At 37.6% G+C, this 138,246-nt stretch overlaps 21 protein-coding genes across 24 annotated transcripts; 8 read left to right on the top strand and 13 right to left on the bottom strand.

Moving 5' to 3' along the window:
• Positions 1-40: 40 nt before the first annotated feature.
• On the bottom strand, positions 41-5,695 carry LOC111496082 (adenine phosphoribosyltransferase 1-like). The gene is made up of 7 exons (XM_023146358.1): positions 5,446-5,695; positions 5,078-5,185; positions 4,880-4,990; positions 4,694-4,786; positions 1,423-1,572; positions 552-610; positions 41-356 (listed from the first exon to the last, which is right to left on the bottom strand). Exons 1-7 carry the CDS (start codon positions 5,639-5,641, stop codon positions 300-302), a joined length of 774 nt encoding a protein of 257 aa, XP_023002126.1. The 5' UTR covers positions 5,642-5,695; the 3' UTR covers positions 41-299.
• Positions 5,696-7,113: 1,418 nt separating this feature from the next.
• On the top strand, positions 7,114-8,019 carry LOC111496085 (zinc finger protein ZAT10-like). Its single transcript, XM_023146361.1, has one exon. It carries the CDS (start codon positions 7,177-7,179, stop codon positions 7,861-7,863), a length of 687 nt encoding a protein of 228 aa, XP_023002129.1. The 5' UTR covers positions 7,114-7,176; the 3' UTR covers positions 7,864-8,019.
• Positions 8,020-8,931: 912 nt separating this feature from the next.
• Positions 8,932-12,440, bottom strand: LOC111496081 (QWRF motif-containing protein 2-like). Of its 2 annotated transcripts, XM_023146357.1 has the most exons (7): positions 12,261-12,440; positions 10,797-12,194; positions 10,497-10,616; positions 10,175-10,291; positions 10,002-10,091; positions 9,225-9,332; positions 8,932-9,143 (listed from the first exon to the last, which is right to left on the bottom strand). In XM_023146357.1, exons 2-7 carry the CDS (start codon positions 12,171-12,173, stop codon positions 9,057-9,059), a joined length of 1,899 nt encoding a protein of 632 aa, XP_023002125.1. In that variant the 5' UTR covers positions 12,174-12,194; positions 12,261-12,440; the 3' UTR covers positions 8,932-9,056. The 2 variants fall into 2 exon arrangements, with proteins under 2 accessions (XP_023002125.1, XP_023002124.1); XM_023146356.1 differs by having other exon boundaries at positions 10,797-12,440.
• Positions 12,441-12,959: 519 nt separating this feature from the next.
• Positions 12,960-17,235, bottom strand: LOC111496083 (protein SYM1-like). 2 transcript variants are annotated; one of them, XM_023146360.1, is made up of 6 exons: positions 17,172-17,225; positions 16,750-17,138; positions 15,979-16,207; positions 14,557-14,681; positions 14,215-14,389; positions 12,960-13,158 (listed from the first exon to the last, which is right to left on the bottom strand). In XM_023146360.1, the coding sequence occupies exons 2-5, from the start codon at positions 17,080-17,082 to the stop codon at positions 14,306-14,308; spliced, it is 771 nt and encodes a 256-aa protein (XP_023002128.1). In that variant the 5' UTR covers positions 17,083-17,138; positions 17,172-17,225; the 3' UTR covers positions 12,960-13,158; positions 14,215-14,305. The 2 variants fall into 2 exon arrangements, with proteins under 2 accessions (XP_023002128.1, XP_023002127.1); XM_023146359.1 differs by having other exon boundaries at positions 16,750-17,235.
• Positions 17,236-19,724: 2,489 nt separating this feature from the next.
• On the top strand, positions 19,725-24,949 carry LOC111495905 (casein kinase II subunit alpha-2-like). Its single transcript, XM_023146062.1, has 10 exons — positions 19,725-20,026; positions 20,857-20,986; positions 21,906-22,100; positions 22,716-22,873; positions 22,959-23,049; positions 23,171-23,236; positions 23,339-23,421; positions 23,907-23,970; positions 24,068-24,136; positions 24,661-24,949. The coding sequence occupies exons 1-10, from the start codon at positions 19,941-19,943 to the stop codon at positions 24,718-24,720; spliced, it is 1,002 nt and encodes a 333-aa protein (XP_023001830.1). The 5' UTR covers positions 19,725-19,940; the 3' UTR covers positions 24,721-24,949.
• A 6,431-nt stretch (positions 24,950-31,380) lies between these two features.
• LOC111495904 (subtilisin-like protease SBT1.7) lies at positions 31,381-33,903 on the top strand. Its single transcript, XM_023146061.1, has one exon. The coding sequence runs from the start codon at positions 31,390-31,392 to the stop codon at positions 33,652-33,654; it is 2,265 nt and encodes a 754-aa protein (XP_023001829.1). The 5' UTR covers positions 31,381-31,389; the 3' UTR covers positions 33,655-33,903.
• Positions 33,904-33,965: 62 nt separating this feature from the next.
• Positions 33,966-36,797, bottom strand: LOC111495906 (protein arginine N-methyltransferase 2). Its single transcript, XM_023146063.1, has 3 exons — positions 36,500-36,797; positions 35,737-36,132; positions 33,966-34,891 (listed from the first exon to the last, which is right to left on the bottom strand). Exons 1-3 carry the CDS (start codon positions 36,771-36,773, stop codon positions 34,575-34,577), a joined length of 987 nt encoding a protein of 328 aa, XP_023001831.1. The 5' UTR covers positions 36,774-36,797; the 3' UTR covers positions 33,966-34,574.
• A 767-nt stretch (positions 36,798-37,564) lies between these two features.
• LOC111496514 lies at positions 37,565-41,151 on the top strand. 2 transcript variants are annotated; one of them, XM_023146982.1, is made up of 5 exons: positions 37,565-37,991; positions 38,224-38,338; positions 38,474-39,082; positions 39,211-39,391; positions 40,805-41,151. In XM_023146982.1, exons 1-5 carry the CDS (start codon positions 37,915-37,917, stop codon positions 40,828-40,830), a joined length of 1,008 nt encoding a protein of 335 aa, XP_023002750.1. In that variant the 5' UTR covers positions 37,565-37,914; the 3' UTR covers positions 40,831-41,151. The 2 variants fall into 2 exon arrangements, with proteins under 2 accessions (XP_023002750.1, XP_023002751.1); XM_023146983.1 differs by lacking the exon at positions 37,565-37,991 and having other exon boundaries at positions 38,250-38,334.
• A 2,581-nt stretch (positions 41,152-43,732) lies between these two features.
• LOC111496510 lies at positions 43,733-45,968 on the bottom strand. Its single transcript, XM_023146971.1, has 3 exons — positions 45,338-45,968; positions 44,676-45,023; positions 43,733-44,579 (listed from the first exon to the last, which is right to left on the bottom strand). The coding sequence occupies exons 1-3, from the start codon at positions 45,770-45,772 to the stop codon at positions 43,971-43,973; spliced, it is 1,392 nt and encodes a 463-aa protein (XP_023002739.1). The 5' UTR covers positions 45,773-45,968; the 3' UTR covers positions 43,733-43,970.
• Positions 45,969-49,562: 3,594 nt separating this feature from the next.
• Positions 49,563-52,725, top strand: LOC111496634 (probable LRR receptor-like serine/threonine-protein kinase At3g47570). The gene is made up of 2 exons (XM_023147127.1): positions 49,563-52,203; positions 52,281-52,725. The coding sequence occupies exons 1-2, from the start codon at positions 49,563-49,565 to the stop codon at positions 52,700-52,702; spliced, it is 3,063 nt and encodes a 1,020-aa protein (XP_023002895.1). The 3' UTR covers positions 52,703-52,725.
• A 3,492-nt stretch (positions 52,726-56,217) lies between these two features.
• On the bottom strand, positions 56,218-59,438 carry LOC111496030 (putative receptor-like protein kinase At3g47110). Its single transcript, XM_023146255.1, has 2 exons — positions 56,707-59,438; positions 56,218-56,624 (listed from the first exon to the last, which is right to left on the bottom strand). Exons 1-2 carry the CDS (start codon positions 59,360-59,362, stop codon positions 56,239-56,241), a joined length of 3,042 nt encoding a protein of 1,013 aa, XP_023002023.1. The 5' UTR covers positions 59,363-59,438; the 3' UTR covers positions 56,218-56,238.
• A 10,850-nt stretch (positions 59,439-70,288) lies between these two features.
• LOC111496633 (putative receptor-like protein kinase At3g47110) lies at positions 70,289-73,879 on the top strand. Its single transcript, XM_023147126.1, has 2 exons — positions 70,289-72,944; positions 73,037-73,879. Exons 1-2 carry the CDS (start codon positions 70,289-70,291, stop codon positions 73,420-73,422), a joined length of 3,042 nt encoding a protein of 1,013 aa, XP_023002894.1. The 3' UTR covers positions 73,423-73,879.
• A 686-nt stretch (positions 73,880-74,565) lies between these two features.
• On the top strand, positions 74,566-78,886 carry LOC111496031 (putative receptor-like protein kinase At3g47110). Its single transcript, XM_023146256.1, has 2 exons — positions 74,566-77,578; positions 78,384-78,886. Exons 1-2 carry the CDS (start codon positions 74,923-74,925, stop codon positions 78,758-78,760), a joined length of 3,033 nt encoding a protein of 1,010 aa, XP_023002024.1. The 5' UTR covers positions 74,566-74,922; the 3' UTR covers positions 78,761-78,886.
• A 2,302-nt stretch (positions 78,887-81,188) lies between these two features.
• On the top strand, positions 81,189-83,453 carry LOC111496542 (putative cyclin-A3-1). The gene is made up of 8 exons (XM_023147015.1): positions 81,189-81,746; positions 81,861-82,093; positions 82,175-82,250; positions 82,339-82,415; positions 82,514-82,547; positions 82,650-82,799; positions 82,876-83,010; positions 83,088-83,453. Exons 1-8 carry the CDS (start codon positions 81,402-81,404, stop codon positions 83,151-83,153), a joined length of 1,116 nt encoding a protein of 371 aa, XP_023002783.1. The 5' UTR covers positions 81,189-81,401; the 3' UTR covers positions 83,154-83,453.
• Positions 83,454-97,464: 14,011 nt separating this feature from the next.
• On the bottom strand, positions 97,465-98,650 carry LOC111496118 (transcription factor MYB44-like). The gene has a single exon (XM_023146411.1). It carries the CDS (start codon positions 98,484-98,486, stop codon positions 97,683-97,685), a length of 804 nt encoding a protein of 267 aa, XP_023002179.1. The 5' UTR covers positions 98,487-98,650; the 3' UTR covers positions 97,465-97,682.
• Positions 98,651-100,669: 2,019 nt separating this feature from the next.
• On the bottom strand, positions 100,670-104,482 carry LOC111496117 (probable carbohydrate esterase At4g34215). Its single transcript, XM_023146410.1, has 2 exons — positions 104,479-104,482; positions 100,670-101,717 (listed from the first exon to the last, which is right to left on the bottom strand). Exon 2 carries the CDS (start codon positions 101,587-101,589, stop codon positions 100,726-100,728), a length of 864 nt encoding a protein of 287 aa, XP_023002178.1. The 5' UTR covers positions 101,590-101,717; positions 104,479-104,482; the 3' UTR covers positions 100,670-100,725.
• Positions 104,483-110,763: 6,281 nt separating this feature from the next.
• LOC111496116 (probable carbohydrate esterase At4g34215) lies at positions 110,764-111,896 on the bottom strand. The gene is made up of 2 exons (XM_023146409.1): positions 111,784-111,896; positions 110,764-111,729 (listed from the first exon to the last, which is right to left on the bottom strand). The coding sequence occupies exon 2, from the start codon at positions 111,712-111,714 to the stop codon at positions 110,848-110,850; it is 867 nt and encodes a 288-aa protein (XP_023002177.1). The 5' UTR covers positions 111,715-111,729; positions 111,784-111,896; the 3' UTR covers positions 110,764-110,847.
• Positions 111,897-115,892: 3,996 nt separating this feature from the next.
• On the bottom strand, positions 115,893-117,025 carry LOC111496606 (probable carbohydrate esterase At4g34215). Its single transcript, XM_023147102.1, has 2 exons — positions 116,913-117,025; positions 115,893-116,858 (listed from the first exon to the last, which is right to left on the bottom strand). Exon 2 carries the CDS (start codon positions 116,841-116,843, stop codon positions 115,977-115,979), a length of 867 nt encoding a protein of 288 aa, XP_023002870.1. The 5' UTR covers positions 116,844-116,858; positions 116,913-117,025; the 3' UTR covers positions 115,893-115,976.
• Positions 117,026-121,021: 3,996 nt separating this feature from the next.
• Positions 121,022-122,154, bottom strand: LOC111496607 (probable carbohydrate esterase At4g34215). Its single transcript, XM_023147103.1, has 2 exons — positions 122,042-122,154; positions 121,022-121,987 (listed from the first exon to the last, which is right to left on the bottom strand). The coding sequence occupies exon 2, from the start codon at positions 121,970-121,972 to the stop codon at positions 121,106-121,108; it is 867 nt and encodes a 288-aa protein (XP_023002871.1). The 5' UTR covers positions 121,973-121,987; positions 122,042-122,154; the 3' UTR covers positions 121,022-121,105.
• A 4,080-nt stretch (positions 122,155-126,234) lies between these two features.
• LOC111496632 (probable carbohydrate esterase At4g34215) lies at positions 126,235-126,993 on the bottom strand. The gene has a single exon (XM_023147124.1). It carries the CDS (start codon positions 126,991-126,993, stop codon positions 126,235-126,237), a length of 759 nt encoding a protein of 252 aa, XP_023002892.1.
• Positions 126,994-136,014: 9,021 nt separating this feature from the next.
• Positions 136,015-137,510, bottom strand: LOC111495987 (cyclin-D3-3-like). The gene is made up of 4 exons (XM_023146197.1): positions 136,974-137,510; positions 136,693-136,894; positions 136,447-136,577; positions 136,015-136,345 (listed from the first exon to the last, which is right to left on the bottom strand). The coding sequence occupies exons 1-4, from the start codon at positions 137,397-137,399 to the stop codon at positions 136,106-136,108; spliced, it is 999 nt and encodes a 332-aa protein (XP_023001965.1). The 5' UTR covers positions 137,400-137,510; the 3' UTR covers positions 136,015-136,105.
• Positions 137,511-138,246: the final 736 nt, after the last annotated feature.

The raw sequence follows: 138,246 nt of genomic DNA, 5'->3' as shown, positions 1-138,246 counted from the left end.
ACTACCTTCAGGGGGAAGATTGCTAGGAGTACATACAAGGTTTCACATTGGCCAAGGAAAAGAGTGATCATTATAAACTCATTCAAATAAGGCATATTCAGAGAAAGAAAGACATAAACTACTTAACTTCAAAATAAAGAAGTTTCTGCAGATATTCAAAATTATTACCATCCCTTTTATTTCTAGCAACACTCTCGGCTTCAAAATTATGCATTACTTTGAAACTTCAACTTCTAGCAGCGGTACGTGTTAATATTGTCATCACCGAACACGTCGTGTTACAGAAGAAGGCTCTGCAATCATGCTGCTGCGTTAACTAGAACAAACAGAGGTTTGTCTCCCAATCTTTCACGACCCTGATAAAATTCAAGACGAAGAAATGGCTAAAGTCGGTTTCGAGACTAGAGAAAATGAGAGTTGTGAATGTTTGATTACCTTAACAAGAGTACTCATCACGTCATAAACATACAACTAGACAGAATCCATGGGAAGTTCTGTAACTAGTAGTCTACTAGGTTTTGATCTGTTCTCAGATTTTTGCAAAGGCTTACCTTTAGTCCGTGCAGCTCAATCACACAAGCACACTCGACCACATCCACGCCAACTCGCTCTGTCATAAATAAATAACAACCGATTAATATAACCAACATGAGATCATGAACAAGATAACTTTACACTCTTAAAGAAAAGTTTAAAATAGTAAGTGTAACGGCCCAAGCCCACCGCTAGCAAATATTGTCCTCTTTAGGCTTTACCTCAAAGTTTTTAAAACGTATCTGCGAGAAAAAGGTTTCCACACCCTCATAAAAAATGTTTTATTCTCCTCCCCAACCAATGTGGGATCTCACAATCCACCCACCTCCGGGGCTCAGCGTCCTCGTTAGCACTCCTTCCTCTCTCTAATCAATGTGGGATCTCACAATCCACTCCCCTTCGGAGCCCAGCATCCTCGCTGGCACACTGCCCAGTGTCTGGCTCTGGTACCATTTGTAATGATCGAAGCCCACCGCTAGTAGATATTGTCCTTTTTGGGCTTTCCCTTTCGGGCTTCTCCTAAAGGTTTTTAAAATGCAACTGCTTGGGAGGTTTCCACACCCTTATAAAGAATGGTTCGTTCTCCTCCCCAACCAATGTGGGATCCATCTATAGTGCAGCCATGAGTTGGAAAAGAATAATCATTTCTCAGCAGATTCTCAGCAACTTAAGAATGAAACTGAGCAAATCTCGCACAATCACAATAACAGTTAACCATATTCAATGAATAACCTGAGGCCTAGGACTGAGCAAGTTTGAAAATCACAGCCATGATAATGACATCGAGTAAATAAGAGTAAAAACGCAATGCATCGCTGGTTTATTTAGCTGGCCTGTGCATTATCAGCTAAAAAGTAATATAACAAGTTGGCTTTAAAAATAACCTACCAAGTAGTCTTATTGCTGCACACAAGGTTCCCCCAGTTGCAATGAGATCATCTATCACAAGAGCGCGTTCTCCAGCTTCAACAGCTCCTACATGCATCTCAATTTTATCTGTTCCGTACTCTAAAGAGTACTCTTCTGAAATGACTTCACCTGTAAACATGCATTTCAGAAACAGAATCATTATTTACATGTTTATTCAAAGATGAATTAACCATGACAATCCAACACAATAGCCACTATCCAGTTTCTTGAGTATCATTGTACCAAAGTAACTTGGAACATCGATTAAAGGCTCCAAGTTTCTTGCATTAGAAACTAGAATACGTCTAAGGCATGCAGATTGCTTGCTTCTTTACCATCGGGTTAAAGATAGCAAACATTAAACTTAATAGCATATGCATGAAGAGTATTTAGCACTCGAGGGCCAATCTCTGTCTAGCCCGAGGAAACCTTTGACACGCCTCCATTACATTTTGGGAGGCCTACGCCCCATAGAAAGTGTCTACCTGAGATTGTCCTTTGACCCGTAAGTTTTGACACAAGGTTAGAATTCTACCTCTTCCAGAGTGGTATTTAACTGATGGCTCCCTCCCCCACCCCAAAAAAGGGGGCCTTCTTCGCCCGTAGGTCCTAACACAAGGTTAGAATTCTAGCTCTTCTAGAGTGATAACTCACTAATGGCTCGGGCCCCTTCGAAAGGGCCCTTCTTCGCCTGTAGGTCCTGACACAAGGTTAGAATTCTAGCTCAATTCTAACTCTTTCAGGGTGGTATCTCATTGATGGCTCAGGCCCCCCGGAAGCGGGCCTTCTTCACCCGTAGGTCCTGACATAAGGTTAAAACTCTAGCTCTTCCAGAGTGGTATCTCACTGATAGCTCAGACCCACCGGAACTCTAGCTCTTTTAGAGTCGTATCTTACTGATAGCTCCAGGGGCCTTCTTCGCGCGTAGGTCCTTGTTGAAACTAATAATAGCTAATAATAGAATTTGAATTAGTTACGAAAGAGAAGGAGGAGGTGAATTCAAATTCATCCACAAAATCTCCACAAAAATCTCAACCAATTCCGAGAATCCCCCTATAAAAGGACCTCCCTCCCCATCACTCAAATCACTCCTCCTCTCAATCTCAATTCAGTTTTCTGTTGTCACCAACAACTGGTATCAGAGCGATCTTGCAGCAGCAAAAATGGCAGCAGCAAAACAAGTTGAGAACTACGTTTAGCCCGCCATCCCAAGGTTCGACGGTCACTATGATCATTGGGCGATGTTGATGGAAAATTTTCTCAGATCAAAGGAGTTCTTTGATATGGTGGAAACAGGTTATGAAGAGCCAAAGAAGAGGCAGAGGTCGTGAGAGAGGCAGTCGAGAAAGAAGTGGAGATGTTGGCAGGTCAGCAGACCTAGTCAGAAACGATTATGACAACAAAGGCAAGAGACACTTTGACAAGTCTAAGGTGGAATGTTACAGATGTGGACGCCTTGGACATTACAAAAATGAATGCTATACCAGGCTCCAAAAGAAGAAAAAAAATCAATCCAATTTTGTGAAGAGAACGGCATACGGAGGCAATTAACAACAGCATATACACCACAACAAAATGGTGTGGCCGAAAGGAAAAACAAGACCATTCTGAACATGGTTCGAAGTTTACTAAATAAAGGAGAAGTCCCGAATGAATTCTGGCCAGAAGCTGTTGTGTGGTCCGTTCACATTCTCAATCGGAACCCTACCTTTTCTGTTAGAGATATGACTCCACAAGAAGCATGGAGCGGAAGAAAACCTGCAGTAGACCACTTCAGAATCTTTGGGTGCATAGCATATGCACACGTTCCTGATGAGAAAAGGAAGAAACTTGAGGACAAGAGTTCGAAGTGTGTGTTCCTTGGAGTAAGCGAGACCTCTAAGGCATACAAGCTCTACGATCCTTTGACAAAGAAGGTGGTGGTGAGTCGTGATGTAGTCTTTGACGAAAATAAGACTTGGACATGGGAAGAAAAGATCACTGTGAATCAGCAGATTCCTGTAGATCTTGAAGAAGAACAAACTGAAGCTCCTATTCAGCCTCACTATGAGCATGGAGAGAGCTCATCACAAGCTCAACAAGAAGAACCAGTAGAAGAAGATCATGATCAAAATCAAAGACATCCAAGAACAAGAAAAACACCAAACTGGATGATTGATTATGAGATGGATTATGAATCAAGTGATAGTGGTTATTTTGCATTCTTTATGGATAGTGATCCAATTGTCTATGAAGAAGCAGTAAAAGAGAAGAAATGGAAGGAAGCTATGGACAGTGAAATCAAATCCATAGACAAGAACAAGACTTGGGAGCTCACTGATCTTCCTAGAGGGCAGAAAACAATCGGAGTAAAATGAGTTTTCAAAACCAAGTTGAATGAAAACGGTGAGGTGGATAAGTACAAGGCGCGACTTGTTGCAAAAGAATACAAGCAAAAGTATGGAATTGATTATAAGGAGGTATTTGCACCAGTGGCACGTCAAGACACTATCAGGCTCATAATTTCTATTGCAGCACAGAAATCTTGGCCTATTTATCAACTTGATGTGAAATCAACCTTCTTACATGGAGAGCTTCAAGAGGAAGTATATGTGGAGCAACCAGAAGGTTTTGTTCAAAAAGGCATTATTGAACTCAACTTTTGCCGAAGTGATGAACAAATCGCAGACCTATTCACAAAGCCCTTGAAACAACCATTGTTCGAGAAGCTCAAAAGAAAGATGGGGATATGCAGAATCCAAGATGTATATTAAAAAGATGAAATGAAGTCCTAAACTGATTTCCGCAGAATTCAATTTAAGGGAGGGTGTTGAAACTAATAATAGCTAATAATAGAATTTGAATTAGTTACGGAAGAGGAGGAGGAGGTGAATTCAAATTCATTTACAAAATCTCCACAAAAATCTCAACCAATTCCGAGAATCCCCCTATAAAAGAATCTCCCTCCCCATCACTCAAATGACTCCTCCTCTTAATCTCAATTCAGTTTTCTGTTGTCACCAACAGTCCTGACACAAGGTTCGAACTCTAGCTCTTCCCAGAGTGGTATCTCACTAATGACTCGGATCCCAAAGAGGGGGCTTCTTCACCCTCCACCTCCACCTAAGCTACCTAGGAAAGGCCCAAAGCCAATCCTATCCAGAAACATTATGCTAGAACCTAGTTAAAAATTAAAAAGTTTCTAGATAGCTGAAACTATAAATAGATTCACAAGGCCACAAACAAACGCTAGTCAAGCACAAAATTGTACCAGGCAACTTCTTGGGTTTTCTCATGGGAACAAATTTTGCACCAATAGCCAGAGCTATGGGAGGTCCAAAAATGAAACCCCTCGCCTCAATCCCTACAGAACAAACAAGATCAATTGGTTCACTTCAAGTTAAACTACAAAATTACTTCCTGATCTAAATGACACCCTTTTGAAACTAGAATTTACCAGCAACCACAGTAATATCTTTCCCTCTGTACCTCTCCACGAACAAATCAATAGTATCCCTGAAGGCCTTGGTATCAAGAAGCAACGTCGTAATGTCCTGAAACAAAATCCCTACCAAAAGAAGGAAGATAATGTTCAGCCCAAAGAAATTTAGCCTTTACCAACAAAATACCCATCACCCAAGAACGAGATGGGTACCTGGTTTGGGAAAATCAGGGATAACTCGAATGGCCTTGGCGATTTTGGCTATGCGTGGGTCTTCTACATCAATAGACGCCATTTCTTGATCCGGCACCGTCTCCCGCACTGCCAAACAGCCGCCGGACACTCGATCAAAACCCAGTTCAAGGGAGGTAAGACCAGAGAGAAAGAGAGAGAGGCAGCGGCCAATACGGAAACCATAGGTTTAATTTATTATTTCTTATACAAAAAAGTTGGAGCAACAAGGGGAGAACCCATATGACCAAATTGCCCATCGTTTAAAAAGTTCCTTACCGCAAGGAGTTCAATTTTGACCTGCGTCGGCGAATATTGACTTTACACAACAGATCGGAAATTCGAATTACCATTGCAACGTAGAGGCAAAATCGCGGATCGACGCTGATGAAGGCGAGCCAAATGTGTACGACACGACGGGAGGGCTCCGGCGGCGGCGGCTGTGGATAAAGAAGCGATCCGTTGATGAGGAGTTAAGACGGCAGTGGTCCTGTAGCGCGACGGCGAAAGGGGAAGTGAGGAACTGAGATTCGAGGCTGCCTCCATCGCCGGTTGTGATCGGAACTAGAAACCAAAATGAAGGAGAAATAAATTGAATCTTGACTCGTTTAGCGTGGATTTTTCCTTTTTTTTAAAATTTAAATATTTAATAGAGAATTATTGAGGGCAATTTGGTCCAGTAAATTTGGAGACATTCGAGAAAGCCACGTGGAGAATGTGAGTACAATTTTTTAGATAATTTATATTTTTTAATTTATTCTCAATAACAATTTCTTTTTTAGAGTATTGTATTGATGGGATAGAAGAAAGTGTAAGAGAATTTTGAGAAAACCGTATTTGTTAATAGTGAGTTTGATCTATTACAGATACTATGTCTCATGGAATTGATCCGTGTAGGCACCATAGTTGATTTAACTATGGGTTCTCCCCCTCTGTATTAGTTAGAATGTTTTTCATGAGGTACTATGTTCGGAAGGTCCGACTCCACTAGCGGGTCAGCCTCCGGTGGCATATGGATTTACAAGAATGACTCACATAAGCACCATATTTGATGGTCAAGAGCGTTTTTTTAAAAAAAATTACTGTGTTTTGCTAGATATAGGACTATTAGAAAGTCGTCAACTAACCTCTAGTGACACTTGATTTATCATAATTGACCCACAAAGCACCATAGTTGGTTCATTTTATTTCAATAACTTATATTTTATATTCAAAAGTAGAACCAGAATCATTTTCCACTAAAAATGGTGCATGGACCCAAATAAGTGTTTAAAAAAGTTTCTATGTATTTAAAAATATTTTTAAAGCCGTGCAAATCCAACTTGACCCATTTAATTGAGTTAGGTGGCAAGAATGTCGTCTAGAGCATCTAGACACGTACGAATCGGTTCTGGAAGATTTTGACTCTTTGGTAACTAAAGAGGTGTTGAAGATTAGGGAATTGAATATGGTTCTCATTAGTCATGGTTGCTTACTCCAAATTGGTCCAACCTCGCCCGGGTATAATACTCTACGAATCTTTCTCCCACATAAACGAGCTCAAACATGCGCTGATGTCCCCTAAGTCAACGAAACAAAATCACTCCTATGAGGATGAGTTTCTTGAATTCGATCTTGGGCTTAAATTCCTCCATTTTCGAGCATCTCTGTTTTTCTTTACTTGTAAATGAGATTTTTTTTTATTACTTGGATAAAATTTTAGAGAAAAAATGTTTTAAATCGTGTTGATTTTAATAAAATCAATTGAAAATAATATAAATTTTAAACGGAATATATATAATTTAGAATAAATGGAGTAATATTGTAGATTATTTAGGTTGATAGATATAGTTAGTCAAGGATTATGTGGAAGGTAGTTGAAAAAGTCAGCGCAGCCGGTGGGTCAAAAGTTTGACTGAAATGGAGTGAACCTCAGCCGCCGCCATCTAAAACCAAAACGTGTTTGCCGTCCTTCCTCCGTAACTTCCTTCCTCTGTTTCTCTCTCTCTCTATAAATCCCCCCGCCTCCCTCTCTCTCTCTCCTCAAATTCCCAATTCTTCAATTCCTCTGAAACTCCCCAATTCAAACCCTTCCTTCACCTATGGCGCTCGAAGCTCTCAATTCCCCGACCATGGCCGCCCCCCCTCCCTTCGACAAGCCTCTCAAGCCCTGGGTCAAGCGCAAGCGTTCACCCCGCCCATCTCTCGACGCCGCTCCCTCCGAAGAAGAGTATCTTGCTCTCTGTCTCATCATGCTTGCCCGCGGCGGCGCCTCTCCCTCTCCACCCAAGCCGGTGGCTACCGTCAAGTCTGCCTATAATTGTCCCCTTTGCGATAAGGCCTTTTCCTCTTACCAAGCTCTCGGTGGCCACAAAACTAGCCACCGGAAACCGGCTTCTGTCGACGACCAGTCCACGTCGGTGTCCGGTGCCACGTCGAGTACCACCACGTCTACCTCTGGTGGAAGGGCTCATGTCTGTAATGTTTGTCATAAGTCGTTTCCCACTGGCCAGGCCTTGGGTGGACACAAGCGCCGCCACTATGAAGGCGGCTCTGCCGCCATCGGGAATCGTCAGAGCTATAGCGGGATTACTATGACTTCGTCTGAAGGAGTGGGTTCGACACATACCGTCAGCCATAGCCATCGGAATTTCGACCTGAATATCCCCGCGTCAGCGGCTCTGTCGCCGAAGCTGTTGTTCGCCGGCGACCAGGAGGTGGAGAGCCCTCTGCCGACGAAGAAGCCGCGGTTGTTTTGGCTGCCGGAACCGGAGAACTCGCTGAATTAGGATGACTCTTTTCCTGAATTGGGGAAAAGAGGGATTAGAATCGAAATTCAAAATTAGTTGAATTGAGTTTGTTTATTCAGATTGGAACTCTGTATCAGTGATCATAAATTCAATTAATTCTTTTTCAATTAAAAAAAATGGGTTTTTATTTTTTTATTTATTATTAGTTATTTGAATAATGCAACTTGAAAGAGGGATTAGTCATCATCACAGGCCAACCCAGCAAGTGGGTGAGAAAATTAACAAACTCAAAGGGATATTCTTGGAAGTTTACCAAACCTAGGAGGAATGGGTACAACCAAATTTCCAACGAAAATTCCACCAACAAATTGGTCATCTATGTTAGATATTGCAATTATGATAAGAGAAGTGACGACATTCAAGTAACGCTAATCCAACCACACGAGGGTCTAGATGAGTGTCATGATGCGACTAAGGAAGACGGTGCATCAACACACGACACATAGTGGACATGCAACCGAGCATTAACCTCGAAAGTCACAGTTCTGAGAAAATTTAGGCATGTGGTTCTAGACACACCACACATAGCGGGCATGCAACCAAACCTTAACCTCGAAAATTGGGGTTATGGAGGAAATTTGGGCATGCGATTCTAGAGTCAAGTTCGTGCATATGAAATATGAAAGCTTGACAAATTTGGTGTCAATCGAACACTAAACGGATACTTCACGACATTGTTCACCAAAATCATGTCTACACCTGCTACTTTGAAAATGCCTCAAAATGTACAATACAGGAGGTATGGTGTCACCTTTCTACCATCCATAGGCCCTATCCAAGCGAGCTACCCTGTGTGTCACAATGAGGGCGGGCTACCCTGTGACACATGTGTGTGTCACAGTGAAGGTGAGCGTTCCAAGACGAGTGTCTCAGGCGACTTCATTTGAAAAATGAGTTTTTTAAAGACAGTACTTGACGGTACGGGTGTGTCAATATTGCGTCTCTACCTGCATATCCGATACAGGATCCATAAATGATAAGACATGGGCACGGGAATGCCAATTCCTCAATCCATGAATGTTTATCAAGTTTGATAATTCACTCATGACCAAACACTGTCAATGAATCTATTATTGCTTCTTGTTTCATGAATTCAAGTAAAAAAAGAATGGATTTCGATTCTCTAGCAAGATCTTCGGTCTAATAATGCACACAACACAACAGTCAGCTACCTATACCCTTGTGGTGTCCTGTTCGGTTAAGCTGGTGGGCGGGCGTTCTAGTTGCAATATTTGTGTTCTCAGGCTGCACTCTGTTACCTGGAAAAGTTTTTTGTTCCATGTAAGAGACAGAAAAAAACAGGATAGAGAGAAAGAGAGAGATAGGATGCAAAATGACACCTGCATAGATGCTACTGTAGACAATAAATCGTTGCACTGGTCGAGCAAAGCACGCTCATGTGCATTAACATCTGCAAGTTTTGATACCACAGAGTTCACCTCTCCGACCTATCATCATCAATGGGAGATGCTTTTTAGTCATATGTTTAAGCTGTGTGTGTATCCATTTCAAGGCATTATTCACAGGTGTGGTTTAAACCGAAGAAAACTTTAAAGACTGGGTTCATCTGTGTTCTTAGGAATCACGACCCTCCACAATGGTATGATATTATCCACTTTTGAGCATAAGTTCTCATGGCTTTACTTTTGGTTTCCCCAAAAGACCTCATACCAGTTGAGATAGTATTCCCTACTTATAAACTCATGATCAACTCCTCTCCCAACCATCCTCTTATCGAACAAAGTAAACATTTGTTCGACACTTGAGTTACTTTTGACTACAACTTTGAGACTTACAACTTCTTTGTTCGACATTTGAGGATTCTATTGACATGGCTAAGTTAAGTGCATGACTATAATACCATGTTAGGAACCACGACCCTCCACAATGGTATGATATTGTCCACTTTGAGCATAAGCTCTCGTGGCTTTGCTCTTTGCTTTTAGTTTTCCTAAAATATCTCATACCAATTGAGATAGTATTCTTTACTTATAAACCCATGATCAACCCCTTAATTAGTTGATGTGGAACTCCTCTCCGAAAATTCAACTACTAGAAGATCAGATGTGACAATGATGAATAAAGAAACGAAAAACAGCTGAGAGTGGGATTGCAACCTTTGTTAGCCATGAGCTTAAGGATGGTACCATTGCTTGCATCACATCAACTGCTGAACAAATTGCCTCCTTGACATCCTGGATTTCCGCCTGTGACCAAAAGATATATACATAAATAAACAAAGAATGAGGAAAAAGCTTGATGGTACACATCCATACACACAGACACCCACCTTAGCCCCTTCATCAACTGGCAAGCGAAGAGTTCTAGCTTCCAATGCTTCAGTGATATCTGATAAAGAGCTGGAGAAGTCTTCATCCAGAAGATCCAACTCGTCCAAACATGTCATCTACATTCGTAAAACACAATAGCTACCACAGTCTAAGCAATGAAAATTGTCAACAAAGAATCTAATGAAGATTCATCAAATCCTTCGATAATAAGAACATATGAACCTAACTAAGTTCCCAGGTGCAAACTTGAAGTTCAAGAGAACTCATGTCCAGATAATTTTCAAGATAAACAAGAGAGAAAAATGCATCCGTATATCTTACTTGAGACTTGAGGATAGAAGCCAACTTCAGTTTGTGCTGTAGTAATTGCATCTCATGTCTTTTAGCTGCAACAGATTCACGCAATTTTGAAATACTATTCCAAGCACTGAAGAGGTTTCTCTGACATAAGGAACAATTAAACAATATAAGCAAACATGATGATTCCTTGATTGAAATTAAGCTCTACAGATTATAATACAAAGCAGGCAATTGGTCGATTGAAATTAGGACTCAGAATGGAAGGATCAACAATTCTTCTCCAAAAAAAGCAAAGAAAATGGCCATTTCAAGAAATAATACCTCTGCATTCAGACTCTGTATAGAAGAGGTGGCATCTGCTCTAGCATTCACAAAACGCCACTGTAAAAGCCTGTTATACAACGTCTTCAATGAATGTGCATCAGCCATACGGGTATCCCCCATTTTCCCTCTTCGAATATCATTAGCAAAATTCAAAGCCGATGGCGTGCTGCTCCAGTTATTATTGAACCCATTTGTCACTGAGCATCTCACACGAGATGGGCTTCCTTTTGAAGGTGATGATATGGAGGATGCTAAAAGTTTACTTGGGGACAGAGGAGATGACGGCGGCTCCATATTATTAGCAACCTGGCGAGGAGATGATGCTGGACTATCCATTGAATGCTTCTTGGGAATGTTTACCTTCGAAGGAACTGAAGTTTTTGCTCCAATGTTCTTAGATATTGGATACCCCGGCTCTGGCTGCCGTCGCAACCGATTGTTGGTCTCTTGCCAAACTCTCGCCGGAACCACCATGACTCGAGGGCCACGCTGTGCTTTTCCGGCACCACCCTCCAGTGTAACACTCTCAGAATCAGAAGCAAGAGGGTCGGACAAAACGTCTAAACTATCAGCCGAAGTTCCTGCAGTAAGAGGCTCTACCGCCTTCTCCGATTCTATATTTGCAGAATCAGAACCAAATCTTCCATCAAATGAAGTCCTGTCATCGACAAACGAACTCTGCAGCGCTCTCACTACATTCCCAGACCCACTGGCTACCTTCTTCCGCTCATCCACACAATCCAAACTCCTGCTCATACAATTCGTCTGCCGGTGACCACTGTGCCACCGCTGCTGATCTACTGGCTTCATATTCTCAGTCTGGTCGCCGCCGCCAGCACCTCTTGTTGGTGTGGCTATTTTTCTCGGCTCCGGCGTACCCTTCCGAATACCAGGAGTCGGCGCGGGCTTTGGTCTACTAACCTGCAAAGGGAACGATTCGCCTTGGAAAGAAACCGATAGGCTCCGTGTCGAATTGAACAACAGTTTCTGAGCTGCTGACATCTCACCCCTTCCATTAGCATGACCAAATCTGAGATCCAACGAATTAGGATGAGGAGCCCCTCGCTGAGTTCTCTCCACCGATTCCGACCGCCTAAACGACGACGGCATCGGAGTCAGAACAGACGTCGAAGTAGACGTTCCAGAAACCGAAGGGGACGGGTATCGTCTCAGCACCGATGTAGAAGAAGAAGAGGGAGTGGAAGACGACAAGTACCGAGAAGTAACTTCCCGGGATTTGGGCCGTCGAGCCGCTGCACCATTGTCGGAGTCAGAAGGTAAAAGAGGCGGCCTCGTAAGGTTTTGAGAGTGAGGCACTCTCGGAGTCTGAGCCACGGTATTAGTATTCAACGCCGTTGATACAGCAGCAACCATTATTCCCGTTCAAATCGCAACCTGAAACCCTAAATTTACACCGCAGATCACCCCAACATGAATCCAAATCAAGAATCATGCACTTACCGAAACAAATAAACCTCAATCACAACCAATTTCAGAAGAATCTGAACGGAAGGAGTCTGGAATCTTTGCTCTCACCCTCAGTCTGGACTGTTTTCCAAGAAATGACCGTTAGAGTTTCGCCGGAGAAACACAGAGAGAAGGAGTTGAGAAAGAAGATTTGAGAAATCCACAACGGTCATGAACGACTTAAATTGCAAATTTAATATATTAAGAAAAAGCTAAAATTTAATTATTTTATATAATACTGAAACAAAAAAAAAAAAATTGAAATAAGAAGGGAAGGTATTAATGACTACTCGCGAGAGTAGGAGACCAACAGTACTCGCGAGGACGAATTGCAACGTGGCTTAAACAGGTGGGCCCCAATGCAGGGTCTTGAAATGAAGAGGGTAAACGGAGTTTGGTACGCATGGAAACGGGTAAAGCAAAAAGACAAAAAGAGACGGAGTGTTGTGAACGTTGGAATCGTGGACCGATAAAATGGAATGGCATTCAAGTAATTTTCCTTCTTTTTTAGGGCAAAATTAAAACCTTAAATTTAGGAATTATTTACACCAATATTAATTAACAAAAAATTCCCAATCCCAATCCCAAATGGCTCAAACATTGTAAGAAATATTACATTAAAAAATAAAATTTATTGTTTTTTTTATCCTCTTATTTTGGATTTTAAATAAGAAAAGTTTCATACCAACATAAAAAAAAAAAACATTCATGAACAATTATTTTGCTACTTTTAATTAAAGTTGTACCAAAGTCTAGAGGTTTAACAAGTCACACTAATTTAATCAAAATTTGTCTAATAAATGTATCCAAACCCAGTATTTCATAAGGTCAACGTGAGCTTAGTATTTCTTTACGTAAGGTCTAAGGTTCAAATCCTCGTAATCAACTGTACCTGAAAAAAGAAACGAGCATTGTATTAGAATTGTTAAATTGATTGTATAAATTAAAATTTAAAAGCATATTGTAACTCCATTAAAATTTAATTTCATATCTCAAAAACACATAAACTCATGGCTGATTCTATATGAGTCTCACACATCGCCATTAAAATTACATGATCAAACATACAGCAAATGCTGGGCAGGCCGTCACGCGAGTTAAGAGAAGCCCTTGAATTGAAGGGCGCTCTGTTATTTTGTGGCAGTAGGACACACAAATTTAGTGCTGTTTGTGAATTATAAGAGCCATTCACAAGTTACATAAAAGGGGGCAGACACATTTAAAGTTACAAGTTAAAGGCAATGAGGAGTAATTGCTTATGATATCCACATTGGTTGAGGAGGAGAACGGAACATACTTTATAAGGGTGTGGAAACCTTTCCCTAGTAGACACGTTTTAAAGTCTTGAGGGGAAGCCTGAAAGGGAAAGCCCAAAGAGGACATTATCTGCTAGCGGTGGGATTGAGCCGTTACAAATGGTTTCAGAGCCAGACACTATGCGATGTGGGCGATGTGCCAGCGAAGAGATCGTTCCCCGAAGGGGGTAGACACGAGGCGGTGTGCCAGTAAGGATGCTGGGCCTTGAAGGGAGTAAATTTGGTGGGGTCCCACATCTCTTGGAGAAAGGAACAAGGGTCTTGAAGGGGTGGATATTGTGATATCCCACATTGGTTGAGGTGGAGCACGAAACACCCTTTATAAGGGTGTGGAAACCATTCCCTAGCAGACGCGTTTAAAGAGGACATTATCTGCTAGTAGCGGGCTTGGACGGTTACATTACTATTACTTGGACTGTTACATTGCTGGTGCAAAACAGCAGTCACATTTACAGCAACATAAACAGATTGAATCATTTCAAGATCATTGGGATTAGACATATTCATAAATGGAACATTGGAATCATAGTCAAAATGTTTCTTAATCCCATCCCATCACCAAGATTTTACGTATTTGCAATAATCAATGCTTAAATCCAGCGGAGTAGAAGAGTTGGAAGAGCTTTACTTACCGAGAACTATATGGAAGCCTTCTGCTTCATAGAGGTAGTTGCTAAACAAGCCATGAAAACAAAAGGCAGTCTCTTCAAATCTACTACTGCTTCAATTCATGTCAACTCCTTTTAAGTTAGCCATGTATGTCAGATAAATGGTCCATATATATGCGAACGAACTGTTTGTCAATGGCTGCAAAATCGACGTCCAAAAACGGATTTAGAGTTCTATCTGTTTGGTTAAAAAATTAGCAAACGACTATGCTGAGAGCAATCAAAACAAAGACTAGACTAGAGTGTGGCATCTTGTATATGATATGAGGATTCCTCTTTTTATGTCTGGATGTGATGAGAACGTACCTGTAGATGAACGGGGACAAATTTGTATGTGAGAAAATCGCAGACTGGCCAAAACAAGAGTCCATTTAACAATGTTGGAAGTAAATCGCGCTGTAATCTAGCACCAATCTCACTGCCACTTTCACCTGAATTTGGAAATAATGTATTTAGAAGCGAGCAATATCAGAATATATTTGTTCTAAATAATATCATTTCCAGATTATGAGATGCATATGCATTATAAGACACGAGTAATAAATCAAAAACAGAATGTACTTCGAGAGAATAGTGGTCGACTTTGAGGAATGTAACAAATGCCAAGCCTGTAGAAGCCAGTAGGCTAAATATGGACTACAACTAGGAGGCTACGGATTTCAGCATAAAAGACACAGAATTAGCAGGATAATAAGAAATCTTCTTAATCTACATCTTATAAACGTTCGGGTGAAAAGACTTATTCAGTTCCAGACGTTAAACCAACACACATGTTGGTTAGTTTGATTCCATAATATTACAGAAAAAAAATTAGTCGGTCAGTTCATTTTGATTGGTTTTGATTGGTTCCATTTTCCAAGAAGTTGGTTATTGCACCAGTTTTCAAATTTTCTTCAACTAATACATCTGCTTGGCGTTGGACTTAATGGCTCAATCTAATGCCATAGAGACCGATTGGTCCAAGAAAAGCAGAAAACTAGCACGGATACTGGCTTTCTAGGAGAATGGAACCAAATAGAACCAACCCACTTACCTCTAATTCTCCAAAGGGGACCTCGATAAATTATAGAACTTCATTATCAACAGAATTATGAACTAGATGAAGCTGAGCCTAGAAAAGCCAGACGGGCTAGAGCACCACCAACTGATAGGCCCAGCATTTGATAGTTAAACACCTATCTTGATCCACACTTCATAAATGTGCACAACAGGGGACCCAAAAATCCATTAGAACACTCCATCAAAGCATCTAACAATGAAGTTGAAGAAACCAGGGTGGAGGTCATCAAAGCAAGCCACCTATGGCAAGATAATGAAAAATCACTTTTGGTCCCTCCCTAAACTCTTATGGAAGTGACAATTTAGTCTCCAACCTTTAATTTGAAACAATTTAGTACATGAATTTAGTCCATGTACTGTCAATTTATACGGATAAATTTGCAACAATTTAATCATGCCGTAAAAGAATCCATATAAATTATAAACATATTAGGTCCCTAATTGGTTTATTGATCTACCCAAATGAGAAGTTCGGTTAAATTGTTACGAATCTTAAAGTTGTTACATTCTAAGGTTTTGGGACTAAAGGGTTATAAATTTGAAAGTTGAGGAACTAAATTGTCACAAATCAATGCTCAGAGACTAAACAGTTACTTTTAAGTTCAAGGATAAAAAGTGATTTTTAGCTAAAAATTATCTGAAGTTCTACAACTTTATCTTTCTGATTACCTTGCAAAGATGCATTATAGGAGAAGAAAATAGAGGTAAGAGTAGGTCCGTACACAGCCTGCCCAAGAAAAATCTTCTTGAAAGTTGACAAATAATCTTGCCTTGGTGAGATCGTAGACATGAAATTAAACCACAAATGCTGGGATGGCCCCAATATCAGTAATCCATAAGCAGCCATCCGTGTTGTCCTTATTAAATCAAAAGAGCCAGGAGATGGCAATGTAATCATCTGACAAAATTTGATATAAACCAAACAATTAGAAGACAAAATTAACCAGAACAAGAGGTATAAGAAAGGTAATTGTGAAGGGTGTTGCTATTTCAACAACGGGTGTAATAGAAAACTGATGAAAATTGAACAAGTAAACCAAATATATCACAATGAGATATGTCCTCTCATAAATTTTCAACACAAATCATCCCATGAATGACAACTGCCCAACCCTAAAACCTACAGTATTTATAACATAAATCTTGGCAGAAGGTGCTTAAATGTCGATTTTTTGAACTTAAGCTACTTCAAATTGTTATATACATCAACAAAATGCAACTACTCAAGATTTCAAGCACAAAGATAGTAACGACCAAACATCATTTCTGCATGTAAATGATCTTTTATACGAAACCACCTCGTTTAAGGGAGAGGTGGTGTCTTCTCGTATAGTTATCGGATAATCGATCTCGTTTTTTCACGAACTGTATCATGAATTCCAAATAATTCTGAAAGAATGCGGAAATGAATCGCATGCAAACATAAAAACCATCCTGTACCTGAGAGGTTAGATCAGCAGCCACATAAATGAGCGAAGAACTGATACTTTTAGTGATAAACGGGTAGGTGTCGAGTTTCCTTAAATACCATCGGATAACTCCAGTGCCTGATTTCAATGGAGAAGAGAAGGAAGAGAATTGATGCCGAGACGAAGGAAAGATAGATTGGCATGAAATTTTACTTCCTCTAATTCTGAATCCCATTGGGGATGATCTGAAACTGAAATACGCCCTCCACTGAATCTTAGAAGGGACAGTAGCTTTGGGGCTTACATTGATACGGGCAGCGACCGGCCGCAGAAGCAAGCCACAACGTCGACACAAGCTATTCATCGAATTACACGAGCTTTCTTCCGATTCCCTTTGCTCGCTCAGTGATTTCGAGAGCGTCGATTCAGAGTTCAGGGTGCGAAAACGACGTTAATGTCGGCCATCAACGAGACATCCACGCCTGTGAATTGGGAGCAAGCAGACCAACATCGGCAAATAAAAATGTTCTTAAATTTTTCTATTTGTCTGAAAGAAAATAAACCTTTAAAGAATTTAACAATGTCTTTTAAAGTTTTTATTTGAAACTTTTTTTTTAATTAAAATGATTTGTAATTTGTTTCAAAAATAATTTTAAAAAAATAAAGTTTCATTAATAACTTTTTTTTTTAAATTTTTAAAGTAACATTAATACCCTTTATTTTTAGAAAAAAAAAATTCAATCGAAATATTATGATCAATATATAGAAAAAAATCGTTTATGGACACATCATAGATTATTTATAAATTTTTTTATATTATTTTGTAAAGTTTATGAATATTTTTTACACGTGGTACTAACGATAAAATCTATAAAGGGACTTAAAGACCGTACATAGGTGCACCGACTCCATTGAACTAATTGAGGGTTTTAGGGTTTGCTAATCCCGCGACCCTCAGCCTAGTCCTATTAAGCTCATTCAATCCACTCAACCTTGTCGTTTCTCTGAATAGTACTTGACAAACTAGCCATTAACCACAACCAAATCTCTCTCAATAATATCCTATATTATGCTACAAATTGTAGGTGGCTGACCCCACAAATCTCTATAATAGGTAGATCATTTCCAATTGAGTAGAATTCACGAGTAGGAGTTGTGACTTAATTGTCCACATGTAGGCTGTCAACGATGACAACTTTATGACACCAATCGTGGCTCATTGTCCAAGGCATAGTAACTTATACGACTGAGTCCTTTATCATACTGATAAACCATTAGTTTACATGGTAAGTAAATCATCATACATACCTATGCATATAGATAGGATCAATCCCTCTTACCCGAATCTAAGAACCCATGTCGTATATTTCAACGAACTATCAGACAAGTAAATCATGGTAAAACATAATCATACTAGCCATGGTTCCAATAAACTAGTCAAGTCAATTAGAGTCACATTTAGAAGTGCAGAAGCTCGTAAATCATTAGTAGGTCTAGTACTCAATTTTAGGCAATTTTCTACGTCTAATACATGTTCTAAATTCATTTAGCTCAATTTCTAGTCCATTCCTACGAGTATTTCTCAATAACAAATTTGATGGTTACTTATAGTGTTCGGAATATTTGGAGGCTCAATTTTTTGGCTTCTTGAAGTTCAAAGTCTCGAGTTTCTCAATTAGGTCATAAATGGAGTAAAAAGTAGGTGTGACCGACCGAGCTACACTGACCATAGGCAATATCTTCTACCCTAAGCGTCTACCCTAAACCCTAAACTCTAAACCGACACATGTTCACGCGCTTTGTTCAACTAATTCCTTTTTCGGTTTGATCTGAACCCTTTCAGTAAACTTATAGATCCACACCTAAAGAACAAAAGGTGACAAATTTTGTGAATTTTCATCCATCACTAAGAAATATCGCTATTGGAAAACGAACTCGCATTGCTATAATTCCTTCTTCGTTCTCATGTTTTAGCCTAAGACTCCACTTGGTTTCTTCTCCAAAGTTATAACCTATAATCCTACAAACACATGAGAGCTAAGATTGTGACTTAAAGCTTAAAAAAACGATAGAGAATTTCACAGATTAAGTTCTTAGTTTTTTGGTTCAATAAATATGATTGAAACTCGAATAAGAGCTCCTTGCACAACCACTTTCAACGTTCTAGTTATTCCACATAATCTTCCTCTCAGTTTTATGAGTGTAGAAGATGAATTTCTCTTTGAAAGCACAAGAATTTACTCAAGAAACTCGAGTATTTGACAACACGTTTGAGGGCTCTACTTTACAAATTGTCTCGAGGGAAACTTTAGTCTAGCTTAAATGAGCAAAAGTCCTCAACAAACGAGCTCGAATTGGCGCCAAAATCAAAGGATCTTGCCCAAAACTAGTCCAAACATGTATCTAATGGCCAATAGATAGAAAAAAATCGAACGAAAACGTGGCCGAATTTGCTCCAATCCTTTTACCTAACTCTTTATCACATAGTCACTAATAACACTATTTTTCCAATTCTCTAATCCCATTCGAACGGATATCATCTAAAGTTCACCATGAGAGTTTACGTCTCTAACACGACCTCTTGATGAAATGAGGTAAATGGTCGATACTATTGGAAAGATTTTTTTTTTTTTTTTAAATAGGTCTTTAGGCACGAGAAGAATCAACTTCTGCTCCATCAAAATGTTTTTTTGAGGCAGATCGTTCCATTACCGATAGGGACCTCACTAATGAGGTCTCGTCCTATATCTAACTAGCACCAAGGTTAATATACGAATACTATTCGTCTTTTATCTTAGGTTTTGGATCATCGACTAACTACCGTGGTGCAACAAGGATTAAACTGAGAACCATACAAATAGGTATATATAGAGGTATGGATCGCATGGTTGAGATATGGATATAGAGCTATTGTCATACGATGGGGAAACCGTTGTTTTTGAAGTTCTAAAAGAAATTTAAATTTACTCCATTGGCTATCTAAAAACTGATAACTCACAACCTAACCTAACAAAAAAGTGAGAGAGATTGTGGAGAAAAGGGGCAAAAAGGAAGAATGAAAGTCATGGGTTTTGTTTAGTGGTTTCGTTTGTTTCGTGTCAATTCCTTAATTCGGGGAAGGGGCGGCTGGTTGCTACCACTCTCCCTCAGATTTGTTCATCCCCGCCACCGCACTGTTCCTCTCTACGATCACTTCCCGATCAACCTTCCACTCTTTTCATCATGTCCAGGTCCCGAGTTTACGCCGACGTCAATGTTCATCGCCCCAGAGAATACTGGGATTACGAGTCTCTCGCCGTCCAATGGAGGTGAGTCCTTTAAATTACTCTTTTCTTACTTCTCTTATTTCAATCCTTGTTCTGTTCTTGCCTTCGTTTTCCCTCTGTCCATCCGATCTAGGGTTTCATTTGCTAGTTGGGATCGTTTGATTTAGCTTCTTGCCTAGTTTGTTTATTTACGGGGAATTTCTTGCGGATCGTTGTCTGGCGTTCGACCCGTGTGTCATTGATGTTGTTTTTGGCTGTCGCAGGGGTTGGTTGTGAGTTAGATTGAAGAATGTAGGGGGATTTTATTTATTTATTTTCCATTTTAAAGAAAGAAATGAATATTCAAAAGTTAGGAAGGTTGGAGATCAATCCTTACCATGGGTTGAAGAGATTATGAGAAACCATTCTAACTTGATCTGTTATTACCTCATCTCTTGGAGTTGACTGTAGCCCGAGGAAGAGACTTTGTATATATTCTACTGTTCAGGTTCTGGACGTTTCATCCTCTTGAGCATGAATGGCCTCTTTGGAAAATGTGGAAGAAAGATGTGATGTGAGTCTGGAAATTTGGCATGAGTGCATCTTTATGTTGTGGATGCAGTCAGTCATCTGTAGTTTTTTTTTTATGAAATAGCAGATGTTCAAGTGCTTCGTGTAGTTTCTGCTAACTCACGGAAAGGGAAGAGAGAACTCTAGTTTTTAGTTTAGAGTAGTTTGTCTCTCTAATTATGAATGATACTCATAATGGGTATAGGAAGAGATGATCTCAAAATGCTTGATCATTTTTTCCTTTTATGAATTGTCTTTTAATTTATTGTTTTCATCTGTTTTCTCTATAAGACATTGCTGCTAATAGAACACTTTTTAAACAGTGGTCAGGATGATTATGAGGTTGTCCGGAAAGTTGGAAGAGGAAAGTATAGCGAGGTATTTGAAGGTATAAATATCACCAACAATGAAAAGTGCATTATCAAGATTCTTAAGCCTGTCAAGAAGAAGAAGGTGAGCATTGTCGCTTACTCGTAATCTATGATGTTTTTGGATAGACAATATGTATGCTTGATGCTTAGAAGGTGTTCTTTTTGTATGATATTTGTTCATAAAAGGGGGGGAATCAATTTTGACCACTAAACATATCAAATTGTATCATTTTAAAGTCCATACTATCAATTTCATCAAATTAAACCCCAAACATAGGCAACTGTTTCAATTTTTATCCAATATTCAATTTCACTAGTTAACCCACTAATTTTAACAAAGCACAGTTTAAAAATACGTATAACCTTAGTAATTTCAAGAGAATCAAGTTTTGCACAAAATTAAATTTGTTCTAATGCAAAAATTTACCATTGACTAACCTTTCCAAAATACACACATTTCAATAAAAATTTAGCTCTCATTATTGTTTTGTTTTTAAATCTTATTAGTTTTGTACCATACATATATTTTAGAATTCATTGAATGCGTTTGAGAATACTTTTTAATCTTTAAAAAAAATTAAACAGAGGGTTAAAATTGCAACATTTCTTTTTTTTTTTTTTTTTTGTAAGTTTAGGGTTAGAATTGCAATCCGTACCTAAGTTTCGTGTGCTATTTGATGAAATTAAATGTAGGAGTATAAATTGATACAACATGGCAAGTTTAGGGGAAAATTGATTTTTTCCATATATGTACATCCTTGTTATATTTAAGATCTATCTTGGGGCAATTTTCTTTTTTTTTTATAAGATTTCTTCTTCATGACTATACATCAGTCTTTGCATAGATCAAAATCCAATTCTGCATCTTTCATGTGTGCCATACATGAATGGCATGTACGCATACTCTAAAGTAATTGATTTTTGCCGCAGTACTGCTGTCAACCAGTTTTCCTTTAATTTGACGTCACTTGCTCTAATTTGGTTATCATGTGTTAATACAGATAAAGAGGGAGATAAAAATATTACAGAATCTTTGTGGTGGCCCAAATGTTGTGAAACTGCTGGATATTGTCAGAGATCAGCACTCTAAAACTCCTAGCTTAATCTTTGAATATGTGAACAGTACAGATTTCAAAATTTTGTACCCTACGCTGACCGATTATGACATTCGCTACTATATATATGAGCTTTTGAAGGTATTTTCATGTCTTACCACTTCTTGATATGCTTGTCTAAATTCCCCTTCTTTTCTTCTTTCCTCTTAGAATTTGTGAGCTTGAAATGCTAACAGAAAAAGAAAAGTAGCTGAGTTATTTTTTAGATAAGCATACAATGATAAATGATATCCATTTAAGCTATTATTCCTTAAATTATTCTGCTTGCGAAGTCATATCATAATGCATTAAAGTTTAGATTTTCTATTCTTCCTATGACAATGTGCCCTGAGCTCTGAGTATAATACTTCTTCATGTTCTTCTCTATTCCCCTCTCTCTTCTTTTTCCCCCGCTGTTTCCAATTTTCAAGCGTACTTTAGCCAGTGGCATGGCCAAAAATATGCATACTTGTACATAAGCAAATGGGTAGGTTTGTAGTTTTTTTTTTTTTTTAATAAAAAAAAAAGAATGATCAAAGTATGTGGTCCTAAAATGTTCATAATGGGATTGTTACTAAAACATATAAGCTCCAGTCCTTCCTTCTGTTGTGAATTTTCCATATGCATTCAAATTCCTTCATGTCTTGGCTGTGAAGGTTGTAGTATTTGTGTTTTAATGTCTTTATCTTGCTTCTGATTTGAGCATTCTAAGTGCAGGCATTGGATTACTGCCATTCTCAAGGCATAATGCATAGAGATGTAAAGCCTCACAATGTTATGATTGACCATGAACTGCGAAAACTTCGTTTGATTGATTGGGGTCTTGCTGAATTCTACCATCCTGGAAAAGAGTACAATGTTCGAGTAGCATCTAGGTAAGTGAACTCTTTTTTGATTTACTAATTATCAGTTAATTCGTCATGAAGTTAAATTGATAGATTTTTCTGATGTTATTGTCAGGTATTTCAAAGGACCGGAACTTCTTGTAGATTTACAAGACTACGACTATTCCTTGGATATGTGGAGTCTGGGTTGTATGTTTGCTGGAATGGTGAGGATTGGGACTACAAAAGCCTTACTAAAGTCTGGTCTCTTTTTCATGGTCATGCAAATGGTGTAAAAAATGGCTTATACGAAATGAGCTTTCTCAAGGCCCTTTTCTTTTCTTGCAGATTTTTCGGAAGGAACCATTCTTCTATGGTCACGACAATCATGACCAGCTTGTCAAAATTGCCAAGGTACTTGTTCATCTTTTTTTCCACATTGGTTGGTTATTTTAACTTTCATTGCCACCTTTGCCTCCACTTTATTATTTATGATGAATAACGAATATTACTCAGGTTTTGGGGACAGATGAGTTGAATGCGTATCTGAACAAATATCAACTGATTCTTGATCCACAAATTGAAGCCCTTGTTGGAAGGTCTCTTTCTCTCTCTCTCATGGACTTATTGCTTCAAAGCAACTCTAGTATTCAAGATCAAATGTCTATGACAAATCGAAAAGTTGAATTTTATAGTTAAATTAATGCAGCATGATTAATTGTTTTATTGAAGGGATTCATCGGTTATTGGAAATGATCGAGTTTTTGCTGTTTCTTTAATTATAATTATTAGTTGTGTGAAAACAACCTGTTGTAAATTCTTCTATTTCTAAACTGACCAAATCAACTTCAATTTATGTCATATTTCAACATCTTCATGGCTCCATAACTCTGTACATGCATAAATTAGAGGAAACATAGCCCTAGCATAGTTGCAGAAATTGCGAAAATGATTTTCAAAGAATGTATGTTTTCATCACGATATGAACAATCTGTTCCCAAGACTAGGCATGAATATGCTTTTCGATCATTTATCTGCTATCCTTAGTTGTATAAAACTTGTCTTCCCATGGTTTATATTGCAGGCATAGCCGTAAGCCATGGTCAAGATTTATCAATGGTGATAACCAGCATCTTGTATCCCCTGAGGTCAGTTATGTTCTTGAGCCAATGGACTACTACAATAAGTTTCTTATTTATATTTACGTTGTGACTTTTCATTTATGGTTGTCTTCTCTACGCATAGGCAATTGATTTTCTGGATAAGCTTCTTCGATACGACCATCAAGATAGGCTCACTGCAAGAGAAGCAATGGTACTTATCAACTTCTCTTCTATTTGAGTTAAGCTGTGTGTTCTCATTTATCACGTTGTTCCGATTAATAGTTTCTTCGTCAATTTCTTTTCTGTTTGGTTTATGGTGCATCTTTGTCCTCCTGGTTAATTTTCCGACCCTTAAAGAAATACAGCCTGCCACCATCTCTAACATTCAATTACTATTACCACCTCTAGAGTTCAATATTTTTTGCATTTCGTAAAAAAAGAATTACAGAAATTTGAACTTGTCTAATCTACCATAAAAGTCAGTGCCTCGTTCAAAAGGTAGGTTCATCAGCTTGGACTTAGTGTAACTTGATTTGTTTGGGTTTTATGAAGCCATGTAATTGGCGAGTTTGTATCAAGCAACCAACCCTGTAATACATAACATATACTTAGTTGCAAACCACTGGTTACACAAATAGAACTCATCAGTCAAATGTTCTATAACTCTTAGTATGGCAAAGTTTTTGTACAGGTCTGACAGAGATTTCCTAATTTCTGAAAATTGATTGTTTGCAGGCTCATCCATACTTCTTCCAGGTGAGAACTGCGGAGAACAGCAGGCTGCGAACGCAATAACCCGATGTGTAGAGGTTAAATTTTAATAGCACTTTGCTCATTGTGGCGTTAGTTGTAAGCCTAGGCTCTCTTTTCCCACCCACCTAGGCGGTTGGTTAGCTCATACAGTTGTTGGCTCTTCTGTGTTCTGTAATATTGAGACATTCATTCTCCTACTACTCACTCCGATGTATATTTTCCCTCCTTTTGATGAGGTCTTACCATGGAAATTATAACTTTGGTTGCTACCCTCGCTCTTCTCTCTCTTTTTCTTCAACTTTTTTGGCTTGGAATTGCTTTACGCCGTGTTATTTCCCATATATCTTGTTTGATAGCTATTTGAGACTATAAGAAATTGAAAAATAAAAATTTAAAAACAGAAAACAAAAATGAAATCATCATCCAATAATTGGTATAGAGTTCCACCAAATTGGATCTTGCGTTTGAGTGTTACAATTGCTTTCTTTTGCGATTTGTAGTACAATTGTGTTAGCTAACTAAAATTTGGATAGTAGGAGACCATCTGAAAAATGATTTTAGAAAATTAGGCGTTTACGGGCACCAACAACATTGATAGAATATGATATCCCACTCTAACAAATTTTAAGACAAATCGTCTTTGGCATGATGGTGATGGTGCAAATACATTCGTGCTTTTAACCCAACTCAAGCTGAAGAAACTTATTCAATGGTCACTGCTAACCGCTTTTGGTCTCAAATCTTTGGGGTTGCTTTTTCCAATAAACGTTGGTTACATTTCTTTATGTTATTTTCACCAGTAATCGATTTATGGATGAGTGCTCTTGGAGTAGTTGATCTGGCCGTAAACCTACGTAATAATAATAAAACTAGCTAACATGGAAGTAAGGTAAAAAGATTTGGAATAAGATTTGGAATAGGCAACACCAAGTCCTCACCAATTATGAACTTTATTTGATTTAATTATTCATTTTTATTAATGTTTAATCATAAACTTTATCAAATAAAACATGCAAAAATGTTATATTATAATAAAAAGGATTATATAGTAAAAACTTTAAATGTTATGTATGATAGAGGTCGATGCTAATATAAAATAAAGAAAACAATGTCGTGGTCTAACGTAAGGGCTATAAACTACATGAATACATCTATCCTAACATTGGTTTCATGACTCTCATCGTGCCACCGCTGTCATCCGTACTCAAGTTCCTTATTTTTACCTGAAATATAAAAGTAGCACATGACTTGAGTATTCTAAGAAATACTAAGTGAGTAACCCACTATTGAAGTAAGTGAATGTAAACACATGCGACATGGTGTGACCTATCCTTTGAACATATATTACATGACCCTAGGTAGCTTTCCAGTCTAGGCAATGTTAGATGTATAGTACTTCTTTATACATGGATTATGTGTGCGAGTATAGGCCCACCAGGCAGACTCGCACACCCCCTGGGCTTGGCACATTGGGCTAGCACTCGCTAACAGGCTCTATGCCAACACCACAGAGGGAAAATGTCCATATAACATCATGTGAATATAATGTCGTAAATCATAAGGCATAATATATGCGTTCATACTCATCATAATGGAAAAGTATTGTAATGCATGTGTCACACAAATATGTATGAGATCCCATAACGTATAATTATGGCATAATGTATGATGAAAGACAAATCTCCATTTATCTATAATATAATAAGTCAATGAATTATGCTTACATAATTCTCGTACATTCTATAATACATTACATAACTTTCATGACATGATTAAGAAGATTTATGCATCATAAATTAACAATTTCATAACAACTTTATACAACATGACATAATCACAAAATAACATAATTTTATTACATAGCATAACTAGTCTATCATGTCATGGCATACCATCGCAATAATTTAATTTTTTACACAAAAAATAAAAAAATAAAAGAGGAAAAGTTCACGTATTTTTCACATTTTAATTGCAATTTATATAAATTTAGGCTTTAAAATTCGGATAATTACGAAATCGTCCTTTGAAAAGACTTTTTTGTCCTTTTTCCCCTTTTTTTCTTAAGAGAGTCTTGGGACAATATAAATAATTTCTTCATTTATTTATTTTAACTAAGACTTTGTTTCTTGCCAGGAAAAAATGTCGAAAGTCACTTATCTGTTCATCCATCTTTTATAAAATAATATCCTAAACATTAATATTAAATAAAAAATATAATGAAAATTAGATGTGACACGGTATGTTCTCGACATCATTTATATCATGACTGCATTACCTACGGTATTAAATTGCTTCCAAGAGTGAAAAACTGTCCCGAACAAACATAAACCTTTTTTTGCCTACTTTATCTTTACTCGTATAGTTTCTGTAAAAATTTATAAAAGGGTTGAGTTTTGAATTTACGATCTTGAAAAGAAATTATTAACCGTTTGATTAGTTGACTGTATTTGAATTATTAAATTATTGCTTGATAAACTATCGTATTCAATCGTGATGTCACAATTTTAGTTGATTAATTAGTGTATCGATTAATTAACAAAAACTTGAGAGATTGTATCTCTATGATTGAGGAGGTTGGGTCTAAGTTAAGGGCATTAAACATGAATTGGATGTCATATGTCAATTCAAAATGGATGTTAATGCAAATAATCCAACTTTATAAAGTTTTGTTATTGAATTATTTCAGTTACGATTGCGACGTTTGAGCAACTCTTTAAGCTCTTTAAACTCTCTCGTAAATTTCATTATAAAAAAAAATAAAAAATTAGAAGTTCTTATGATTGAGCCATTGAATAAGAAGATACACGTTATTAATATGAGTAGTGACTTTCGGTTCTGGATTAGCTTTACTGCCAACTTCGTATATATTATTTAGCAAATGTTTATACAAATAAGGGTAGAAAGGAACCGTCTATTTCTCAAATATAAATACTATACCAAAATAATAATAAAAAAAGCTTAAATTTTTTATCAATATTAAATTAATAAAAATAATTATTCGATTTATATTTTAAACCGAAATTTTGAAATTAAAAAGTTAAGAGAAAGCATGATTTTGATTCGATTGTTAGAAACAGTCATTCAGGTTGATACAATATTGTCCACTTTGAACATAAATTATCATTAAAAAAAATATTCGGTTATTTTTAATTTTCTAAAAAGATAATGACCCGAGGGGAGGTCTACGCGTTTTTCTCATAAAGGTTTAATTTTATATTAAAAACTTTTTATTTGATTTTTTTCATTAAAATATTTGAATAAAAACAAAAATTTCCAAAAGTTATTGATTTTTTTATTATTCAATGCAACTTTGAAGATCACGCCAATCCATTTTTTCAGTAAAAATTAATTTATTTTACTTAAAACTAATCATCAATAAAATTCAATTTTTAACTTTTATAAATTTAGTAATTAGGCCAATAATCACATTTCAATTTAAAAAATTAATTTAGTTGGAGTAATTTTATAATTATAATAATTAAATTCTTAAAATTTATTAATTTAAAAGTATTGATGTATCACTTAATTACATTTTTTGGAATTTAATCGATAAAATTATAAATTTTAACACGTGTAAATTAATATATTTATGAAATTTTAAATTTTAAATTTTATTTAAAGGTGAAATTAAGAAAAAGGTTTTTATTAGGGTAAAAAAAACCATTTTTATGAGTGAAAGGTAATTTTAAGATACAAATTACAGCATAATCCTAATCATAGTGTAATAATTAAAAATATTTACTAGTTGTCATGAGTCATAATTAATTAAAAATATATTGTGATTCCATCATTATTTATCTTTATAATTAATTAATTTATCCACCATGATATAAAAAAAATTAATTTGATTTTACAGTACTAAAAAGCACTCAAAAATTAAATATATCGTAAAATTCAAAATTTTGAAAGCGTTGGATATTATGTCCAACACGTCAACAAACTCGGAATCAAAGCAGAGTGGGCCCCTGCCAGCTAATTGTCCACTTGGATATTCTGAATTTCACTTTAAATTATATTTATTATAAATTTATATATATATATATATAAGTGTTAAAAGTTAAAATTTTAAGGATTTGTATCAGAATATTAAAAGTATAAGTTTCGATTATAAGGAGAGGTGGAAGAAAAGGCTCGGGATTGATTTAGGAGTTTTTGTGCGAGCGGGTTGATACAAATAAAGATTACAGCTTCCGAAACCAACACTTTGTTGCTCGTCCTTCCTTTCACGACTTGTTAACCAGAATTCTTCTCTCATCTATTAAATTTTCTTTATTAATTAATAAATTTATATTTATTAATTTAAAAAAATTCAATGAGAATTTAGAAAATTTTAAATTTTAAAAACTAAAGAAAAGTTAATAAATACAAATTTATTTTAAAATTGTATTTATTATTTATTTCTCATGATTATATTTCATGTTACCACAGTGATTTTTTCTTAATCATAATTTCAATTAAAAATAAAATCATTTCTGTTTTGTTATCATATCTATATATTTTCTTTAATTTATTTTAAAATTATATTTTTAAAGTTAGAAATTATGTTTTAGAAAATTATTGAATTATATCGATATTGAATTTACTTAGTTTTAAAAAGTATAAGATCGAGATTAAAAATTTCTAAATTTAAATTATGTTCACAAAATTCTCTTAAAAAAAGAACAACACGAATACATATAAAATATCGTAATCGAACGGGTATAGTTTGAATGGAATCCTTAGTTGATAAAAAAAAAAACGAACAGGGAAAAGAAGATTAAAGTGACTAGATGTGACATACGAGTAGCGATCGTGATCTAACATTTAAAATACTATATATTGTTAGGCTTTCAACTATCAGTCCAAATTGCTGTGAATTGAGAGGCGAAAGAAGATAGATTATAGGCATATAAAGCTTATGGCATCGAAATTAAATTGCTGGTTGAAATGTTTCGATCAAACTTCCTCAAGAAGAGGATGAGGATAAACATTATCATAACGTTTCATCATAAATTCGTATTCGAGTTCGAGATATTTGGAAGGGGCTTCTAGCGAAAATATATATTCAAATAACTTTTAGAGTTTTATAATTTGTAATGTCCCGTTTTTTAGATTGGTTTATGATGCTTTCGGTAGTCCCTAATGACATAATCCCATTAGCTACTTGTATTAGCACAAGATTGTTTTAACATAATTTGTCCATGGTAACTGTCAACCTGAGACTATCGTTTCGTCTTGAGTTGAGTCTTTCAAGCAGAATCAAAGGAAAGAAAGGATAAGAGAAAGAAGCCGAGGTTCAGGAGAGAAGCTGCTTTACCGACTGTAAAGGTGAAAGAGTGAAATCAGTCTAATTCATCTTGCTTCTTCTTCTTTCCTTACTGTGAAAGAAGGGACAGAGAATGGAATTGTGAAACCTAGTTTACGAGGTGAAGGGGAAGGATCATTAATCGAGAGGTTATTCTTTCCTTACTGTTCAGGATCATTAATAAGTAGGTTCAAGAATAAATGGGTTCCGGTTCCGGAGCTTGACCTGATTCTCATCTTGCCTCATTACCTAAGGTTGACGAAACTTTACAGACGTAAAGCACCAAGAAAATCATTATTGGTCCTTAAGAGTGAAAGAAGAATCCTACTACAGTTTACCTCCTGAAATAAGGGAAATCCCTTAGCCGGTAGGTCCTGACACAAGGTTAGAATTCTAGCTCCTTCGGTCTTTGCCTTCCATCTAAGCTGTGCAGGAAAGGCACAAAGTCAATCCCAGGAAACAGTGAAGCTTCATAGGGTCTTTCTGTCCAGGTGCACGTAGTCCGCATCTTCGACCCAACCGATTAAAGTTTAGAAGGGAAAAGCAAAATGAGTGTCCCACCCACCAGAATTGATTACAGATTTAGGCAATTATTTCAAGCACTCTGCCTAAAGTGGACTTCTGGTGCCCTAAAAGCAGAGGGTCTCTAACAAATTGGACTAAACACAAACAATAAAATAAAATAAAATAAAATAAAAGATTGCACCCACTTTTTAATTTTACCTATTTTTTCTGTCTCATTTATACATGCAATTATTTTGTAATACCCAACTTAGACTTACTATACCATGTGGTTCAAATAATTAATGCATTAATATCCTCCTTTAATATATTCTAACTTTGTATCTAAACAATCCACGCTTAAAATGGTAATTAGTGTTTTATCTATTGAACTAACTATGCTCGTATGGAATTAATCATGTCAATTCTATAAACATTTTTATATTTCTTTTTCAATATTTCATCTAAAATAAACCAAAATTAGTGTTAGATTATTGGAATAGTCTCCGGGGTTAAGAAGCAAGAAGTAACGTGGCCATATTCTAGGAAAATGTCAATGCCATCAAGTGCCAAATTCGGATTCTAAATTCAGATCCGAATCCTTATTTCAAAATCATGCACCTATGTTGTAAATTACATATATTTTGCCATAAAAACGTAGCATTGAGGCCAAAATAGAATATAAAAAAGTTGTACGAGAAATGGGAAATTAAAATAATTACTGGAAGGAATGATTATTATTAGAAATTACTGTTATTGTAAGCATTATAAGAAAAAAAGAACGACAAACCTTAGAATTATTGGTGTTTTCTTTCCACACGTAGGTGAACATGATTGGAATGGACCCACTCATCAGAGCTCGGCTTCAAACTATTTAGCTCGACCCTCTCCTCCAAACAACGCATAATTCAAACACATCCAAGAAGATGAAGCTGCTGCAATGGTTCCTTCTGTTCTTGATTTCATTTGCAGAAGCACAGAAGGAGACTTACATAATTCACATGGATCGAACCGACATGCCACGAGCCTTCGACGATCATTTCCAGTGGTATGATTCTTCTTTGAAGTCAGTTTCTGATTCAGCTCAAATGCTTTATTCCTACAATACAGTGGTTCATGGCTTCTCCACGAGATTGACTGTGGAAGAAGCTAAGTTAATAGAAAAGCAGGAAGGGATTCTTGCTGTTATACCTGAATTGAAGTACGAGCTCCATACGACTCGGACGCCGGAGTTTCTTGGACTTGGGAAGAGTGTCTCGTTCTTCCCAGCATCGGAGAAGGTTGGCGAAGTGATTGTCGGAGTTCTCGACACTGGTGTATGGCCTGAGTTGGAGAGCTTCAATGATGCAGGGTTTGGACCAGTGCCCCCGAGCTGGAAAGGGGAGTGTGAAGTGGGTAAGAACTTTAACTCGTCTAATTGTAACAGGAAATTGATTGGAGCTAGATACTTTTCAAGGGGCTACGAGGCAGCATTTGGCGCAGTTGATGAATCCCAGGAGTCGAAATCACCCAGGGACGACGATGGTCATGGAACTCACACTTCAACGACTGCTGCTGGATCCCCTGCAACCGGAGCTAGCCTCTTTGGGTTTGCTGCAGGGACTGCAAGAGGAATGGCAGCAGAAGCTCGGGTTGCAACGTATAAGGTATGCTGGCTTGGAGGGTGTTTCGGTTCTGATATTTTAGCTGCAATCGACAAGGCTGTTGAAGATGGTGTCAATGTTTTGTCTTTGTCGCTTGGCGGATCATCCCCTGATTACTACAGAGACAATGTTGCCATTGGAGCCTTCTCTGCTGCGGCTCAGGGAGTTTTTGTGTCATGTTCTGCTGGGAATAGTGGCCCATCATCCGGTAGCTTGTCGAACGTTGCGCCATGGATAACCACAGTCGGCGCTGGGACTCTCGACAGAGACTTCCCGACATACGTTACTCTTGGAAATGGGAAGAAATTCATCGGGGAGTCGCTATACAGTGGAAAGCCCTTGTCGGACTCTTTAATACCAATTGTATATGCATCCGAAGCGAGTAATTCATCTAGTGGTAGCCTTTGCTTGACCAGTACTCTGAATCCGGCGAAGGTGGCCGGAAAAATAGTCGTCTGTGACAGAGGAGGGAACTCCCGAATCCAGAAAGGGGTGGTGGTGAAAGACGCCGGTGGCGTCGGAATGATTCTAGCCAACACTGACACATACGGAGAGGAACAATTAGCCGATGCACATCTCTTGCCAACGGCGGCCGTTGGTCAAAAAGCCGGCGACGCAATAAAGAACTACATCTCCTCCAACGCGAATCCAACAGCAACGATCAGTAGCAGCACCACGAGATTGGGAGTTCAACCGTCGCCGGTGGTGGCCGCATTCAGTTCTCGAGGCCCTAATTTCCTCACTCCACAGATTCTCAAACCCGATCTAATAGCACCAGGAGTGAACATTCTAGCCGGATGGATCGGTGGCGCCACTCCGGCCGGTTCAGACAGCAGCAAGCCGCGCGTGCCCTTCAACATAATCTCCGGCACATCAATGTCTTGCCCTCACATCAGTGGATTAGCTGCACTTCTGAAAGCTGCTCATCCAGATTGGAGCCCAGCCGCCATTAGATCTGCCTTAATGACCACAGCATACTCAACATACAAAAATGGCGAAGCAATTCAAGACGTATCCAAGGGATTACCGGCGACGCCGTTCGGTATAGGAGCCGGACACGTGAATCCAATGGCTGCCCTCGATCCCGGCCTTGTTTACGACACCACCACCAATGACTACTTCGCCTTCCTTTGCGCCCTAAACTACACCTCACTTGAAATCAAAGTAATCACCAAGAAGGACTTCACCTGCAGTGGGAACAAGTACAGATTGGAGGATCTGAACTACCCATCTTTTGCAGTTCCATTGGAGACCCCTTCAATCAGAGGAGACGAAAACGCTGCACCGACCACCATAAAATACACAAGAACACTGACCAACAAAGGCACCCCATCAACATATAAGGCCACTGTGACGTCGAAAAGTCCGTCGGTGAAGATTGTCGTTGAGCCACAAACTCTGAGTTTTGCAGAGGCAAATGAGCAAAAGAGTTATACAGTGACTTTCATTGCTTCTCCAATGCCGTCGGGGACTGAGAGCTTTGCTCGTCTGGAATGGTCAGATGGGAAACACATAGTGGGTAGCCCCATTGCTTTCACCTGGACATAGACACAGAAGAATCTCTGCAAATCCATTTCCATGGAAGCTAAAACCTGTCGTCTCCTTAATAACTTATTAGCCTGTATCCCTTCTCCAAGCCCTGCCAATGTCTTGGCTTGTTCATCTGTACCTTATTTTATTTTTAACCATATCATCATATTCATGAAAGAAAGAACACAAAGGTGGAGAATTATTGTACAGAGTTCTTGTTGATTGGCTTTCTTTTTAAGTTTCTAACTTCAATCAAGATTTCTCCCATTTGAAAATCCCACTGAAATTGGATGCAACCATTATTTGCACGAGAGATATGCAGTCAAACATTTGTAAGAGATGCATGAAATGCATCAACTTATTGACTTTGAATCTCTTTTTCGTATAAAAATGCTATCTGTATCAATGTTACAAAGTAACCAACTATACCGACAAGAGAACAATTAAATAGGATGAAGCTATTCAGAAAGTAGGCACTTCGGAGAATTAATATCGAGCGGCTAAGGATGTTACAAAGTAGCCAACTATACCGACAAGAGAACGATTACTTAGGATGAAGCTATTCTGAAAGTAGGCACTCATAAGGAAGAAACCTTCAAATAAATATCCAGCGGCTATGACATTGAGGAGATTTAAATTTCATACCTGCTTGTTAAAATGAATCATTGGAACTTTTTTCCACTATTTAATTAGCCGCCTGAGTAGGCAAGCAAGCAAGCAGGTTGTAAAGCTATGAATCTATGTGTGTGAGTTTTCTCAATCCATGAAGTGGGAGGACCTCTTCGTGGCAATTTAGGTCCCATATGCATTAATTGTAAAGTTATGGAACAACTTTCCAGAAAAAAAAACACAATATATCATAACTTCAATTTCCTTGGTCTTGAAAATTGAATGTCCAATATTTTCCTTCAGCCATTACAGACACAATCAGACTAATTTTATGATTCAGAGTCTTGAGCAGACTGAGAAACAGGAAGGTAATATGTATCAAGTTGCCAATATTTGTGCTGAACTCCTTTCCAGACATCTTCCTCCAAACAATCCTTGACGGGTAAGGGAATGAATTGGGTGGAGTAGCCCAGATTTTCTAGTTCAAGAGAAACTATATTACAATAAACAACATGGAAAAATGCATTACCTCCACAAAGACCATTAAAGAATGAGTAGATTCCCCCAGGCTTTAACAATTTAGGAAGATGTTGGTGGAACTCTCTCAAGTCTTCATAGTATTCTCCATATGTATCGAAGAAAATACCTGAAGAGCAGAAAGCATACATCAACTTATAACACCCATGAAAAGTGGATTAAAACTACAATGCTTCACTTCCAATGCCTATTGCATTTATGGCAAACAGTTCTCCATCTTTGCCTGAACCTGAAACGACCAGTTCTTTGGAACTGACAAAGGAATAACTAACTACAATTGACCAAATACATTTCTCTTACAAAAGAAGGGTATGAAGTCTCTTTAAACAGGTATATGATAAACAAAACGCGATATACAGACAGACACGCTGAGGATATATTTATTACATGGAGCCTTGCATTTTTTTAGTTAATTTTTTCCACTCACATCAATGATTTTGCAATCGAAAATATTTTTAGTTAATGATGTTTATATTTGAATGACAATATGCAAGAACGTGATGAAAATTGTAACCATTTAAGTTGAAGAAATTAATAGCATAATGGTAACGATGTAATATTTTATAGCAAAAGATTTGAAAAGCATCTGGAAAACGTTTTTTTTTTCAATGACTCCATCCATAAAAAACAGGAAATTTAAAATTCAGTTTGATTAATCGTAAATAAAGTATGGCATAGAAGTTATGACTAACCAAATTAAAATAAGCTCTTGGAATCATACTAAAATGTACACAAAGGAACAAGTGGAGAGCACAAAAAGCCGACTAGATTTCGAAACTTTTAGAACTATAAGCAAAATAAATGGAAGGTATTCATTATGAAGATGGATAAATTCATCCAACTATTAAGTTCAATAAGCATGAAATTAAGTTCAAACTTGTTTAGACCAATTTAGATACTGAAAAGAAACATGGAACATTACGGTTAGAGTGGATAAAAGAATAAATGACTCACCATCATAAGATTCAAGTTGAGGCAGAACGTCTTGCCAACGACCAAATATAATTTTCACATTGTTCTTATCAGCCCAACCAGTTTCAATCATGCGTTTATAAACTTCTGGGTGAGCCTCAACAATTGTATGTGTAGTGGGCGAGTATTGTTGAATGGCTGTGTCCACTAGGCCCATTCCAAATCCAACGTTCAGTACGTGACCACCACCCATGCAAATAGCCTTAGCATGAGCTTCCATCAATGGTTTTTCCCAAGCCATCATGACAGCTTTGCTTTCAGCATCCATCACCTTATCTTCACTAAAAGTAACTCTATCTTCCAAGTACTCCCCATTGCATACATCATTCTGGCTTTCTTTCCTAGCAATGGTCCCAAGAACCAATTCGGCTTGAATCCCTTTCACATTGAAATAAAGTAATGAGAAATCCCAGTCTGATATAAACATCATTTCAAAGGGATTAGATTGCCCAAGATCCAAAACAAACATAGAAGTTGGGATCAAAATAGAATAAATTGATCCTTTACAAACAAAATATGGGTATGGACCAAATTGATCCTTCATAAAAGTTGGATTAAAATAGAATGAAAACGAAACCACCTGCACCTATTGTACTTACTAATAAGCTAAGTTCCCCCAAGAACTAATCATAAATTTCTTACGGTACAGTAACACACAGCACAAGCCGTCAACGAAACATCGTCTTACTCTAGTTTAGAATCAGCAGGGAATGTAAGGAAAGAAACGAGATAACAATCCACGTACCCGCATTAAGAAGGATTTGGAAGACCTCCTGGTGACCAGCCTCGAGAGAAAAATCCCCAGCAGAAAGATTGGAAGGAGAGAGCGCATTCCATGGCGCACCAGCATCCAGAAGGGTTTTAACAACGTCGGCATGGCCATGCTTGGCTGCGTGCATAAGAGGGGTAAGGCCCTCAACGTCGAAATGAGAAACATCAGCTCCGGAATCTATCAGAGCTCGGAGTTTGTCGGCGTCGCCGCCCCGCGCCGCCAGACACAGTTGCTCGCACTCATCCATGTCCTCCAAGCAATCCTCGACGCAGTAAGCAAAGCAACCGAGTGTTAGAAGCCCGTTAAAGTGAGCCCTAGCATGTTAGCAAAGTGAAGCTTGGGCTTGTAGCCCACTACATTAAATGGGCTTTTATAGGCCCATCTAACATGAAGTGGTTGCGAAGTCGCCATTTGAAAAGGTGGAACATTCTCATCAAATTTTTAACTTTTACAGTATTATTAAAAAAAAAAAAAAAAAAACTATTATTTATAATTTTATTCAGCACAAAATTTAAATTATATTTTATTTTTAGCATTTTTTTATTCATAAACCTATTAAACCTAAATAAATTAATACTATAAAGTTCGGTAAATAACAAAAGGGAGGTTTATATGATTCGATAGTCTAACCAACCCGAACTATCAAACTCAATTCGTAAAAATTGAGTTGGGTTAATTTTATTCGATTAGAGTCCGGTTAAATCTTTGAAAAAATCGAAAATTCGATTTGTTTGTAGGTTTGACATTTTTTTGGTTGAGTCAATCTGACCAACTTAAAAATAGAGTTACAATCTAATCAAATTCTACATTAAAATATTTAAAATTTGTAATGAATGTTAATGATATGAATGTTATGATAGGTTCGTATATATGGTAGATAAATATAATTTATTTGGCAATAATAGAGAGTTTGATTGGATTCTATTTTAATGGTTCGAGCACATACCCGACTAACCTAAATTCTGAGGTTAAATGTCAATAAAGAAATAAGATATTTATAAATAAAATAAAAAAAAAAAAAGAGATATATTTAGGTAGGCGGGTGCGTGGTAATGGGTTGGTTTGAATTTGGTTGAATTTAGAGAAAGGGTTGATTTTTATTGAAGGAGGCGATAAGATGACAAACGGCGTCGAGTGAAGGGAGTTGATCCAGCTTCGCGGTTGTTTCCATCACCGGAAAGTTGATTTCTGTCGACCACGCGCTTTGTTGTCCCCAAAATCTCGTCTGCCTTCTGCACCTTATTAATTCCACGCGCCGCTGCTGCTTCTCCTCTTCCTCATTTTCCTGTATTTTTTTTCTAATCTAAACTCTTTCTACTTCCCTACTCTGTCCCAGATTGGCTTAGGGGTTTTCGTTTTCTTTTCTTTCGATTCTTGTGCAAACGAATATGGCTTCGAGTTTCGATCGCTGGGAAAAGGATCCGTTCTTCTCAGCCGCCGAGGAAGTTCAAGAATCTGCCGACAGGTACTTTTTGTTTTATATTGACGAGAAACTTATGGAGGAACCGAAATTTTACGGAGGAAACAAAATGGTTTCCATTCTAATTTGGTTTTTGTTTGAATTTCTGGGATTTGCCCATTTTCTTTGTATGGATTTAGATTTTGCCCAGAAATGAATGTAGAACAGGGTATGGGTATCCTCCGTTTAATTGATCGGATAGTCATGGCGCCTTGTCTTTTTCGTTTGTGTATCGCAGAATGGAATCAACGTATAGGACGTGGGTACATGCCACGAAAGATGCCTCCAGCATTTGGAACTGTGATGAGATCGGTAGAGATTTACGCACTGCTCTTGGCACCACAAAATGGCAGGTGATCTCACCCCTAATTTCCTTCCCCATCCTGCAAGAATCCCATCTTAATTATCTGTGCGTTAGTTTCTTTCATATTCTACTTATCAGCATCGTAGTTCTGCTAAAATAGCTATAACTTGTGTTGCCAACGCAGTTAGACGAGTTTGAACGTGCCGTGAAAACGAGTTATGTTAATAGCACGAACGATGATGCGAGAGATAGACACCGGGAGTTTGTTGTAGCAATTGAGGATCAGATTTCAAAAACTCAAAGTTCATTACAAGACTTTTCTCAATCAAAGGGAGAATCCTCAATGCCTTGGATGCAGCTGGATGAAGGTGAAAGCAACGAGCTTGCGTTGTTTCTTTCGGGACCTTCAGCAGGTGAAGACAAAACCGTTAACAACGTTGTTAGTGATGATGAAAATCCACAAGGGACCGATGAAGAATTGGCACCAGCTTGTTCAAGTAATTCTCATGACTATATAGAGGAGAAGTCCCATGGACACCGGAGGACTGCTAGTGCTAGTCCTGACATTGGTTCCTGGAAGATTGCAATTTCTGGGGTTGATTTCCAACAATGTTCTCTAAGTGGACAACCCGAGAAACTTATACGAAAGATCCCGAGTGTTTCAGGGTTTTTAAATGCTGTTGAGTCTGCATCAAAATTCAAGTGGCCAAAGAATGCCTTTAGGAAGCTGAAAGTAGTTGATAGGCCTCAAGAAACTAGTTCGATGTTGTTGCAATCTCCTCAATCAGCTAGGGTATGCATTTTTTCAATTGTTGTTGTTGTTTTGGATGTGTTTCTATTGTTTTTGTTTTCATAATGATGACTACGAGCTCGATGTCCTGGTCTAGTTACTAGATTATAGCTCTCTTCTTTTCCGTGCAGGGTATAATTGCTGGATATGAAAGAAGTAAGAGTTGCTTAGATAGTTGCGATGATTTTTACGATAAGCAACTCTATGGCTGGTACGGATCTATTCAAAGACAGTTTCAAAGGTTTCTATATCAAATGCAGTATAGTCGGCCTGTTCAAGTGACGTTCTCAACGATTCTCATTATCTCAATCGGTATGCCTTCCTTTTATCTGTCAGGCCTTATTCTTCTTGACATGTTTTTTAATCTTGTATCTGTGTCTCAAGAAGCAATGGCTGTGTATATTAGAATCTTGGAATGCAATTTGATTCATACTTTATTTTCTGGGAAAATGCTGTTTTATTAAGTTGTATTTTTGAGGTCCTTTAGTTATCCATGAGCTTTGATAACAATTCCTGGGGCTAATTGGGCGATTTTTTAGAACTACTAATATGAATTTATTGGGAATATTATTAGTGGTGTACATGCAAAAATTTTCGTCCCCAAACCTCCGACCGCTCAACTGTAGAGAACAAACTTCTGTAATTAAAAGTTTATTTCTGTTAATATTCGTCCTCCTTGGCTCGTTACGCTATATATGTGTTGATTTGGGAGAAACAGTATCGATAATCTTTGTGATGAATGGCGGAAGGGTGTGCTGGGTGCAAGATCAAAACCTGCAAAATAAACTTTGGGGCAGTTGGTTTGATGCAAGTCAAGTCTCTATTTCAGGTTTACCAAATGTTAGAAACTTAATATCATATGTTCATTTTTATTTGTTTTGAAACTGTTACACTGACCGACCAACCAACCAACTGTGAGATCGCACATTGGTTGGAGAGGAAAACGAAGTATTCCTTATAAGAGTGTGGAAACTTCTTCCTAGTGGACACGTTTTTAAACCTTGAGGGGAAGCCTGAAAAGGAAAGTCTAAAGAGGAAAATATCTGCTAGCGGTGGGATTGGGCTGTAACAAATAGTATTAGAGCCAGACATCGGGTAGTGTGCCAGCGAGGACATCGGGACCCAAAAGGGGTGGATTGTGAGATCCCACATCGGTTGGAGAGGGGAACGAAGCATTCCTTACAAGGGTGTGAAAATTTCTTCTTAGTAGACGCGTTTTAAAACCTTGAGAGGAAGCCCAAAAAGGCACTTTTGGCAGATCGATTTATGATAGCTCGCACATTTTTGTTTGTCATGGCGAGGGTGTTGCTTCTGGTGGTAGAAATGATTGATTTGGTTCCCATTCAATTGACTGATTAATGGTACTTTTTTTCCCTGTGGTGAAGTAAAAACATTCTATTCTGGGCAAAAGACCGAGCACGGTTTTGTTAAAATGGTACTTCAGCTGTAACATTGAATTCTTATATGTAGTTTATTCTTGGGACAACAGATTTCTCTTGTAATTGTGGTCTACCTATCATAGATGTCGTCGGTCGATACGTGTTGCCATTCTTGTAGTGTGGTGTGGGCGGTAGTTTTGACTGTTTTTTTTTTCATATCATCACATTCAAATACTGCTTTAGTTCTATAAAATCTAGAGGAGAGGAGGGGGATGCTTTCTTTTCTTTTTCTGGCACGATTTTCTCAGCAGGAATTGGGACTTACCTCTGTTCTTTCCTTCTGCAGTTCTGATTGTTCTTCGTGTGCTATGAGAAGCCATTTTTCTTCAACAACTTGTAGTGTCAAGGACAATGGATAGCGACCGTGCCAAGGCATCTTTGTTAAGCACAGGTGTGTTGTACATTAAACTTTTTCTAAGATGTATGTAGCCATAGTTGAACCTTGAAAAATACTTGAAAGGCACTGTTTACCAAATTCTATTTTGCTGCTGAAGAGTTCAGGATGTGTCCAGTCGGTAATTTCTTGGTGTCACTAACTTATTTGATGTTTATAATCTTCTATAAGTTGTACAAATTTTGAGCTAGACTGTTGAGTTGACACAATATTACATTTCAAACGAATTATAACAACAATTCTAAAGTTCGATTCCAACAATCTTGAAAGCTGGGAAGGGGGTGATGTTTTGTTGTCTCATCCTTGGTGGCGTCGATTGCTTCGACCCACCACGGGCTTATCTCGAACAGTACTAAGTGGAGAAGCTTGAATAAGTTTACATGTATTGCAATTTTTACTTTCCGTTTTCGTTATATTCACTATGAAGTCCATTAAGTGTAGTTTTGCACGAAATTAATCATAGAATAGATCTCTCGAACTCGCAATATTTAATCGAACTTCAGCTAGCTCGTGTTCTTTAATCTAGCTGATGCAAGAAGTGCTAATCATTCTAGCTGCTGCATGATATGGGATCTTGATTCTCTCATCGCCCATCTTCATTCCGCCATTGACAAACATTATACAGTCCATCAAGCTCTCCTTTGCTAACCCTCCTTTCATGTCATAAGCCTGTGATCTTCTCCACAAACTTTTACTGTCAAAATTTGTTGGATTTGAGTAACACAAAGCTCGAGTTGACTCACTAAGGGCTGCAAAAGTTGAGTTGTAGCGAGTGAGGTGACCAAGTGCATGTACGGTGACTCTCTGTTCAACCCAGCTTATCTTTCTTCTCAAAAGCTCCATTAATGGTGAAATAACTCCTGATTCCACTGCTTTTTCTGCAAACTCAGCCTTGTGCATGGTGTAGGAGCCAATGACATAGGCTGCATAATATGGGATGTAGATATTTTGGTCCCTAAGAAGCCAGTTTTTGTCCTTTAGGCCCCTTTGAATCAAGCTCCCCATGCATTCAAAGACACCAAGAGAAGGGTATTCTCTGTCAGTTGGCTGAGCCATGGCTACATGCCAAAGTGTACTAAGGACAATTACATGGTCGTCATGTTCGTCGCTATCAGGTAACTCAGTGAACCATTTTTTGATTCCAGCTCGTCTTGTGGGCACGTGGGTTTCTTTCATTAGGCAAAAGAAAGGGGAATAACGAAGAAGATATGAGCAAAGAAAACAGAAGTTTCAGATTCCCCAGTAAAATTTGTCATCATATTGTCTGAATAAAGAACCCTCTAACCAGCTAGGTTCCAAGTGTAGAGCTAAACTAGCTAGCTAGCTGCCCCTATCTTCAAACAACATTCCAAAAGATTTAAAGATACCATCAACCACAAGGTTGCGAGTACGTTACATTAATATTATGATAAACCACCGATCAATCCACAAACTTAGGTTGATAGGCTATGGTAAATTTATTTTAACACTACGACAACCTTAAAATCAGTCATCATAGTACCACCTAGGTGGTAAGTACAAAAAGAATGTGCATACCAGTTGGATCTGTGTGTAGAAAAGAAGGAGAGGGACCACAGACTTACTATAGTAAAGCCAGAAGCCATTGCCCTTTAGTTTATATATACCTCAACTTTCGCCATACTTCCTGTGTGCAGAAAGCTGCAACAACAAGAACAGAGAAAGGGGTGTGAAATATTTGAATAATGGATCACAAAGTACAAAAGAAGGGAAAAGGTATCGACACAACAATGTGCGGATATCATGTTTTGTTCATATTTCGTTCAGTCTGAAGCTCGTGCTAAGAAGTTGACACAAACGTCAGGGTTTCAGGATGGGTTTTCACAATTGGATGCTTTGGATTTGTTTGTCTCGGTCGATGATGACTGAAACTATAACAGTCCAAGTCTATTGCAGGCATATATTTTCCATTTTTGTCCATTACATATCGCCGTCAACCTCACAGTTTTAAAACACGTATGTTATAGAGAGGTTTTCTCGTCATACTTCATTAGCAAACCGAGCACAGAATTGTTTGAGTTTGAACTAATTTTTTGAATGACACTAAAGCTGCAATGATTCGAGATAAAGCAAGGAAGGAGGAGTTCTAATTATGAGTGGGTGGGCATAGTCTTCTGATTATAATGATTGGGACCTCAGCAATTGAAAAGATCTTGGCTTTTTATCTGTACTAAGTGTTAAATTCCACAGAATTGAAGTTTGCGTGGAAAAGGAAAAAGGAAAGCAACATGGGACTCCATTATTTAACATGTAGAGTGTAAGGTTTAAGCTCAATAATGGCTTCTCATTTGCTCTTCAAAACGTAATAAAAGCTGCTTGAACAGACCTCCCAATAATGGCAGCAGCAGATTGCATCATCTCAGGATCAACAGTCCCTTCTGCTCATTCAAATTCATCACTGTTTTGATGGGAATACAACTCAGCAATTATGCAAACAAGTGCTTCCAAAGCTGACTTTGGATGGATTTTGACATCTAACAGAGAAGGTAACATGTCAAACACACTCGTAGATATTGGCTTCTTTATACTTTTCCTTTCGTGGTTCCCTTCGAGGTTTTAAAATGCATTTATTGGGGAGAGGCTTCCACACCTTATAAGGAATGTTTTCGTTCTCCTCTCCAACAAATGTGGAATCTTACACTCCACCATTTTTGGGGCCTAACGTCCTCACTAGCACACTTCTCAGTATCTAGTTCTAATGTCATTTGTAACAACTCAAATGTAATATGGATTACAAAGACAAACGTTTGATTGCAGTGGGTAAGAAGGATAAACTTTAATTATTACAGGGAGAAAGTGATCTGACCTTGCAGAATGGGAACTAAATTTCATAAGTATTCTTTGGATGAGTATTGACAGTTTATAAAGAAACAGTGGAAAATTATATGAATGGCAATGCTCTATTTACAAATATAAAAGGGTATTGATCTCAGTTCCTATATGAGCTATTTAATCATCTTAAGGAGTTCTAAGCACCTAGCTTGCTATCAGTACAATAATTTACTATCAACAGTTCATCCCTTTTCTCGTCGTCGTCCTCTTACGAGTCGGTATTCCAGATTACAGGACCGTCGCCAAGCTTGTCGAGAGCAGCAACTTTAGCATGACATGCTGCTACAGCATTGTCAATGATTTGATCCTGAGGGAGCTCACAAGCTTCACTCACTGAACCGAATTTTAGTTCAGCTGGAGGAATGAAACAATCTACAGATAAACCAGGGACATTGAATGCTACTTCTTCAATTGTCCAAGCTTCTTCCATCCTGGTCTTAGTGTGGCTCATAGCAGTGTCTCCAAATCTGAAGAGGGTTACTACCGAACGTCCCGAGTGTGCGATCATAATCCCCTCAACAGGTCGGTAGTCATCGAGAAATGAATTGATTGTGGTCTCCCAGTAAACTGCGTCGCCTCCGTTGTTTTGTATCCGGGTCAAGTGAGAGTCTTCCAAGTGCACTAGGAGACCAGTTTTCTGACTGAAATAACCAAATAAAACATGTCGTATAATCTCAGCTGGCCCTTCGCTCCTGGCCTTCAACGTTGCGGGATCTGCACAGAGCTTAAGGATGAAGCAATCCTCATGATTTATCTTCTTCTCCCCTGTGCATCTTGCATTGGCAAACATGCTTGCAGTTGTTTTAGGATCAAGTCCCTGAAAATTGGAGATACTTAAGCAAAATGATCGAATACGATGTCGATACAAAGATAACGACGTGAGAGACCGAAAAAGAGCATTCTATGGCTTCACCTGAAGTGCACGCCGCAAAGGTCTAACAGGCCCTTTAGCACAATGTGCACCAAGCCATGGTGTGTGCCTCCATACAAGCCTCCCATTGCAACCAGCATGAACTTTGCTGCCACCAAGTGCAAGCTCTACATACCACATGTCTGGATTCATTTGCCATAAAACAAACCCTCCCGACTCGGCATCTTTCGAGGAGTTTCGACTCCTAATAACTCGGTTAGCAGTTTCAAACTCGGAAGCTACCATTCGTACCTTTCCCATGGCATATGCATTTTGAATAGAGCTTTGAAGCTTTTGGCCTCCAGAAGCAGCAGTGTACTGCTGTAATATGTACTGTGCAGATGAAGTTTCCTGCAAATGAATCCATCCAACACCATGCTATTCAGAAAATTCAGACCATTGATACATACAAAGCTCCAAGAATCAACATTCAACTAGACAAAACACAAAATAATCACCCAAAGAAGATGTTACGAACATGCATACAATCCTAACAATCCATGATCACAAGTGAATATGGAATGGATCAATCTAAACTGGGTTTTCCCCAACGCATTGAATCAGTAGCAAAATCCTCCAAAATTTTGATGAAATAAAGAAATGGGTGTGAAGAAATTGCGTAAATTATGAACAAAAGAAATGGAAGAGAGAGGAAAAGGACTGACAATGGGGGTGTCTTTGATGCAGAGATGAGGGAGAGGCTCGGAGGAGGTAACATGAACAGGGGCAAGCGGGGCACCTAAAACCCCAAGCAGAAGCCGTAGATCGGAGCGTTTATAAGCAGAGCAGGAAACAGAGGGAGCTCTACAGAGTTGGCCCTTCATCCATTGCGCCCATCTCCCTTCCATTTTGGGATCCTCGCCGTCCGTATCATCAGGACCTTCCTTCAACGGCGACAATGCCTCGGCAGGCCTCAAGCTCCCGGATCTCCCGAAGAAGATTTCATGGCGGGAGAGACGGTGGGCAGTCTTCCTCCGGCGGCGCAAACTGGCGGCCGGAGAGGTACTCCTAAGAGGGGATTTGGGTCTGGATTTTCCGGGAGAAAGGCCCCTAACAACCTCGTCTTTAAGGGAGGAGAAGAAGCCCTGTTTTCTGTCCATAACCCAAGAAAGGGGTTGAAGAGAAACAGGGGAAAGTGATGTTATTGGAAGATTGCAGAGGAAAATGGAGGAAGGGAGTGGCAGAGGAGTCTCTCAGACAGTGGGAACAAAGCACGCTAAAAAGCAAACAAGAAGCATAAGCTACACAATGTTTCAGACCAAACCAGGAACAAGATAAAGTGATGCCGTTTGAAAGAAGGAAACGCTCACCGCAATGTTTTTCTTTTATTTTTTATTTTTTTATTTCACCTAATTTAATATCAAAAATAATTTTAAACTTTTAATAATACCGAAATAACTCTAAATTTTTAATAATATCTGAAAAATAATTCATTTAATCTTTAAATGGGATTTTTTTTTTTTTTTCTTTTTCGAAAAAGATTTGGAAATCATAAGCCGTTATTTTCTTTTATTTTTATTTTCCCTCGAATACAATATATTTAATTAATTAATTAATTAATATCCATCATCCTCACGTGCATTGCAAGTTTTTATTTTATTTTATTTTTAATTTTATTTTTATTTTTTGGGGAATTAAAGAAGGAAAGATATTGGTAGTTTGGGAAAATGGGGCTGCTACGTCACGACAAAACGAGACGAAGACCCTGAAACAGAAATCTAACGCTGATATCTAATCTTCCGGAAAAAGACCGCCGGTTCGCCGGGACAACGGCGGCACGTTTCCGGCATAGAGCTATCAGGAAAAATATTTCCTATATTTTTGTATTTTCTTTTTAAAAAATATTAGTTTCAACAAAAAATATATATAATATAATATCCAATAAAATTTCTAAAAAATTCAAATTTTAAAATTACAATATAGTGTTTTATAAATAAATAAACATATAAAATGAGTCGGGTGAGGCGAAGTGGGGATTTAGGTAGGAATAGAGACGCGAATTATGATTTTTGTCCCTTGGTTTATTTTAGTTAACGAGTAAAAATCTCTCTATTTTCTCTTGATTCTTTATTTATGTAGGGATTTTCTACACTCTCGGCAGGGACTGACATGACATCTATTGTTTACTGTCATGCACTGAATTCTCCGAAAAAATAAAAAAACTTGAATTACAATTTTCGTCCTATCAATCTTAAAATTAAATTTGATTTTAGACGCTTGAAATTAAGTAAATAATTCTAAAAAAAAAATGCAAAAATGGGTGTGTAAAGTGTGCAGTTCAATGATCAAGTGGGCAAGCATGCGCCAAAAGTTTATATTTTTTAAAAAATAAAAATGGTAATAATGCTTAATTTTCTATTTTACCACGGAGATACCGAATGAAATAAGGACGGAGAAGTTTTTTTCATTCTCGTTTCTATGAAATTTTTAATTTATTTTTATACAAATCGAAGTAGAGATTTTCCACATAGATCAAGTATAGATCAAGTCGCTCGTAATGAATGTTTTTTATATAAGTTAGGGTTGGGATGGGAACGAAAAATATTGTATTTTCCGGCCTCATTTATCTTTAATAGAGAAAATGTTATCCTCATTCCCTCTCTCGTACCTGTTCCCAGAGGACCCCATGAGATAAATATGCATCTGTATTCATATTACGTCAATTATTATTTTTTATTTTGAAGGGTATGTGAGGTAATTTAACCATTTACCATTATTATTGTTTTGCTTCTAATTAAATTAACAAAGTTGGCGATACTTGAAGAAATTAATGAAAATGACGATATTTTAAAGATTTGTTTATACATTATAATAAATTATGAATGGTTGTTGAACGAGAATGTCGTAATTATTTTCTAGAAAATATTGCTTCGAACATTTTTTTTTTTATATTATTTAAAAATAAGTCGAATCCAATGACAAAATATTTAAAATAATTATTAAACGAAAAAAGAATTAAAAGTGACTAAGACGTATATGTAATATGCAAACCACTCGTTTGGTTTGGTTTGGTTTGATTTTCCCCCTATTTCTTTTATTTATTAGCCCAAATAAATTGACCATTTTATGGTTTGGTTTGGTCTATCAAATTATATTCGTTGAATATCGTTAAAATATTACAAAATTAAATGAAATTAGGTAACATAGGATGTTATATGATTAAATTTAAAAACGGTTCGTGGGAGTGGTTATAATTTTTTTAATAAACTTTTATACATTAGTATTTGTATTATGTTCGATAAATTCAATGCTTAAATGAATCAAATTTGTCTCGATTAGTTAATTATAATGCCCAATTGATTTAAAGTACCCATCTTTGAATTAAAATTTCTCAGGGTTAAATCGTTAGAAGTTCGATATAATTAATTGTTCATGTTCATTCAAATTCATCCTCTTTTGAGACGTTACAAATTGTGTCAAATAAAAAACGTTTCAATAGAATATGATTTAAGAATTAAGAGGCAAAAACTAATGAACGTCTGACATAAATAAGGGAATCAAAACTATATTCGAATAAGAGCGACGTTGTTTGGGCTTGGAAACATGCCACGCTGGCAGGAACTGTAAGTTTAATTGCACTATTTCATTAGATTATAGTATATATAAGATTTTAACAGTTTTGGGACCAGAAATGAGCCATTTCTTTTTTGGGCTTTTACATGGGCCCCTTCTTCATCCCCACTTCCAGAAATGGGCCACTTCTTTTTTGGGCTTTTACATGGGCCCTTCTTCATCCCACTTCCAGAAATGGGCCACTTCTTTTTTGGGCTTTTACATGGGCCCTTCTTCATCCCCACTTCCAGAAATGGGCCACTTCTTTTTTGGGCTTTTACATGGGCCCTTCTTCATCCCCACTTCCACGCCTTTTGCCCGGGATTTCATTTTCTGCCAAATAAATAAATAAATAAATAAATAAATACAAGCTCATAAGTTTTTGTATATGTCAATCTATCCAACCTATATAAGTTTATAACTCAACGAAAACGGAATAGATTAAATTAAGCTGATCGAGTTTTTCGATTTATCGAACGTTTCAAATAGGGTCGATAACCCAACCCAACCTAACCTAATTTTTTTTTAAATGAATTGGGTTGGATCGGTTATTTATTTTATTTTTTATTTTTTAAATAATTTTAGACGATCCATACTTATCCAAATATATGTAATATTAATTATTAAATTTCATACAACTCAAACATCAAATATTTACCATTTACAAGTTACAACACATTACTAACATAGGTTACAGAAGTCAACTATTCATTATCTTTAAAGTATTTTTAAAATTAGGATTGAGTTCGGTTGTGAATCCTATTTACAAGCAACCATCAATAAAAATCAAATTTGGAAAATATACAAACACAACCATCATTCTTTTTTTTTTTTTTTTTTCTAGAGGTTCAAAAACTAATCGTCCTACGTGGAATATTCATTTATAAAAAACAGTCGAAGCCCACCGCTAGCAGATATTGTTCTCTTTCTGCTTTCTTCAAGGTTTTAAAAACGATTCCACAAGGAAAAAGTTTCTGCACCCTGGTGTCTTGCTCTAATACCATTTGTAGCTATCCAACCCCACCGTTGACATATATTGTCTTCGTTGGGCTTTCTCCGTTTCCCTCTTAAACTAATATGAGATCTCGAGAGACCTATTTTTCCATTTTTTCTTTTCTAACTTTGAAAAGGAAAAATTTGTATGGGTTGACCAGTAAGAGTTGGGCCAGAAAATTAATCCATCAACGAATGGTAGATTGTCTCTAGTCAGCGTGTGTTTTGGAAAAAGAAAATTCGTATCATTTCTGAATCGGTGTATTCAGGCGAGCTTAATTAGGAGCTTAAAACAGAAGCATTCAGTTCATCCTGACGCCCATTGTCAAGAACTCCTAGTTAGACATGGCTGCTACTCCTCAAATTGCTCAGTTCATTAAGGCTGTAGCTTTCTTCAACTGCATACTTCTTGGTGTCGTTGGTTCATCCATCGACACCGACAAAATGGCGTTGCTTTCATTCAAGTCTCGACTCGGCTTCTCAGCTGCCACCTCTCTGTCCTCATGGAACCAAAATTCATCACCCTGCAACTGGACTGGTGTCAGCTGCAGCAAATATGGCAGCAGAAGAGTGGTTAAGCTTCATCTTTCTAGCATGGGGCTGTCGGGCTCCATACATCCTCATATTGGAAACCTTTCCTTCCTTCAATCTCTCCAACTTCAAAACAACCAATTCACAGCAACAATCCCTACACAAATCAATAATCTTTCGCAGCTCAGAGTTTTAAACATGAGTTTCAACGACTTACAAGGTGGGTTTCCATTCAACTTCACCGCAATGCCAGCCCTTGAGAGTCTTGACTTGACATCAAATCAAATCACAGATCGACTTCCTAAAGAGATGGGTGTTTTAACCAAGCTTCAAGTCTTGAACTTGGCACGAAACCAATTCTACGGCACAATCCCCACAGCCTTTGGGAACATTTCCTCGCTCGTTACTCTCAACTTAGGGACCAATTTTCTGAATGGATCGATACCAAGCCAAGTCGGTGAGCTTCACAATCTCAAGCATCTTGTGCTTCGTCTCAATCATCTCTCTGGCATAGTTCCACCCAACGTGTTCAACAAGTCCTCATTACTCACCCTTGCCTTGGCTTCCAATAGACTTGAGGGAACATTTCCAGCTGACATTGGAGACAATCTCTCCAATCTTTTAGTCTTCCACTTTTGCTTCAATCAGTTTACTGGAACAATCCCTCATTCAATCCACAACATGACCAAAATTCAAATCCTACGCTTTGCTCATAACTATTTTCATGGAACGCTGCCACCAGGTTTGGAAAATCTCCCTCAACTTTCATATTACAATGTTGGGTCGAATAAGATCGTCAGCATCGGTGATGATGGACTTAGTTTTATACGTTCTTTGATGAACAACTCGCATCTCGATTACTTGGCAATCGACGATAATCAGTTGGAGGGTCTAATTCCAGAAACTATTGGAAATCTTTCAAAGGATCTTTCAGTGTTGAACATGGGTGGGAATCGTATGTATGGCAACATACCCTCCTCAATATCTAATTTGCGTGGCTTGTCTCTGCTAAATTTGAGCGATAACTTGTTATCAGGTGAAATCCCACCTCAAATAGGCAAGTTGGGAATGCTACAAATGCTTGGTTTGGCTAGGAATCGATTCTCTGGTAACATCCCAACTTCACTGGGAAATCTTCAAAGATTGATTGAATTTGATTTGTCAGGAAACAGTTTAATTGGTGAAATACCACCTTCTTTTGGGAACTTTGTGAACCTATTCTCGTTGGACTTGTCCAACAATATGCTGGAAGGAAGTATACCAAAAGAGGCACTCACTTTGCCTCATTTAAGCAAGCTTTTAAACCTATCCAATAACCTTTTTAGTGGGTCTCTGCCGAAAGAGATTGGGTTGCTACAAAATGTTGTTGCCATCGATATCTCTAATAACCATATCTCTGGTAATATTGTTTCTTCAATCAGTGGTTGCAAAAGCTTAGAGGTACTGATAATGGCCAGAAATGAATTCTCAGGCTCCATTCCAAGAGCTTTACAAGATCTTAGGGGCTTACGACGTCTTGATCTATCCTCAAACCATCTTTCAGGCTCCATTCCTAGTGAGATTCAGAATATAGCAGGGCTTCAGTTTTTGAATCTCTCTTTTAATGATCTGGAAGGAGCAATCCCTATGGGTGGAGTATTTGAAAGCATTGACAACATTTATTTAGAAGGTAATCCAAAGCTTTGCTTGTATTCTTCATGTCCAGAAAGTGGATCTAAGAGTGCAAAACTAATTAAAGTTATAGTCTACACGGTTGTATTTTCAACATTAGCACTCTTTTTTGTGATTGGTATGGTCATCTGTTTTAAGAAGAAGAAATCGATGGTTGTACCATCGACCGAGTTGCTGAAGAGGCAATATGAAATGGTTACTTATGATGAGCTGCGTTCAGCAACAAGGAATTTCAATGAGAAGAATTTGAGTGGAAAAGGAAGCTTTGGTTCAGTATACAAAGGAAATTTAAAGCAAGGAGTTCCTGTGGCTATCAAGGTTCTTGACATGAACAGGGCTGGTTCTATAACTAGTTTTTTGGCAGAGTGTGAAGCCTTGAGGAATGTGAGACATAGAAATCTCGTTAAACTCATCACAGCATGCTCCAGCATAGACTTCTCAAACATGGAATTTCGAGCTTTGATTTATGAACTATTGAGCCATGGAAGTTTGGACGAATGGATTCAAGGCCAAAGAAGCCATGAAAGTGGAATTGGACTCAATATCCTTGAGCGAGTGAACATCGCCATCGACATCGCTTCAGCAATAAATTACTTACACCATGATTGTAGGTTTCATATAATACACTGTGATTTAAAGCCCAGCAACATTCTTTTAGATGAACGCATGACTGCAAAAGTAGGAGATTTCGGATTGGCTCGGTTGCTTATGGAAAGTACAGACACTCAATCTTCTATCACTTCTACACATGTTCTAAAAGGTTCCATTGGTTACCTTCCTCCAGGTTTGTTCATCACAAAACTCATGACATGAATAAAATCAATGCTTAGTGACTAACTACCTACAACTTTGAAACTGCAGAGTATGGCTATGGAGTAAAGGCAACAAAAGCAGGAGATGTGTACAGTTTTGGAGTAACATTGTTAGAACTTTTTACAGGGAAGAATCCAACAGATGAATATTTCACAGGAGAACTGAATTTGGTAAAGTGGGTAGAATCGTGTTTCCCGAACGATTTGATGGAAGTGATAGATTTCAAATTGTCAAAGCTTTGTGTGGATTTGAAATACGAAAATCAAATCATAAATTCAGATAAGCAGAAGGGTTGTCTGATCCAAACAATTGAAGTTGCGCTCTCATGTACAGTGAATTCTCCGACAAACCGCATTGACATCAAAGATGCTCTATCAAAGCTTAAAAATGCGAAAGACAACCTAATTTGTTCTCCTAAGAAAAGAGTTTCATGCAGTGAAGATGACTCTGTTCATGATTTAGAATATTGAGTACAATTCTAATAATGTAAAGATCACCATGTTGGTGACAACAGAAAACTGAATTGAGATTGAGAGGAGGAATGATTTGAGTGATGGGGAGGGAGGTCCTTTTATAAGGGATTCTCGGAATTGGTTGAGATTTTTGTGGATGAATTTGAATTCACCTCCTCCTTCTATTCCGTAACTAATTCAAATTCTATTATTAGCTTTTCAACACCCTCCCTTAAACTGAATTCTGCCGAAATCAGTTTAGGATTTCATTTCATCTTCTTGATATACATCTTGGATTCTCCATATCCTCATCTTTCTTCTGAGCTTCTCGAACAATGGTTGTTTCAAGGGCTTTGTGAATAGCTCTGCGATTTGTTCATCACTTCGGCAAAAGTTGAGTTCAATAATGTCTTTTTTAACAAAACCTTATGGTTTCTCCACATATACTTCCTCTTGAAGCTCTCCATGTAAGAAGGCTGATTTCACATCAAGTTGATAAATAGGCTAAGATTTCTGTGCTGCAATAGAAATTATGAGCGTGATAGTGTCTTGACGTGCCAGTGGTGAAAATACCTCCTTATAATCAATTCCATACTTTTGCTTGTATCCTTTTGCAACAAGTCGAGCCTTGTACTTATCCACCTCACCGTTTTCATTCAACTTGGTTTTGAAAACTCATTTTACTCCGATTGTTTTCTGCCCTCTAGGAAGATCAGTGAGCTCCCAAGTCTTGTTCTTCTTTATGGATTTGATTTCACTGTTCATAGCTTCCTTCCATTTCTTCTCTTTTACTGCTTCTTCATAGACAATTGGATCACTATCCATAAAGAATGCAAAATAACCACTATCACTTGATTCATAATCCATCTCATAATCAATCATCCAGTTTGGTCTTTTTCTTGTTCTTGGATGTCTTTGATTTTGATCATGATCTTCTTCTACTGGTTCTTCTTGTTGAGCTTGTGATGAGCTCTCTCCATGCTCATAGTGAGGCTGAATAGGAGCTTCAGTTTGTTCTTCTTCAAGATCTACAGGAATCTGCTGATTCACAGTGATCTTTTCTTCCCATGTCCAAGTCTTATTTTCGTCAAAGACTACATCACGACTCACCACCACCTTCTTTGTCAAAGGATCGTGAGCTTGTATGCCTTAGAGGTCTCGCTTACTCCAAGGAACACACACTTCGAACTCTTGTCCTCAAGTTTCTTCCTTTTCTCATCAGGAACGTGTGCATATGCTATGCACCCAAAGATTCTAAAGTGGTCTACTGCAGGTTTTCTTCCGCTCCATGCTTCTTGTGGAGTCATAAATTTCACATTCATCATTTTGGAATGTGATCAGGAATGTAGAATACATTAGAAATAGACTCTACAAAGCCATTTCTAGTCTTGATATCTACGGTTCCTTTCCCCATCACTTGGAGAGATGAATTGTTGCCAAGAGAGACCGTAGTATGACAATTTTCATCTAAAGTTGAGAAGAATTTCTTACAACCTGTCATATGATTGCTGCATCCAGAGTCTACGCCCATACACCTTGATCTGCCACCTTCATAGCATGGAATGACATTAATAATGTTTCTTCTTCTCTTCTCTCCACAAAATTGGATTGATTTCTTTTCTCCTTTTGGAGTCTGGTATAGCATTCATTTTTGTAATGCCCAAGGCGTCCACATCTGTAACATTTCACCTTAGACTTGTCAAAGTGCCTCTTGCCTTTGTTGTTATAATCGTTTCTGACTACGTCTGCTGACCTGCCAACATCTCCACTTCTTTCTCGACTGCCTCTCTCACGACCTCTGTCTCTTCTTTGCCCTCTACCTCTAGAGCTTGAAATTTCACTTGGTGTGGATATCTTTAAGGCTGTCATCTCCTCTATTGCACTTGTACGATTGAGCCTCTGCTCATGTACTAACAGGGAGCTTTGGAGTTCATCTATTTGCATTTCCTCGACATTGTTTGCTTCTTCGATAGAACATACAATGTAATCGAACTTTGGTGTTAGTGATCGCAAAATCTTTTCTACGACCGCAACATCTGTGATTGAACCACCATGCATCCTCATTTTACTTGCAAGACTTATAACCTTGCCAATATAATCATTCACTGTTTCTCCCTTTTGCATTTGGAGAATTTCAAAGTCTCTCCTAACTGCCTGTAGTTGAGCACGTTTTACTCTCGTTGAGCCTTGATTCTTCCTCCTCATAGAGTCCCAAATTTCTTTGGATGTCTTCTCCTGAAGCATTGTTTCCAAGATAGTCCTATCAATGGACTAAAATAAATAGTTCTTGACCTTCAGGTCCTTCAACTTCGATGCTGCCAACAGTTGCTGTCGATCAGCTGAGAGTACCTCGCCTTCATTTGGCTCTTCATAACCTGTTTCCACCATATCAAAGAACTCCTTTGATATGAGAAAATTTTCCATCAACATCGCCCAATGATCATAGTGACCGTCGAACCTCGGGATGGCGGATTGGCTCTGAGGGCTGGGCACGGGGGTCCCAGTCCCGAACCCGTCGGCTGTTGGTGGACTGCTCGAGCTACTCCCGCGGCAAGAACGGGTCGCTGCGTGCCGGCCGGGGGACGGACTGGGAACGGCTCCTTCGAGGGCCTTCCCCGGGCGTCGAACAGTCAACTCAGCTTTGATACCAGTTGTTGGTGACAACAGAAAACTGAATTGAGATTGAGAGGAGGAGTGATTTGAGTGATGGGGAGGGAGGTCCTTTTATAGGGGATTCTCGGAATTGGTTGAGATTTTTGTGGATGAATTTGAATTCACCTCCTTCTTCTATTCCGTAACTAATTCAAATTCTATTATTAGCTATTATTAGTTTCAACACACCAACCTGAGCGATGACCTAATGTGAAGTGCGCAAAACTTTGGTGGAGATCAATGAAGGAGCGGAGCGAAGGGTTTGCAGAAGACTCTTTTGATGGCAGCACTCAAAAGGAGGAGCAAGTTGGACGAATTGTATCTACTTTGAGCACAAAAGCTTGTAGCTTTTCTTTCGGAATTATCAAAAAGCCTCGTCCAAGAGATAGTATTATTTGATTATAAACTCATGATCATTCTCTAAATTAGTCGATGTGGGACAAAGTACGCCACCCCATAATTGAGGCTCGACTCTTTTTCTTTTAAAGTCCTTTGTACGACATTTGAGGCACGACTAAGTTTAAGGCATAGCTCTGATACAATGTTAAATGAACACGACTCTCCACAATGTAATGATATTGTCTACTTCGAGCATAAGCTCTCATGGCAGGCAAAGCTACGAGAGCTTATACTTAAAGTAAACAATATCATACCATTGTGGAGAGTCGTGTTCGTCTAACAAAGAGAACTAACCATCTATAACTACTACTTTTCACAATAATATGATATTGTCCACTTTCAATATAAGCTCTTGAGATGTATTTTTTACTTATAAACTCATGATCATTCTCTAAGTTAGCCAATGTGAGACTCCCTCCGAAAAATAATTGCCCATCGGGTTGGTCAATTTAAGAAATTGCAACGAATGTTACCCTTAGACAGCAACAAATTGATGTTTTTTTTTACTCATGGTTCCCATTTGAATGATGAACAAGAGTGGCTCTTATCGTCTTGAGCTTTACAAACACATCTTCCATGCTAATACGTTTATCAGGCGAATTTGCAGTGCAACAGAGTCCAACACCCATGACATCAACCAGACAATCATACTGTTTTCTTGGGTTAATCTTTTGTTGTTCATAGTATAAGTTGAAGCGTGATTCCAACAGGGCAGCGTCCACTACTTCATCCATGTTATTTGGATAACCCAACTCAACCCATTTCATTAAGTTCAGCTCTCCTGAAAACCCTTCATCAGTTGGACGTTTCCCTGTAAAAAGCTCCACCAATGTCACTCCAAAGCTATACACATCTCCAGCTCTTGTAGCATTCCTTCCCAATCCATACTCTGCAAAACCACACAGCTTGCTTAGTTTCGAATACCCTTTAAAGGTTTATGAATAAAACACAAAACTTTAATGTTCACAAACCTGGAGGAACATAGCCAATGGAACCCTTTAAGACACGGCTCGAAGTAATGGAAGCAGACTGGTTGGTTTCGCCTTCCATCAGAAAACGAGCTAACCCAAAATCCCCAACTTTTGCAGTCATGTCTTCCGACAGAATAATGTTGCTGGGCTTTAAATCACAGTGGACAATTGGAACGTCGTAGCCATTATGGAGGTAATCCAACGCAGAGGAAACATCAATGGCAATGTTCAATCTCTCCAGTAAGTTTAGCCCATTTCCATTTTCATGAAGTTTATGCTTATGAATCCATGAATCCAAGCTTCCATTGCTTAAAAACTCATAAACCAAAGCAAGAAACTCCTGCTGCTTCAAGTCTATGCTGGAGCATGATGTGATTAGCTTAACAAGATTTCGGTGTCTCACATGTTTTAGAGCCTCGCACTCAGCAAGAAAGCTCCTCACAGAACCAGCTCTCTCTGTGTTGAACACCTTGACTGCAATAGCAATCCCCTGTTCCAAATACCCTCTGTAAACTGTCCCAAAGCTTCCTTTCCCAATCATATTTTCTGGGCAGAAATTATCCGTTGCCAAACAAAGCTCACGATGGGAGATCATTTCAGGCTTCCCCTTTACCCATTCAGTTGATAACGGCGATCGAACCTTTGATTTTCTTCTCATGAAGTAGACCAAAGTTCCAAATACAAGAAACATTGCTAACAATGCTGATAAAACAGAGACGACAGCAATTTTAATCACCTTTCCTTTTGTCCCTGTCGCTGCACATGAGAAATATCCATCACAAAGCTTTGGATTGCCTTGCAAATAAAGGTTGGTGATATTTCTAAGCTCCATTGGAACAACTCCCTCGAGATCATTAAAAGAAAGGTTAAGAGTTCGAAGAGCATTCAACTGTTGAAGCTCATCAGGAACGGGGCCTGAAAGATGGTTGGAGGAGAGATCCAGAAGCTGGAGGCCTCTAAGATCATCAAAGGTTCTTGGAATAGGACCTGAGAGTTTATTTCTTGCCATTATCAATACCTCCAAGCTTTTGCAGCCACTAATTGAAGAAGGAATGCTACCAGAGATAAGGTTGTTTGAGATATCAATGGCAACAACATTTTGTAGAGACCCAATTTCTTTGGGGAGAGACCCACTGAGAAGGTTATTGGATAGGTTTAGATGCTTGCTTAAAGCAGGCAGAGTGAGTGTCTCTCTCGGTATACTTCCATTGAGCTTGTTTTTGGATAAATCCAAGTACAGCAGATTCTTAAAGTTCCCAAAAGAAGTGGGTATGTTACCAACCAACTCGTTTCCTGATAAATCAATTTGATTCAACATTCGAAGATCACCCAAAGAGCTTGGAATGCTACCAGACAATCGATTCCTTGCCATAAGAAGCATTTGAAGCTTATCCAATTTGCCAATTTGAGCTGGGATTTCACCTGATAACGAGTTATCACTCATATTTAGAAGAGTCAAGCCGTGGAGATTAGAGATTGTTGTGGGTATCTTCCCATAAAAACGATTCTCTCCCATATACAGCTTAGAAAGCTCCTGGGAGAGATTCCCAATGGAATCCGGAATTACACCTTCAAATTTGTTCCCCTCGATAGTTAGAAAGGCAAGGCGAGAGCATTTTGTCAAGGAAGTGATGAAATTGAGGCCCCCATTTGCATCTGAACCCACAAGCTTGTTGTACCTGATGTTGTACATTGAGAGATGGCTAAGTTTCTCGAGGCCTGGTGGGACTGTCCCTTCAAGAAAATTGTCTCCGAACCGTATGATTCGTATTCTTGTAATGTTATGCATCGACTCAGGGATTGTTCCTGTAAATTTGTTGAAGCAAAAGATGAACACTAAAAGATTGGGGAGCTTTTCTCCAATATCCTTGGGGAACGTTCCCCAGAGGTGGTTGGAGGCCAAGGTCAGAGTAACCAAGGAAGACATATTGTATATGCCGGGAGGAACAGTCCCAGAAAGGTTGTTAACGGCGATAATCAGGTTCTTCAAGTTTGGAATGTTGGATAATTGGGTGGGAATGGATCCGCTGATTGAATTTGTTCCTAAATTTATGGTAACAAGCGAAGAAAGATTACCAAAAGATGGTGGGATTGGGCCGTAGAATCTGTTTCCGGCCAGAACAAGAACTTGTAGCTTGGTCAAGCGGCTGAGCTCGTCCGGGAGTCTGTCATTGATTTTGTTGGACCTCAAGTCAAGGGTCTCGAGCTCAGCCATTGTAGTGATGTTGGATGGTAATGGGCCTTGTAAATTGTTGAAACTCATATTCAAAACTCTCAGGCGAAAAAGCTTGTTGATTTGATGTGGGATTTGTCCTGTTAGTTGATTGCTCTGGAGTTGAAGTGAGCGAAGGAAGGAGAGGTTCCCAATGTGAGGATCGATGGCGCCGGAGAGTTGGTAGCCGGCGAGATTCAGGCCAACCACTCGGCTTTCATTTGTGTTGCAGGTAACGCCGACCCAGTTGCAGGGAGATGAAGTTTGGTTAGTCCATGAAAACAGGGGATTTGGAGGCTGAATGGTTTGAAATGCTGACTTGATTGAAATCAAAGCCTGTTTGTCTGTGTCAAGATTCAGAGTGGCCGAGCTGACAGGCGGAAGTGCGCAATATTTCAGAAGAACAATGGCAGAAAGAATGGCAAATTTGAAATGGGTAGCCATGTCTGAATGTGGAATTGAATGGCAGAGGAGATTGAATCTTATAATCTGATCTCGAACTCACCCTAACGTGCTATGAAGACTTGAATAAACAATTGTTGACTTAAAGATGGACAAAATATAAGTCTCAATTGGCGTTCCAAGATGCATACGAGTCCCTCCTTCCATATGTTAGAAACAATAATTAGCATTATGAAACCACTCATTATGCACGAATTGATTTTCGAGGCTTCGAGATTCATACCGTAACCAATAAGACGAAAGCAAAAATAAATAAGGAAAGAAAAGGGCAAAAGATAAAAATACAATTTAATTAAAACAGATGAAAGAGAACTGTAATTTTCAAATATTTCAAAGGAGTCTAAATATAAAAGAAAATACAAAAGACGGAAAGGACTGATGCTCCGGAACGACCCCCTCTGTGACCACACAGCCCTCGAACTCTCCTCCATCTCTACCGGCAACCTGCGAACACTTGAAAAAGATAAGAAAACTGCGATGAGTATAAAAATTATATTCATTAAGTCACCTACTTGTAAGCTCTCATCACATTTTAAGCTTAACAGATTCTCACGGATTTCTTTTTAGCTCTAGGACGTCTGGTTCTGGTCTTATCTTCTTGGGACTTGCCATTTGGAGCTTGCCCCTTGGGACTACTTTGGTTCTCCGTCCTTTTATTTAAAGCCTAAGAGTTCTCTTGTGTCGAGCTGTGAGTGACCAGTGACCTACGAGGAGCTACTTCAGCGTGGCTTATGAGACTACTTGGAATCTTACCTAGGAAGTGAGTTGCAACCCCCTAGGTTCATAATAGTCTCCATCATCGAGAAGGGGCTACCCTTCCCTTATTCCATCCAGCTAAATGGTCTATACGACGCGGGCTCACGTATCCCATACGAAACAGCTAGGAGCAGTAGATTCTGATCAGGAACCCCTGGTCAGACTTTCTCTCTCTTCGTTTTCCTTTATTGGAGGTATTGTGTCATGACCTCTCATGCACCCCTAAAGTAACTTGAGGTGAAATAACCGTCGAGTCCTTCAATTACTTTGACCCTCTTTCCTTTTCTTTTCTTAAGTTATTTTAATATTCCGGTGCTACACACTATGTTATCAACTACGCGGATAGCCCTCCAGGAATTTGTTTTAATAACCTTATTCAAAAATAAAATCTTTAAATCTAAATATATTAAAGAACCTTAAAATCATGAAAAATCACTCCAAAAAAAAATATGATTCAAATGTAATAGGTTAATCAAATATTTCATGTTAATAATATTTGTATAATAGAAAGTACGAATAACTAGTTGAATTTCTCAAAAAGATTAGGGTTGCTTCATATAGGTTAGTGTTGCCCACATAGATAAAAAATTATCTTAGTAATTCATATGAGTAACTTAAAGCATTCTCACCTAAATCAAGTTGATGAACGTTGCAACACCATCATCAGACTTGACATCACCCTGAAGCAACGAGATATAAAAAAAATGAAGAGATCCTAGTCGAGAGAGTCACAAACTCCATACGAAAGAAACAACTTGGAAATGAGCTAAAGATTTGGAAGCTTGAACTACTTGGACGTGGAAGATTGAAGAGTTCAAGCTTCAACAATTGACAACATCGTCAAGTGTTGAAGTATGGTGAATATCTTCGACATGCTTGTACAAGGCAATGTTTGCTTATGGCCGCAAATCTAAGTCCTCCTCAACGACCCTATCCCAGTGTCAAGTAATTAGTTCTCCATTTATTTGCTTATACATGTCATTTTGTAACTATATAACTCCTCGACTTTTACATGTTCATGCTGTTAGGATCGGACAACAACGCACACACTCGATCTAGATAAACACAAAGAAATAGGAAAGAGAAAATGCAAAGAGAACTCTAGCTAAAAAAAAATTATTGACGAGTATGTATAAGAGAGAATACAGAGAATAGAAAGTACATTTTTTAAAGCTCTACAGGGGATATATATATAGTTCAGTTTAGTGTATATAGCTTTACCAAATTTAACCATCTACTATATATAACTATTTACCATATATAGCTTTACTGGATATAGTTTTACCAAATATAGTTTTACCGATATAACTGTTTGACCAAGCTATAAATAAGAAAGTATGCTCCATAACCTAACAATTCTCCCACTTGGAGACTAATCCAGTCAACCAAAAATTTAATTCTCAAACGATCACTGCACCATACCAATTATGGTGTTGCATAACCTCAATTTTCCAACATCAACACATTTTGTCAACATGTCTGCTGGATTTTTTGCACCATCTATCTTCTCCAAACACATATCACTTTCTTCCACTAACCTACGAGTGAAATGGTATCGCCTTCTAATGTGTTTTGTCCTTGAATGATAGACTGGATTTTTCACCAACTGTATGACACTCTGACTATCTGTATAAAGAATTTTCTTGCACTGCTTCCTAACTAATTCTTCTAGATAGTCTGTCATCCATATCATCTCCTTTCCAGCTTCAACTATTGCCACGTATTCAATTTCAGTAGATGAAAGAGCGACGCATTTCTGAAGCTTGGACATCCAACTCACTGCTGTTTCATTTGTAGTGTAGATATATCCAGATGTGCTCTTGCTAAAGTCTACATCTTCACTCAGATTAGCATCCACAAAACCTTGCAGAACTACTTTGTCATTTCCATAACAAAGTGAAGTATTGGATGTACCTCTTAGATATCTCAGAAGTCACTTCACAGCTTCCCAATGTTCTTTCTCTGGATTTGCCATGTACTTGCTAACAACTCCCACTGCATGTGTTATGTCAGGTCTAGTGCAGACCATAGTACATCAAACTCCCAACTGCAGAAGCGTACAGAACTGATGTCATGTGCTCACGTTCCTCAACTGTCTTGGGAGATTGCCCCTTTGACAATTTAATACGATTTGTCAAGGGGGTAGTCCTGGGTTTAGCATCATTCATCTTGAATTTGGACAACACCTTCTCTATGTACTGTTTTTAGGATAGATTTAATGTGTCAGCAGATCTATCTCGAGAAATCTTCATCCCAAGAATCTGCTTTGTTGCACCCAAATCTTTCATCTCAAATACTAAAGACAAGTTTGCCTTCAGGTGGTTTATCTCCCTCATACTTGATTCAACAATTATTAAATCATCCACATACAAGAGTAGAAACACATAAGAATCAGTGTATTTCTTGAGGTAACAACACTGATCCTTTTCACTCCTGTGGAAACCACTCTTGCACATGAAGGAGTCAAACTTCTTGTACCATTGTCTCGCTTGTTTCAGTCTATACAAGCTCTTATTGAGCTTACACACCATGTGCTCCTTACCTGGAGCTGCAAACCCTTCTGGTTGTTGCATATAGATCTCCTCATCTAAATCTCCATGTAAAAACTCCGTTTTTACATCCATTTGCTCAAGGTGCAAATTCTTCAATGCCACAATACTCAGCAGAATTCGGATAGTAGTTAATTTCACAATCGGAGAAAAAGATCTCAGCATAATCAATGCCTTTTCTTTGTGAATATCCTTTAACTACTAACCGAGCCTTAAACCTCCTTCTGCCATCTGGTTCAGCCTTGATTTTGAACACCCATTTGTTCAACAGAGCTCTCTTTCCTGTAGGTAACTCAGTCAGCACCCACGTATTATTCTTTTCAAGTGAGCTCATCTCATCATCCATGGCTTACTCCCACTTGGTTGAATCTTCCACTTGTAGGGTCTCATCAAAGGACTCTAGTTCTCCTTCGTCAGTCAGCAACAGATAATGTAATGAGGGTGAATATCTATTTGGTGCTCTGATAGTACTTGATGATCTCCTCGACACCTACTCAGGTGTAACTTGCTTCACGTCTGGTTCTTCAGCAACAGGATGAGGAGTTTCTTGAGCTTCTGTTGTAACATCATTGCGTGAATTGTCCTGCCACTCAAGTTCTACTCCCACTTGCTTTGTAGTATCTCTCTTTGTTCTTGCACAGGACATTTTCATCAAAGGTCACATCGCAGTGTCTTAGGATTTTTCTATTCTTATCATCCCAAAATATGTACCTGAACATGTCAAAGTCATAGCCTATGAAGTAGCATTTCTGGATCAACATGAACATACACAGTACAACCAAAAGTTCTCAAGTGAGAGTACTTGAGTTCCTTTCCTGTCCATACTTCTTCGGGCAATTTGAACTTTAAGGGTACTGACAACCCTCTATTAATCAAATATGCTGTTGTGTTCACAACATCAGCCCAGAATGTCTTTGGTAGTCCAGAATGAATCCTCATGCTTCTTGCTCGCTTATTCAATGTTCTGTTCATTCTTTCTGCAATACCATTTTGCTTTGCCTTACCGGGAATTGTTCTTATTAATCTAATTTCCTCAACTGCACAAAATGTTTTAAACTTTGATTTGTTGTACTCTCTTCCATTGTCAGATCTCAGGCATTTGATCTTCAAGCCGGTATGATTTTCAACTTCAGTTTTCCACTTCTTGAAGGTGGTAAACACATCTGACTTGTGTTTCAGAAAGTAAACCCATACCTTTATGGTGAAGTCATCGATGAAGGTGACGTAGTACCTTGATCCACCAAGTAATGAAACTGGAGATGGTCCCCAGACATCTGTATGGACCATTTCCAACTGCACTTTCTTCGGTTCTCTGGCAGTCTTTGTGAAACTAACTCGTTTTTGTTTACTCATAACACAGCTCTCACAAAGACCCATATCAATAGATTTTAAGCCTTCTAAAGCTCCTTTGCAGTCAGCATCTTCATTCCTTTGACCCTCTAATGTCCAAGTCTATTTTGCCATAGACTTGAATTAGAAGCACTCTCAGCAGCAGCAGTCATGTTTTGTACACTCTACATTAGTGTATAAGGTTCCGAATTTTGTGCCACGTGCAACAACCATGACGCCCTTCACAATCTTCCACGAAATCTTTCCAAACTCTGCTGCATAGTCTGTGCTATCCAACTGACCAATAGAGATCAGGTTCTTCTTGAGACCAGGAATATATCTGACATCTTGTAATGTCCACTGATTTTCTGCTAGAGTTTGTATGGAGACATCTCCCTTCCCTTCAATCTCCAAAGTTTTGTTGTCGGCAAGATACACCTTCACGAAATTTTCTGATTTGAAATTTCGAAACAATTCCTTACATGGAGACGAATTGGAACGATGCACCTAAATCCAAAATCTAGGATTCAGCTGGGCTGTCCACACTAAGGATTAAAACATTCTCAATATCTTCTGTTGTATATATAGAATCATCGTCATCTTTAGATTTATGATTATGCTTCTTCTTCAGTTTTGTACAATCTGTCCGAAAGTGTCCTTTTTCTCCACAGCTCCAACACGTTACGTTGAGTTTGTTTGGAGATTTTCTCCGGTTCTCTGATTTTGATCGTTCGTGTTTGTTTGAGCTCTTTGATTTACTTCTTCCCCTTCGATCAACACTGAGAGAATTTCCTGATGAATCTCCAATTTCCCGTTTGCAAATACTTTCGCTCAGAACTACATCTTGAATTTCATCAAACTTTAGTTTATCAAATCCTCAGGAACTACTGATTGCGGCAACAACAGTATCCCATGACTCGGGTAAAGATGACATCAAAATCAATGCTTTAATTTCATCCTCGAAATTAATTTTCACCGAACTCAGTTGACTTACGATCATATTGAATTCATTTATATGATTAGCAACAGATCCACCTTCAGACTGTAGATTGAACAATTTCCGCATCAAATACACCTTGTTCATAGCCGACGGTTTTTCATACATATTTGACAGCTCATTCAACAAATCTGATGTTGTCTTCTCCTTCGTAATGTTGAATGCCACGTTTCTGGATAGCGTCAACCGGATCAACCTTAAGGCTTGTCGATCCTTGAGCTTCCACTGTTCCGTGGTCATGGTATCTGGCTTCACCCCCAACAGGAGTTCGTGAAGATCTTTCTGGTACAGATAATCTTCAATTTGCATCTTCCAGAAACCGAAATCGAATCCATCGAACTTCTCAATTCCAATCTTTGAACTTTCCATCTTCACAGATCGTGGTGAATTTCGCCTAGCTCTGATACCAGTTGTTAGGATCGCACAACAACGCACACACTCAATCTAGATAAACACAAAAAAAAAAAGAGAGATAAAATGCAAGGAGAACTCTGACTAAAAGATTTTTATTGATAAGTATGTATAAGATAGAATACAAAGAATAGAAAGTACATTTTCAAAGTTATACCGAAGGGGAGATTTATATATATGGTTCAGTCTAATGTATATAGCTTTACCAGATTTAACCATCTACTATATATAGCTATTTACCATATATAACTTTACCGGATATAGTTTTACCTAATATAGTTTTACCAGATATAACCGCTGACCAAGCTATAAATAAGAGAGCAGACTCCATAACCTAACACATGTCTAGTAAAGTAAATTTGCATAGAAATATACTCTAGAAGGAAGTAAGTAGTCATCAAATCTCCCTCCAAACAAGTGTTAGTTGATATGAATCAAGACATTTTTCGACCATACCTCATTAAATTCGAAGAGGGTAACAAATTGATCTTGCTACGAGTCTAGTAATAGAACTTTTTTGAGCTACATATATTCATTAACTAATAAGCTTAAGTAGTATCGGGGATTGTTGGAGTCTTATATTAGTTAATTAAGGAGAAGATCATGAATATATAAACAACAGATACTATCTCTATTGGTATAAAACATTTTTTCGAAACCAAAAGTAGAGTCAAGATAGCTTATGCTCAAAATAGATAGTATCATACACTTGTGGAAGTTCGTTGTTCCTAACATGGTATTAATGTAGTGCCTGAGTTTAAAAAAGAAAAAGGCGGGGCACAATAGGGGCAAACTAGTCATTTTGCCCTATTAGATCCGGGTCCCCAATCTAAACCATCAACAATCCGATGCAAGGTGCTCTCACGAATCGCACCTTCCTATCTCGTCAAAATGTCCAAGAACTTCAGGTTAGTCCACGAATGTCTAGATCGAGAAGTCATCAAGGTTTTCATGTGTTAGCGACGTTTTGTGTTGATCCTTAGATTTTTACCCTCAACAGTGTTATCTGGTTAAGTTCCAGAGCGAAGGCAGCCAAGATTGGCGTTCGAACCGGAGTTTCAAGAAAATGTGATTTTCGATAAGAACCATATTTTTCTCTGAATTCAAACTCAAATATTAAGATCTGTGATTATCAGAAAAATATAAGAAAATTATTTCGAAGGACTAGGATATGAGATCTACAAGATTTATGAAGAAATTTTTTTGAATCGGATTACAGATTAGAAGATAAAAAAAACCGGAAGAAAATAGATCGAAACGTGAAAGAGGCCTAGAAAATTGAAAAAAAAAAAACGTAGGAGGGAGGAGATGCCGCCACGCGACGGTCAGCGTGCGGAGTAGCGCGGCGGAGCCGGTGATCGACACGTGTCGATCAGCGACTGGTGAGGCGTGTCCTCACCCTGCAGCGGACACGTGTCAGGCACGCGGATCCGGTCGACCCGACTCGGCACCGTACGTGAACTGCCCCGACCCAGCGCCTCTGACCCGCATTCGCCCGGGAAGTCGCGCATGGGCACGTGGGCGTAGGATTTGCGCGTAGAAACCTCCAGGGCGCGTGTAGGCACATGTAGGCGCGTGAATCACTATTTTTCTTTCAGTTCAGTCTCTGTTTGCTTGTTTTCCGACCCGATTTTGATACTGACCCTATTATTATGTGAATTAGGACCTGTCAAGGAAATTCCATAATTTTTGGAATCCTTTCTAGCAAGAAAACTCGAATCCGGGAAGGCACGCGTCAACCAAGTAAGTAGCCATTTGAATTCCCATAGCAGTTCTTGTAGGAACCACTAGAAATAAGCATGCATGCTACCACCCATTAACTTAGCTAGCCGGACCTAGTATATTAGTATGGAAACTATGAAAATGAAATGATTAAGGAAAGCTAGATATGAAATGTTTATTAAATTTGTTTGATTGAGATTCTGATAAAGTATGTATGCATGAGAAGGATGGGAAACTTGTGAAATCTGCGCTCCGGGTAAAGATGGACATTATCTTCCCGTTGAGCATATTTGTTAATATTGCATGAACTGCTATGTATTAACTCTTATGCATGATGATTGCTTGTGTTATCTTTCTTGATGAATAGGAAGAAATTATGAGCTTAGATTAGGGTGCTTATGACTAAGTAGGCTAGATGAGACCCTAGATTGGGGGACCTCTAGATTACCGTGTAATTAGACCCGCAAAATAGTTACCGACAGATCCAAAGCCCAGAATTCTAAACTCGATAGATTTGTGAGACCAGACACGAGAATCCTAGAGATACATGAATCTAAGTCTAAGCCACCAAGTTCCACCCTAGAAAGAATAATAGGTCACTACGGTAACTGTAGGTAGCCCACTAGAGTTTAGCAGCGTAGATAGTGTCACCAGAACCTCCACTTCCCTCTCTCCTCCAATACCGTACCGTCGAGACAGAACTCTGGTACGGAGATCGTTGAGCTTGACAGATCTAGATAGGGAAGTGTGACAGGTGCCCAGACCTAGTGGTGATAGCTAAGGGGTCTTCTGAACAAGACTCCTGGGCAGTAGAAACCCATCCTTGAGCGGGGGATGTGAAGCCACATAGGATGACTTAGTAGCTGACCGGCACACAGGGGGTCGCACCTCAAATTTATTGGATGTATGGTCCCGTGTGAGGGTCGTCAACTAACCTCCAAAGATGATGTTCAGAGAGAGTCACGTATTCAGATCCAGCCATACGATCCCCTCAGTTTTACTTATGAGGTCGCGCCTCACCTCAGGACACTGATCATTTTACTGCTTAAGATGGGCAAGCCTCCTAAGATACAGAAAAGAGAGTTACAGCTTAGATCACTCTTCTTAGAAACCTGAGAAAGACCGTGGACACCTACCAAGATAAGGATGCGAATAGAGCCTATAAGTAGGCTGCTTTTTGAGTATTTTTATACTCATTCCTTTCTACTCTTTTTTTTTTCAGGTGAGTGATGTCATGGATCGAGGCGGGAATGCATGCTGAATCTTAATGGCACAAAGGAGTGTCCCGGGGCGTCTAGGAGTCTGTGCATATTTTTGTTTAGATCTGTCATGCATTGTTTTGTAAGCCGTTTACATACTTTTCATCCTTGAACACCTTGTTTCTGATTTCAAACCTTCTACATAATTGCTAAAGTTTTTTTTGTAATCTCGTCTTCTCTATTTGCGTTTACACGATTTCATTGCATAGTCTGTTGGTCCAGCCCTTGATTTCGAGATTCAAATTTTGGGTTGTGACAATTAAAGTCATGCCTTTATCTTAACTTAGTCATGTCGAACAAAAAAAATTGTGGGCCACAAAAGTGTAGTCATAATGACTTAAGTGTTGAACAAAGTGTGTAATTTGTTCAAGAGCTCGAGAGATAGAGGCATCAAGAGAAGTTCATAAGTGTCGAGTAAAGGGTATATTTTGTTCGAGAGCCCCAAAGAAGAAGTCAAGTCTTGATTAAGAAGAGAGGTTGTTGAGAGCTCGAGAGAAGAAGATCTCAAGGAAAACTCTATGATGTATTTCTTGGAGCTCCACATTGATTAATTAAGAAGATCATGAGTGTATAGGTAAAATACATTATCTTTATTAGTACAACGTCTCTAAAAGAAACAAAAACGGTAAGACTAGTGAAAAAAAGGTTACATTTTTATTTTTATTTTTTTTATTTTATTAGAGATGACTTTATTGAAAGTATTATTAGTTTTATTGAATAAATCTAGTCACCAAATATATCATATAATAAATATTTATATGGTCAAGTAAGCTAACTAAATGACCACTTACATTATGATTACCGACCTAATAAATTATATTATTAAATACGATCAAAAATTATTATTTTAAATATTACGAGTTGGGATCAATTTAAACATAGTTTAGCAATTAAAATATATTGTAACAGTCCAAACTTATCGCTAGTCGATATTGTTTAGACTTTTGCTAGTTGACTTCCCCTCAAGGTTTTAAAATATGTCCGTTAAATAGAGGTTTTTATACCCTTGCAAAAAATAATTTGTTCTCATATATATATATATATATATATATATATATATATATCCGCTTCATAACTCAAGGATTCCGATTTTAAATATTATCTTTTAAGTCAACAATTATTTAGTCTAAGTCTTCCTTTTATCTCCTTCAAGTCAAATTATCCTATGTTGTAGGGTGAGTTTGAGATCATATTTGAAAATGTCAAAAATAATAAAAGAAAAATGTTGGATTACAGTTTATAAGTTTGATCGATAAACTTTAAGCGCTATAATTCATATTACACTGTCCATCGAATATCTCAAGACAAAAATACTTATTTGAGGTTTGAATCACTCGACAATATCAAACTTAAATGATTCTAAACATACATTCTAAACCGTGTAGAATTGCAATAAAGATAACATAACATAGATGGTTATTAGTCACTAATCTAAACAATAAAGATAACATACATGATTTTATATAGCCTCAAAATAAAAACGCTCAACTTTTTCACAAACCATTCCAAAAGTTCTGACTTTTATATTTTATGATCATTATTAATCACTATGTAAATGTAACAAAATAAAAAATTTTAAAATATATTAACGAAATACTATAACTTTAAATTATCTTGTAGCGAAACTTGGTTTTTGTTGACATGAATTGCAATATTTTGTGATAATTTGAACAACATTCATTTTCGTTAAAGTTTATATTATACGAGAACTCTTGACCAGCTTAGCTTTAGGACTTGGTCTTGGGCGTATGGTCCACCAACTGAGCTTTATATTCAACCCTCATGCTGAGCATTCTGACCGTTGTGCTTTCTCCATTGAATCATATTCTTCAACAGGCTGCTCTATAAAGTCATTCTCCTCTGCCATTGAATTCCACATCCAGACATGGCCACCCACTTCCACTTCGCCATTCTTTCTGCCATTGTTCTTCTCAAATATCTTGCACTTCCTGGTGTTAGCTCGGCCACCCTGAATCTTGACACAGACAAACAGGCTTTGATTGCTATCAAGTCAGCATTTCAAACCATTCAGCCTCCAAATCCCCTGTTTTCATGGACTAACCAAACTTCATCTCCCTGCAACTGGGTCGGCGTTACCTGCGACACAAATGGAAGCCGAGTGGTTGGCCTGAATCTCGCCAGCTTTCAACTCTCCGGCGCCATCGATCCTCACGTTGGGAACCTCTCCTTCCTTCGCTCACTTCAACTCCAGAGCAATCAACTAACTGGGCAAATCCCACATCAAATCAACAAGCTTTTTCGCTTGAGAGTTTTGAATATGAGTTTCAACAACTTACAAGGCCCATTACCTTCCAACATCACTACAATGGCTGATCTCGAGACCCTTGACTTGATGTCCAACAAGATCAATGGGAGGCTCCCTGACGAGCTCAGCCGCTTGACCAAGCTACAAGTTCTTGTTTTGGCACAGAACCAACTCTACGGTGAAATCCCACCATCTTTTGGTAATCTTTCCTCGCTTGTTACCATAAATTTAGGAACAAATTCAATCAGCGGACCCATTCCCACCCAATTATCCAACCTTCCAAACTTGAAGAACCTGATTATCACCATTAACAACCTTTCTGGGACTGTTCCTCCCGGCATATACAATATGTCTTCCTTGGTTACTCTGGCCTTGGCCTCCAACCACCTCTGGGGAACGTTCCCCAAGGATATTGGAGAAAAGCTCCCCAAGCTTTTAGTATTCAACTTTTGCTTCAATAAATTTACAGGAACAATCCCTGAGTCGTTGCATAACATTACAAGAATACAAGTCATACGGTTCGCACACAATTTTCTTGAAGGGACAGTCCCACCAGGCCTCGAAAAGCTTCAAAATCTCTTAATGTACAACATCGGATACAACAAGTTTGTGGGTTCAGATGCAAATGGGGGCCTCAATTTCATCACTTCCTTGACAAACAGCTCTCGCCTTGCCTTTCTAGCTCTCGATGGGAATAACTTTGAAGGTGTAATTCCGGATTCCATTGGGAATCTCTCCAAGGAACTTTCTAAGCTGTATATGGGAGAGAATCGTTTATATGGGAAGATACCCACAACAATCTCTAATCTGCAGGGCTTGTCTCTTCTAAATTTGAGTGATAACTCGTTATCAGGTGAAATCCCAGCTCAAATTGGCAAATTGGATAAGCTTCAAATGCTTCTTATGGCAAGGAATCGATTGTCTAGTAGTATTCCAAGTTCTTTGGGTGATCTTCGAATACTGAATCAAATTGATTTATCAGGAAACGATTTGGTTGGAAACATACCCACTTCTTTTAGGAACTTTAAGAATCTGCTCTACTTGGATTTGTCCAAAAACAAGCTCAATGGAAGTATACCGAGAGAGACACTCACTCTGCCTGCTTTAAGCAAGATTCTAAATCTATCCAATAACCTTCTCAGTGGGTCTCTCCCTCAAGAAATTGGGTCTCTACAAAATGTTGTTGCCATTGATATCTCAAACAACCATATCTCTGGTAACATTCCTCCTTCAATTAGTGGCTGCAAAAGCTTGGAGGTATTGATAATGGCGAGGAATAAACTCTCAGGTCCTATTCCAAGAACGTTTGATGATCTTAGAGGCCTCCAGCTTCTGGATCTCTCCTCCAACCATCTGTCAGGCCCCATTCCTGATGAGCTTCAACAGTTAAATGCTCTTCGAACTCTTAACCTTTCTTTTAATGATCTCGAGGGAGTTGTTCCAATGGAGCTTAGAAATATCACCAACCTTTATTTGCAAGGCAATCCAAAGCTTTGTGATGGATATTTCTCATGTGCAGCCACAGGGACAAAAGGGATGGTAATTAAAATTGTTGTCGTCTCTGTTTTATCAGCATTGTTAGCAATATTTCTTGTATTTGGAACTTTGGTTTACTTCATGAGAAGAAAATCAAAGGTTCCATTGTCATTATCAACTGAATGGGTAAAGGGGAAGCCTGAGATGATATCCCATCGTGAGCTTTGTTTGGCAACGGATAATTTCAGCCCAGAAAATATGATTGGGAAAGGAAGCTTTGGGACAGTCTACAGAGGCTGTTTGGAACAGGGGATTGGTATTGCAGTCAAGGTGTTTAACACAGAGAGAGCTGGTTCTGTGAGGAGCTTTCTTGCTGAGTGTGAGGCTCTAAGACATGTGAGACATCGAAATCTTGTTAAGCTAATCACATCATGCTCCAGCATAGACTTGAAGCAGCAGGAGTTTCTTGCTTTGGTTTATGAGTTTTTAAGCAATGGAAGCTTGGATTCATGGATTCATAAGCATAAACTTCATGAAGATGGAAGTGGGCTAAACTTACTGGAGAGATTGAACATTGCCATTGACGTTGCTTCTGCGTTGGATTACCTCCACAATGGCTATGACGTTCCGATTGTCCACTGCGATTTAAAGCCCAGCAACATTATTCTGTCGGAAGACATGATTGCAAAAGTTGGGGATTTCGGGTTAGCTCGTTTTCTGATGGAAGGTGGAACCAACCAGTCTGCTTCCATTACTTCGAGTCGTGTCTTAAAGGGTTCCATTGGCTATGTTCCTCCAGGTTTGTGAACGTTAAAGTTTTGTGTTTTATTCAAAAAGAAAACTCATCCTTTAAAGGGTTTTCGAAACTAAGTAAGCTTTCTGGTTTTGCAGAGTATGGACTGGGAAGAAAGCCTACAACAGCTGGAGATGTGTACAGTTTTGGGGTGACATTGGTGGAGCTTTTTACAGGGAAACGTCCAACTGACGAAAGCTTTTCAGGAGAGCTGAACTTGATGAAATGGGTTGAGTTGGGTTATCCAAAGAACATGGATGAAATAGTGGACGCTGCGCTGTTAGAATCACGATTCAACTTATACTATGAAGAACAAGAGATTAACCCAAGAAAACAGTATGATTGTCTGGTTGATGTCATGGGTGTTGGACTCTCTTGCACTGCAAATTCGCCTGAAAAACGCATTAGCATGAAAGATGTGTTTGTAAAGCTCAAGACGATAAGAGCCACTCTTATCCGTCATTCAGATGGGAACGATGAGTAAAAGCATCCATTTGTTGCTGATGATATTGGGGACAGTCATTGCAAGGATTTGAGAGTATAAAACAGTGGTAGTGTTGATATTTTCTTGTACAACTAATAAACATAAGCACTTGTAGATTGGTTTTAACAAATGACACTTCAGCTCTTTTAACAAATTTTATAGGAGGCCGAGTGTCCTAGTTAGCACTCATTCCTCTCTCCAATCAATCCACTCTCCTTTGGGGCAGAGCGTCCTTGCCAGCACACCGTTGGGTGTCCACTCCCTTTCGAGGCCCAAGGCACATTGCTCAGTGTCCACCCCCTTTCGGGATGCAACGTCCTCGTTTGCACACTGCTCTGTATCCACCCCTTTTGGGGCTTAGCATCCTGCTAACATACCGCCCGGTATCCACCCTCCTTCAAGGCTCAATGTCCTCGCTAGCACACCACCCGGTGTCTGGCTCTTATACCATTTGTAACAGTCCAAACCCACTACTAGTATATATTGTCTTCTTCGAACTTTCTCTTTTGGGCTTTCCCTCAAGGTTTTTAAAATGTGTCACACATCCTTACAAGAAATGTTTTGTTCTCCTCTCCACTGATGTGGGATTTCACAATCCACCCCTCTTCGGAGCCCAACGTCCTTGCTGGCACACAGCCCACTGTCCACCCTCCTTCTGGGCTCACGTCCTCATTGGCACATCGACTGGTGTCCACCCCCTTTCTGGGCTCAGCTTCCTCGTTGGCACATAGCCTGATGTCTGGCTCTGATACCATTTATAACAGTCTAAGCTCACCACTAGCAGATATTGTCCTCTTTGGACTTTCCCTTTTAGGCTTCCGCTAAAGGTTTTTAAAACGCGTCTGCTAAGGAAAGATTTCCACACCCTTAAAAAAAAATATTTCGTTCTCCTCTCCAACCGATGTGGGATCTCACACTCCACCCCCTTTGGGGCTCAACGTCCTAGCTGGCACACCACCCAGTGTCTGGCTCTAATACTATTTGTAACAGTTCAAGCCCACCGCTAGCAAATATTGTCTTCTTTTGACTTTTCCTTTTGGGCTACCCCTCAAGGTTCTTAAAACACGTCTACTAAGAAGAGGTTTCCACACCCTTATAAGGAATGCTTCGTTCTCCTCTCCAACCGATGTGGAATCTCATAATCTACCCCCTCCGGAGCCCAGCGCCCTCGTTGGCACTCGTTCCTCTCTCCAATCAACGTGAGATTTCACAATTGTATATACTCTTAGACAACAAATTTGACTCCATCAATGGTGCATGAACCATAAGCACAAGCAAACTTCCAACTGAAAAAGACAGCGATATGCGCATTCTTCATATTGAAATGACTTCCCAACAACTATAAGCATATAGAAGTGTAAACATGCTGAATTATCAATATTTTCATCTCACCAAATTCAAGGACTGACAGATAGAAAAAAGTCTAAAGATAACATTTCAAACAAACAACAAGAGTTATAATATCAAAGAACGCATACCAAGTATTCCTCTTCAATCAAAATGGCAGATTCTCCTCCTCCTCCACACATGATCCACTTCTTTTGTGTTTTCATTTTAGCTTTTGCAGCTTCTCTTGGATCATCCATCTCGACCCTTGAATCAGACAAGCAAGCTTTAACCTCCCTCAAGTCAGGATTCAATCCTCTCCATCTTCACCACCCTTTATCTTCATGGAATCAAAACTCATCGCCATGTAATTGGACAGGCGTTTCCTGCGATAAAGATGGAAAAAGAGTCATCGGCCTCGATCTTTCTGGGCTGGCGCTTGCAGGGTCTGTACATATTCAAATTGGCAATCTTTTGTTCCTCAAATCTCTTCAACTTCAAAATAACCAAATAACAGGTCAAATTCCTGTTCAAATTAGCAATCTTTCTCGCTTGAAAGTTCTTAATATGAGCTTCAATTACATAAGAGGTGCCCTCCCCTCCAACATGAGTGGAATGGCAGAGCTTGAGATTCTTGACTTGACTTCCAACAGAATCACAAGCCAAATTCCAGAAGAACTCAGCAGATTAACAAAGCTTAAAGTTTTGAACTTGGGACAGAATCATCTCTACGGTACAATTCCCCCATCTTTTGGGAACCTGTCTTCTCTCATAACCTTAAATTTAGGGACCAATTCAGTTGGTGGTTCGATTCCTTCTGAATTGGGTCGTCTTCAAAATTTGAAGAACTTGGTGATATCCATTAATAATTTCAGTGGCTTTGTTCCCCCAAGCATTTACAACATGTCTTCTTTGGTTACTTTGATCTTAGCTGCAAATCGTCTCCATGGAACACTCCCCAAGGATTTTGGAGATAACCTCCCAAATCTTTTGTTCTTCAACTTCTGTTTCAATAGATTTTCAGGAACAATCCCTGAATCAATGCACAATATGACCCAAATAAGAATTATACGGTTTGCTCACAACCTTTTCGAAGGCAAAATCCCACCAGGATTGGAGAATTTGCCTGATCTTCAAATGTACTATATTGGACACAACAAGATCGTTAGCTCAGGTCGAGATGGGCTTAGTTTCATCTCGTCTTTGACCAACAGCTCTCGTCTCACCTTCATAGCAGCTGATGAAAACTACTTAGAAGGTGTGATTCCTGAATCCATTGGAAACCTTTCCAAAGTCTTCTCAAGATTGTACATGGGAGGGAATCGAATATATGGGAATATTCCATCTTCAATTGGCAATCTTCGGAGCTTAACTTTGCTGAATTTGAACAAAAACAAGCTATCTGGGGAAATCCCACCTCAAATTGGCCAATTGGAGCAATTACAATTACTGGGTTTGGCTCAAAATCAGCTCTTTGGTAGAATTCCAAGCTCATTGGGAAGCCTTGGGAAACTAAACCATATTGATTTGTCGGGAAACAACCTTGTCGGGGACATCCCCAATTCTTTTGGAAACTTCACAAACTTGCTTGCAATGGATTTGTCCAGCAATAAGCTTAGTGGGGGAATACCCAAAGAGGCTCTAAATTTTCCTAGTTTGAGCATGATTTTGAATCTCTCCAACAATATGCTTAGTGGGAATTTACCTGAAGAAATCAAGTTCCTCAAAAACGTTGAGAAAATTGATATCTCTGAAAATCTGATCTCTGGCGAAATTCCTTCTTCGATCAGCGACTGCAAGAGCTTGGAGGTGTTGATAATGGCGAAGAACGAATTTTCAGGTCAAATTCCGAGTAGTCTTGGAAATATTTTGGGATTGCGAGCTTTGGATCTTTCCTCGAACAAACTTACAGGTCCTATTCCTAGGAATCTCCAAAATCGAACAGCTTTGCAGTTGTTGAATCTCTCATTTAACGACCTCGAAGGAGTAGCTTTTGAAGGTGGAGATTTAAAGAGAATCCCAAGTGTTTATTTAGAAGGAAATCCAAAGCTTTGTTTGCCATCGGTATGTGTAAATAACAAACCCCACAACGAAAAGAGATTTAAAATCATTACTTTAACAGTCGTCTTCTCAACATTAGCACTCTGTTTTACATTGGGAGCTTGGTTTTATCTGACCAAGAGAAAGCCAAGAACACCATTGTCAACAGATGAATTAAAAAGGCAACACGACATGGTCTCATACGCTGAGATTCGAGCCGCCACAGCAAATTTCAGCCATGAAAAATTAGTGGGAAAGGGAAGTTTTGGGTCAGTTTATAAGGGGTACCTGAATCAAGAACATGGCGTGGTTGCAATCAAGGTGTTGAACATTGAACGAACTGGGTATATTAGGAGCTTTTTAGCGGAGTGCGAGGCCTCGCGCAGTGTGCGGCATCGGAAGCTTGTGAAGCTCATTACGTCGTGCTCGAGTATAGACTTTGAAGGAAGGGATTTTAGAGCTCTGGTTTATGAGTTTTTGAGTAATGGAAGCTTGGCGGAGTGGATTCATGGGCAGAGGCGTCACTTGGATGGAAGTGGGCTGGGGTTTTTGGAGCGACTGAACATTGCCATTGATGTTTGTTCTGTGTTGGAGTACCTTCACCATGGCTCTGAAGTGCCCATTGTTCACTGTGATTTGAAGCCTTGTAATGTTCTCTTGGCTGAAGACATGACTGCCAAAGTTGGGGACTTCGGGTTGGCTCGGTTGTTGATCGAGAATGAAGGGAGCCCTTATTCTTCCATCGCTGACTCTCATGTTCTTAGGGGTTCCATTGGTTACATTCCTCCAGGTTTGTGCTTTCATATTCAAATTTTTATATGATTTGGTTAAAGTATCATTTTAGTTCTCTATGCTCGTGATGGGTGAGGTTCGAATTTTTCGAGTAAAATGTTGGACGAAAAGTAGTAGAAACGATTGGGATGCTTGTTGTCCTATCACGTACAATATCTCACATCGGTTGTAGAGAAAAACAAAACATTTCTTATAAGGGTGTAAAAACATATCCCTAGCATGTGTTTTAAAACCGCGAGGCTGACCGCAATTGGACAATATCTGTTAGACATGGACTTGAACTGTTATAACTGGTATTAAAGCCAGACACTAGAGATGGGTCAGCGATGAGCCCTCTAAGCCCCAAATGGGTGAATTATGAGATCTCACATTGAGAGCTAAACACCAGACGATGTGCCAGTGAAATGTCCACTAGACCCCCAAGGGGTGGATTATGAAATCTCACATCGAGAGTAAAATGTGCCATCAAGGGGCCAGTTGGGGCTCCGAAGATGAGATTTCACATCAATTGGGGAGGGAAACAAAACATTTCTTACAAGAGGATGAAAGTTTACTCTAATAGACGCATTTTAATACCATGAGACTACTTCAATACGCAGATGACAAAATATCTACTAGCGGTGGACTGGGCTTGAGCCCTATTATACTCTATGAGTTATTTCAGTACATGAAAGAAGTCAATTTACTAGTGGTGGGCTTGCTTGAACGGTTATATTCTATAAGAAGTCAATTGGTTTGCATATTGAGCTTATAAAATCGATGTAAGATTACAAAGTTTAAAGGTATTTTTATTGTCGTTGCAGAATACGGCATGGGAAGAAAGGCAACCGTGGCGGGAGATGTATACAGTTTCGGGATAACTTTGTTGGAGCTTTTTACAGGGAGAAGTCCAACCCATGAAGATTTTAGAGGAGAACAGAATCTAACCAAATGGGTTGAGTCCAGTTGCTTAGGAGATTTGATGCAAACACTGGGCTCGCCTAATCAACAATTAAACATTGGCTTCCATTCACATAACGAAGGTCGGCAAATTGGTGAAGATAAGATGATGAAGTGCTTGATTGAAGTCATTGATGTTGGCATCTCATGCACGGCTGATTATGCTAATAGCCGCATTACGATGAAGGATGCTCTTTCCAGACTTGAAAATGCTAGACATTCCTTGCATAAAACCAAGTAGATTTTCTTTTGTTGTGTGTATCTATTACATTTGTTAGGTATTTAAGAGTATTAGACGTTACGCTTGAGATTTGTACGGATCGGTTTAATACCAAAAGTCTTAAGCAACAAATTCTATGTTTAATAACATATAACGTATGGGAGTATAGAATCAGTGTCCACAAAATTAGCTATGTTGTAACGATCCATGCTTAGGGTCTGTAGGATCTAAATCAAGATTCAACACTTGATCGCTTTAACATTCTTTTGCAATGTGGTCACATTACCTACTCATCGGTTCTTAGAGTAAAGACTATTTTCATAGACCAATACGAGTCATTCCAACGAGAAAATTTATAGGAGGTCACCCAATATACAATTGTTCCAAGTAAAGCACGTTGTTCGTGTAAGTAGAAACTTTTATTTCTTTTAAGCCTTTCTTAGTCATCCTATAGGATCACTATTCTTTATTTACTCGGGTGTTACATGCCCACCAGCTTCTACCTTGGTTCATCTCCAAACCACATCTTATTGGGAGAAGTAACACTCTGATACCATTTATTATGTCTCATGCCTAGGATTTGAATACTCGATGACCCTAACATTCCATTACATCCTCTATGACATGGTCACGTTACCTATCCTTCGCTCCCAAGTCATTTCAGCATGTTTTTTTCTCGCTCACATGCATCCCAGAAAAATTCTTACGAGGTCATCGAATATAGAATTGCTCTAGGTTAAGTGCTTACTTACGATTGAGCTACTAAAAATGAAAGGTGCATATTATTGGTTTAGGTAATGACTTTCATTTCCTTCCAGACTTTCTTAAGTCATCCTATTCTCATAATCAATTCCATTCATATGTGGTCTCGGTTCATGCATGTATCATTCGAATGAGAGTATAGAATCAAGTGTTCCCTGCGTATTGTTCTAACCCGAACTATTTCGAGACATGTTTCTAAGTAATTTTGCAATCAAATAGTTAGTGTCATAGAATCAAGTGTCCCCTTCGTATAGAATCAAGAGTCTTACTAACTATTTCAAAACATGTTTCTAAGTAATTTTGCTACCGTCAAAATCATCTTTTTCATGCCCAAAATCGCTTCTATTTTAAAACTAGCTAATTCACGTCACTTTCAACTGAATCAAAGTCACTCTAAAAAGTGTGTAACCAATCGTTAATAGCACTCAAAGTAAGTTATTTATGTGTTATTTATTGTTAGTATCCATGCTTAATTGATAAATTTTATGCGCATAATAGTTTATTTGGTAAAAATTGAACCTTTGAAGCTAGAGTGAGTAATAATGAGTATAGAATTTGATCAAAGAAAAACGTGTCTTTTACTTCTTGAATTGTCGTCATCTTTTCTTTCCAATTCACACGTAAAGACCTAAAAAAATTTCTAACGTTTGTGTGAGGTAATACATATTCATAATGTTAGTAAATCTAGTAAGCGAACATAGATTCATAATTATATACAACATACAAATTTTATATTCTCATCACTGTGATAAAATCGTAACTACATTTAACCAAAATATAATAGCCAAGAAATTACAAATAAATTTTAATTTTAACCTTTCACTAAGCTTAATTGGACTCAACAAATTATTATAATCAAATTAAAAAAGTAATAATAATAAACTCGACATACTTCACTCTCGACGAACGATCTAGTCACAGGTTTTCACTTCTCAGTAAGTGAAAGATTTGTCCCCGGGTGTACGTTGAAAGCTTCTATAGTCGAACTCATTCGAGAGGGCTTGGTGGTCTTAAGAATGGTTCGGGTGGGGGTTCTCTTAAGAATAAAGAAGACAAATAGAATCTAATAAAAGTTTCTTCCGAAGTTGATTAAAATATTTTTCAACTATTTCCACAAATTAAATCTCAAACTATTAAGCTAATCAAATCATTATAACTCAATTTGGATAGAAACTTTCATATTAAATATATATGTATATCTTATTATATTACGTGAGATCCCACGTCGAATCGAGAGGGGAATGAAACATTTTTAACCTTGTGAGACTTATGGTGATATGTAATTGGCTAAGATGGACAATATTTGTTAGTGGTGGGCTTAAGCGGTTACAAATGGTATGAAAGCTAGACGAGGGCGCTACCTCCAAAAGGGTGGATTGTGAGATCCCACATCCGATGGAGAGGGGAAGGAAACATTATTTACAAGAATATGAAAATCCCTAACATACGCGTTTTAAAACAGTAAAAATAAAAATTTTATTTGGAGTGTTGGATTAAAGTAAAATTAAATGGATTGAAAAACAAAATTTTATAAAACTTAGCGCCATTTTTGAAGGCCAAATTGGGAGCGCCGAATCCCATTCCATGGAAGCATAGAAAACCCGGGAAAACACCAAAATCCCCAAACATTAAAATTAAAAACTTTTCAAACCCCAAAATCCAAAATCATTTGATGCAAATTGGGTCGCCATCTTTGTACCGCCAAATCCATTTTTCTGCGTTTTCACTTTCAAACCCTCTGCCAAAAAATGGCGGTCTTCTTGTTCCTCAATTCTTTTCCCCTCCCTACAAAGTCCCCCCTTCACACCTCCTTCTCCAACTCATCCTTCGCTCCTTCCATCTCTTTCGATTTCCTTTCCAATTTTCGATCCACCGAAAGGTCGATTGAGTTCAGGATCAAATGGCTGAGACTCAGAACTCTGTCCGTGTTACTCGTGCTTCCAAGAAGAGAGCTACGATGGCTTCCATGGCCGAGGATCAGCCCGCCACTAAAAAGCGGGTGGTTCTTGGAGAGCTTTCGAATATTCAGAACGTTACTGGCTCACTGCCACAGAAGAGAAGGGCCAAATCTCAGATTACCAAATGCAAGCCTAAGAAGAGAACTAAGGTTTGTGTTGCTCCGACGATCAAGGCGGCTGTTCTTGAAGATAATGAACCGAAGTTGAGTATTGATGATATCTTGGACGATCCTGAGATGAAGGGACCTTATTCCTCGGATATCTATTCTTATCTTCGCATAATGGAGGTAAGATTCTTCTCTGACTAATCACCTTGCTCGTGCAAATGGATTCTGATTTTGGAATTTGGAGTATTTTGTTTTCGTGATCTTGGTTGTTTCTAATGTGATGATTCTCTTTAGGCGGAACCGAAAAGAAGGCCAATTCCTAATTACATAGAGAAGATTCAGACGGATGTAAGTGCCAATATGAGAGGGGTTTTGGTTGATTGGATGGTTGAGGTTGCTGAGGAATACAAACTCGGCCCCGATTCTCTGTATCTATCCATCTCTTACATCGATAGGTACCTATCAATGAACATCCTCAGTAGGCAAAGGCTTCAATTGTTGGGCGTATCTTCAATGCTGATTGCCTCGTAAGTTCATCAATATTGAAGTTGTTAATGTTAGATCATAAGATCTGAAGGCCTAATTCTTGAATTTGTTTGATCAAACAGGAAGTATGAAGAGATCACTCCTCCACATGTGGAAGATTTCTGCTACATAACAGATAATACTTACAGAAGGGATGAGGTGAATATTTCCCTTCATAACTCAAACATAAATCTAGTTCTTGTTGCTGGGTATGCAATACTGAGGCATGATTTTGTGATGTTGTAAGGTTGTGAAAATGGAGGCTGATATACTTAAGTCTTTGAACTTTGAAATGGGAAATCCTACTGCCAAGACATTCTTAAGGCAAGTATAATTTAACTGCAGTTCTTCCTGTCTATTGGGATCTGATCTGTGCTTTTTGTATTGACTCGTTTGTTCTGGCTTCTTTATTTTGTCTACAGGAGGTTCACTAATATTGCTCAAGAAGATTTCAAAGTAGGTCCTGTTCTTTATATATGTATTCATTTTATCATGCTTGAACTTTGGATCAGCTTAGAGTTTTCTATTTACTAATGATATCCTTTATGCTCTGAACAGACACCAAGTCTGCAGTTGGAATTCCTGGGTCATTACCTTGCTGAGCTTAGCCTACTGGATTATAATTTTGTTAAGTTCTTGCCTTCTTTGGTTGCTGCTTCAGCTGTGTTTCTTGCAAAATTCATCATGTGGCCAAAGCTGCATCCTTGGGTAATAGCTTGTTTCAGACCCTTGTTTATTTAGCTATGAACTTGAAGTAATTTGCTAATATATGCGTGAATTGCAGGGTTCAAACATACAACAATACACAGGCTACAAGCCAGCTGATCTGAGGTCGTCTGTGCTTTTGTTACATGATTTGTACATGGCCAGAAGAGGAGGGTCTCTGATAGCTGTGAGAGAGAAATACAAGTTGCATATGGTAAGAAACTTCATCCACTATAGTTACATAGAGCCGATAGTTTAAGATGCTAATGTTTATGTTTCTGATTGGAACAGTTCAAATGTGTTGCAATGATGCCTTCACCCCCTGAGATACCGTTTTCCTATTTTGAAGAAGCTTAGATTGACACAAGGATCTTTGATCTAGTTTACTTGCTAATTTAGTTGACAAGAGAGGATCGGATTGGATATCTTGGTGTCTAATGAAGACATGATTTTAACACTCTGCTATTTGGGAAGAAAATTTGGGTTCATCTCTTAACCAGACTGGTGATTTTGGTACCTCAAAGATTAGGGTCTATGTTCATATTAGTTGAAATATGTTTATTATTTTGACCAGTTGGCCATTTTGTACTCCTTTGTACCTGTAAATTGGAAGTTACTACCATATGAATAACAGTAAAGTTTGCATCCATGGCCTTCTATATTTTCTGAACAAGAAACACAAATTTTCAGGACAAAGCAGCCAAGTCTAGGAAAACACATTATAAAACATCCTAAAAAAAGCCTGCTGGTTGAATGTATATCAGAGAACTATTAGAGTTTAAAAAACTGATTTTTAGAACACCAACAAGAAGCTTTGATATTCGTACAAGGAACTTATCTTCAAAGATGCTTTGGTTTCTTTTCTAACTAAATATTTGAGAGAATTACATTTCATGCATTAATCTGATGAATCTTTGCTTTTGATGTAAGAAATGGATCATAAAAGATCTGATGAATGTTTGCGCTTCAATCCTTGTAAAAAAACCCATCACATTAGATTGATACAAAAGACCACACCAGTAGTAAAATGAAAGTAAAATAAGAGATGATTCTGGGAGGGATATCCAATTGAAGGAAGCTTCCTCTGGAGCTTAGCTGAAGTGACGAGACCACTTTAAATTTCAAATGCATTTTCCTATGTTGAGCTAAAAATCTATTAACCATATTGAAGATGTGTTGAATCTGCTCATTTTCTGACCTTCATGTTTATCAAGCATCCGACTACAGTTGAATAAGGTATGTTACTTTCATCTCTAGTATCTCATGTAAGTTCTTTGGTGAATGCTCCTTGGCCAAGCTCCAGTTCAAACCTGGTCAATAGTCTTTGGATATAGTTCTTGTGATTTGCAAACTTAGAATTTATCTGTTCTGTCAATCCCAAATCTTTCATCTTGTATGCAATATTCAAATGGGATCTTAAACTTGCAATTGGAACCAAAACCTTCATGTTATAAATGTTCATCAGTGTGCTAGAGAAATGTTATTACATGCCAGTTATTATCTTTTAGTAAACACAACTATCATGTGTGACGTTTCAAAGCCTTTGCTTATAGCAAAAGTATAATCTCTTTTGTATCACTATCTAAAAGGTTGTCTTAGCCATGAAGAGATCATTTTGACGCACCTCTTCCTTTATTTCTTAGTTGAATGAAAAACTCGATAGTTCTGTCGTGTATACAACTCATCCAACTAACCATTCAGGAAGACAATTTTAGATTTCTTTTATTTCAGATCAAAATCAAAGCATGCAATTGAGGAGATTCAACGACCTAGTGATATTTGCCTGGAACAGGTGAAATTTCTTCTGTATAAATAATTGTCTTGTTTGTGTGAAAACCCCTAACCATGAATCTGATATCAATTTTTAGTTTTTCCAACTCCAATTTCAGGTTTAATCTTGAATACTATAATTTTCCAATCTTTCATCTCGCTGTTGGTGTTATCTTTGTTTATAGAATTTATTTGGCTATGTGTGATCGTTGTAGTTTGTTTTAATGTTTAAAAAATTTCAATTCTTTTAAATTGAAATCAAAACTTGCACATGTTATATAACTTTAGACTTATGTAAAATACCAAATCGGTTGGAGAGGAATGAAATTTTATTTATAAGGGTGTGTAAACCTCTCCCTAGCAAACACGTTTTAAAATCGTGAGGCTGATGACGATACGTAATAGGCCAAAGCGGACAACATCTACTAGCAGTGGACTTGAGCTGTAATATATAGAATTAGAGTCAGACTTCGAACAGTGTGCCAGTGATGACGTTGGATTCCCAAGGGGGGTGGATTGTGAGATTCCATATCGGTTGGAGAGGAAAACAAAATATTCCTTATAAGTGTGTAGAAATGTCTCCCTAGCAAATATGTTTAAAAACTGTGAGGCTGACGGCGTTACGTAATAGGCCAAAGTGGACAATATCTACTAGCGGTGGGCTTGGGCTATTACGATGGATTTCTTGCCATTATGATTATTCAAACTTAACCTATGACCCATTAGGATCATGACACATGGTGGAATGAAAGCTCTCTCTCCCAGCTATGAACCTCCTCAAAAGGGGTTAGATATAATAAGCAATCCTTTTAATGTGATGAGTGAAGTGAAGCACTAATGCCCGTGATCTAGTTTGTTAATTAAGATTTAGGATTGAGGAAAAGCGACCATTTGTGAGCATGCCTTCCTTATGATATGAACTCTTTTTTCCTCCCTTTTAGGCCTAAGTTTCATTGTAGTTAATGAAAACTTGATTTGCATTGTTAATCTTTTATTAACAAAATAGTCTTTTCTCTCCGAGTTATTGCAACAACTCAAGCCCACTACTAGTAGATATTGTTCTCTTTGTGCTTTCACTTTCGGGCTTTCCTTCACAGTTTTTAAAACGTGTTTGCTAGGGAGAGGTTTTCACACCCTTATAAAGAATGTTTCGTTCTCCTCTCCAACTGATGTGGGATCTTATATTTATCTAACCTAGTTGGTTCAAGAGCTACAATATCAGTACCATAACTCTCTTATCTTTCACGCTTAGACTAAACATATCGCGACTGATAGCCAACTTTGCTTGTATGCAGGTCCTTCAACGACGACGAAAGGATACAGAAGGGTGTTCTACAATTGAACACAATTACCACGTAATCAGGTATTTTGGTGTATTATTTTTCGAGCTTTCTTCTTTCTTTCGTCAAGAATTAAGTTGATTCAAACTTCGAACTAAATAATATCATACCATTGTGAGTATATAAAGAAGTCTGGTCATTCATCGTCATACTACTAGAAAGTCTCTAGAAAGTCTCTTAGCTTGAGACTCAAACCAACTCCTTTGTAATTGGATTGAAGAGTTAGAGGTGGAAGTGTTAAAAAGTTGGGTCCAAAAGGGTTTCTGAATCCAAGTCTAATCCACCCCTAAGCATCTGAAATAAACCAGAGGTTGAGATAGATAGATGAGGGAACCACTTTAACACAGAAAGCAAAAGGAGATTAATTGTGTTGTAGGAAGGAAAGGAGAGGAAATTGGGAGATTGTAGTACGTTTTAGGCGTGGATTTGACCACTCAAAAACGTCTGCTTTAAGCAATGCCCAAATTAAAGATAGATAAAGAAAAAGGAAGATTTGTGTCCGCATTTGTTAGGGGCCCTTGAAAATGCAAACAAATTTAAACCCATTGCCCACTGCCATCCGACAAGATTTGCCCACTTGAAGGACAGCTGAAGAAAAGCATTGCACAACACCCAATAATACCAATATACTATGTTGTTACTTCTCTTCTTTTTCTATTTCATCAAAAGCTTACAAAAAGGCTAACCTAATACCTCCTCCAAAAGTTTCTCCTTGAGCTTAGAAAATCATCTTGTCCTCTAAACACAGTTTAACATAAAATGTGCTAAAAAGTTGGATCTGCCGTGTAACGAACCGATTTTTGAAGAATAGGTCGACCACATGAGACTTTTGTGATTTAAAAGTTGAAAAGAAATTTTAAGTATTATCAAATAAGACAATTCGAACAAAATAAAACATAGTTTCCAAAAGTACCATTTTAAAAAACAAATGAAGATACGAAGTCTAAAACAAATATCTCCCACATAAATCATAACAGTACTATGGTACCCATGCAAAGTTTTAAACGCATGAAAACTTAATATAAAAACAAGAAGACATAGACCCATTAAACAACCATGACCTAGTTTTGAAAAAAATGAGTATGAAACAATCACATAACAAACAATATATATATATATATATATAACGTTCACTAAGAGCATTCAATAGGAAAATCACTTCAATAATGTCGATTCCCACAAATATATTCTGACTGACCTAACCAAACTTTATCACTAGAATCACAACGTACAATCATTGAACTTGATACACACAAATCTCTTTCAGAATGCCCAAAATTAGTGTTAAATTGAACAAATTTGAAGTAAATTCATCAAAATAAAGTGTGAATGGAAGAGAAAACACACTTAAGAACCAATCAAATCAATTTGAAAACTAATGAAAAATCTTCCAAACCAGATGGAAACTGAGGAAAATAGTTGAAGTGGTGAAAAACTAAATTAAACAAAAGTTGAACCGTTGAATTGGACCAAATCAAACCAATTGTAAATTAGATGATTGAACTTTACTTCCACAAACCATGTGCCAAATCTCAACATGTAACAACTCACTTGTTGAGAGATTGGAGTCACAAAGTGATATGAAATATTTAAAAATACACAATAATTTAGAACTTATTTGAAAGATGAAATAACATAAGATATTCATAAAACTAATTAAAAAAAAAAAAACCCACATTTAAAACTATATCACAAACAAACCATAATTAAAAGGCATAAAAAAGAGGGAAAAAAAAAAAGAATTTACTTTTTAGAAGAGTGAAGAGGGAAGAGTGGGAAACACATAAAATGATATAGGCATTTAAATATCCAGCATTTTCTGTTCTTATTACTAATTAATTAAGAAAAGTTAAATTAAATTATTAGTCCCGTGAACCAGAATAGCGCCAAATCCACACTACAACTACTCAACTCCCCGTCTCGATTTCAAAGCCCATGATTTCATTTTATACCCCTTTTTCTCTTCCTTCACTGCCCAACAGACAAACCCAGTCGCCTTTTCCCTTCTGCCTCTCTTTCCATGCGGTTCTTCAAGCTGCCGTTCATGGCGGTGCCTTTGCTGCTGCTGCTCCTCCTCTCAGGCGACATTAATGGAGAAGCCAATACCAATACCGTGAAGCTACAAAGCCAAGCAACCAAAGACGGCAACAGACAAATGAAAGAGCAACGTAGGATGAGGCCATTCCATGTATTCATGTCCAGTAAGAGGAAGGTTCCAAATGCTTCAGATCCACTCCACAATCGTTGAGTTTTCTTCCCCTTTTCTCTTCTTTTTCCTTTTCCTTTCATCGGTATATATAAACAAAATCTTCATACTATTATATTATATTATATGTAACAACATTTTGGATGTCTTTGGATGGCTGCCTGGCTGCCTGGCTGTTCGATCATACTAGAAGCTTTTATGTGATTAGTTTTTACGGCGATTGTGTAATCTGATATGGTGTTAAGTGTGGCTGTGGCTTGTCTTATGAGATAAGGCAGCTGGATGTTTCATTTCTTTGGAAGATAATGGGAAGGGATACATGGGCTAGTTTGAATCCTATACTTACAATTTTATGTGACAGGATGAGGTTTGTTTGATAATTAGTCATCTACTTAAGTTTTATTTTGTTTACTTAAGTGATTGATTTTGAGATAATTAGTTTTTTTTTCCTCAAATCTAACCTTTTTTTTATATTGGGAAGGAATGAAATGTATTTTTTTTTTTTTTTTTTTTACATAGGTGGTCCTTATACGGCAATTTTCTAGCATATTCCATGACCATTTTATGTATAATCTAGATAATACATGTGCTATCGTTACAATGATACATGAATAATTTAGTACATATATCTACCAAATGAATTTGTAAATGTTCGGCTGTATAATTAATGATGAACTAAGTTTTTTTTTTCTTTTAAAGTAGAACGTGTGTTTTTTGCTTTAAAAGTCATGTGAGCATGGTAAATGTTCCAAGTTGAATGATAAATTTGACGTGACACTCAAGTAAAGGATGTGTACATAAATGAATCAAAATCAAGTCCAAAAAGGGTGATATAACTAAAAAAGTCTTAAAAGAAGTGAAAGTTACTATATTTACTAACAAAGAGCATCTACTTTTTTGGTGGATCAATCATAGGAACTTCATAGTCAAGCTTGCTTTGCTTGACCTAGATAAATTTGAATCGAGAATAGGGCTAGGTTGGTTTTCAATAGGAACAACGTTTGTCGGTCGGCAATGTTTTGTCTGGTTCATAAATTTGGAGTAGCTCTTGTAAGAATAGAATTTATGAACGGTCATTTTCATATAAGAGAATTATAAATGTCTTTTTTATTTTTTAGTTTTAGTTTTACCATTTTAGAAGCAACCTTCTTCCTCATTTTAGCTACGTCCACTCATTAATTTCAAGTTTTATAATATATTTTCTTTATTAAAGAAATTTTATTTGAAGTATTATATTTATTAAGGACCGACTCAACCAGCCCATCAAACATATATGTTTAGAACAATTTGGGACTATTCAACAACATAGTCAATATAATCAAATGATCGAGCACCATGCAAAGTGGACACTAGTTCCACCATATAGATTAGTGTCACTCTGGAGATACAACACTCTTGTAAAGTGAAAGTAGTGTAAATGGAGGTCTAGTGCAACATAAAAATACACAATTTTACATATATTCAGACCTCGTCGCTAACTTAAGTATCAGAATTTTCAAGCATTCTTTCTTCCAATGACGAATGCAAAAATTTAGTAACACTAGCAAACATATTCTACTTAAATTGCTATAATAACTATAATATAATAATCATCTCGACCCTATTATAACAATAATTTCCTTACTCAAGAAGCAAACATATGAAAAATAAAGGATATAAACTGTAATTACCACAAACGAGCCCAACCTCAAGTTCTTATAATATAGTCAATTAGTAGTCGAGGATTAAGCTTACAAAATGTTGTTCTAAAGACATTTTTCGTTCTATACAAGTTACAAACAAACTACAACAATTATCTCAATAGAACTTAAAATAATTTTAAAAATTTTAAAAACATTTTTAAAATATATAGTAATTAAGAATTTTTGTTAAATAGCGAAAGTTATCCATAATAATTTATAAAATAAAGAATTATGGTAAAATAATAAAAGAATAAGGAGGAGTATAATATATTTGATAAATATGGTAAGCCATCAACGCAGCGCACACGCGACGCCGTTATCAGCCGTCTGATCGAAACCCTTTCCTCCCCTTACATGTTCTCTAAGCCATACGGCACTATTCCAGCGGACGAAGCTGCTTTTGTCGCGCTAAGCATCGAGGAGGAGGCGTATGCCATTACCAATGGCTCCCCTGCCACCATGGACGACGGCATCGAAATTCTCCAGGTCTCTACTCTAAGCAGATCAGTAAGCGGATGCTTGAGGCGGTAAACCCAACTTTTGAAACTGAAACTTGAATATCTATCTGTTTGGTCTTAATTTTATTGCCCTGTTTGAGCTTCTTTTACTGGAGATCTGCTTGTTCATTATTTGTTCTTCTTGTGTTCTATGATCTTAAATGCAATGAAAAATGGAAGCGTTTTTTTGCCTAGAGATTTCTTCATTGGTTAATTTAATGTGGCTTGAATCTTCTTTGTTTTCTTGGAATTGGAATCCTTCCATTGTTCCTCCATTAGCTAGAACTCGTCTCTCTAGAACTCTAATTAGTTGTTTGCCCAACAAAGCACTTAAACCCATTGAATATTGTGTAGTCTCATTCATCATTGACTAAGAATTTGTGTTGAAGATAGTTTGTAATTTCTCGGAAGTGAAGTGAACTGAGTCTATGAGATCTCACATCATCATTTGGAGAAGAGAACGAAGTATTCTTTATAAGGGTGTGGAAACCTTCCACTAGCCCACGATGTTTTAAAAACCTTGAGGGAAGCTTGGAAGAGAAATTTCAGAGAGGACAATATCTGCTAGCGGTGGACTGTTATGGGTGTGCCGGTAAGGATGCTGGGTGTCACAACCATAGTATGAAGAGAGTAGGTTGTGACCCTCACGCCATGACAAGTAAAAGGGCGTCCCTCAAGAGACGCCCCATCCGGCCATATGCGGGCCAACATAGAAGAATGCCATGATGCGATCGAGGAGGACGATACATCATCCAACACACCACCACGCAAAGTGGGTATTGAAGATATATGTTGAGACATAAGCATAACAGAGACATCAGCATAGACATGAAGGACAAGATAGGCTTGTTGAAGGGCCAGGTAGGGCCCCGGGCCTTAACCTCAAAAGTCGGGGTTTCGGAAGGAATTTGGGCATGCGGTTCGGGAGTTAAGTCCGTCCATATGAAATATGAATGCTCGCCAAGTTTGGTGTCAATCGGACATTGGACGGACAATGCACGACACCGTATGACACCTCACCAAAATCATGTCTACACCTGGTAGAATGAAAATGGCTCAAAATGTACTATAGGGGTACCATGGTGTTAGCTCTCCACCACTCCTGAGCCCTGTGGCCTAAGTGAGCTACCCTGTGGCACATACGTGTGTCACAGTGTGGGCGAGCGTGTCGAGACGAGTGTCTCGAGCGACTTCCTTTGAAATGGGTTTTTGAAGGACAGTACCAGACGGCACGGGTGTGCCGGTATTGCGCCCTAGCCCGCATGTTGGAGGTTGCTACATACACCCGCTATCAGGGACGGTATTCGTAAATGACTCGGCATGGGCACGGGAGGGCCTATGCCTCGATAGAACCCAGATGGATGGATGTTCGGGAAGTCCCGATGAGATGAACGACACGCGGGCCCATTCTCGACGGCATGACCAAATGAGTTATGATGGCCGACGACATCCCGAGACTCGGGATGGCGCCAAGACATATGGACCCTATCGATGGGGATCGAGATGACAAGATGAGATGCGACGTTATATTGAGAGACCTTGGCCCGAGTAGAGGCAAGGTCGAGCCGAATGAGTTGGTCTAGCGTACAGGCAAGTCGGATGTGTCGCAGATGATTGAACATACACGCATAGGCGGCGTATGTGGTTGAACAAGCTTGGATTCCGCACAAGCGATGTTCGATTGGCGAAGACAAACCTCTCCTAAGGTCCGACGAAACCACAAAGTCGGGGCGAAAAATACATATGGGGCTTAATTCCCCTTAAGGCTAGTCGTGAGCGTGTATAGATCACGACGCCGCACGGTCAAGAAGGTAGGACTGTGACACTGGGCACCGAAGGGGGTAGATTGTGAGATTCCATATCGATTCAAGAGAGGAACGAGTCTCTCAAAGGTGGGTGGATTGTGAGATCCCACATAAGTTGGAGAGGAGAACAAAACATTTTTTTTACAAGGGTGTGAAAACCTCCTCCTAACAGACGCGTTTTAAAAACCTTAAGGGGAAACCCAAAAGGGAAAGTTCAAAGAGGACAATATCGACTAGTCGTGGGCTATTATAGAGTCCGTCAGAGCTTCACGGGGCCCTGAAAGGAGGTGGATTGTGAGATCTCACATTAGTTGGGGAGGAGAACGAAACATTTTTTATAAGGGTGTGGAAACCTTCCCGTTTCAGACGCATTTTAAAAACCTTGAGGGGAAGCCTGGAAGGAAAAATCTAAAGAAGACAATATCTACTAGTAGTGGGCTTAGACCGTTACAAATGGTATTAGAGCCAGACATCAGGTGATGTGGCAGCGAGGAGGTTGAGCCCCAAAGAGGGGTTGACATGAGGCTGTGTGCTAGTAAGAACACTGGGCCCTGAAAGGGGTGGATTGTGAGATTCCACATATGTTGGAGAGGGGAACGAAATATTTTTTATAAACGAAACATTCTTTATAAGGCCTCTCCCTCGCGTTTTAAAAACTCTGAGGGGGAGTCCTTCTCGAAAAGTTAATACAAGAAAATGAAAGCCAATCCATAAACATGTAAAGTTTATACATTTGCATAGGCGGAGATCAAAGTGTGAAGTGTACATATAACCCATTTGTAGAGGGAAAAAAGAAAGAAAGATAAAGAACCCATTTGTAACGCACAAACCAACAACAAACAAAGAATGGTCAGAAGTTTCTTTGAATCATGTCTTCAACTAATGTCCTGGTCCTCTTTTGCTCGGTCCAGAAGCATGCTTGAATGCCCATCTTCCCTTCCAACCACCGCCAAATCTAACGAACCCAGTCGCATTACCTTTCCCGACATGCTCCCGGCCAATTCCCATCACAGCCCGAGTATCTCCCATCGATGTGAGCACCCTGCAATCCACATGAACAAACACCATTGCCAACAGTATGATCACAGCCAAAACTCCAACACAACCACGCTTCATCCTTCCTTGTGAATCTTCCAAATATGTTCATACATTTAAACTACCAAATTCTTTGACTCTGCCTTTCATTTCCCACTGAGAGAACATTGACTTATCGGAAACACAAGGCCAGTTGTTCATACGTGAAGAAAAAGTCAGAAAAAGGAAGAAAGTTGTTTAGCAGGGCCACCGCCACAAGATCTGACGCAAAAATTAGACACTTTTATGAATCACATACAGCTTCCATCCATCGGCACGCGGGTTGTATCTTTTTGTGATATATAATTTATAATTGTTGAAGAAGTTCTTCTGGTGTGAAATTTCATCATCCTTTTGGGCGTCATAGTTCATGCGAGGAAGTTTCGTTTAAAGAGAATTGATTATGATTATTTATGTATCTGGAAATAACATGCAGAGATCATAAAGTGAGTGATGAGAATAAAGGGGAAGCGTTGTAGATATTAGTGTGTGTGTTTGGGTATGAAATGATTGATTCAGGCTGGCGATTTGCTGCCTTTTCTTGGCTCATGCATGCCCTCGATCCAATTTGGTTCTTATGACAAAATTGTAAGATCTCGAACTCTAAACCCTTGCTCGATCCAAATTTAACTTAAGCTCGAAGTTGGTGTGACGAGCATAACACTCGTGTGCAACACATTACTATTACGTGAAGATTATGTGAAAGTTTTCTTCTACAAATTTTGACAACAGTTGTAGAACCTGATCTCTAATGAGAAATTAAATACCTAATTCTTTCTACAAGTTTAAATTTTCGTAATTTCATTAAGATCTTTGGAGGACTTTTGCATCAGTTTCATGAAGTTAGAGTTGAGTTGTATTGGAAGTTGGAGTTCCAGCCTAAGTCAATAACGATAAGTTTTCTAGTTTTAGATTAAATTTGAGCGTGTTTATTTCCTCCCATAGTTGATTAAAACCTATGAGAAAAATATTTTTGTAAAGATGGATTAAAACTTTACAAGTTTGGTGCAAAAACTAAGTGGATTAAGACTCTACTACTTTATGGTCGTGTGGAAGAGTGTACCAACTAACCTTCCATATATGATGTTTAGATTAATAGGTACCATATTGTCCTAATAGTACTTTATAAGGTAGCACCTCAACTCGAGACGTCGTTCATTCTCTGCGTAAGCAAAGCAAACTTCTTAAATCTAAGAATAGAAAATTAGTTCACCCTAGAGATGATATTTGTCACGCACTAGACTTGCAGGGTAAGAAATGGGTGAACCACCTCTTTTGAATCCAAAATGAGTCTTTGAGCGGCTAGAAAACATTTTGGAACTTTGAGGCCCCTAAGAACTCAGATAGTTGTAAAGATTAGGCTCGAACTTTCTAGAGCCTATATAAAAGTTTGTAGATATCAATTAGTTTAAAGATGTAATGAGAGCTTAAAAGTAGTTGTTTATTGAGTATTGCTCTTTTCTCTGTTTTTTTAGGTGTTCGAAAGTTGTTGGTTGAGGTGGGGGCGTCGTCCTTCTTTGGTTTGAGACTTTTGTATTTTGTTTTGTAATTGTACTCGGATCCCATTTTCCCATTTATAATAAATTTGAACATACCTGTATTTTTATCTTTTATTTTTATTTTATTTGCTTTTAATCTTTGTTCTTTTTTAGTCACGGTCCGAGATTCCAATCTTCGAAAATCAAATCGTGAAAACAGTTGGACACTATTTGTGGGACAAAAAAAAAAATTCTACATAAATGTGTACGTTATATTTAAATAAACAAAGTATGAATAAAAGATAACGAGAGATATTGAAGGAGATAATTCCGATAGAGACCGACCACCCCTTTGAACATGTTAATGGGATATTCATTCAATTCATTGCACATCTTTCAAATTTATGTCAAAAGAGCCCAATATCTTGACAATAGATGGAATTTTCTTTTTAAGAACGAAATGAAGAAAAAAAAGACGATAGAAGGAAAAATTGGTCAATACGAGCATAACTTTTACGTATTTAAAACTTTGTTTGCTTTTCTCAAGATCAATAGTTTAGTGATCGAGTTTTGAATTATATATGTTTTCTATCTTTAATGATTGAATTTTGGATCATATCTCAAAGTATAAGTAGCGATAAACAAAAAACTAACAGATTTTATTATAACGAGTATGCATTATCATTCGTTCTAATTAAAACTTTACTAATTTATTTTGGGTTTATGATGAATGATAAACAATTTAAAAGCTATGATTATGCAAATGATTGCACCACATCGATCCATTATGATGAATTATTGTAGGATAAGATGGAGGAAGATAAAAGGAAACTAAATTGGTGTATGAGTAGAGATGGAGGGTACATATCCTATTCGTACTCCTTGTCCTTCCCAACCACTTCATACCAACTCAATTATCATCTTCTCAATTTCTAACATCTCAATAATTAATTTTAGGCCTTACACACAACCACAAACTTTTAACGACATAGTGTGACTATGTCGGGCCACTCTATGTGCATCTAACTAACATTTCATTATCAATAATTCATAAAAGGTTAGTATTCGAGTATGTAAAATTTCACATTGAAAGGAGAATGAAGCATTTCTTATAAATGTGTGGAAACCTCTCTCTAACTGTTGCATTTTAAAATCATGAGGTTGACGACGATATGTAACGAGTTAAAATGAACAATATCTGCTAATTGTAGGTTTAAGCTGTTACAAATGGTATCAAAGACAAACACTGGACAATATGTGAGCGAGGATGCTGGCCTCCCAAGGGAATGAATTGTAAGATCTCACATTGGTTGGAGAGGAGAACGGTGGACTTGAGGATAAGTCACCATAGATTTGAACTCATTTGTTCAATTTTTCCTACATCTTCTGTGACATGGTCACGTTACTTACTCCTCCCAACATACCAACATGAGTTCTTCTAGCATGTTTTGTCCTCACACATGCATTTCAGGAAAATTCATAAAGGTCATCCAACATAAAATTACTTTAAATCTTTAACGTGGTCTCAATTCATTTAAGTATCTAGACCTCGTTAGGGAGAAGTAGGATAATTTGTGGTATAAGGATTGAAGTTGTTGCAAGGAGGTCACCACAACTTTACACCTAAGCACTTTCCAAACTACTAAATTCTCTATTATTATTTAATATTTCCTTTTTTGTGTTTCTTGAAAATTTAATTTATATGAACTATTTATTATTTTTATTATTTATTTTCTTTTTTTATCAATATTTTCACGCTCCTAGTAAATTATTGATTACGTGCCGCCATTTGATAAGACCAAGATATTGTTAAACTCACGGGTAATCTGGGTTATTTCATTCTAGTTTTAGTGTAAGTTGTCTCATTTTCAAATCTAGTTTGCTATCATATGAAACGTTCTTTGCCACAGATAAACTACTAAGGTAGTCGGCTTGACCCTAGTAGTATAACAATGAGAAGGTGATACGAGAGAGACCCTGTTGGAGATCCTCTAATCGCACCCACTTAGTGTACGTATTGCATTGCTAGGTACATATAAGTCATACTAAGTCTAAAAAAATATGCATGTGAACCTCATAGCGAGTGATAGGTCTCTCATTAAAGATTAACTCATAATCCTCTACTAATACCACAATCGTACAATCATATGATATACACGAGATAGAATGTTATGCAATCATGCCTCAAGTGTACTCATAATTTACTCTATTCACATGTCTCTCGATAAATCATAGTACCTACTTGCATATGCTAACATAAATAAAACATTCATCCTACGAGCAAAACTGGCACAAAAATACTACCACCCATATGTTGGTATCATTAAAATTTGATTTTTTTTATTACAATTTTAGAAAATGAAAACTTACCAAATAATTATTTTTTTAAAAGGATAATAAAAAGCAATCGATATCTAAGAATTGATGGTAAAATGATTTATAAAATCATATATTGAACTGTATTTTAGGATAAGTCCAAAGACCAACTAGTCAGCTCTTGATGACCCCATTTTCAATTACATTTCTCCAACATATTGTCCCCAATTTATGTCACGGGTAGGCATGACCTCTATTTACATGACTAAGTTTAGGGCATGAGCATAACTTTGATACCATGTTAGATGAATACGACTCTACGCATAAACGATCATTGGCTTTGCTTTGGGATTCCCCAAAAGAAAGTCTCATGCTAATAGAGATAGTATTTCATCTAACATGTTCTACGTGCACTTTGAAATTCCCTTATCTTCCACTATATCGGGTTTTATTTGCTATTAATTTTATATGTATTTGCAGCTTTTCAAAAACAAACGACATTGGACTGAAAAACTTAAACGAAGTTTAAGAGAATTGTTTCTTTCTCTTCTTCTCTGCAATAAATCAAAGATTAAAAGAAGTTTTGAACAACATCCTTGTATGGAATTGGAACACTCTAAAACACCTTCATCCATTGCTCTTCTTCTCTGTACACTGCCAAAATTATTGTGATTTCTGTAGAACATGGAGGGGTGGGGTTCGGTTTATGGCGTTTCTGCTAATCGACCTTGCTTATTCCAATCCGCTTAACTACAGCGTTTCCGATGGCCTCGCTCTGCACATTCCAACCCTTCTCCTCAATCCCAGACATGTATTTCCTCACTTCGATTTTGATCATCTCCTGCATCGCACTCAAGAACTCCGCACTGAATACCTCCGATTCCTTTGTAGTACCTACCGGAGGAGTTGCCTCGGGTATCTTCAGGGTCGGGCTCGCTACCGAATCTGACCCGTATCCGGATGTCGAATTCGATCCTGGCAATGACAGGCAGAGCGAGGTGGGAGGATCGTTAACAATCGAACCGCTTCTAGCTAAAGGTCTATACACGGGCGGCGATAGAGACGAATCGCTCAAATCAGATCCGGATGGACTACTCGGGTTGAATCCAAACCCGACAGGACCCGGACCAACACTGGCGGATCTCTTCAATGGCGGATCGTTGAAATCTTCACCCATAGCGGAGGATTTACGCTTAAGCGTCGAATTCCAGTGATTCTTAATCGCGTTATCGGTACGGCCGTTCAAAAGACGAGCAATCGTGGCCCATTTATTACCAAATTTGGCATGAGCTTTGAGAATGGCTTCATCCTCTTCAGCAGTAAACGCCCGATGCTCCACCTGAGGAGAAAGCTGATTACACCACCGGAGACGGCAGGATTTTCCAGATCGACCTGGAATCGACTTACTAATCAACGACCAATTCCTCGGTCCATAGCTTTCAACCAACCTCTTCAACGATTCATCCTCTTCAGGACTCCACGGACCCTTAATCCGATCCAAATCCTTCCTCACCGAATCCATCGAACAAAGATTCTAACAATACTAAATAACAAATTCAAATCCACAAAAAGAAAAAGAAAAAGAAAAAGAAAGAAACCCTTACGAAAATCTGTACAGAAGAAGAACAAGAGAAGGATTTGGAGAAGCGGTGGAGGCGGAGCCTCACCCTGTTTGTTGAAGAAGAAGTGAAGAAAGAAAAGAGGGTATTTATATGAGAAAGGATAAGAATGACCGGTTGAGCCGGTTGTTTCCAGTAGAGGATGCTTCGAGGGAAGGTAGTTAATCGCATACAGCTGTTATAGACACGTGTCAAATAAATACAGCGCGTGTTTTGACGTAGCTGGGACCCATTTAGACTAATACACCACGGCAGTTAAATGGTAAAAAAAAAAAAAAAAAAAATAACCGCATTTTGAAAAATTATAAAATTAAACTAATTAAAAAATGGAAAGAGGGAGCCGTTGGAAAAGGACGTTAAATTAAAATTCGAACGTGGTTTTTTTATTTATTTAATTAAAAAGGAAAAAGGATAAGAATAATTTGAATGGGGGGGGTGGGTACGGTTGGATAGGAGCGGAGGGGTTTGACTAAGACAGGCTGGACAGCATTTGGAAATAATTATTTTATATTATTTTAAAAAAGGATATATACAAATGGCAATTCGTTGCTGAGCTGGCAAGAGAACGACAAAACTTGAGTAGCAGAATCGCGGGAACAACGCCCTTGCTTTGCTATCATGTCAGTCCAGCCTGTAATCTCTGCTACTCACCAATTATGTACTGCCACCTGGAATTTGCATCCTTCACTCAATAAAACTGCCAAAAACCCCTCCACCGGCTTTCCCATTTTCACGTAACTTCCATTTATTTTCCTTTTTCTTTGTCTCATTTATTCCTTTTAAATTTAAATTTAATTAACTAAACTTTATCAAATTATTTGTATTAAAATCATTTTAGGTAATATATATACTTTTTATAAAAAGATTAAAAGGTAGGCCAATCAATTATATAAACATGAACTAAACTTATTTTCCATGAATTAAAAAAAATTGTTGGGTTCGAAATTTTTCTAGATCTCCTCTGAAATTTCTAGTTAATTGGATTGGCGATTCAAGCCATCTAAATTAAATAAAGTTCACAACCCAACCCTATTTCGCTGGAATCTAAATATCTGCGAGATCCGGGTCACAATTTGTATCAATTAAACAAATAGTTGGAATTCTCAACGTGATACATTCTTGAAGAGCTCGATATTCTTCTTGTTGATCAACGATTATTACAATATCGGGTAACCCCATCATATATTTAATCCTGTCCAGATATGTTTGCAAGTGAGATAATTGTCTCTTCAATATAGCGGCATCCCTTTTCGGAAGACGGTTGAGTCCCCCCATCTTTTATTCAATCTAATTCAATCTACAAACAAATATGAATTTTCGATTTTTTTTAAAATTCAATCTAATTCAAACTAACCAAAATATTTATAATTTAGATAGGTCCTATTCTAAATTATTTAAACACTCTAATAAATAAAATTTAAGAGAAAAAAAGATCACCATTAATAAACTATGAAAAGAATCTCTCTTGTCACTTTATGGAAAATAGAAATTAGAAATAAAATAATAGGAGCATTTTCATTTTTCAAAATTAATATGGTTTGTAACTTTATTTATTTATTTTTATTAAGAATGAGAAATAGAATTGAGATGAACGCAACCAATAAGATCTCCAATAATATCGGATATATATTCCATAACTAAAGATATATTTCATAACTAATTATTATAATTAATATATTCTAATATTTTTAAAGTACGACCTTAGTCAAATTACAAATAAAGAAAATACTTTTGAAAGCCACTTTTAGTCATTTTAAAATTTTAAAATTGGGCTAAATTCTTTTAATCAATTTTCAAAATAAAGATTTTAATAATAAAGCATACTTTAATATATAACAATTCTTTTTTTTTTATTTATCAAATAATAGAATTATTTTTCAAAATGAATATGCATCATCTTTATTAACAAAAGATTGAGATTTGAGAAGAAAAATAATGTTCCCAATTTTACGCATCTTAAAATTATTTGAATATTATTAAATTCACATCTCACCAAACTTAATAATTTATTTATTTGAATAATATAGATTCAAAATCAAATTAAAATTACTCTAAAATCAAATAACATTTTTGAAATCTTAAATACAATTTTATAAATTGAGGTAATATAGTAAGTCAATTCAGTAGAGACAAATAATAAGATCACAGTAAATGACCATAGTGGGAAAGATAGGTATCTGCCAACCATTTACCTAAAGCAATCTGAGTCTTGGTATTAAAATGACCATGATCTTGGTTAAACCCTTCATGTGTGACCGTGTTAACCAAATTTAAGGAGTCAATGGTCACTATGTCTGGTAGTTCCTTTTGGACTGCATCTTCTGCCGCTCTCACCGCTGGTAAGTCATGAGTATCATGCTTCATATATGTGTCATAGACGGCTATTTTGACAAGAATGATCGGTAAAAATCTAGGTTTTATGTCATTGCGGATGTCCATAAAGAATTTCTTTAGGTTGTCTTTATATCTATGAGCAGTGTCACTTGCAGCTGCATCACTTTCACCTTGCAACCAGATAAGAGCACGCACAACCCCACCATCTTTTTCTGATGCTTTGATTCGTTCAATGAAATTTTGGTAGAAGGTTGCTTCAGGATTACTAGGATTTTTAATCCACTCTTCAATCAAAGTGCCACCTCTAGCACAAGGCACTAAACCCACAACGCCCGCCTCGGACTTAGATTTCGCTTGTAGTTGGCGAGCAAATACTATTGCTGAACCAACCCCAACTGTCTTGTTGATATCGATCCCGTCATGGACAGGTTCTAGTGCTATCTCCCATTGACCTTCAGGGCTAAATCGTAAGATTGTTGGGTCAGAATAAGCCTCGGGTGGAATATACCCATCCCACACAAGTTGTCCCATGTGATCTTTCTCAACCCCACCTCGACCGGCCATATTGCTCTGTCCAGCGAGAATGAATATGTTCTTGGGAGAAGTAGCCCCTAAAAGGGAAGGGTAAAATAACATCATACATACCCAAATTGCCAATCTCAACCAAGCCATTTTGATCCCTTGTATGTGTGCAAGTAGACCCCGAACAACTATTTGCACATTCAACACTCTACCTCTCCAACTTCGATAGCTCGTTAGTTGTTGGCTGATTCTTGCCTTAGCCTCTCTACCTTTGTGATCTTTTTCCTTTATACTCAAACTTAATACTATTTTAAGTATCATTTAACTTTCTATGAATATATATGTGGTTTGTAAGTGTTTGTCTGTTTTAATCATCCTCCTATCCTATATATATAAATAGAAAACTTTAACTAAACCGGTTATAATAATTACATTTTTAACCAAGTGTTTTCTATAATCAAAATAAATTTTATTAATAATAAATATACATAGGTTTGTTATACGTAGATAAACTAGCTATCGAACTTAGTTCTATGGCCTCCATACGTGACGCGTTATCTATACATATGTTGAGTATGCAATTATATGTAATATGGCTCATGGTGGGACCTACATTTGATGACTATTCCATGATCTCTATTTTTTTTTTTTGGGTAGGGTTGTGCGTTTGAATCCCCTAGTGTGATCGTATACTTAACCTTAATCTAGCTACATGCTAGGGCTCGCTCACCCAACTGTGAAAACAAACAAAAATAAATGAGCCTGTATTATAATATGGTGTAACTATCAGTACATAACATACTAAGGAAGTAACTCGTACTCATGATATACAAAATATATTAGGTCTCAAATTTTGAATCATGGTACGTGATCATGATGCACATCATACTTCCATACTTTTCATGACATGAATTTCTTATGAGATATATACATGTGTATAGCCTATCATTTATATTTATAGGGCATAACATGGTAATAGTATCATAAGATGCATGAGTCAATACACTAAAAATGCATGCATTAAAATAGATCAAAAGCATATCATATCACAAATAATAAAGCGTAAATAAGCCACTAAGTTACGTGTTAGACATACATCATACTATTCATCCAAGGTAGCCCGAAGACATTCCACTCGTAAGCTTGCTTATTTTGTTGGTCTAAGGTAGCCCGAAGGCATACATCATACTAAATGTTCCTTCTATATTGCTATTTGAGATATGATTTCGAAGTTGTTGTTTAGTTGTTTGGGCACTTAATTTGAATATAGGTTCTCAAAGTGTCTTGGTGGCATGAGTGTTTTGATAATGTGGCTCATCCCTTGAGCGAAAGGTTGAAATATAGGGTCATCTGACATGATATTTAAAAATGGCATTACATGGACACGGAAGGATTAATATCTAAGTAGTTCGCAGATGGATAGATGTTTGGATGGTTCCAAATATAAAGTTTGTTGGTTCTACAAAAGCATGTCTAAGCAAGTTGCATAGAGTGATGATATTTGGTGGCTCGAGATGACATCATGAAGCACCATGGAACTTGAAACCTTTTGGTTAACACTGTTGAGTTAGTATGTGGTAAGTATTATAATGGCTCAATAAACTCTAGTTTACATAAAATTTTCCTAAATCACCTACTAAGCTTCAAATAAGCACTTTAATGTAATTTTGACTAAACAAAGGGTTAAACACATATCAATAAAGCTCTCGATGGATCATTGTACAAGGGCGTGAGTCATACTTTAAGTGCTTAAATGATGGAAATAAGAACTTAGTTTCACATAAATTAAGTTCGGTCTAGCTAAAAAGAATATTTTCGAAGGTTTGGCGAAGACATGGAGATTGAGTAAAAAATATAATAGAGCTTGAGTTCTCTTCAAGATTAGTCATGAGCGTGTAGAACTCATGTGTTTACTCTCAACACCATATGATTTGAAGCGTTCGATTTTAGCCAATAAAATTGTTTAAGAGTTATGTTGTATTTTTTTAAATTAAAAATATAATTAATTATAATATAAAGAGATTTAAACTATTAATTTTTTTAATAATTAATTTATCAAGTGAGATATATGAATATTAATTATCTAAAGATTATAATATATAGAGGTTTAAAAATGTGGTGGAAAGATGAATTTATATATTGAGATAGAATGGTAGAACTAATTCCATAGAGGCTAATAATAAGATTATAGTAAATGACCATAGTGGGAAATGTAAGGTAGGTATCAGCCAACCATTTACCCAAAGCAATTTTAGTCTTTGGTATTAAAATGTCCATGATCTTGGTTAAAGCCTTTATGTGTGTGTTTACTTAAAGTCAAGGAGTCGATGGTCACTATGTCGAGTAGCTCTTTTTGGACAACATCTTCTGTTGCTCTTACGGTAAATCATGAGTATATATGTGTCATAGACGGCTATTTTGACAAGAATGATAGGTAAAAATCTAGGTTTTATGTCATTGTGGATGTCCACGAAGAAATTCTTTAGGTTGTCTTTATATCTACGAACAGTGTCACTTGCAATAAGAGCACGCACAACTCCACCATCTTTTTCTGATGCTTTGATTCCGTTCAATGAAATTTTGGTAGAAGGTTGCATTAGGATTGCTAGGATTTTCAATCCACTTTTCAATCAAAGTCCCACCTCTGGCACAAGACACTAAACCCACAACGCCTGCCTTTGACTCAGATCTCACTTGTAGTTGGCGAGCAAATACTATTGCTGAAACAACTCTAACAGTCTTGTTGATTTCGATCTCGTCATGGACAGGTGCTAGTGCTATCTCCTATTGATGTTCAGGGCTCAATCATAAGATTGGGTAAGATTAAGCCTCATCCCACACAAGTTATCCGGTATGATCTTTCTCAACCCCACCTCGACCAGCAATATTGCTCTGAATATGTTATCATCCTACCTGCCCAAATTGACCATCTAAACAAAACCATTTTGATCCCATGTGTTTATGCAATAAACATAGAAAGAAAAGTGTAGATGCCTTTGACTATTTTTTTTTAAAAATTTTGTGTCTATTTGTACATACACAACTACTTTTCCTTTTGAATTTCTATTTTTAGCATGGTTTAATGTTGAAGGTTGTAAATATACTTGTGGTTTAGGAGTGTTTGGAGGGTTTAATCATGTTTTATAATTTGTGGAATAGTTCTATATATAGTAATTGTAGAAATTGAAAACTTTTGGTTAAGATGTTTTTGTTGTTAATTCATCTTTTGGACTATCTTTCCAATATTTTTTGAAAATGGGATGGTGCATTTTATTATTAAGAATAGAAACAAAATAACTTTTATCTTTTAAAATCAATTATGAAATTATATAAATATTTTTTTTTAAAAAAAACAAAGATACTTTAGGATATAATGTCCTGACACTCAAAAGTTCTTGATTAGAATCTAAATGAATGGATGTTTGAGATGTGTTCGAGCAAGACGTGATGGCCAAGTAGTCCCGAGACATAGGACAACTTCACAATGCATGGTAGATGATAATGAGATACAACTTTGCTTATAAAAGACCTTGGCCTAAGTCAACTAAAGTACATGCCCAAATGCGTGTGTGTTAATCACCATACGATTGAAAATGTATGACCATGACAATAAGAATGGAAGCATGCTTGGCTACCAAAGTTATGGTCATGGAAAGTTGGGTCATATCTAATTTTGTGTCGTGCCTTAGCTCGTGGCCAAATGCATGGGTAGGATATCTCACACCCATCACCATATTTAAACACTATAATCCAGAATCGTCTTAGACTCTCACTCATTAGTGCCCTAGGACGTTATTTTAACTACTAGGTAACCCAAAAGGTACATCAAATTATGGCGAGATGTATCGTTGAACTAAGACATAGTTTGCAGGCCGGTAGTCTCATTTTAAATACATATAGTATAAACTAAATTAGGACTAGTTGGCACGTCAGTAGTCCTGTTTTAAAGTACATGTTGTCTAAGCAAACAAGTTGGATAATTTGTCTTGAAAATTGTTTTATACTAAATTTTGAAAATTGTTTTATACTAAATTTTGAAAATTGTTTTATACTCATTTTTTTTTTTTTCTAGTTAGAACTTATAGTCCTATTTTTGTATCTTATTATGAACCAAATTGGATTATTTTTAATTATTTAAATAAGAAACTTTCACAAATAATATTAAATCAAGGTGGAGTATTAAGTAGGTTAGGGCTCAACAAAGATGTGATTTAAAGAATTTTATTGAGATAGAACAATAGATCAATCAATAGAAATTAAAGAATGACACATAATAGGATCAGAGTAAATGGCTATAGTGGGCCAGATATGTGTCAGCCAACCATTTACCCAAAGCAATCTCAGTTGCTGTATTAAAATGACCGTGATCCAAGCAAAAGCCTTCAAATGTGGTAAAGTTTATAGGCAACTCCCAAGAGTCGATAGTAATGATGTCTGGAAGCTCTTTCTGGACCGCATCTTCAGCTGCTCTCACTGCGGGCAAATCATGAGTATCGTGCTTCATAAAAAAGTCATACATGGATATCTTAACAATAATGACAGGTAAAAATCTAGGTTTTATATCATTGCGGATGTCGGTGATGAACTTCTTTAAGTTGTCTTTGTATCTGTGAGCAGTGTCACTCATAGCCGCATCGCTCTCTCCTTGATACCAAAACAAAGCACGCACAACCCCACCTTCTTTTTCTGATGTTTTAATTCGTTCAATGAAATTTTGGTAAAAAGTTGCACTAGGATTGCTAGGGTTTTTAATCCATTGTTCAATTAAAGTGCCCCCTCTAGCACAAGGAACTAAACCCACGATGCCTGCCTTTTGTCCAGCTTTTGCTTTGAACTGGTGAGCAAATGGTATTCCCGGACCAATCCCTGGAGTTTTGCCGATGTCAATCCCCAAATGGAGTGGTTCCTGTGCAATTTCCCATTGGCGTGCAGGGTTCAACCGTAGGATGGATGGGTCGGATTGACACTCTAATGGGACCTTCCCATCCCACTCAAGTTTCCCCTTTTGATTGTTCTCTACCCCACCTCGACCAGCCATGTTGCTCTGACCGGCAAGGATGAATATGTTTGTGGGAGAAGTAGCCCATGAAAGGGAAGGGTGAAACAATATCATACACAACAAGGTTGATAATTTCAACAAAATCATTTTCACCCCCTGTGTATATGCAAATAGACACAGAAGAAAAGTATAAATGAACTAAAAGCTACTTTTTTCTTGTCTAAAAGAATTGATAACTTTTTGTGTGTCTATTTGCACAGACACAGCTACTCTCCCAATAAAACTCTTATCACTCTCACTTCTATTTCTTGATTGATCTTTGCCTCTCCATTCTGTTTTTGATGATCCTCATGTTTTATACTTAACTTTGATTCTAATTTTAGTATTGTTTAAGTTTCAAAATAAATATTAATTTGTTAATATTTGCAGGTTGGGAGTGTTTTTCGATCTTAATCTTGGATCACACCTAATATGTCGAATATATCTATATATAGAAGTATAAAAATAAAACTTTAACAACGTAATTTTTTTAACAAATCTGGTCTTACCTGTCTTTTTTTATAGAATAAAAGATAGGATATTTAGACACTAAAATATATTAGCTTAATTTATGAGGTAAATAAATTTAAATAGATTATATTTCTTATTTTATTTTGAAGAATGTGTAAATATCTATGTAAATCATCAAAATTTTAATAATTGTTTTTGTGGGATATAATTTGCATCAAATTAGATTCCTTAAAATATTAGAAGATATAAGTTTGGTTGGTTCCACAAATAAGCTTAAACATCGTTCTTCCCCATCATAGGTTAAACTAAACTAAGTGAAACGAAACTTGGGGATGTTTGACCAAAACGAACTTAGGAGTTCCAAGGAGAGCCTAAATCGTCAATAAGCTAGATTTGATGAATTTTTTTGATGCATTAATAACACGTACTCTATGGTCCCATTGTATTTCTTTCTTTATGTTAGTTTTCAGTAGTGTGAATGTGCGCTAGTCCGTAGTTTGGCCTAGGGTGTATGTTAGCTAGTCGACATTGTAGATTCATGCAAACGTGTGTGATCCATGTGTAGAGAAGTATTATGCATTCCACTCTACTCGAAAGAGGAAGTAGAGCCCAAGGAAAAGCCATAAAATTAGGTCCCACCAATGATGATACATGTTGTATGTGAATACATTTTCTAACCCGAACAATCGGGTCACTTAGTATTTTAAATACTCATCCTATGTTCAACATTTTTCAAGTAAATCCAAGAGATTCATGTGTAGACGATCGCACCAGCAGAGCCCATCGAGTAATGTCGTTGATAGATAGTTTTTAGGAATTCTATTATGGTAGTTTAGTAGTTTAGTGATGTTTTAATCTGTTGGTTCTAGTTTATGAATTCTGTTGAGTCTAATTAGAAGATGTTGTTTTTCCCTATTTCAATAGTGGTTCCACTATAATTACAAATTTATAGATGTTTAGATTTATTGAAAAAATATAAAATGATCTTTAAATATTTTTTCGCACAAAATGATAATAACATACATGGAGGAGCAGTCTTGTTTTTAAAGAAAAAAAAGTAGGATCGTCGACATGTTTTTAAGTTCAATAGGTATTCTAGAGCTTGGTGTTTTTAAGTTCAACAATGTATTCTAAGGGAGGGAGGGAGGGATAGCCCACAAAAATGGTACAAGTTGTGTTTTGTCATATGTTGCCAATTTCGAAGACCGAGGGAATGTCCAACAGTGGGATAGGCCATAAGTAGTGTGCAAATTTCCGTATTCATTCTAAAAACATGAACAAGTCACTAGGTGAAGTGAGCAGTCAGTCCGTTATTCGGGTTGTCATCAGGCGGAAGAGTATCACAATCAACAATACGATTGTGCCCCCTAGAGAGTCATCAAGGTCAATGACTAGATTAAGTAAGAAAGAATGTTACAACCTCACTAAGAGAAAGTAGGTTGCGACCTCTACATGCAAGATAAACAAAGGGCGAACCTCATGCAGCACCCATGCAGCCACGTGAGTGCTAAGATGGAGAAGTGTCATGATACGACCGAGAAGGACGGTGCATCATCCAAAACACCAAGAGTGTGCATTCAAGCAAAGCTGAGGCATACGCGAGGTTTGAGAGAATGAAGCGACATGAGTGTCGAAGACAAGCTCGAAGAGTGCCCAGTAGAGCCCTAGGTCATAACCTCAAAAGTTGGTGTTTCGATATGAGTTTCGATATGTGTCTCCGGAGTTCAGTACATCTATATAAAAGATGAAAGCTCACCAAAGTTGATATCAATTAGAAAATTGATGAACGCTACACGGGTCCATATGACAACTCGTCAAAATGACATCCACTTGAGAAAGATTGGAAATGTCTCACAATGTAATATAGAGAAGTATGATGTCAGCTCTCCACCATCCTTAGACCATGTGGCCTAAGTTAGCTACCATGTTGCACATACGTGTGTCACAACATGGGCGATTATTGTGGGATGAACGTCTCAAGCGCCTTCTTTTGAAAAGGGTCTTTCAAGGATATTTTGGATGGTCGTGTGTGCGAATATTATTACCCAGACGATGTGTCGAAGGTTGGACTATGCACCCGCTATTCAGAACAAATTTCAAAAAAATTTAGCATGGACAAGGGATGGTCAGTCGTCTCGATAGAACCTAGAGGGATGAATACATAGGATGTGATTGAAGAGATGGGACTGCACATGGGTCAGCTTCAATTGATATTTCCAAGCAAGTAGTGATGGTTGAGTTGGCATGAGACGTGGGACAACATCACAATGCATGGATCGTTCGATGGAAACCAAGATGGTGATGAGATGTGACGTTATTTACGAGAGTACTTGGCCTATAGTAGAGGCAAGATCAAGGTGAATAGTTTGGCCTAGTGTAGAGGCAAGTTGACTAGAGTTGCAGGCGATTTAATATTGCACGCACCAGCAGTTTGTGTGGTCGAACGAGACAAGATCAAGGTGAATTGTTTGACCTAGTGTAGAGGCAAGTTGACTAGAGCTACAGGTGATTTAATATTGCACGCACCAGCAGTTTGTGTGGCCGAACAAGCATGGGTTCTTCATAAAATGCATTTCGTCTGCAAAGGTGTACCTTGCATAAGGTTAGACGAAGCCATAAATTCGAGCAAAAATGCGAATGAGGTTTAAGTTCCCCTCAAAACTTGTTTTGAGCGTGTCAAGATCATGTCACCCGGTTGAAAAGTAAGACCATGACAATTAGCACGGAGGCATACTTGGCTACTAGAATTATGGTCATGGGTAGGTGGATCATTGGTAATTTGGTATTAGGCCTTAAATTATCTCCCAAATGCATGGGTAGAATCTCACACTATGCAGTAGCTCTTTGTCTTCCTAAGATCGTTAAACTTTTCTCTTTGTATTATAGGGTTAACGTTCACTTCTTCGCGCCCTAATACGTTATTTTAACTACTAGGTAACCCAAAACATGCATCATATTCATATAGCTCCTACAAAATATCATTTCTTGAGGTGGTCACAGAGTTGTGCTAAGAGAGTTTGACTAAAAGTAAAACATTTGTGAAATAAAAATAAAAGATTGAAAATCTGAAAATTTTAAATCAAAATAAGAGCACAAAAATTAAAAATGTAAATAAATAAAACTAGTTATGAGACGATATTCTTCAAATTTATAACACATAGAAATAGGTCTGGCTTCGGGTATATAAAGACCTTAAAAAGAAGGTGAAAAGTGTGGGTATATAAATATTCTCAATGAACAATATATGGTAAGCTCTCATTGCATCTTTGACCTAGTAGTAGACTATAAATTTTACTCTAAACTCTAAATATATTATTCTTGATGTGCAGACTTAGGTAGCTGGCTTAGCCTATGCGGTAACCGATGTGTGATATTTGATTTCTAAGTAAAAAGATTTTGTGAAAGAAATTTCATATCAAAGCTTGTCGGCTACCGTTTCTACCGATAAGATTTGTGTTCAATTTACACAAGACAAAACTAAGATCCAACGATTGCAATTTTTATTCCCTTCAAAATTCTCTAAACCTCGCTAAAGAATTCAACAATCGACCTCTTTGTTCATTCAACATCTATGTTCCATTTAATAATTTTCCAACAACCGCCATGAAAAGTCATTACCACCAAGAGGGCTAGTTCCTCTATTTCCATTATAACACAAGGAAGGAAGCTTATTACCGTTTCATATTAGGGGAAACTTGTAGCCCTACTTTTATATCTTATTATTTATGAACAAAATTGGATTATTTTTAATTATTTAAATAAGAAACTTTCACAAATAATATTAAATCAAGGTGGAGTATTAAGTAGGTTAGGGCTCAACAAAGATGTGATTTAAAGAATTTTATTGAGATAGAACAATAGATCAATCAATAGAAATTAAAGAATGACACATAATAGGATCAGAGTAAATGGCTATAGTGGGCCAGATATGTGTCAGCCAACCATTTACCCAAAGCAATCTCAGTTGCTGTATTAAAATGACCGTGATCCAAGCAAAAGCCTTCAAATGTGGTAAAGTTTATAGGCAACTCCCAAGAGTCGATAGTAATGATGTCTGGAAGCTCTTTCTGGACCGCATCTTCAGCTGCTCTCACTGCGGGCAAATCATGAGTATCGTGCTTCATAAAAAAGTCATACATGGATATCTTAACAATAATGACAGGTAAAAATCTAGGTTTTATATCATTGCGGATGTCGGTGATGAACTTCTTTAAGTTGTCTTTGTATCTGTGAGCAGTGTCACTCATAGCCGCATCGCTCTCTCCTTGATACCAAAACAAAGCACGCACAACCCCACCTTCTTTTTCTGATGTTTTAATTCGTTCAATGAAATTTTGGTAAAAAGTTGCACTAGGATTGCTAGGGTTTTTAATCCATTGTTCAATTAAAGTGCCCCCTCTAGCACAAGGAACTAAACCCACGATGCCTGCCTTTTGTCCAGCTTTTGCTTTGAACTGGTGAGCAAATGGTATTCCCGGACCAATCCCTGGAGTTTTGCCGATGTCAATCCCCAAATGGAGTGGTTCCTGTGCAATTTCCCATTGGCGTGCAGGGTTCAACCGTAGGATGGATGGGTCGGATTGACACTCTAATGGGACCTTCCCATCCCACTCAAGTTTCCCCTTTTGATTGTTCTCTACCCCACCTCGACCAGCCATGTTGCTCTGACCGGCAAGGATGAATATGTTTGTGGGAGAAGTAGCCCATGAAAGGGAAGGGTGAAACAATATCATACACAACAAGGTTGATAATTTCAACAAAATCATTTTCACCCCCTGTGTATATGCAAATAGACACAGAAGAAAAGTATAAATGAACTAAAAGCTACTTTTTTCTTGTCTAAAAGAATTGATAACTTTTTGTGTGTCTATTTGCACAGACACAGCTACTCTCCCAATAAAACTCTTATCACTCTCACTTCTATTTCTTGATTGATCTTTGCCTCTCCATTCTGTTTTTGATGATCCTCATGTTTTATACTTAACTTTGATTCTAATTTTAGTATTGTTTAAGTTTCAAAATAAATATTAATTTGTTAATATTTGCAGGTTGGGAGTGTTTTTCGATCTTAATCTTGGATCACACCTAATATGTCGAATATATCTATATATAGAAGTATAAAAATAAAACTTTAACAACGTAATTTTTTTAACAAATCTGGTCTTACCTGTCTTTTTTTATAGAATAAAAGATAGGATATTTAGACACTAAAATATATTAGCTTAATTTATGAGGTAAATAAATTTAAATAGATTATATTTCTTATTTTATTTTGAAGAATGTGTAAATATCTATGTAAATCATCAAAATTTTAATAATTGTTTTTGTGGGATATAATTTGCATCAAATTAGATTCCTTAAAATATTAGAAGATATAAGTTTGGTTGGTTCCACAAATAAGCTTAAACATCGTTCTTCCCCATCATAGGTTAAACTAAACTAAGTGAAACGAAACTTGGGGATGTTTGACCAAAACGAACTTAGGAGTTCCAAGGAGAGCCTAAATCGTCAATAAGCTAGATTTGATGAATTTTTTTGATGCATTAATAACACGTACTCTATGGTCCCATTGTATTTCTTTCTTTATGTTAGTTTTCAGTAGTGTGAATGTGCGCTAGTCCGTAGTTTGGCCTAGGGTGTATGTTAGCTAGTCGACATTGTAGATTCATGCAAACGTGTGTGATCCATGTGTAGAGAAGTATTATGCATTCCACTCTACTCGAAAGAGGAAGTAGAGCCCAAGGAAAAGCCATAAAATTAGGTCCCACCAATGATGATACATGTTGTATGTGAATACATTTTCTAACCCGAACAATCGGGTCACTTAGTATTTTAAATACTCATCCTATGTTCAACATTTTTCAAGTAAATCCAAGAGATTCATGTGTAGACGATCGCACCAGCAGAGCCCATCGAGTAATGTCGTTGATAGATAGTTTTTAGGAATTCTATTATGGTAGTTTAGTAGTTTAGTGATGTTTTAATCTGTTGGTTCTAGTTTATGAATTCTGTTGAGTCTAATTAGAAGATGTTGTTTTTCCCTATTTCAATAGTGGTTCCACTATAATTACAAATTTATAGATGTTTAGATTTATTGAAAAAATATAAAATGATCTTTAAATATTTTTTCGCACAAAATGATAATAACATACATGGAGGAGCAGTCTTGTTTTTAAAGAAAAAAAAGTAGGATCGTCGACATGTTTTTAAGTTCAATAGGTATTCTAGAGCTTGGTGTTTTTAAGTTCAACAATGTATTCTAAGGGAGGGAGGGAGGGATAGCCCACAAAAATGGTACAAGTTGTGTTTTGTCATATGTTGCCAATTTCGAAGACCGAGGGAATGTCCAACAGTGGGATAGGCCATAAGTAGTGTGCAAATTTCCGTATTCATTCTAAAAACATGAACAAGTCACTAGGTGAAGTGAGCAGTCAGTCCGTTATTCGGGTTGTCATCAGGCGGAAGAGTATCACAATCAACAATACGATTGTGCCCCCTAGAGAGTCATCAAGGTCAATGACTAGATTAAGTAAGAAAGAATGTTACAACCTCACTAAGAGAAAGTAGGTTGCGACCTCTACATGCAAGATAAACAAAGGGCGAACCTCATGCAGCACCCATGTAGCCACGTGAGTGCTAAGATGGAGAAGTGTCATGATACGACCGAGAAGGACGGTGCATCATCCAAAACACCAAGAGTGTGCATTCAAGCAAAGCTGAGGCATACGCGAGGTTTGAGAGAATGAAGCGACATGAGTGTCAAAGACAAGCTCGAAGAGTGCCCAGTAGAGCCCTAGGTCATAACCTCAAAAGTTGGTGTTTCGATATGAGTTTCGATATGTGTCTCCGGAGTTCAGTACATCTATATAAAAGATGAAAGCTCACCAAAGTTGATATCAATTAGAAAATTGATGAACGCTACACGGGTCCATATGACAACTCGTCAAAATGACATCCACTTGAGAAAGATTGGAAATGTCTCACAATGTAATATAGAGAAGTATGATGTCAGCTCTCCACCATCCTTAGACCATGTGGCCTAAGTTAGCTACCATGTTGCACATACGTGTGTCACAACATGGGCGATTATTGTGGGATGAACGTCTCAAGCGCCTTCTTTTGAAAAGGGTCTTTCAAGGATATTTTGGATGGTCGTGTGTGCGAATATTATTACCCAGACGATGTGTCGAAGGTTGGACTATGCACCCGCTATTCAGAACAAATTTCAAAAAAATTTAGCATGGACAAGGGATGGTCAGTCGTCTCGATAGAACCTAGAGGGATGAATACATAGGATGTGATTGAAGAGATGGGACTGCACATGGGTCAGCTTCAATTGATATTTCCAAGCAAGTAGTGATGGTTGAGTTGGCATGAGACGTGGGACAACATCACAATGCATGGATCGTTCGATGGAAACCAAGATGGTGATGAGATGTGACGTTATTTACGAGAGTACTTGGCCTATAGTAGAGGCAAGATCAAGGTGAATAGTTTGGCCTAGTGTAGAGGCAAGTTGACTAGAGTTGCAGGCGATTTAATATTGCACGCACCAGCAGTTTGTGTGGTCGAACGAGACAAGATCAAGGTGAATTGTTTGACCTAGTGTAGAGGCAAGTTGACTAGAGCTACAGGTGATTTAATATTGCACGCACCAGCAGTTTGTGTGGCCGAACAAGCATGGGTTCTTCATAAAATGCATTTCGTCTGCAAAGGTGTACCTTGCATAAGGTTAGACGAAGCCATAAATTCGAGCAAAAATGCGAATGAGGTTTAAGTTCCCCTCAAAACTTGTTTTGAGCGTGTCAAGATCATGTCACCCGGTTGAAAAGTAAGACCATGACAATTAGCACGGAGGCATACTTGGCTACTAGAATTATGGTCATGGGTAGGTGGATCATTGGTAATTTGGTATTAGGCCTTAAATTATCTCCCAAATGCATGGGTAGAATCTCACACTATGCAGTAGCTCTTTGTCTTCCTAAGATCGTTAAACTTTTCTCTTTGTATTATAGGGTTAACGTTCACTTCTTCGCGCCCTAATACGTTATTTTAACTACTAGGTAACCCAAAACATGCATCATATTCATATAGCTCCTACAAAATATCATTTCTTGAGGTGGTCACAGAGTTGTGCTAAGAGAGTTTGACTAAAAGTAAAACATTTGTGAAATAAAAATAAAAGATTGAAAATCTGAAAATTTTAAATCAAAATAAGAGCACAAAAATTAAAAATGTAAATAAATAAAACTAGTTATGAGACGATATTCTTCAAATTTATAACACATAGAAATAGGTCTGGCTTCGGGTATATAAAGACCTTAAAAAGAAGGTGAAAAGTGTGGGTATATAAATATTCTCAATGAACAATATATGGTAAGCTCTCATTGCATCTTTGACCTAGTAGTAGACTATAAATTTTACTCTAAACTCTAAATATATTATTCTTGATGTGCAGACTTAGGTAGCTGGCTTAGCCTATGCGGTAACCGATGTGTGATATTTGATTTCTAAGTAAAAAGATTTTGTGAAAGAAATTTCATATCAAAGCTTGTCGGCTACCGTTTCTACCGATAAGATTTGTGTTCAATTTACACAAGACAAAACTAAGATCCAACGATTGCAATTTTTATTCCCTTCAAAATTCTCTAAACCTCGCTAAAGAATTCAACAATCGACCTCTTTGTTCATTCAACATCTATGTTCCATTTAATAATTTTCCAACAACCGCCATGAAAAGTCATTACCACCAAGAGGGCTAGTTCCTCTATTTCCATTATAACACAAGGAAGGAAGCTTATTACCGTTTCATATTAGGGGAAACTTGTAGCCCTACTTTTATATCTTATTATTTATGAACAAAATTGGATTATTTTTAATTATTTAAATAAGAAACTTTCACAAATAATATTAAATCAAGGTGGAGTATTAAGTAGGTTAGGGCTCAACAAAGATGTGATTTAAAGAATTTTATTGAGATAGAACAATAGATCAATCAATAGAAATTAAAGAATGACACATAATAGGATCAGAGTAAATGGCTATAGTGGGCCAGATATGTGTCAGCCAACCATTTACCCAAAGCAATCTCAGTTGCTGTATTAAAATGACCGTGATCCAAGCAAAAGCCTTCAAATGTGGTAAAGTTTATAGGCAACTCCCAAGAGTCGATAGTAATGATGTCTGGAAGCTCTTTCTGGACCGCATCTTCAGCTGCTCTCACTGCGGGCAAATCATGAGTATCGTGCTTCATAAAAAAGTCATACATGGATATCTTAACAATAATGACAGGTAAAAATCTAGGTTTTATATCATTGCGGATGTCGGTGATGAACTTCTTTAAGTTGTCTTTGTATCTGTGAGCAGTGTCACTCATAGCCGCATCGCTCTCTCCTTGATACCAAAACAAAGCACGCACAACCCCACCTTCTTTTTCTGATGTTTTAATTCGTTCAATGAAATTTTGGTAAAAAGTTGCACTAGGATTGCTAGGGTTTTTAATCCATTGTTCAATTAAAGTGCCCCCTCTAGCACAAGGAACTAAACCCACGATGCCTGCCTTTTGTCCAGCTTTTGCTTTGAACTGGTGAGCAAATGGTATTCCCGGACCAATCCCTGGAGTTTTGCCGATGTCAATCCCCAAATGGAGTGGTTCCTGTGCAATTTCCCATTGGCGTGCAGGGTTCAACCGTAGGATGGATGGGTCGGATTGACACTCTAATGGGACCTTCCCATCCCACTCAAGTTTCCCCTTTTGATTGTTCTCTACCCCACCTCGACCAGCCATGTTGCTCTGACCGGCAAGGATGAATATGTTTGTGGGAGAAGTAGCCCATGAAAGGGAAGGGTGAAACAATATCATACACAACAAGGTTGATAATTTCAACAAAATCATTTTCACCCCCTGTGTATATGCAAATAGACACAGAAGAAAAGTATAAATGAACTAAAAGCTACTTTTTTCTTGTCTAAAAGAATTGATAACTTTTTGTGTGTCTATTTGCACAGACACAGCTACTCTCCCAATAAAACTCTTATCACTCTCACTTCTATTTCTTGATTGATCTTTGCCTCTCCATTCTGTTTTTGATGATCCTCATGTTTTATACTTAACTTTGATTCTAATTTTAGTATTGTTTAAGTTTCAAAATAAATATTAATTTGTTAATATTTGCAGGTTGGGAGTGTTTTTCGATCTTAATCTTGGATCACACCTAATATGTCGAATATATCTATATATAGAAGTATAAAAATAAAACTTTAACAACGTAATTTTTTTAACAAATCTGGTCTTACCTGTCTTTTTTTATAGAATAAAAGATAGGATATTTAGACACTAAAATATATTAGCTTAATTTATGAGGTAAATAAATTTAAATAGATTATATTTCTTATTTTATTTTGAAGAATGTGTAAATATCTATGTAAATCATCAAAATTTTAATAATTGTTTTTGTGGGATATAATTTGCATCAAATTAGATTCCTTAAAATATTAGAAGATATAAGTTTGGTTGGTTCCACAAATAAGCTTAAACATCGTTCTTCCCCATCATAGGTTAAACTAAACTAAGTGAAACGAAACTTGGGGATGTTTGACCAAAACGAACTTAGGAGTTCCAAGGAGAGCCTAAATCGTCAATAAGCTAGATTTGATGAATTTTTTTGATGCATTAATAACACGTACTCTATGGTCCCATTGTATTTCTTTCTTTATGTTAGTTTTCAGTAGTGTGAATGTGCGCTAGTCCGTAGTTTGGCCTAGGGTGTATGTTAGCTAGTCGACATTGTAGATTCATGCAAACGTGTGTGATCCATGTGTAGAGAAGTATTATGCATTCCACTCTACTCGAAAGAGGAAGTAGAGCCCAAGGAAAAGCCATAAAATTAGGTCCCACCAATGATGATACATGTTGTATGTGAATACATTTTCTAACCCGAACAATCGGGTCACTTAGTATTTTAAATACTCATCCTATGTTCAACATTTTTCAAGTAAATCCAAGAGATTCATGTGTAGACGATCGCACCAGCAGAGCCCATCGAGTAATGTCGTTGATAGATAGTTTTTAGGAATTCTATTATGGTAGTTTAGTAGTTTAGTGATGTTTTAATCTGTTGGTTCTAGTTTATGAATTCTGTTGAGTCTAATTAGAAGATGTTGTTTTTCCCTATTTCAATAGTGGTTCCACTATAATTACAAATTTATAGATGTTTAGATTTATTGAAAAAATATAAAATGATCTTTAAATATTTTTTCGCACAAAATGATAATAACATACATGGAGGAGCAGTCTTGTTTTTAAAGAAAAAAAAGTAGGATCGTCGACATGTTTTTAAGTTCAATAGGTATTCTAGAGCTTGGTGTTTTTAAGTTCAACAATGTATTCTAAGGGAGGGAGGGAGGGATAGCCCACAAAAATGGTACAAGTTGTGTTTTGTCATATGTTGCCAATTTCGAAGACCGAGGGAATGTCCAACAGTGGGATAGGCCATAAGTAGTGTGCAAATTTCCGTATTCATTCTAAAAACATGAACAAGTCACTAGGTGAAGTGAGCAGTCAGTCCGTTATTCGGGTTGTCATCAGGCGGAAGAGTATCACAATCAACAATACGATTGTGCCCCCTAGAGAGTCATCAAGGTCAATGACTAGATTAAGTAAGAAAGAATGTTACAACCTCACTAAGAGAAAGTAGGTTGCGACCTCTACATGCAAGATAAACAAAGGGCGAACCTCATGCAGCACCCATGCAGCCACGTGAGTGCTAAGATGGAGAAGTGTCATGATACGACCGAGAAGGACGGTGCATCATCCAAAACACCAAGAGTGTGCATTCAAGCAAAGCTGAGGCATACGCGAGGTTTGAGAGAATGAAGCGACATGAGTGTCGAAGACAAGCTCGAAGAGTGCCCAGTAGAGCCCTAGGTCATAACCTCAAAAGTTGGTGTTTCGATATGAGTTTCGATATGTGTCTCCGGAGTTCAGTACATCTATATAAAAGATGAAAGCTCACCAAAGTTGATATCAATTAGAAAATTGATGAACGCTACACGGGTCCATATGACAACTCGTCAAAATGACATCCACTTGAGAAAGATTGGAAATGTCTCACAATGTAATATAGAGAAGTATGATGTCAGCTCTCCACCATCCTTAGACCATGTGGCCTAAGTTAGCTACCATGTTGCACATACGTGTGTCACAACATGGGCGATTATTGTGGGATGAACGTCTCAAGCGCCTTCTTTTGAAAAGGGTCTTTCAAGGATATTTTGGATGGTCGTGTGTGCGAATATTATTACCCAGACGATGTGTCGAAGGTTGGACTATGCACCCGCTATTCAGAACAAATTTCAAAAAAATTTAGCATGGACAAGGGATGGTCAGTCGTCTCGATAGAACCTAGAGGGATGAATACATAGGATGTGATTGAAGAGATGGGACTGCACATGGGTCAGCTTCAATTGATATTTCCAAGCAAGTAGTGATGGTTGAGTTGGCATGAGACGTGGGACAACATCACAATGCATGGATCGTTCGATGGAAACCAAGATGGTGATGAGATGTGACGTTATTTACGAGAGTACTTGGCCTATAGTAGAGGCAAGATCAAGGTGAATAGTTTGGCCTAGTGTAGAGGCAAGTTGACTAGAGTTGCAGGCGATTTAATATTGCACGCACCAGCAGTTTGTGTGGTCGAACGAGACAAGATCAAGGTGAATTGTTTGACCTAGTGTAGAGGCAAGTTGACTAGAGCTACAGGTGATTTAATATTGCACGCACCAGCAGTTTGTGTGGCCGAACAAGCATGGGTTCTTCATAAAATGCATTTCGTCTGCAAAGGTGTACCTTGCATAAGGTTAGACGAAGCCATAAATTCGAGCAAAAATGCGAATGAGGTTTAAGTTCCCCTCAAAACTTGTTTTGAGCGTGTCAAGATCATGTCACCCGGTTGAAAAGTAAGACCATGACAATTAGCACGGAGGCATACTTGGCTACTAGAATTATGGTCATGGGTAGGTGGATCATTGGTAATTTGGTATTAGGCCTTAAATTATCTCCCAAATGCATGGGTAGAATCTCACACTATGCAGTAGCTCTTTGTCTTCCTAAGATCGTTAAACTTTTCTCTTTGTATTATAGGGTTAACGTTCACTTCTTCGCGCCCTAATACGTTATTTTAACTACTAGGTAACCCAAAACATGCATCATATTCATATAGCTCCTACAAAATATCATTTCTTGAGGTGGTCACAGAGTTGTGCTAAGAGAGTTTGACTAAAAGTAAAACATTTGTGAAATAAAAATAAAAGATTGAAAATCTGAAAATTTTAAATCAAAATAAGAGCACAAAAATTAAAAATGTAAATAAATAAAACTAGTTATGAGACGATATTCTTCAAATTTATAACACATAGAAATAGGTCTGGCTTCGGGTATATAAAGACCTTAAAAAGAAGGTGAAAAGTGTGGGTATATAAATATTCTCAATGAACAATATATGGTAAGCTCTCATTGCATCTTTGACCTAGTAGTAGACTATAAATTTTACTCTAAACTCTAAATATATTATTCTTGATGTGCAGACTTAGGTAGCTGGCTTAGCCTATGCGGTAACCGATGTGTGATATTTGATTTCTAAGTAAAAAGATTTTGTGAAAGAAATTTCATATCAAAGCTTGTCGGCTACCGTTTCTACCGATAAGATTTGTGTTCAATTTACACAAGACAAAACTAAGATCCAACGATTGCAATTTTTATTCCCTTCAAAATTCTCTAAACCTCGCTAAAGAATTCAACAATCGACCTCTTTGTTCATTCAACATCTATGTTCCATTTAATAATTTTCCAACAACCGCCATGAAAAGTCATTACCACCAAGAGGGCTAGTTCCTCTATTTCCATTATAACACAAGGAAGGAAGCTTATTACCGTTTCATATTAGGGGAAACTTGTAGCCCTACTTTTATATCTTATTATTTATGAACAAAATTGGATTATTTTTAATTATTTAAATAAGAAACTTTCACAAATAATATTAAATCAAGGTGGAGTATTAAGTAGGTTAGGGCTCAACAAAGATGTGATTTAAAGAATTTTATTGAGATAGAACAATAGATCAATCAATAGAAATTAAAGAATGACACATAATAGGATCAGAGTAAATGGCTATAGTGGGCCAGATATGTGTCAGCCAACCATTTACCCAAAGCAATCTCAGTTGCTGTATTAAAATGACCGTGATCCAAGCAAAAGCCTTCAAATGTGGTAAAGTTTATAGGCAACTCCCAAGAGTCGATAGTAATGATGTCTGGAAGCTCTTTCTGGACCGCATCTTCAGCTGCTCTCACTGCGGGCAAATCATGAGTATCGTGCTTCATAAAAAAGTCATACATGGATATCTTAACAATAATGACAGGTAAAAATCTAGGTTTTATATCATTGCGGATGTCGGTGATGAACTTCTTTAAGTTGTCTTTGTATCTGTGAGCAGTGTCACTCATAGCCGCATCGCTCTCTCCTTGATACCAAAACAAAGCACGCACAACCCCACCTTCTTTTTCTGATGTTTTAATTCGTTCAATGAAATTTTGGTAAAAAGTTGCACTAGGATTGCTAGGGTTTTTAATCCATTGTTCAATTAAAGTGCCCCCTCTAGCACAAGGAACTAAACCCACGATGCCTGCCTTTTGTCCAGCTTTTGCTTTGAACTGGTGAGCAAATGGTATTCCCGGACCAATCCCTGGAGTTTTGCCGATGTCAATCCCCAAATGGAGTGGTTCCTGTGCAATTTCCCATTGGCGTGCAGGGTTCAACCGTAGGATGGATGGGTCGGATTGACACTCTAATGGGACCTTCCCATCCCACTCAAGTTTCCCCTTTTGATTGTTCTCTACCCCACCTCGACCAGCCATGTTGCTCTGACCGGCAAGGATGAATATGTTTGTGGGAGAAGTAGCCCATGAAAGGGAAGGGTGAAACAATATCATACACAACAAGGTTGATAATTTCAACAAAATCATTTTCACCCCCTGTGTATATGCAAATAGACACAGAAGAAAAGTATAAATGAACTAAAAGCTACTTTTTTCTTGTCTAAAAGAATTGATAACTTTTTGTGTGTCTATTTGCACAGACACAGCTACTCTCCCAATAAAACTCTTATCACTCTCACTTCTATTTCTTGATTGATCTTTGCCTCTCCATTCTGTTTTTGATGATCCTCATGTTTTATACTTAACTTTGATTCTAATTTTAGTATTGTTTAAGTTTCAAAATAAATATTAATTTGTTAATATTTGCAGGTTGGGAGTGTTTTTCGATCTTAATCTTGGATCACACCTAATATGTCGAATATATCTATATATAGAAGTATAAAAATAAAACTTTAACAACGTAATTTTTTTAACAAATCTGGTCTTACCTGTCTTTTTTTATAGAATAAAAGATAGGATATTTAGACACTAAAATATATTAGCTTAATTTATGAGGTAAATAAATTTAAATAGATTATATTTCTTATTTTATTTTGAAGAATGTGTAAATATCTATGTAAATCATCAAAATTTTAATAATTGTTTTTGTGGGATATAATTTGCATCAAATTAGATTCCTTAAAATATTAGAAGATATAAGTTTGGTTGGTTCCACAAATAAGCTTAAACATCGTTCTTCCCCATCATAGGTTAAACTAAACTAAGTGAAACGAAACTTGGGGATGTTTGACCAAAACGAACTTAGGAGTTCCAAGGAGAGCCTAAATCGTCAATAAGCTAGATTTGATGAATTTTTTTGATGCATTAATAACACGTACTCTATGGTCCCATTGTATTTCTTTCTTTATGTTAGTTTTCAGTAGTGTGAATGTGCGCTAGTCCGTAGTTTGGCCTAGGGTGTATGTTAGCTAGTCGACATTGTAGATTCATGCAAACGTGTGTGATCCATGTGTAGAGAAGTATTATGCATTCCACTCTACTCGAAAGAGGAAGTAGAGCCCAAGGAAAAGCCATAAAATTAGGTCCCACCAATGATGATACATGTTGTATGTGAATACATTTTCTAACCCGAACAATCGGGTCACTTAGTATTTTAAATACTCATCCTATGTTCAACATTTTTCAAGTAAATCCAAGAGATTCATGTGTAGACGATCGCACCAGCAGAGCCCATCGAGTAATGTCGTTGATAGATAGTTTTTAGGAATTCTATTATGGTAGTTTAGTAGTTTAGTGATGTTTTAATCTGTTGGTTCTAGTTTATGAATTCTGTTGAGTCTAATTAGAAGATGTTGTTTTTCCCTATTTCAATAGTGGTTCCACTATAATTACAAATTTATAGATGTTTAGATTTATTGAAAAAATATAAAATGATCTTTAAATATTTTTTCGCACAAAATGATAATAACATACATGGAGGAGCAGTCTTGTTTTTAAAGAAAAAAAAGTAGGATCGTCGACATGTTTTTAAGTTCAATAGGTATTCTAGAGCTTGGTGTTTTTAAGTTCAACAATGTATTCTAAGGGAGGGAGGGAGGGATAGCCCACAAAAATGGTACAAGTTGTGTTTTGTCATATGTTGCCAATTTCGAAGACCGAGGGAATGTCCAACAGTGGGATAGGCCATAAGTAGTGTGCAAATTTCCGTATTCATTCTAAAAACATGAACAAGTCACTAGGTGAAGTGAGCAGTCAGTCCGTTATTCGGGTTGTCATCAGGCGGAAGAGTATCACAATCAACAATACGATTGTGCCCCCTAGAGAGTCATCAAGGTCAATGACTAGATTAAGTAAGAAAGAATGTTACAACCTCACTAAGAGAAAGTAGGTTGCGACCTCTACATGCAAGATAAACAAAGGGCGAACCTCATGCAGCACCCATGCAGCCACGTGAGTGCTAAGATGGAGAAGTGTCATGATACGACCGAGAAGGACGGTGCATCATCCAAAACACCAAGAGTGTGCATTCAAGCAAAGCTGAGGCATACGCGAGGTTTGAGAGAATGAAGCGACATGAGTGTCGAAGACAAGCTCGAAGAGTGCCCAGTAGAGCCCTAGGTCATAACCTCAAAAGTTGGTGTTTCGATATGAGTTTCGATATGTGTCTCCGGAGTTCAGTACATCTATATAAAAGATGAAAGCTCACCAAAGTTGATATCAATTAGAAAATTGATGAACGCTACACGGGTCCATATGACAACTCGTCAAAATGACATCCACTTGAGAAAGATTGGAAATGTCTCACAATGTAATATAGAGAAGTATGATGTCAGCTCTCCACCATCCTTAGACCATGTGGCCTAAGTTAGCTACCATGTTGCACATACGTGTGTCACAACATGGGCGATTATTGTGGGATGAACGTCTCAAGCGCCTTCTTTTGAAAAGGGTCTTTCAAGGATATTTTGGATGGTCGTGTGTGCGAATATTATTACCCAGACGATGTGTCGAAGGTTGGACTATGCACCCGCTATTCAGAACAAATTTCAAAAAAATTTAGCATGGACAAGGGATGGTCAGTCGTCTCGATAGAACCTAGAGGGATGAATACATAGGATGTGATTGAAGAGATGGGACTGCACATGGGTCAGCTTCAATTGATATTTCCAAGCAAGTAGTGATGGTTGAGTTGGCATGAGACGTGGGACAACATCACAATGCATGGATCGTTCGATGGAAACCAAGATGGTGATGAGATGTGACGTTATTTACGAGAGTACTTGGCCTATAGTAGAGGCAAGATCAAGGTGAATAGTTTGGCCTAGTGTAGAGGCAAGTTGACTAGAGTTGCAGGCGATTTAATATTGCATGCACCAGCAGTTTGTGTGGTCGAACGAGACAAGATCAAGGTGAATTGTTTGACCTAGTGTAGAGGCAAGTTGACTAGAGCTACAGGTGATTTAATATTGCACGCACCAGCAGTTTGTGTGGCCGAACAAGCATGGGTTCTTCATAAAATGCATTTCGTCTGCAAAGGTGTACCTTGCATAAGGTTAGACGAAGCCATAAATTCGAGCAAAAATGCGAATGAGGTTTAAGTTCCCCTCAAAACTTGTTTTGAGCGTGTCAAGATCATGTCACCCGGTTGAAAAGTAAGACCATGACAATTAGCACGGAGGCATACTTGGCTACTAGAATTATGGTCATGGGTAGGTGGATCATTGGTAATTTGGTATTAGGCCTTAAATTATCTCCCAAATGCATGGGTAGAATCTCACACTATGCAGTAGCTCTTTGTCTTCCTAAGATCGTTAAACTTTTCTCTTTGTCTTATAGGGTTAACGTTCACTTCTTCGCGCCCTAATACGTTATTTTAACTACTAGGTAACCCAAAACATGCATCATATTCATATAGCTCCTACAAAATATCATTTCTTGAGGTGGTCACAGAGTTGTGCTAAGAGAGTTTGACTAAAAGTAAAACATTTGTGAAATAAAAATAAAAGATTGAAAATCTGAAAATTTTAAATCAAAATAAGAGCACAAAAATTAAAAATGTAAATAAATAAAACTAGTTATGAGACGATATTCTTCAAATTTATAACACATAGAAATAGGTCTGGCTTCGGGTATATAAAGACCTTAAAAAGAAGGTGAAAAGTGTGGGTATATAAATATTCTCAATGAACAATATATGGTAAGCTCTCATTGCATCTTTGACCTAGTAGTAGACTATAAATTTTACTCTAAACTCTAAATATATTATTCTTGATGTGCAGACTTAGGTAGCTGGCTTAGCCTATGCGGTAACCGATGTGTGATATTTGATTTCTAAGTAAAAAGATTTTGTGAAAGAAATTTCATATCAAAGCTTGTCGGCTACCGTTTCTACCGATAAGATTTGTGTTCAATTTACACAAGACAAAACTAAGATCCAACGATTGCAATTTTTATTCCCTTCAAAATTCTCTAAACCTCGCTAAAGAATTCAACAATCGACCTCTTTGTTCATTCAACATCTATGTTCCATTTAATAATTTTCCAACAACCGCCATGAAAAGTCATTACCACCAAGAGGGCTAGTTCCTCTATTTCCATTATAACACAAGGAAGGAAGCTTATTACCGTTTCATATTAGGGGAAACTTGTAGCCCTACTTTTATATCTTATTATTTATGAACAAAATTGGATTATTTTTAATTATTTAAATAAGAAACTTTCACAAATAATATTAAATCAAGGTGGAGTATTAAGTAGGTTAGGGCTCAACAAAGATGTGATTTAAAGAATTTTATTGAGATAGAACAATAGATCAATCAATAGAAATTAAAGAATGACACATAATAGGATCAGAGTAAATGGCTATAGTGGGCCAGATATGTGTCAGCCAACCATTTACCCAAAGCAATCTCAGTTGCTGTATTAAAATGACCGTGATCCAAGCAAAAGCCTTCAAATGTGGTAAAGTTTATAGGCAACTCCCAAGAGTCGATAGTAATGATGTCTGGAAGCTCTTTCTGGACCGCATCTTCAGCTGCTCTCACTGCGGGCAAATCATGAGTATCGTGCTTCATAAAAAAGTCATACATGGATATCTTAACAATAATGACAGGTAAAAATCTAGGTTTTATATCATTGCGGATGTCGGTGATGAACTTCTTTAAGTTGTCTTTGTATCTGTGAGCAGTGTCACTCATAGCCGCATCGCTCTCTCCTTGATACCAAAACAAAGCACGCACAACCCCACCTTCTTTTTCTGATGTTTTAATTCGTTCAATGAAATTTTGGTAAAAAGTTGCACTAGGATTGCTAGGGTTTTTAATCCATTGTTCAATTAAAGTGCCCCCTCTAGCACAAGGAACTAAACCCACGATGCCTGCCTTTTGTCCAGCTTTTGCTTTGAACTGGTGAGCAAATGGTATTCCCGGACCAATCCCTGGAGTTTTGCCGATGTCAATCCCCAAATGGAGTGGTTCCTGTGCAATTTCCCATTGGCGTGCAGGGTTCAACCGTAGGATGGATGGGTCGGATTGACACTCTAATGGGACCTTCCCATCCCACTCAAGTTTCCCCTTTTGATTGTTCTCTACCCCACCTCGACCAGCCATGTTGCTCTGACCGGCAAGGATGAATATGTTTGTGGGAGAAGTAGCCCATGAAAGGGAAGGGTGAAACAATATCATACACAACAAGGTTGATAATTTCAACAAAATCATTTTCACCCCTTGTGTATATGCAAATAGACACAGAAGAAAAGTATAAATAAATTAAAAGCTACTTTAAATGAATCGATAGATAATGTTTTGTGTGTCTATTTGCACAGACACACTACTCTCCCGACAAAACTCTTGTCACTCACTTTTATTTCTTAATTGATCTTTGCCTCTCCATTCCTTCATGAGTGATCCGTGTGTTTTATACTTCATTTTGATTCTAATTTTAGTATTATTTAAGTTCTAAAATAAATTTCAATAGGTTAATATTGACGGATTGGGAGTGTTTTTCGATCTTAATCATCTTGGATCACACCTAATTTATCTAATATATCTATATATAGAAGTATAAAAAAAAATGTCAACCATCTATATATATATATATATATATATATATATATATATATATATATTTTATTCTTATATTGTTTCTATATGTCTTACATGTCTCTTTTTTTTATATATATAGAATAAAAGATAGGATTTTTCACATTAAAATATATTAGTTTAATTCACGAAGTAAATAAATGTTGTTCTAGGTATACCCAGAAGAGCCTAAATAGGCTCGTATATAATTTACAACATGACTAATATGGAAGTATTATATCCATCATTTCATTAAAACATGATTTTTAATATGGGACTTCGTATGTGTTTAATCAGACCACATACATGCGGTATTATTTGTGTTTCTTTCCTTTTTGTCGGTTTTCAGTAGTGTGAATGTGCGCTAGTCCATATCATACTTATGTAATGGATTCATGCACACGTTAGTAATCCACGTGTAGAAAAGTATTATGCATTCACCCCATGGAACAACCATTTAATTAGGTTTCACCAATGATGATACATATTGTATGTGAATACATTTTCTAATCTGAACAATCAGGTCACCCCCTATCTCAAATACTCATCCTATATTTAACATTTTTCAAGTAAATCCAAGATACAAGTAGATGTTTTGACAAATAGTTTTTAGTATTTCAATTGTGATAGTTTAGTAATGTTTTGATACTTTTATCCCTATTTCATTGTATTCCTCTAGAACATACCAGTAGAAATTCTCGAGCCTTTTTCCACGACTAAGTAAGTTTTTTCTAAGTTCGGTAGGGTATTTTAGAGCTAGACGTTTTAGTTACCATGGTATTCCTCTCAAACATACAATTAGGAATTTTTGCCCCTTTTTCCACGATTAGGTTTTTTTTTACCTGTTACACAAGCGAAGAATTATTCAACATTATAAAATGTTCGGCATAAATTGAGTCAAATTGGTGAAGCAACATGCAAGAGAAAATAGGGAAAGAAAATGTATAAAACTAGCTGATATTGTCATTTTTTAGCTTTGGTTTTCCTGCTTTCCTCAAGATTTTTAAATTGCATTGTTGTTGGGAAGAGGTTTCCACACTTTTATAAAAAAATATTTGGTTTTCCTCTCTAATGTGGATATTTCGTTTTCCTCTCCGATGTAGGATCTCACGCCAACGAATGGATCTAAAAAAAATTTCCCCCAGATGGTTCCTTGAAATTACAAGTACATAGCCATGTGTCTACACCTTTTGGGGGTCTCCTTCATGAAGTAACTAGGCAGCTGCCACCACATCCCGTACGTGTCTACCGCACCATCCCTAAATTAACCAAATTATATCATTATAACATTTCATTCCATCCCTTTGAAACTCATGAACATCTCTTGAGAATTTCGATTCTAAAGTTCTTGGTAAAGCGTTTGAATTTTGTTGGAAGCTCCACAGCATGCACCAATCGCAGGTATTAATTAAGCCATTCCTACATCTTCGATCACTAATGATCATAACCCAACTTAGTTCCTCTAATTGTGTCTTGTCTGAAGGGTTCCGAGAAGATAAATGAAGAAGGAGCCATTGAGACGAAGGTTGAAACAGTAGATGAGCGGTCACCGCCGGGGCAGAGCGAGGAGCCCAGAAATGAAAAGACAACGGTTGTGCATTTAACTCGAAAGCAACGAGATGATAGCCAAGGGCGTGGGGTTTTGGGCAGTGCGGCCGCTGCTGTGGCGAATACTCTTCGTTCTGCTAAGGATGCGATTTTTGGTAAGGGGAAAGAGAGGAACGATGACTGATTCGAAGCAGTGAAGTATGGATTATGTAATGTAATATGAACTGTGAATGCTTTTGTTTTATATTTAATGTCTGGTTCCAACTGGGAAGCTGAAGTTTTGTATATAGTGTGTGAAATAATGGAACCAAAATTGATCACAACTCGGCGTAGTGTTCTAAGGTGAAAGGTTCACAGAAATGGTTCCATTTCTGATGTTAGATGAACACGATTCTCCACAATGGTATGATATTTTTCACTTTGAGCTTAGCTCTCATAACCACCTCGTACCTTTGCGGCTTCGTACCCATGGAGATAGTATTCCTTATTTATAAACTTATGATCATTCTATTCTCTAAACTAGTCGCTATTATCTCTTTTTACGCGTGTCTGGGTATAGGCTATTGTCTCTTTTTACGCGGGTAGGTAGGTGCATGTGTAATCTGTTCAACCTCCGTTTGTTTGTTTTTTGTTCTATTTTAGAACTTTTTCGAGCACCTACCATCGAAAAAGCTAGGACGGGCTAGCATATGAGAATTCTTTCCTTTCTTTAGGTGCTTAGAAAATGAGAATTCCTTCCTTGTTTTAGGTGGTTAGAAAATGCATGGGGTGTAGGTAGGTGCATGTGTAATCTGTTCAACCTCCGTTTGTTTGTTTTTCGTTCCATTTTAGAACTTTTTTGAGCACTTACCATCGAAAGGGCTAGCATATGAGAATTCCTTCCTTGCTTTAGGTGCTTAGAAAATGAGAATTCCTTAGAAAATGCATATTAAGGACTTCGAAAGAACGTGTTTGGATGAGTATGTAAGGTTGTAAGGTTGAGTAGCATGCATTTTGCAAAGCTAAAAAGCTAATATGCATGTGAGTTGGGAAATATGGAGGTAAGAAATTACCACTTTTGAGATTTGTGAGGGATGTTGTATTTTATGCCTTTTCTCTTCTTCAATGGGCGAATGATTGCTAGGCACTATCTCTCAAATATTGTACGTGTTAGCTCTAGGTATTTGACGGCATGTTATTTCTATAGAGGGTGTTTATCTGTACAAAGTTAGGGTATTAGAGTTAGGTTGACTAGACGATTACCTAGTTCAAGGCGAATACCTTAAGAAAGCGAGCAAAGTTAAGAGTGCTCTCAGACTAAGAAAGACTCGAGGAGTCAACATAGTAGCCTTTAGCCTTGAGTTAGAAGAGTCAACATAGCAGCCTTGAGTTAGACGTTCGTGTTTAGTCATCTAGTCGCCTTAAGAATACAATAGACCTCCTCATACCCCATACATGATTAAGGTGAAATATAAATTATGAATTTCGTACTTAGGTGAATATAAATTATGAATTTTGTACTTAGGTGATCGATATGCGAGAGAATTCACTTAAAATTAGAGCATTACAACTAATATGGTTTACATCTTTGACCTAGAGAATTCACTTAAAATTAGAGCGTTACAATTAATATGGTTTACATTTCTAGTAGACCTTGTACCCTAGGATCGTGAGCGATTAGAGGTCTAAATTTATGTGCCCATAAAACTCCTAGAAATGAGAGATGAGATTTAAAATGCCTAATAGACCTTGCACCCTAGGATTGTAGTGAGTAAAGGTCCAGATTCATGTTTACGTTAAATCTCCTAGAAATGAGAGATGAGATTTAAAACGACTAAATAACCTAACAAACCTCCAAACTTCCATGACATTCAAAAATAACAAAGGTAGCCTCTTAGGCCGATAATTGTTGGTATAGTGTTTGAGGACCCTCACTTTCCTTTCCATTCCAGTACAATATTGTTGAGCTAAACAGGAGGCAAGTTAGAGATGTATGACTTGATGGTTCGATAGATTACAATATTGTTGAGCTAAACAGGAGGCAAGTTAGAGATGTATGACTTGATGGTTCGATAGATTACCTTGCACTGTGGATCCGTCTTGTGGTAGGGCATTGATCATGCAGGTAGTCAATGTTGTCCTACACGGAGGATCCCTCCTTGATCGGAGGATCCCTCCTTGATCATGTGGATAGCCAGTGGAGTTGGCACATACCAGAGGTATCATCCCCTAACCTTGGATAGCTTTATAGCCGATGGAATGGATTTGCCAGCTAATTTCCCATAAATGACAAGCAAGTAAGTATTCACCGTGTTTTCCCCACTTGGTATGGAGTATATGGAGGTAGTGCCTCATCTTTGAATATTGATTACTACTGCTTAGTCCAGCAAGAGGAATACACCTAAAGCTAGAGTGATTCTCACGGTCACTTGCTAGGTCATGGATGCGATAAGAATCTATAAGTAGATTGCTTACTATGTGTATATATATATATATATATTTCACCCTTACCCCAACCTTTTTCAAGTGTTTATAGGCTATAGTTCGAGATGAAGGAGCATTCAAGAGGGGTTACAGGGGTAGTTTCGAAATGTCAATTTGTCTTCGAGTCTTTTATATTATGTTTTGCAATTGTATCCCAAACTCATTTTTCCCTAATAAATTTGAACAACATTGTCTTACAAATGAATTTTATTTTATATTTAATTTTTGTGTTATTTTTATTTTGATTTAAACTTTATCTGATTTTCATTGTCTTTCTATTTTTTTTATTTTTGTCGGCTTTCATCTTATAAGTCCCTATGCGAGTTTTTGAAACCTTGAAATTTGAGTTGTGACAAGTATGTTCTTGTCGTTTATATTTAAGGGACTCATGACATGTGTATTACTTGGGGACAATACTCTTTTTATGGTGGTACAATGTGGGGACAACTAGAAGTTCGCACTTTGGAACTCTAGAGTTAATCAAGTCTTTGAGCGGCAAGGGCCTGCACATACACTATGTATATTGATGAATAATAATTTAGGGTGGAATTTTGCCGAATAGTCTATAAGGCCGAGCCAAATCACCTAACCAATGCTGTAAGTGTTAAGTTGGAGTATGATGGGGTATGAGTATGTTTGATTCTTGGGTTGTTAGCTATTTTAGACTACTAGATCTAAGAGGTGAGCTCAATTTAACTAAAAAGGAGTACATAATCAAATTAAAGTCATCCTTAGAAGCTAGACAACGGTTAAGAAAGCTTTACTCAAGTCATCAGATATCAATCCATACCGTCCAAATTTACCTATAAAATTTCAAGGTCCTAAATTTAAATCATCTCTTGAGCCCATCAAAGATAAAACAAACCTACAAAAGCAATGAATTCATGAGTGGAAGAGGCTACAAATAGATAAGTTAAATGGAATGGGGTGGTCGCCCTACTTGTGTTGAATTGTCCCTTTCTATTCTAAGCCCCTTGAGAGAATCTAATGCTTTTATGCCTTACAACTACTATGCATTCAACTACACTCAGAGCGAACGGAGTATCAAAGGTTTGTCGTGAATTTAGGTTTTTATCAGTCATGCTGAACGTTAAAAGCCAATCACGAGCGTGTATGATCATGTATGGATATGATTGCTAGTTTCCTGAGATATTAACATTTTGTTAAGCATGTATATATTTTTCGTTACACCATATTCTTGAATGGCTCTTTGAGTAGTGTGACATCATGCATGTTGTGTGATTATTTAGTCATGGATTACTTGTTCAATCATGGATTGTACTTACTGAGACATACATTTATGATATTTTTATTTATTATTGTTTATTTCTTTTTTGCAAGCTCGTAACCAAGTCTAAGAGTAATAGATCGTGCGTAAAAAAGTACTATGCATACTATTATATCTGGAAATTAAAGAATAGTTGAAAGTCAATCATAGATTTAGGTCGCGTTAGTCATGTTGAACATTACACATGCGTGCATTTTCCGACCTCCAACCATAGGGTTCCTTACTGGATATTTTCCTTACTATTTTTTCAGCTAAAATCAAGAAATCTCTAGTCGAACATCGACCATAAAATATTCATCAATGTCATGTTTTTGGTGTTTTCTATAAATTCTAGGGGACAGGAATTTTAATAACTAATAATTTTTATCTTTTTAAAGGAATTATAACAATTATTAATGAAAATATATTTGGAAATATTTGTCATTATCGTGGCTCAATTTTATAGAAAACATCAAAAAGAAAGAAATTAAAAAGAATGTACATTGAAAGAAGAGGTGAATATCTTTTCCTTTTTTAAGTTATTTCAAAGCAAAGAAATATGTTCAAAATTTATAAAAATTAATTAAAAATTATCAACTACGAGAAAAAAAAAAACAAAAAATAATAATAATTTATTAATAGAGAAAGATTTCCACACCGTATAGAAGAGGGTGTTTAATTCTCCTCCCCAAAGGATGTGTCGGCGTCCTCGCTGGTATTCGTTTCTTTCTCTAATCGATGTGGGACTGTCACCAAATCCACCCTCCTTCGGGGCCCAGTGTCCTTACTGGCACACCATCTCGTGTCTCCCTTCGAAAAACAGTCTCCTCGCTAGCATATAGTCTAATGTTTAGCTCTGATATCATTTGTAAAGGCCTAGATCTACCACTAGGAGATATTCCTCTTTGGGCTCTCTTTCGGGCTTTCCTTCAAGGCTTTAAAACGCGTCTGTTAGGGAAAGATTTCCATACTCTTATAAAAGGTGTTTCGTTCTCCTCCCAATCGATATGAGACATCACATTATATCAATTCTTCTAATTAAAGAAATCGTATAAATCAGTGAAAATTATGCATTAACAATTTTAGAGCGAAATTCTAATGAACAAATTCACTTTCTTTTCTTTTCCTTTCTTTTTTATCAAAGTTCAAAGTTCAAAGTTGAGATAATTTTTTTATGAAAACTTTGACGGTAAAACAACTTAGACATGGAATTAAAGATGTCAACATTTAAGCTCGGGATAATTTCTTTTCAAAAGAATATGAATCAAAAAGGAAAATATAAAGAAAAAAAAAAGGATTTGAGTGAAGAATGTATGTGATTCTAGGCTCTCTCGTCTTTAAGGGTCAAACATTCATATCTTTATCCTTTTATAGTTGAAATTCCCTCTCCCATTATCCAAAGCAAACCCCAAAAAAAACATCACTCTTAAAAGCAAATTTGTTTGATATTTCTTTTTCTTTTTTTTCTTTTCCCTTTGCATTGACTCAAATTAAAATGTTGGGTTAGTCAATATAATGAGTGGGAAGATGGAATAAATATTATGTTATAATCGATATCCGTTATTAGCTCTGATACCAATTGTTAGGATCCCTCAATAACAAGCAGACACTCGGACACTCGATTAAGATGAACACAATAACAGGAGGGAGAAAATTCAAGGAAGAATATTGGGTAAAGGTTTTATTGATGACTTCAATATGAGCGAGAAATAATACATTTTTAGAGGACTGCCTAATCGAGTATATATATAGTTTCAATTTACTAAATGATTTAAACTTACGCATATATATCTCTATCAAATTTTTACCAAATATATATCATATTTTTACTAAATATCTTTCAAATATGTCTCTACCACATCTAGGTATAGGATCCATATCCCAACATATTAATATTAATTTTAAATCGAAGAAAATTAAATGATATTTGAAAAAGTTCTTCGAATGTGGAAGAAAAAGCATATCCTAAGTTAATAATGGATTCAAAATAAAAGCTAATTCTTTTTTAACATTCATTTTTATGGATTTGCTTTTTGAATTTGGTTTTTGAGACTTCCATCATGCTTTTTTTTAGATTCTGATTCTAATTCTTTTTTAACGTTCATTTTTATACATCTGAATTTAATGTTAATATCTATCGTTTAAAATACGTTTATGAGTTGTTTTTTTGTTTAATAATGTTTTTGTTTGTGCAATCCATATTTAAATATTTGGAATGAGAATTGAATTAGGAAGAGACTTGGTTGGATTTGGAAATTTGAGAATAAATGCCTCTACCCATCATTAACTCTTTCCCTGTTGAGAGGGATACTCATCCATCTCCACTTGTAGCACTCCCCCTCTCTTGATAGGATGTCCCGGTCATTATTGTTCGGAACTTGTTGTCCATGGTCACATGTCCGTTCCAAACATCTTTTACTTGTTTTCATGTTGTGTCAATATGAAGTGTGTAATTGATCACCAAAATCATGTCTATATTTGTGCAAGCTAAAATGTCCCAAAATGTGCTAAGTGATGTGATTATTTGTCAGTTCTTTCTACCCGTTTTCAACGCATCTCTTCATTTACATTTTTTTAAAAAATATTTTTCTCAAATGTGACCTAAGGCTCAATCTTACATCAAGGTTGTCTGCAAAATTCAACTTCCATATGGTTAACTTGTTTATTGGGTTAGAACACGTGTTGCACAATCGTTATCCCACTACCATAAGAGTGTGATTGTGATTCTAACACACAAGAGTGTGTTGTCCCGATACCAAAATTGTGAGTACTTTTAGGAAGACAAACAGAAGAACACGGGACCATACTGTCCAAATGGTAGGTGCAATTTTAAGAACCAAGACTGGGAAATGGTGAGGTGGGTGATCAACCAAAGCTTCAATGGTCCCTAGTCATTGAGGCATTTTTTCAAACACAATGGCTGTCGTTACCAAATTTTCAGGTTAAACCCCAAATCATGTCTTGCAAATCTCAACCCCCAAGTGGCCGACAAAATCTTCTTCCTCTCCCCCCCATTCACATGCAAACAAAAAGCAACTCTCTTTGATTCATTCTTCCTCAAATTATTTTTTATTTTGATTCGTTTTCAGCCAAACCCATTTGTAAAAATTTGATTTTTATGATCGGTTCATCGTAGCCATGGAGGAAATCAAACAGATCATTGAAGCTCTGAAACTGCTGTTCTTCATTGTTTTATATTCTCATGTCCTATGCATCCGGATAAAATGCCGACCATCTCTGCGTTTTTTGGGCATAAACTGCAGAGATGGTTAGGCAATTTAACTTGCAGAATTCGAGAAAATATTGATCTTAATTCTTATTCAACATACAAGGATTACGGGAACGAAAAAGAAAAAACTGGATCTAGCGAGGAATGTCGACGAAACATTGATCCAATGCTCTGTTCTTCTTTGTTAATGGATCCGGCGAGGAAGAAACCGACGAAGCCACCGACCACGAGTCGTTTGAGCTGTCGGAGCTGAATGACACGTCCATAACACCGTTTGGACTGCTCGGAACCGACCCAAATTTCCGTTTTTTAAATTGGTGGCTGTTTCTTCTCGATGCATCCGAGATTAGTTTACAGCATTCCTCCACATTCCCCTGTTTTGAAACAGAGCATCAAAAACTTGGTTATAACTTATCCGACAAATCGATTTGTTGATTTGGAGATTTGGGTCGGAATTAGAATGGGAAATACGGACCTTGTCGAGTTTGAGGATGTTAAGAAGCTGGTAATCGTATTCAACGTCGAGGTGGGGCTCCATTGCTTTGAAAACGTGCAGCATTGTGGCGGTGGCCATTACAGAAGGAAGAAAGGACATGAAATCTGACTCTGCAAGTCAATAAAGAAACGAGTGATTCAAAAAGATACTGATTTTGCTTGCTTTTATGGGTTTTTTTCGTTAAAGGAACACAAATCATTAGAACAGAGCAATGGATTTTTTTACCTAAAATAACAGAGAGAATAGTTCGTTCACACCACCAATGAATTTCCCGGCAGATATGATCCTTGAATCCAAGCCTTCTTGACATATGATCCACAAAGGAAAATGGGGTAACAGGATTCATCCGCCATTGAAGCGTAGAGAGCACAAGAAGCTCCATTTTCTTGATTGTCTTGGCTTCAAACAGATATCTACTGACTTCAACCTATACAGAGATTGAATCATGAATATATTCAAAATCCGACGATTTGGCAGATGGGTTATTAAGATTTCTGGAAACATACTTGAAGGTCCAACAAAAGAGGCACATGGGTCTCCTCCACTTTGGCAGCAAGAGAGAGACAAGCAACAGCAGCGAGGTGAAACATCCATGGCTTATCTGTTTGAAAATGAAAAAACGACAAGAACTTGTCGAAGTAATCGACGGCGAGAACAGCCGTGAGAGCAGAGAAGGAGTAGTGGGTAATGACATTCAGCATCCACTCGACGGCGGCTCGTCGAGCGGCGGCGAGAGAAGAGTTAGTCTGAATGATTTGAAAGAGTTCATTAGGCTTCTCACGAGCAAGAAGAGAAATTAGTTCATCGTTTTCCCAGAACAGATCCTCGTTCGTTAAATTAGTGTAACGTTGTTGCTGTTGTTGTTCTTGTTCTTGGTCCTCCCAGTGCTCCTCCGGGCAGAACAGAGCATCAAGCGCATACGGCGGCGCCATCTCCTTCTTGGAAGAAGAGGTTAAGATTCTGGTTCATTGTAGTAGGGCGTGAGAGAAGGAAACAGAGAGAACAGAGGAAAGTGGCGGAGAAGAGCAATGGTGAGCCATGGCTGTAAGCTTCAAGTGAAGGGTAGAAGGGGATTTTATTGGTAGGTTTTAGAAGCTGCGGCTTGGCCCACTAAAAAGTATTCAAACTACTCAATCTGCTGCTGCCCTAACATAACTACGGTTAACGTCAACTCGCCGAGTGAAAACTATCCATACACGTCTATACAAATCCGTCGTTGTATATATATATATCTTAGGAAAATAAAGATGCTAACTTGTTGTTATATGTAAAGCCCCAGATCCACCGCTAGCAAATATTGTCTTAAAAAGCGTCTACTAGGTGAAGGTTTCCACATACTTATAAATTTTGGTTTGTTCTCCTCTCTAACCAATGTGGAACATCACAATCAACCCCCTTTAGAGGTCCAGCGTCCTCGCTTGCACTCTTTACTTCCTCCAATCGATGTGGGACCGCCCACAAATCCACTCCCTTTGGGCCAAACGTCCTTACTGGCACACCGCCTCGTGTCTACCCCTTTCGGGAAACAGTGAGAAGCCTAGCACATAGTCTAGTAGCTCTGATACCATTTGTAACACCCCAGATCCACCTCTAGCAAATATTGTCCTCTTTGGGCGGTTGAGGAGGAGAACAAACCACTATTTATAAGGTGTGGAAACCTTCTCCTACTAGACACGTTTAAAATCTTGAGGGAAAGTCCAAATAGGATAATATCTGCCGGCCTTAGAGTATAGATAATGATTTGTATTATTTTTTTTGATTGATAGGTAATAATATGGG

Source organism: Cucurbita maxima, unplaced genomic scaffold, assembly GCF_002738345.1.
Source record: "Cucurbita maxima cultivar Rimu unplaced genomic scaffold, Cmax_1.0 Cma_Scf00022, whole genome shotgun sequence".
Taxonomy (NCBI): Eukaryota; Viridiplantae; Streptophyta; class Magnoliopsida; order Cucurbitales; family Cucurbitaceae; genus Cucurbita; species Cucurbita maxima.
The sequence above is the reverse complement of the archived record's forward strand: the minus strand, read 5'-3'. Positions and strand labels throughout refer to the sequence as shown.

What these genes read in the sequence shown, in the direction of transcription:
- LOC111496082 (XM_023146358.1), bottom strand. Translation starts at nt 5,641, where the DNA reads ATGGAGGCAGCCTCGAATCTCAGTTCCTCACTTCCCCTTTCGCCGTCG. An exon ending in TTTGCCTCTACGTTGCAATG is followed by an intron (nt 5,186 to 5,445) that starts GTAATTCGAATT and finishes GCTGTTTGGCAG; the next exon opens with TGCGGGAGACGGTGCCGGAT. An exon ending in TGCAGCAATAAGACTACTTG is followed by an intron (nt 611 to 1,422) that starts GTAGGTTATTTT and finishes TATTTATGACAG; the next exon opens with AGCGAGTTGGCGTGGATGTG.
- LOC111496085 (XM_023146361.1), top strand. Translation starts at nt 7,177, where the DNA reads ATGGCGCTCGAAGCTCTCAATTCCCCGACCATGGCCGCCCCCCCTCCC.
- LOC111496081 (XM_023146356.1), bottom strand. Translation starts at nt 12,173, where the DNA reads ATGGTTGCTGCTGTATCAACGGCGTTGAATACTAATACCGTGGCTCAG. An exon ending in CAGTTGATGAAGGGGCTAAG is followed by an intron (nt 10,092 to 10,174) that starts GTGGGTGTCTGT and finishes TTTTGGTCACAG; the next exon opens with GCGGAAATCCAGGATGTCAA. An exon ending in TAAGCTCATGGCTAACAAAG is followed by an intron (nt 9,333 to 10,001) that starts GTTGCAATCCCA and finishes TGATGATGATAG; the next exon opens with GTCGGAGAGGTGAACTCTGT.
- LOC111496083 (XM_023146359.1), bottom strand. Translation starts at nt 17,082, where the DNA reads ATGAATAGCTTGTGTCGACGTTGTGGCTTGCTTCTGCGGCCGGTCGCT. An exon ending in CTATAATGCATCTTTGCAAG is followed by an intron (nt 14,682 to 15,978) that starts GTAATCAGAAAG and finishes TTCCAAATTCAG; the next exon opens with GTGAAAGTGGCAGTGAGATT. An exon ending in TTGTCCCCGTTCATCTACAG is followed by an intron (nt 14,390 to 14,556) that starts GTACGTTCTCAT and finishes TCGATTTTGCAG; the next exon opens with CCATTGACAAACAGTTCGTT.
- LOC111495905 (XM_023146062.1), top strand. Translation starts at nt 19,941, where the DNA reads ATGTCCAGGTCCCGAGTTTACGCCGACGTCAATGTTCATCGCCCCAGA. An exon ending in ATATATATGAGCTTTTGAAG is followed by an intron (nt 22,101 to 22,715) that starts GTATTTTCATGT and finishes TTCTAAGTGCAG; the next exon opens with GCATTGGATTACTGCCATTC. An exon ending in AGCATCTTGTATCCCCTGAG is followed by an intron (nt 23,971 to 24,067) that starts GTCAGTTATGTT and finishes CTCTACGCATAG; the next exon opens with GCAATTGATTTTCTGGATAA.
- LOC111495904 (XM_023146061.1), top strand. Translation starts at nt 31,390, where the DNA reads ATGAAGCTGCTGCAATGGTTCCTTCTGTTCTTGATTTCATTTGCAGAA.
- LOC111495906 (XM_023146063.1), bottom strand. Translation starts at nt 36,773, where the DNA reads ATGGATGAGTGCGAGCAACTGTGTCTGGCGGCGCGGGGCGGCGACGCC. An exon ending in CCAAATCCTTCTTAATGCGG is followed by an intron (nt 36,133 to 36,499) that starts GTACGTGGATTG and finishes TCAATGTGAAAG; the next exon opens with GGATTCAAGCCGAATTGGTT. An exon ending in TCAACTTGAATCTTATGATG is followed by an intron (nt 34,892 to 35,736) that starts GTGAGTCATTTA and finishes TCTGCTCTTCAG; the next exon opens with GTATTTTCTTCGATACATAT.
- LOC111496514 (XM_023146982.1), top strand. Translation starts at nt 37,915, where the DNA reads ATGGCTTCGAGTTTCGATCGCTGGGAAAAGGATCCGTTCTTCTCAGCC. An exon ending in AATCTCCTCAATCAGCTAGG is followed by an intron (nt 39,083 to 39,210) that starts GTATGCATTTTT and finishes TTTTCCGTGCAG; the next exon opens with GGTATAATTGCTGGATATGA. An exon ending in GATTCTCATTATCTCAATCG is followed by an intron (nt 39,392 to 40,804) that starts GTATGCCTTCCT and finishes TTCCTTCTGCAG; the next exon opens with TTCTGATTGTTCTTCGTGTG.
- LOC111496510 (XM_023146971.1), bottom strand. Translation starts at nt 45,772, where the DNA reads ATGGACAGAAAACAGGGCTTCTTCTCCTCCCTTAAAGACGAGGTTGTT. An exon ending in GCATCAAAGACACCCCCATT is followed by an intron (nt 45,024 to 45,337) that starts GTCAGTCCTTTT and finishes ATTCATTTGCAG; the next exon opens with GAAACTTCATCTGCACAGTA. An exon ending in CTTTGCGGCGTGCACTTCAG is followed by an intron (nt 44,580 to 44,675) that starts GTGAAGCCATAG and finishes TCCAATTTTCAG; the next exon opens with GGACTTGATCCTAAAACAAC.
- LOC111496634 (XM_023147127.1), top strand. Translation starts at nt 49,563, where the DNA reads ATGGCTGCTACTCCTCAAATTGCTCAGTTCATTAAGGCTGTAGCTTTC. An exon ending in CATTGGTTACCTTCCTCCAG is followed by an intron (nt 52,204 to 52,280) that starts GTTTGTTCATCA and finishes TTGAAACTGCAG; the next exon opens with AGTATGGCTATGGAGTAAAG.
- LOC111496030 (XM_023146255.1), bottom strand. Translation starts at nt 59,362, where the DNA reads ATGGCTACCCATTTCAAATTTGCCATTCTTTCTGCCATTGTTCTTCTG. An exon ending in CATTGGCTATGTTCCTCCAG is followed by an intron (nt 56,625 to 56,706) that starts GTTTGTGAACAT and finishes GTGGTTTTGCAG; the next exon opens with AGTATGGATTGGGAAGGAAT.
- LOC111496633 (XM_023147126.1), top strand. Translation starts at nt 70,289, where the DNA reads ATGGCCACCCACTTCCACTTCGCCATTCTTTCTGCCATTGTTCTTCTC. An exon ending in CATTGGCTATGTTCCTCCAG is followed by an intron (nt 72,945 to 73,036) that starts GTTTGTGAACGT and finishes CTGGTTTTGCAG; the next exon opens with AGTATGGACTGGGAAGAAAG.
- LOC111496031 (XM_023146256.1), top strand. Translation starts at nt 74,923, where the DNA reads ATGGCAGATTCTCCTCCTCCTCCACACATGATCCACTTCTTTTGTGTT. An exon ending in CATTGGTTACATTCCTCCAG is followed by an intron (nt 77,579 to 78,383) that starts GTTTGTGCTTTC and finishes TTGTCGTTGCAG; the next exon opens with AATACGGCATGGGAAGAAAG.
- LOC111496542 (XM_023147015.1), top strand. Translation starts at nt 81,402, where the DNA reads ATGGCTGAGACTCAGAACTCTGTCCGTGTTACTCGTGCTTCCAAGAAG. An exon ending in TCTTCAATGCTGATTGCCTC is followed by an intron (nt 82,094 to 82,174) that starts GTAAGTTCATCA and finishes TTGATCAAACAG; the next exon opens with GAAGTATGAAGAGATCACTC. An exon ending in AGAAATACAAGTTGCATATG is followed by an intron (nt 83,011 to 83,087) that starts GTAAGAAACTTC and finishes TGATTGGAACAG; the next exon opens with TTCAAATGTGTTGCAATGAT.
- LOC111496118 (XM_023146411.1), bottom strand. Translation starts at nt 98,486, where the DNA reads ATGGATTCGGTGAGGAAGGATTTGGATCGGATTAAGGGTCCGTGGAGT.
- LOC111496117 (XM_023146410.1), bottom strand. Translation starts at nt 101,589, where the DNA reads ATGGCTTGGTTGAGATTGGCAATTTGGGTATGTATGATGTTATTTTAC.
- LOC111496116 (XM_023146409.1), bottom strand. Translation starts at nt 111,714, where the DNA reads ATGATTTTGTTGAAATTATCAACCTTGTTGTGTATGATATTGTTTCAC.
- LOC111496606 (XM_023147102.1), bottom strand. Translation starts at nt 116,843, where the DNA reads ATGATTTTGTTGAAATTATCAACCTTGTTGTGTATGATATTGTTTCAC.
- LOC111496607 (XM_023147103.1), bottom strand. Translation starts at nt 121,972, where the DNA reads ATGATTTTGTTGAAATTATCAACCTTGTTGTGTATGATATTGTTTCAC.
- LOC111496632 (XM_023147124.1), bottom strand. Translation starts at nt 126,993, where the DNA reads ATGGCTGGTCGAGGTGGGGTAGAGAACAATCAAAAGGGGAAACTTGAG.
- LOC111495987 (XM_023146197.1), bottom strand. Translation starts at nt 137,399, where the DNA reads ATGGCGCCGCCGTATGCGCTTGATGCTCTGTTCTGCCCGGAGGAGCAC. An exon ending in CTCTTTTGTTGGACCTTCAA is followed by an intron (nt 136,895 to 136,973) that starts GTATGTTTCCAG and finishes ATCTCTGTATAG; the next exon opens with GTTGAAGTCAGTAGATATCT. An exon ending in ACATCCTCAAACTCGACAAG is followed by an intron (nt 136,346 to 136,446) that starts GTCCGTATTTCC and finishes GTTTCAAAACAG; the next exon opens with GGGAATGTGGAGGAATGCTG.